We start from the raw sequence: 140417 nt of genomic DNA, 5'->3' as shown, positions 1-140417 counted from the left end.
GTTGCATTTTCTTTCTAACTGCCTTTTGATTTAAGCCTTTAAGAATTTATTGAGCAATTAAGAAATCGACAAGCCATTCCATTCCCTTCCAACCATCTACGATTTCTTTAATATGAAACTCATTTCCCGCCGCTGTAAATCAAATCTATCGTATCTGTGACAGCTAGAAACTATCGAAAAGTTGCTCAAGTGAGGCCACAGACTGCGTGTCTTTTTATCAGCCACTCTCGAGAGCGAGAGTCAATCATGATTTTATGGCCAGACAGGCGGGGCAAAACCTCAGCACTGGCCTAACCATAAATATCTACAATCTGGCCTGCCCGAAAAAAAAAGCAATCGGTTATCAAAAGACACTGCACAGGACGTGGGAGGGTGGGTATAAGCGTTTAATGCAATAAAAGACTTTCGGGGCTTACTTATAAACCAACTGATTGCCGGTAATTGTTAATAATTTCAAATTATTAATGCGCTCAGCGCTCAACGCCCACTCCAGATAGCAGAGCCCGAATGCCAGTAGATAGATAACAACCGAAGCGATCTCGATAGACGAGGTAGCGTGTAATCTAATCTATTCGGTTCTGTTCTTTTCTGAATTGTTGAGTTCCACTTAGGTGATTGATTGCGACATTGGCAGGGACTGCATTGAAGTGGACCGGCCATAAACAATGTGCGTCAGTTGGATCAACAATGTTGAATGTTGGGGCCCTTCGACAGACGGCAGACCCATTAAAGCTCGTCAAAACAACTCATTATCCCAGCTGATTAGTCGAGTGTGACAAGCAGTCGTAAAAAAAAGTGTTACAAATAATTGGATGATCGGTTTTTATGATACCATGAACTGAATGTTCTTTAACAAATCCTAAACACATTTTACCAGAAACTACGAAATCAAAAATCTCTTTGAAAATATATTCATCAGATTATCATCAGGAAGATCATATCTCAACATACGAAGTTTTTCTATATACTTAAAGACTTTTGAATTTCTTCGAAATCTAAATTTGTCCATCATCCTGACACTTGTCATAAATTAATTTAATAAGTAATGGCCCGCTTTATCATCAGCGGAAATTTCGGTGACTGTTACTACGTTTGATCACATGCCTCACTTGGCCATAAAACAGTTTAATAAAGCTGTAAAAGCCTACTTTTATTTGCAAATAAATAACCTGCGTAAGGCCAAATAGTGAAGTCAAATGTGTGCCTAATAAATTACGTAAATAAAGAACATTATCAGTGAAAAAGCAAAACAGAAGTACTAAAAGGCTATTACTTAGTTTCTAGATCTTAATTTAATCACTCATTAGTTAATCCTTTACTTCACTGATTTTTTTGCAGTTATAGAACATTAACTCGAACATGGGTGATATGTTCCGTAGCGAGAAGATGGCCCTGTGCCAGCTGTTCATCCAGCCAGAGGCAGCCTACGCCTCTATAGCCGAGCTGGGCGAGCGGGGATGTGTTCAGTTCCGCGATCTGAACGAAGAGGTTAGCGCCTTCCAGCGGAAGTACGTCACGGAGGTCAGACGCTGTGATGACATGGAACGTCGCCTTCGGTACGTGGAGTCCGAGATGAAAAAGGACGAAGTGATGTTGCCAATACTGAAGCCTGAGGAGGAGCCCAGTGCCCCCAATCCCCGCGAGGCTGTTGACCTCGAAGCCCAGCTGGAGAAGACCGACAATGAACTGCGTGAAATGTCCGCCAACGGAGCTAGTTTGGATGCCAACTTCCGGCACATGCAGGAACTCAAGTACGTACTGGAGAATACCGAGGGCTTCTTCTCGGACCAGGAAGTCATTAATCTGGATGTCAACCGAAAACTGGACCCCGAGGATCCGGCGAATTTGCAGGGAGCAGCTCAACGAGGTCAACTGGCCTTTGTGGCTGGTGTGATCAAGCTAGAGAGATTCTTCAGCTTCGAAAGGATGCTGTGGCGCATTTCCAGGGGAAATATTTTCCTTAGGAGAGCCGACATCGAAGGCCTTGTGGATGATGAGGAAACAGGACGTCCAGTACTCAAAACCGTCTTCGTGGCCTTTTTCCAAGGCGAGCAGCTGAAGCAGAGGATCAAAAAGGTCTGCGCGGGCTACCATGCCGCTGTCTATCCTTGTCCGAGCTCACATGCCGAGCGAATTGATATGATCAAGGATGTGAATGTCCGTCTGGAGGATCTGAAGTTGGTCCTCAGCCAGAGTGCCGATCATCGCAGCCGTGTCTTAAACTCAGCATCCAAGCACTTGCCACGCTGGTCGATCATGGTGCGCAAAATGAAGGCCATCTATCACATCCTGAACTTTTTCAATCCCGATGTAACGGGTAAGTGTCTGATTGGCGAGGGTTGGGTGCCCACCAATGACATTCAATCAGTCCAAGATGCACTGGCTCGAGCCTCGAAGATCTCGGAGAGTTCCATACCAGCTTTCATGAATGTGATCGAGACAAATGAAATGCCGCCAACTTACACGAGAACCAATAAGTTCACCAATGGCTTCCAGAACTTGGTTGACTTCGTATGGCATGGCTTCCTACAGGGAAGTGAATCCCGCACTTTATGCCTGCATCACATTCCCCTTCCTGTTCGCTGTGATGTTCGGAGATTTGGGACACGGCATAATCCTCGTTCTCTTCGCTGGCTGGCTTATCCTCAAGGAAAAACAATTGGCCTCGATCAAGGAGGAGATCTTCAATATATTCTTCGGCGGCCGATACATCATCTTCCTCATGGGAATTTTTTCCATGTACACTGGCCTCTTGTACAACGATGTGTTCTCCAAGTCCATGAATATTTTCGGTTCCGGTTGGCACATGAACTATACGAGGGAAACGGTGGAGGATGACACTCTGAAGAGTATTACATTGAGGCCCAATGATACGGTTTTCAAGACATATCCCTTGGGCGTGGATCCCGTTTGGCAGCTGGCCGACAACAAGATTATTTTTCTGAACACCTTTAAGATGAAGCTGTCGATCATTGTGGGCGTGGCCCACATGATTTTCGGAGTCACCATGTCGGTGGTTAACTTCGCTTACTACAAGAAGTATGCCAGTATCTTCTTGGAGTTCTTGCCGCAAGTTCTGTTCCTTCTCCTGCTCTTCGGGTACATGGTCTTTATGATGTTCTACAAGTTTGTCACCTACACCGACACCGTCGAAGGACCTCTTTCGCCAGCTTGTGCTCCTTCTATTCTGATCCTGTTCATCAACATGATATTGCAGGGCTCCCAGGACACTCCCGAGCCCTGTAAAGAGTTCATGTTCGACGGGACAAAAGTCCATTCAACAGGTCTTCGTCATTATTGCCGTCATTTGCATTCCGTGGATGCTCTTGGGCAAGCCTCTGTACATTATGTTCAAGCGGAAGATGAGCGGAGCACCGCCGCCAAAGCCACAGAGTGGTGGTGGTGGCGAGGGTCATGGCGATGACGATGCCATGGGCGAGATCTTCATCCACCAGGCCATCCACACCATCGAGTATGTCCTGAGTACGGTTTCCCACACAGCCTCCTACCTTCGATTGTGGGCTCTGTCCCTCGCTCATGCACGTAAGTTGATTTATTTTACTTCTTTACATTTATTTTTATTAAATTATCTTTAATTGTTGATATTATTGTTGTTTAATAAGAAGATCAATTAGCTTTATTATTAAAATATTTTATGTTTCAATTAGCCATTGGTAGATTTTCGAACTATTTCCATCAGGAATTTTCATTTAAGCCAAGTTAATTTAAAAGAAAAATTTCATATTTTTAATATTTATTTAAAGTCGGCATTCATGCCGTTCTCAGTGAAATTCCAAATAGTAATAAAGCATTTATTATTCCAGATTAAAAGCAATTAAGTGTGTCACCTTTTTATAAATTGGGTATCGTAAATATTGTTAAGTGATATAAAATCAAAATTAATAATAAACCATTTATTTTGCGATAGGGTTATAAAAATAATTGTTATCGGAAAGTATTTAAAAAATATATATTTGGACTTTTTTGCAGAGCTCTCCGAAGTGCTGTGGAGCATGGTGTTCTCCAATGGCTTCAAATTCGAAAGCTACTTGGGCAGCATTCTCATCTTTGTGTTCTTTGGAGCCTGGGCTTTGCTCACAGTTGGCATCCTGGTACTCATCGAAGGACTTTCGGCCTTCCTGCACACACTGCGTTTGCATTGGTGAGTTTTTGGCTTAATGAGAGCAATTTTTCAGAGTAAGCCTAACTTTTTCTGTTTTTGCCAGGGTGGAGTTCATGAGCAAGTTCTATGAGGGCGCTGGTTACGCCTTTGAGCCTTTTGCCTTTAAGACCATCCTGGATGTCAGTGAGGATGACTAGAGAAGACTTGGCACTGGTCAAAGGAGAAAGATACAGCGCAGGACGCACTTCCTTAAACCATTTTCCGTTTATTTTCGTTCTTCTTTCGTTATTTTTTTTTACGGAAAAATAAATTTCGTTCGATATGCATACAGAATACTAGTGTTTCTCCTTTTCCTGGCTCACTTCTGGTTTTGTCAGGCGACGACAAATGTTTGGCATATACGTATGCTTTTTGACAGTTTTGCCTTGGTCAACCAAGTGACAAGTGCAGACAACCCCTGGAACACATATGTACATCTCTCGTCTCGTACATTCCCACATGAACTGACTGCACCATATTGGTAACAATCTCAAAGCAAATTGCTTGATATCCTAAAACGAACTAGTTTCGTGCTCTGCTATGTTTGTGCGAGATTTTTTCTCATTAGAAAAGTTGTCATATGCTGAAATTATGTTGTCAGTTCAACTGTCCATTGGGCATTGAGTTGTGAAATTGCGCACTGGGCAATTTAAATAATAATAGTATGACAAGTGGCATCAACCAAAGACAAGTATTGGATTATATGTGTTTCTGTCAAATGCAGATAACTAGTAAATTTAAGAAAAATAAGAAGTTATACGAACTAATTGTAGTTATCATAAACAAAACTTTAATTTTGAAAGCATAATCACTTATCATAGTCTTAGCTTTCTTATTTAAATCATAAATCAGCTTACAAATCTTAACTGAACTAAACAATATACAACCACCACAAAAACTCCAAATCAATACAAAATAAAAAACCAAACAACTTTTGAACTTTTATGAGACTTGCTTTCTGTAAAACTTTTAAATGGCGCGAAATTCCTTTCAATTTTTAGCGTTATCCTTCGGGTTTATGCGAGGGGTTACTGGTGGTTGATGTTGTTGCTGCCCAGCTGCCCTCTGCGCGTTTACAAATATTTGCAATCGAACTCAATTCGCTGCATTTTGATGTTTATTTCCTATTGCTGCCAAAATTGAACGTGTATTCTTGTATGTACCTTTTGGGGGATTCGATTTCGTTGTCGTTGTCATCGCCATTTCTCTCCTACCTAATATATATATATCTGTTTTTTTTCGCGAACGGAGCAGGGTGTTGACAACCGGACATTGGTCAGGTGCATCGCGGGAGGACAGGTGATCCTGGCAAAACACACGCAATGCAAATAGGAATTCAAACAGGCTGCCAAACGCTTTGAACCCGCATGTCAAATGCTATTTTCCAAACAACCAAACAACAAAGGCGGCTAAAAGAACAAGAAATTCCTATATGTTCTGTTGAGTTTGGACTATGAAATACCCTAAGAAAGTCTATAAAATAACTAAGATTTTTGTTAATTAAATAATATTAATTATTTTAAAAATATTCTTCAAATTATTCCATTCAGTTTTCTATTTTTAATTTAAAGGTAACTTTTATATCTCTAACCTGATTTTGGATAGAATAAAAGTTTAAAAATTGTTATTGAATTTTCAATTTTAATTCTTTACCAGATTTACATACTTTTTAAATAATAATAAATAAATAATAAATAATAAATCTAAAATGGTGAATGGAATTTCTGTGACACTGACTGATTTTTCAAGCCAGTAAACCGAAAATATCTGGCGATTCCTAGGACAAACGCGATAGAGTTTGACACCATAACAAAAAAAGCTATCAACTATCTGCCACCCAGGGGCAGGACGGGAGTTTTGGCTTGGAGGCAGCCAATGGTTTAGTCTTGTTTGTGCAGCTGACATACTGGTCAAGTTTCGTGCTGCTACCGCTCTGCACTCTCTGTGCATTCGCATTACGTATACGCCGCGTATCGCCATCGACATCAGCATCGGAAATAAATGCTAGAAAACAAGAACAACGGCGGCAGTGGCTGAATTCCAGGCGATCGGCATATAAATATGGCTGCAAAATACATTAAACAAATAAATGTTTGTGCATCCATAGACAGTCGGACTGTATGGCAGGCGGTCATAAATTATGTGAGATGGCCTAATGTATTTGGCCTCGTATTAATCAATGTTTGTGCCGCTTTCTGGGTGGCCTCAATTTTTTTTTTTTATTTTGTATGCCGAACAACTGCGGCATTTGGCCGTGTGTGCATTTGTTTTAATTTATTTGCCCAACGCAATTATTTGGATTTTGTTTCACAAAAGTTTCTTTTGGCATTACTAGATTTTATTTTTTGTTTTTTGGCAGTTGTCGTTTGATTTTTTACGCCTGCTGCAGGGGCATAAATATAAATCAAACTGCATTTGTGTCGTCGATTTGCATAGGGATTTGTTTATAAATCCGCAAACACATTTGCAATCGAAATAATAGCCTGTGCCTAGCCTTATAAATGTATCCATAGATATTGCTTTTTAATTGCCCATCTCTGCATAGTTTCTTTATAATTTTCTATGTTTTATTTCCCTTTTCCTTTTTTGGCATATGCAGCCTTTGGCCGCCTAATTGAATAGCAAAACAAAATGATATTTTTATTGTTCATCATGCTGACCCCTATCTTGTTTTGGCTAAATGGCATTGCTTTTATTTTGGGATTTATTTGAAGCAATTAAAAAAATATGCAACTTGCTTTGATATAAATTTAATGAAATTTTTCGGTCAATAACTCAGCCAGTTCTCTGTTTTCATTAACGATTTATATAACCTTAAAGTACTGATGTTTTTATTACCATTGAAAATCAAAGTATGAGCTCAGATCTAGATCGACTTCTTGGTGTCCCAATTTTATTATCACTTTGGCAGAAAAGCCAGGGCCAAATCACCGAATCCGAAATTATCCAGCGTTAGGCTTTGCGAGATTTTACGACACTGTCCAACAAAGTCCGTAAATCAAAAGCAGATAATTTTCCAACAGCTTCACTTTCTTGCGACCTCACCTATACCCATTTACCCAGATAGCCAAATTTCCAACCAAAGTGAACTGAATCGGACGACAAAGGAATAAAATAATTGTTCAGTGAGAGAGCCACAAATTATAAAATTTTTACGCTTCTTTTCTCATCCTCCTGTGAGGCCACTAAATTTACATACTCCATGACGAGCCAACGCCCACTCAGCTGGACGCACGTTCCAAGTTTTCCTTTATTTATGCCTGCGAAAAGGACGAATTCAAGGAGCCGCGGGGCGTGGCGGAGGTGGAGGCAGAGGCAGAGGCACAGGAGGATAAGTGTGTGAGCACAATTGCGCGTCATAAATTTGAATTATTGTGCTCTTTGCATTTGACAACGACTTAAAAGCACTTGCAGCGATTTGGGCCAGCTCGGTCCAGTCCAGTTCAGTTCAGCTCAGCGAGAACTCCGAGGCAGTCAGCCATGAACATGTCCTTGAGACATACACGAGAACTGGGCAAAGGCACTCAGAAAAATAAGGTTGTTAAATGCTAAAAATGTGCATAAATTAGAAATCAAACCAAAATGATATGCAGACTATTTACATCTCTGCACTCTCTTTAACTTAAAAATATTAATAAATTAAATAAAAATAAGTAAACATAAAAAACAGCCTTGGTTATGTTTTAGGTGTACAAAACGCCTCTCGGTCATCTTTTTGTGCGTCCTCATTCTGAACGCCCATTGCTGCCACGCCCCCAAGGGCAGCAACAACAATGCCAGGGACATTTTTAGTGGACATTTATTTTATGCTTGAAACGCATTGAAATTTGCGCCCAAGGCGCCAGCTTTGTTGACGATGAAGTCGGTCATCTCTGTGCGGTGGGTGGCCTGTCTTTTGTCAGACCATAAAATATACCCAACCAGCCGTCCAGCCAGTCAGCTTCCTCTTTGGCTGTCAGTGGGAACAGTAAAGTGCATTAGCCATTTTAGCACTTGACGCACATTCATCCGAAACCTTAACGAAATATAATTCCTAATTAGCCAGAACTGCAATACCGGGCAGCTGCATTCCGTTGGTATTAAAGTGTTAAATTGCGTTCCTTTGGGGCGAGAGGTTCCATCTTCGTCTTTCAACTGAGCTCTGACAGGCAGCTGAAAATGGATTAATTCGTCGTCTCTGAATGCGAACTGTGCTGACAGTCAGGCCAAAACCACAAATTGCTCAAGATATACATTCTTGAGACGTATCAAAAGAAAGCCAAGTAATTTGATATTTTCAGATATATATATATATATATATGTGCGAGTGCCACAGGGCTGGTGGATGGGTGATGGGTGGCGTTGAATTGACCATGTTAACAATAAACAATTGACCACATGACATGACAACTAACGAATGTGCTGGCCAAGAATGTTTCCATCAAAATTTTGCAAAGGAGATTTAAAGGGTCGTTAGATAAATACCCCATTCTAGGATACATAACAATAAGAGATTCTATTTTTGAATATGTCTGTTATGTATTTTAAATTAAAAAAAGGAAAAGGAAATACAATGCCTAATTTAATATTTTTTAGAATTAAATACAAAATGTTTTTTATCATCCACCACCGATCATTCTATGAAAGTCCTTGATTACTGAGTATCAAGAACGCTTGTGGCTAGCAATAAAACTATTAAACGTTCTAGCTCATACACACACACATACACACACAAGGAAAGCCTTTGTACTCGTTCAATTGTACAGCAATTTTATTTGTATTTTTTTTTTTTTGTATTTTTGTGATTTTTTTTTGTGACTCTCGGGCCATGTCTGCACAAATGTTGCATAGCAATTGCTTTGTGTGTTCAATTTTTGGGCATAACAACAAACAAGCGCACACACCCAAACACTCATTCAACACAGACACACACAACTGCACATACACCCGCACACACACACACACATGGACAGCAACAATGGGCAGTCAAACAAATGAACAAGAGCGCACAAATTTTGCAGCTGTCAGTAGCATGAGCATGGACACGAGGCACAACAGGAGGCACAAAGCAAAATTTTTATTTGCTAAAAAGGCAAAAAAAAAGGTAAGGGGAAAAAGACGGCAGAAGAAAAACGAACCACAAAATTGTGGTTTAAAATAATTTTTTGGTTTCTCTTCTTTTTTTTTGTGTAGTTTTCTGAGAAATGCAATGGCCGGCAGCCAAAAATGGGAGTCCGAGTGGGTGTGGTCGCAAATTGTTAAATGCTTAGATGTCTGCAAAGAATTTGTCGCCAAGAGTCGTTGGGAATGGATTTTCCATTTCCAGTCGCTGTCACGTATACGTAATATGGCCGATGGCAGCTCCCGAAAAGTATGCAACACAATGGGGAGTAGTTGCTCGGCGGCGGGATTGGATGTTGATAAATGTTTTCAGTTCGCCCCCTCCATCGGTCTGCCGATATGAAAAATGGGCTATTGATAAATGGCATATTGTTTTAGTTACCGGCAAATTTTTTCAAGTTTACCAAACAAATTATGACGAATGCCAGGCATTCTTTTGCACAATTTTGATGCCATTTCCTGTTTCAAATTTTGTAATTTCATTTTTAGGATTTAAAAACTTAAATAATTTAGAATTATTTTTATAATTTGTTAATTAGAAGGTTAAAAACACATAGCCTACGCACTATTAATTGATTTATAAATAGGTAAATTAGAAACATTTTAGATATTTGAATTTTTAATACATTTTCCGGCAGGACAAGCAACTAGGACTTCCCTAATCTCCTTACTAATTAATTTAGCTAGAAAAATATGCAAATAATAAATTAAATTTTTCCGAATAAATGAAATAGTTAATTATTAACTGCCTGCCTGCATTTCAATTAACTATTGACAAATTAAAATTTGGACTAGGAAAGAAAAGAATAAATTTTATATTTTCGGTTTCCAGACTGTATAAAATGTTTATTGGTAAATTATTTAGTCACTTAATGGTGGTCTATAATGAAGCTCCCTTGTTACCCATTTCATTCTATAAGTGCGAACTATTCGAGCAGATTAGGCAGATGTAATTACGCTTACAATCAGCAGCTAATAAACCTCAAAGCAGCCATTAAACGCAATGACGGCTTAAAGCGTTGAGCTCCAGCACTCACACACACACATATACACACAGACACCTAGAGATATGGCCACGTTATCCTTTGTTGCTATTGCCATTGAAGTTCCTTTGGCCAGGGTCACATTTAATTGTGCGCCATGTTCAACAGGCCATTGTACATGCGTATTAAATGTAATTAACTCATTATAAATGATAACGTGGTCGCCCTGAGTCGCCTCAGGTATGTCTCAAGCCGCCAAAGAGTCCTCCGCGCGCAGCCAGAAACGAAGGACATGGATGGCCAGGATTGCCTTTGCCACGCGGCTGTCACAGCTAATTTAGCCGGGGCAGCCAGCAGAACAAACGTGTTAGGTTGCCACATCGTGCTGGGGGTAAATGCGAAATTATTACCGGAAAAGGACAATGAGCCGCACTGGCTATTATTTAGGTTAGGGCCACGCAGGACTAGGATTTCCCAGACCTCCCTTCCGGTATTCTTCGTAATAAAAACTCTTTTATGCGCTCGAGTGTACCGTTTACTCCCTGTGATATTTGGCCCCTCGCATTTGCCCGCTGTTGGTTTATTTTATAGTTTGTCTCTCGCCTTACTTTTCACGCTGTTGCCACCTCGAGGCAGCCTTTTAATTATGTAACACGCGCCGCCACAGGAGTGTTGCCTTACGCACTTCGGTGTCTACGGCGGCTCCTTTTGGTGGCAAACATTTTCCATTTTCCTCCCAACAACCTGAATTTTCCACACTTCCGCTGGCCAGTTGCGTGTGGCGCCTCCACGTGTGGACTTAATTCAGATAAAGCGTAACTGCTGATAAGTTTAATTGGCGGAAAGTACTGGCCTAAATGGTGACAAACCTTTTTCATTTGTCTTTTGTAACATTTGAATGTTAACTTAATTTTTTGGAAATAATGTTAGATTTTGTGTTATTTTAATTGTATTTATTAAATGGAATTTAAGACAAATTAATCCCCCTTGGTTTCAGTCATTCAAATTCTTCAAACTCTGTAAAACTCAATTTAAACTTTAAGCCAATTACAGATAAGTTTAATTGGCAGAGTACTTTGAGTAAATGCTGACAAAGCGCTTTCATTTTTCAAGCTGGAATCATCTGTGATTCCAGTGCGTTAAAGACCACAAGACTCTGGGTGTTGGTCTTTAAAAAATCTTGGAAATTCAATTTAAATCTTGAAAACAAGAGCAAGACTCGAAGGAGAAGACTAACTGCCAACATTTACCATCAATAGCCGCATTTGCTTATATCAAGTGAAAACTTTCTTATCGGCAGCACAGCGGCAACTTCAATGACAAATTGAGACAGCGTTTGTGGTGGTGGTGGTGGTAGTGCAGCAACTGGGCGAAAACGAGGCAAAAGTTGGCTAACACATACATACATATATAGATTGGCTTGTCGTTGTGACAACTTGCCACTTTGAGCACGTAAATTTCTGTCGTTTCTCGCCTTTTGAATTGATAAGAAAATTCATAAAATTTTCTCCAATGACACACAAAAAATCGAGAAAAAGAGAGAGAGAGAGAAAAGGAAATGGAATGATGGTGGGGCCAAAGGCAGAAAACGCAATCCAACTCAAGTGTGTCAGCAGCCGTGAAAGTGGCATTTGAGCCGGGCTGCAAACTTTTGCTGCCAACTTGCTAATCTAATGAACAATTGTGGCTGCAGGCCACCTTTAACACCTCCATGCCCCGAGGACGAACTCTGCGTGAGCTCCGGCACCTGTGCCATTGGCAGACCCAAACTTTGCGCACTGCAAATGCACGGAGATTAAAATGAAAATTAAGCTCGATCCGGAATGTCAAACGAGTTCGTCTTTTTTCCTCCCCTCCCCCCATTTTTATTTTTATTTCCTTGAGCCTTGCCCAGCGTAAATTGAATTTTCTGTCAACGGTTTCGGCAGGAATTTAATGCAATTTGGTGAGTTTTTTAAATTGCAAGCAAAGTTTGCAGACGACGGGCTCAAACAAGTCAACAGTCAACTTAATTGTCATAATTTGTGTTTACAAACTTGACGAATTTACTAAAAAAAAAAAAAAGGAGGAAAATGTTAGTAAAAAAGGAGCAGAGGCCAAATGAGGATCCTGGGGCATACATATGTGGCCAGCTGGCTGAGCAAAGTTTTCTGCACAAAACAAACTAACAAAAGGCCAAAGCAAATAGTAGAGAAGCGGCAGCAACATGGATTCTGCTGTGGCAAGCAAAAGCCGAGAACAAAAAGAAAACCGACCAAAAGAAAAAGGAGTAACTTTAGTTGGGAATCTGATATTTAGATATCCTGTAGTTTTCTCATTTGACGTTAGCGATTCGTACATAACAAGGAATGATTTGAAAGGAATTTCAAGTCTTATTTTAGAAGATCACAGAATTCCTTTATCAGTCAAAGAGAAACAGTATTAAATTTAAATTTGTTTATAAAATTATTAAAAAGCTTTCTTAACAATATATTTTTCAATATACACTTTGTAGCCAGCTTTAAATTTCGGACTTTAAAACCATCCCCGTCCATAACTGATGGGTAGCGAAATGTTATCACTCATGAAGTACCCCGTGGAAGTGGAAAACCCTGAACTAAAATTGGACACTTAATGCTGGCAAGACGGAAAACGACGGCAGAAGACAAATAAAGACTGAGCAAATAAAATCTAATAAAACCAAGGACACAAAAACTTGAGCCAAGCCGGCGAAAATGAGCTAAATGCTGCGAGGGGCTAAGGGGGGCTGTGGGAATGTGGGTCCTTAGCAGGGGCTGAGATTGTTAGGGCGAGGCGAGAGAGCAAATGAAATAAAGTGCCAGAAGTATGTTTCATTAGCGGCAGTTGCAAACCAGACAACAAACAAACCAAAAGGACAATGGTCGTCCAAGGACACATGCTCGAGTGAAGCTGCCTGATGAACTTCATACGGCCAGCAAACAAACGAGGCAAAAACAAGCAATCCCCTGCCGACGGAAATTCTTATTTACGGTCCAATTCGAATGTTCTGTAATTTATATATGCCTTTGAAAACCAAAAGAACTTCAGATGGCTTTGTTTTCAAGTTTAATTAAAATATATATTAATCCAGACATTAATATTTTATAAAACAAAACAAAAAGTTTATATATCAGAAAGGAAAACCAGAAAGACTTGCTATTCCTGCTGTTTCAACAAATTTTATTTTCGTTTTTTTACATATTTTTCTGAGCTTTCTTCTGAGGTATCAGTTGAGTTTTCGAAGCAGAGCTTCTTACAAGCCTCTTTGCTTATGAAGAAGCCGCAAGGTTCCTTTTCCGGAATCATAAGATCACAAGTTTCAGTTTCCTCTTGGAATGCCCAAGTATTTTCCTCCAAGCACTCGTCACCACGTGTTGCTCGCTGGCAAAGCGCTTTTAATGGAGAATATTTAAGGATCAGGTGTAATCAAAAGTTAAACCATTTTCCTTACCATTTTTCAGAGAATTAACATCCTTAAAAACTGTACTATAGAAGATTAATAGAAAGAAAAACAATTGAGTGAAAATACACATCGTAACTGAATCAGTTCAGTTAAAAACAAAACATTATTATTCTGTCTTAAAAATAGATTCGTTAACCAAAGAGAATGTAATTTCACGGCTATTTAATATGATTAACAATGGGTGACAATATACCTTCTATCGGTCTTTATACAAACACAATTATTTAATGGTGTTATTCGAATATAGACCCATCAGTTTACCCGCTGGGCTTTAGACAGAAGTCCTTGCAACCCTTTTTACCATCGAAAAAGCCACATGGCTCCCGAGCCTTAGGTACACGATAACATTTACGAGTCCTCTCATCGAAGCCCCAAGTATTGCCCTGGTAACAATATATTGATCCTCCCGTTCGCTTGCACAGAGCTTAACCAATTTATAAAATCATATAAATCTTTAAATATTCCAAAATCTTTTGTACTTAACTTACTTCTATAGATAGGACTGTGAACGGCGGTAGAAACAAATGACAAATTATACAGAGCCAGCACGACCAACACAATCCACGGCTTCATGTTGACTGCCAACTAAACTGAAAGTACAGCTAAAACCATCATAAATGAATGAGTCAAGGTTCCAAAGAAAGTATATTATTCTATATTTTAAGGCAACGTTGAAACATGTTTTTCTAAGCCGACTAAAGTCCATGAATCCTTCGAGCATATTGTTTCGCAGGTATTCAAACTGTGGAAGAAGCCACAAGGCTTCCTTAAATATCGAACTTGTATGCATTTCAACTTCTTCTGGTCCCAATAAAATGTTTTCATTTTCTGGCAAACAGGCCCAGAATCCGGCTTGAAGCACAACTCTAAAAGGTTTTGTTAAAAATTAATTTTGATTTCTTGTATGAAATTCAAGAACCAACCATGTATTATGTTATCCTGCGGAATTTTAACAGCATGACAAACCAATAAAAGCGAAAACCAGATAAAGAACTTCATTCCGTTGGGGCAGTAGCAGAACTAACTCAAGAATAAACAAAAAAAAATAAGGGGATTAAACTATAATTTTACATCTAATAAGCGTAACATGTAGCTTATTTAGGCATAAACTTTAAGTTAAATTACACTTTCCATTGGAAAATTTAGAGCCATTTACAAATATAGAATAAGAATATTTTTTATCTGTTAAGAAAGCGACGCTGTACCATTGCCAGGGCAACAATGGCAATTTAATCTTATTGCCGGCACGCAAAGTTTGGAAATGGAACAATGGGAAATGAGGCTGAGAAATAAATAAATAAAATTCAACGCGAAATGCCGCAAGTGCTGTCATAAATTTTAAGCGATGTTATAATGGCGGCAACGTCTAGTTTTCACATTGTGCTCGCTCTTCTGGTTTTCTGCGTTTTAATAACATTTTATATATATGATATAATAACGCAACGCCGAGTCACGATATTTCAATTATACGCCGCCCCGCAGTATGAGTTGAGTGACGAAACCCCATTTAAGGCAATGAGAAATCGTTTTTAAAAAAATTACAAAACCCATAAATTTACAAGGAAAACTCAGATCTTAAGTGATTCGAAATTTATGCGGCATTCATAAAGGGTTAAATAATTGTTTGAGTTAGTTTCGATGTTCTAGTTTGTACAAATCGCTTAATTAAATCATATCATCGGCTATGAAATTTGTGAAAATCTACTTAAGCGAATAAACTGTCAAGCCTAAATCATATTCAAAGGAAATCAAACTAACCTTTTACAGATCGGTAACAATTTTCCTCCTTATTAATCTTCATTAATCAAACGTGCACACACACACACTGGCAGTATAAACTATAAACACTTCTTGAATGGGCGATTAAAATGAACTTTTAAGGCTTAGACCAGGATAATAGATGGGCGGAGTAGGCCGAAAACCAAAACTAAGGCTCGACACACAGTTATGCCAGAGAGACATTGGGGATAATTTTGACAATAACTCAAGCAAAAGAAAATTTGTGTGCGTGGGCTTATTATGTATGCTTGAATAAATTGCTGCTTATAATTTATTCTGTGGATTCTCGTAATTCGAAAATTATATGTGTGACTTTAATTGCTCAGCCATTCAGTTGGACTGAAATTTAGGCCATAAATAGCAGGCGAGAATCAGTTAATATTTGTTGAAAGCCTTCGGTTGGGTTTCCATGTGATTAGCTTTCAGGTTGGCAATTAAGTTTCAACTTATTGTTAGATTATGTTACATATTTGTTTTGACTTTAGGTAAATCATTTTAATACTTGAAGATTTCATTTCAAGTTAATAAAACAACGAAATAGCTTTGATTAAGATCTCATTTAGCTGTTTCTATACAAAATGATTTAGGATTTAGGCTTTGTTCAAAGACACTTTTACTTATCTATAAATATAAGTTGTTATTTAACATCAAAGTAGTTTCAATTTATCTTCAAATGTACCTACTCACTGTTAATTTTTTATCGAAATCAGATTAACCAAATTTATTGATAGATTTTGCTGTTGAAAAGTGCAGGATTTTTTTGGCTGAATTATTTATAAAGTGCTGCGATCAGTGCGGCTTTTTCATGCTGGCAGTACAGGCAAAAACGCTACCTACAGGACACTCACATGAACACACACACACACATACATGCATGCACTCATGCTGGTTTGACATGTTTTTACAGTTACATAACAAACAACAAGAGCAGTCAGCCCAGTTTAAAAACCGAGGGGGTGGCCCTGGGTGGCCTTGGGTTTTGGAAAGCCAAAAATGCTGCAGGCAAATGTAGTGACAGTTAACATTAACACCAATACAAGCGTAAACATATGCTTACATGGGGGAGGGGGAGAGCGGGCGGATGGTGGGTTTTGGGACCTATTATGTTAGTGTGTGTGTGTGTGTGTGTGTTGCATGTTCGATTGCATATGCAGACCTTCTAATGAGTCGCCATTGCAACTGACTAGATGCTTGTTGTTGCTGCCCGTGTTTGGCTGCTGTAGCTGCCAATTTTAATTGAATTAGAAAAACATAGAGAAGAGAGATAGGTGCACTAAAAAAAAATACTTTTTGTAAAATTTAAGAAAATACATAAATATTTATTGCTTATATTTAAGCTTACTGCTCATCAAATTTCAGTTAAATATCAAAATAAAAAATATTCAAAAACCTTTTGTTTTATTACAAAAATCTTCATTAATAATAACACAAAATTGTAAAATCAATCAATTAATCATTAAAAGGTAATGATTTTTTAAGTTTTAAGTTTAATTCAATTTATTTGATTATTAAGACCATACATTTTTTCCTTGTGCACAGGAAACATAGATAGGCCGGGAGACATGCAAACACACATCGACGAGCATCCTGTTTCTGGCCTACACCATCCGCACACTCAAACACACACACACACACACATACACATATACAATTTCACAATGTCACTCAAGCAGGTACTAAAGTTAATTACTGCAATTTCCGTGGAAAATTGTTTTATGCATTGACAGCATGTGGGTTGAAACCATGCAACCATACTGCCGCGCATACAGATGTGTTTGTGTGGGCCTGCCACACGCTTATTTTATTAAGTGCCGCTATTTTTCGGTTACAGCCATTTTTATTGCTCCTGCATGTGTGTGTGAGTGCATCCTTTCACCCCATATCTCTCTCTCTCTTTATACCACTCTGGAAAATTTCAGTCCAATATTATGTTACGTGGGCAGAGCTTTCCCGTTTTAATTGTGTTTGGTTGGGGGCTTAGCTGGATAGCCCTGGGCAACAACTAAATTAGGCAGCGGTCTGCTGGTGAAGCTTTCTAATTTATTTCCATGAAAATAATTTATAACTTTAATTTCTTTATTTAATTTATTGCTTATTAGCTTACTAAAACGTAGCTTAAACTGCATTGCTATTAAGATTTGAAATAAAATTTAACATTTAAAATGTTATTTTTCAAAAGCAAATTCTAAAGTTAATGTACTACTTAAGTTTATAAAAAGTTTATTCATATTGTTATAATAAATGTTGATAATTTAAAGATAATTTCAATAACCGCTTAAAGGTTTATGATAAACATATTCATCACCTGTAAAAAAGATAACCAACATTGGCTTATGCCAAAGGGCATCCACCCTGCGACTTTTCACTCGATTGCACTCTTATGGCTGCTTTTGTTTTATTTTCAGCTGTTTAGTTAATGGTTTAGCGTGTTACCCGGCGCTCTGTGGCAACAATTCTTGTTTATGCGCCGCAAACATTTCTACCAATCCCCTGTACTCCACTCCACTCCTTTCCAACGCCTGTTGATGGCATTAAATTTTATTTCACTCAAAACCGCGCAGCCCATCGAATTGTTTGTGGGTGTATTTTCCAGAGTTTTTCTCGTGTATGTATTCGACGGTTGCCATGGCCAACATGGTTAACTTTGACGAGGGACTGCCGACGGCTGCACTGGCACATGGCGTTGTATTTAAATAAATTGCAGCCCTTCGCCATTGCAATTGTGGCGCAAATTGCGCTAATTTTGCTGATTGTATAGTTTTTCTATTCCACTTTACCATTCTACCATTTACCATTTTTGCCGTTGATAAGCTGCTGAGTTTTATGGCATTTTGGCGCAGCCAACTTTTGATTGATATTGGCCAGACAGCTTCGGTTGGCCGACCCATCACATTGGCTTAGATCCCATGGAAGTACAATTAAATTGTCAGTTTTATAGTTGAGAGAGCCAGTTTGGCAAAAAGAGAAAATTTAATATGATATGGCCAACATTTTTTGACAGTTGAAAAAGCTAAATTTAATAATACACCGAAAATGTTGCCATCTTTTCATGGGGAAAATCTTAGCAAGTTTGTTGGCCAAAGTTATATGTCCATTTCTCCCTTGTCCAGTTTGTGTATTCTCACGCCTTTTAACTCAAGTTCCTCGAGTAATTGACCTTCTTGCTATGGCTAAGCGGGTGAGGGATGGGGAGGGGGAAGTGAAGACAAGAGCCACATTTCGAGCTTAGCAACTTTCACATCACTAAACCACTGAAAGTTGTTGACTTTATGCAACTTTTTCGTGGCCACAGACAACTACGTGAGGGTCTCTGCCAACACTTCAGACCGCCCTTAAACAACACCCTCCTCCCCCCATTGCCACCCACTACTGGAAGGTTGACAAACAAGTTTGTTGTGCCTTGCATTTTTTGCACTCCAGCGACATTTCTTCCTCGCACAAATATAAACTCGATAAAGTGGGCGGGGCTGTCCAGTGCCCAAAACTGCTGGCGTCAGTTGCTTTTAACATACCCACACACTCGAAAGGCTTACTCTTACACAGAGAGAAATACAGGTAGATATAATCAATATCTAGATACAGAATTTCAGACTGGAAAACTAGTAACATATACCAGGTCATCATCATAAACGTTCCCTTGAAGAAAATTCAAAAATATATTTACGTATTCAATGTTAAATAAAATAACTTTTTCTCTCTATGTGCATATTCGATAAATATATATATATATATCCATACATATATAGACAAGCACTCACATATCTTTGTGTACATGACCAAACGACACGTGCTGCAATTGAATTTGTTCGCAAAACGCAATAGAAAACACCCACAGAAACCGAACGGAATGGAATAGAAAGGAACCAAGCTGGCTGAGGACTTGAAATTATTACCCCTGAAGAGGACACGAATTCCAGATGATCCTTAGAGCTGGTGTTTGAAAATAATATGTTTATGCCTTTTTATATTGCTTAAACGAAGAAGATATGTTCGTAATTAGATTTCTAACTCTAACAAATTTGGTAAGAATACATTTTGGCCCTCCAATCCTACAGATTTTTGTTCGTTTTTTTATTTACTTTCCAAGTATTGGTATATGAAAATATCATAATATTTTTCCTGTCCACATTTTTAACACTCCATAAATACAGAATATATAATGGAATACCTGTGTATATAACCCTGTGTCAGATGACCCTGTTTTGCAACAGTTTATTCTTTGATTCTCCTTAAAATATCCGATTTTGCCAGGCAGTCCTGAATATGTACAGATGTAAATATTCTAAAAATATTAAAGTCCCAATATGCCGCATTTTTGTTATGGGTAAACGTGAACATACAGAGGAGAAAATACACAAACGGTGCAAATTCTTGTTGAAAAATCTAATGCCATGGCACTTGGCAGTCGGTTGGTTGGTGGGTCAGAGGGCAAAGTAACACGGAACGATGGATGGAGTGTGCAGACACGAAAAGCGCTGAAAATTTTCCAGTTTTCCGTCCTTGCACGCACGCATGCTTCCGCAGCATCAACATGGATTCTGGTTGCTGGATGCTAGATGGTAGATGCAGGATGCAGGATGCTTGCGGTAAGCACTTTTCGTTTTGGTTTCGTGTCCTCGGGTGAAGCTGTTTTTGGCCAGGTCACCGCCTTCGCAGAATCAGCTATTAATATGCCGTGAAAACTTTCACCTGGCCAGCAGCAGCTCAAAAGCTGATAACTAGCAACTTGCAACAAGCAACTGAAAACTGAAAACAGAAAACTGGCGAGAGCAAGTGCATTTCATTAGCGTTTTTAACAGCATAAAACTATTAATATTTAGTGCACGGCTTCAGCAACTATAAACAAAACATAAGCAGTCCAAGAAGATGCGGACCAAGTCAACACCAAGTTAGACAGAGCCGAAAAGTTTTCGCTTAGCCAAAAACTTTTCCACAGAATCTCGACGAAGCATCGTCGTCGACTGTTGAAATTATTTTGAAATTAAGTTTCTCGTTGCCGTTGGCCCGTTGGCATTGCTTATTTATGGCTGGCATTGCGTATCGATCGATCTTGAACCGCCAGCAGCAACATAGAGCCCCATTCAGGCTAGTAACTTTTCCTTAAATGTAATTAAAAATGTCGTCGAACTTATTTACGAGTGTTGTTTGCATAGTTCGGCCAAGTTTTCAACAGCCAAACTAGGCCGTTACAACGCGGAACGAAAGGGCCAAAACGGAACTCTTCCTTAAACAAAAAAAAAAAAAAAAACGCTGGCTATATAAAGATGCATTTAGCACATAGTTAAGCCGAAATCAAATTAAGTTTTTATGATCCTTGGGTCCCCCGAGCGAGCAGCTGTAGTTTAAGCGAGCTCAGCTCAATGATTTGGAAGTAAACTGTTAATAAAAACTACTTTGAGTGCCCTGTAGAAATGGGAGAGCAAGAAAGTGCAACATTTCCTTGGCTGCACTCGAAAAATGCATATTTTAAATCTGGACAAATATTTAAAAACTTTGAAATGTTCCCTAATGAAAGCTAAGCTTATAAAGCAATATTAGTTTCTAATCTTTAGTATTTGGGAAGAAAAACATTTTAGGTGGCCATTTTCATACATTTTTTAAAGTGTACCTACGTATAATCTGAAATCCTCAATTATCTTTTATATGGATAAAATCCCCCCAAGATGTGAATCTCCTTTGACGTCAGCTGAGTTGCAATATCGAGGATATGTTCAAAACGAACACGCATCGCTTGACATCTGTTTGACATTAGATCTAATGGGAAATTCACGGACAGATTCTATTTGTAAGCTTTCAATCACATTTCACAGATTTCCGACATGCGTTGACCTTGAAAGAAGGTGGAGGGGGGTGGCCAAAATGGAACATAAAGTTCTGTCAAAGTTCTGCCAAAGCGTCCGTCATTCATGGCAACGTTCGCATTCATTGCAACTTCGGTCCGAAATTGCTTCTCAGCGTTTTGCTCAACCAAAAAACCGTTTTACTTTGCGGTCAAATGTAGCATGTACATATGCACCTCTCGACCCTCCCAAAAAGAAAACCCCCTCTACCCCTCCCACCCAACCAATTTCAGCGCTAGCCGAGCTTCACTCAGAACCAGGTCACGCCCACTAAACAAACGCTCTGCGGTATGCTGTGAAAAAAAGTTGTTTGATAGTTCTTCTTGTTGTTTGAGGCTACCCAACTTCCAGAGCCCCTTCCCCACACAGCTGGTTCCACCTACGCTGTACCCATACCACCCCAAAGCCGCCCACTGCCACCCTCGTGTAATTTATGTGTAGTAAATAACATTTTTACGTAGTTTTTATACCCTAAACTGTAGTGCGAGTCTTTACATTTGGGGCTTAAGTTTGTAATCCCAAAAAGGGGATCTTAATTATCCAACCTTAACTTATGCTAGATAGGTTAGGTTATTTAATCCTTTATTTAAAGGCTAAACAAAAAGCAAAATCATAACATTACTATATCGCACTCTTTATGACAATTTAAGCCAGGGTATTATATAAACCGGTCTTAATGGACAACATTTTTTGATGATTTTTTGTACCCCACTCGCTTTGCCCGAGTTTCAGTTATAGTTGTAGTTGTAGTGGATTTTGACCTTGTGCGGAAATAAAACTGAAAATAATGGCAGTTAGCGCTAAATGGAAGCAAAGTTGCAGCAGCATTAGCGCTGAAATGCTGAAATGCGATATGATGGAGTTGCAAGGATAAAACGGGGCGATAAAATTGGGGTTTATGTTTGATAGTTTAATGAATTGTGGAATGGTTAAGCTAAAACACAAAATCTATTACGGAATTTGTTTAGTTTATATGGTAAAAATATATAGGGAATATAATACTTTACTTCTCTTTTAATATTTAAACTTAACCAACTGATCCGCTGTCTCTCCAACTATTGGTAATACCCATTCCCAGCAGCATAAAAACCAATCATTTAAATGGCCATTAGTGTATAATATATAAAAGAGTTACCATCTTGCTTACACTTTCCCACGGCGCACCCTTTTCAAGTTCATTTGTTACTGGCAACATAAAATGTTGTTAAAAACCGGCAAGCTGACAGCAATTAATATGCCATTTGGTATATGTTTTCTTCCTCGACCTCCCACACACACATACACGAGAGGGCAACATGTTCTGTGGTTCCACTAATGTTGATTAAATGGCGCCGGAGTCACGCTTCCAGGCGCAGATTGCACTCGTTGCAATGGCCCTGAAAAGCCCCGGGGATACTCAGCGAGGTTTAACTACAAGCTATACGCAGAAACGATGATGCTAAAAACAGTTTCAGCTTAAACTAAAATTAAGGCAAACGAATCCAAATAAATTCAGATTTAAATAAGAAAAAAAATACAAAAAATTATAGTTATTACTAGTTTCTTGGTTAAAAGCTGCTTTGCATAGTTCCAAAAATATTTTCCAACGCACTCGCATAACTCTTTTCTGCAATTACAAAATATGCTTAAATTCATGCAAATTTTCTTGGTATAAATTCTTTCTGGAAAAGTTTTACAAAAAATAGATCAAAGTGCTTGCCATATTAAATTCTTATTGCGCTCGCCACATTTTCTCCATCCAAGCAGTTATTTCAGTCTTTAGTCTCTTTTTCAGCATCAAAATTACAATGAAAACGGTTGGGAAAAATGTTATAGCCAAATTCATGATATGGTTTACCTTCCTTCCCACTACCTTTTTACCCTCTCACCGTCTTTTGGCTATGATATAAGCTGTCCAGGCTCAGTTGCCAGATGAGTCAGTGGCTAAGTTGGTAAGCATTTGTTATGCACACACACACACGTACACACACACAAGCTCAACGGCAACACCAGAATCTACGAAAAGGGGGTGTGGTGGTGATGAGGCAAGTGAAGACACCGCGCACATTTTCTTTACAGCCATTTACCAGGCGATTTACGTAAATCTTTTATTTATACAGAGAACGTATAAGTTGCAATTTATCAAAATCTAAAATGTTTACCCGCACAAGTTATTCACTTGAAATCTCTACAGTGCAGCGTACGTATATGCATGTGTGTGTGTGTGTGTGTGGGCATCCTTCTAGCCGTATTGCCATATATCCACGTATGTATCGCAGATCCTAGACGTATTGTAGTTGCCTGCGTTACGTATACGCGATGTGCGCCAAGCCAAAGGCGGAGGAACAACGTCCCTCGAGTCTGATGCCAGGCAGCAGCTGAACAACTGTGCCATGCATATGCTTATTTGTGCGAGTGTCCCTATAAATATGTATATGCATTTTAGTACAGAGAAAAAAAGGTATTAAATCCGGAATATATTTCCTTGGGAAAACCTATAAAAATAGTTAAAAATTTATTACTAAAAAGAGGTATACATTGCCTATCACTGTTTAATAGACAAAATCTATTCTAGTTATGACTTTAAATCCTTCTTTAATGTAATTACCAACATTTTCTTTCACTGTAAATGTATATGAATGTGTATTATTTTGTGTTTTGCGCGCACAAATTGTCTTGTGACAGACAGTGAAAACTACAGAAGCGGCGCCGAGGATGTTGCGGATGCCTCTTTGGAAAAACCTACCCACCACCATCACACCCACTTTTTAGCCGCCCCCTCTGGGCATGGTTTTAGTCAATTTGCGGTTGGTGGCGGTGCAATGTGTTTTTCATTTGCATGTGTATGTGTGTGTGTGTCTGTGTGCATGAGTACCTCACACTGATACTACCCACTAAAAGTAGTTTATTTTCATCTTATCTCGTATCTCTTAAAGCCAATAATACGCTCACAAGCCCACTTAAATGCGCTGCTGCTAGGCTATTATTTTCATTCTTGTTGTTCCTTGAATGAAACTCTGCTTGGGACATTATTAAATTTGCTTGGCATTTATCAGAGACGAAATATATAGATTAGGGAATAAATATATATATCTTAGGGTATATATTATATATATTACTATTGCTATAAAAAGTTATAAGCCATTTTAATTTATAAAATTACCAACTTGATATCAATCAAATCCTTAGTAAGTTAGTATAAAATCATTGAGTAGTACGTTAGGTAATTTATTCTAAGACCATCAAAAACTATACTTAAAAACATATTTCCCTCGAATATCCTTAAGATTTAAAAAATACAAATAATTGAAAATATAGTCAAAAAGTTATTTTTTCATTTGCTCAAAGTAAAAGGCGTTGGGATATCAAATGAAAATAAAAGTTCATTGCCAAAGGCCAAATAGCCAAAGGGCATCCGCTTACCTGTTTCAAACGGAAGTCGAAGTATTCCTGGAAATCATCTAACCTTAAGGCCTAGGCAAATATTTATTTACAGCTCGACAAGCGAGTTTCTAGCGAAACAAAATTTGTTACTTTTGAAAGTTTAGATAGGTTAAACACTCCATTTCATTCTTGGGTTTGGTCAGTCATCAGCTGTTCTTGGTAAGCCAGATTCCCATACCAGTTCAGGCCTTAATTCAGCTAACAGAGCTTTTCCTCTCACATTATTGTATAATAATAATGAGAGTGTTTGGCTTAAATAGAGCGAGAGCTTTTTAAGGCTAAGCCCCATAGAGTATAAGAGTGAATAAGTACGAGATTTCGAGCTAGCAGAGGGAATTTTTATAGTGGGAACAGTTTAGACTTACAGACAGATACTACGTCAGACAGGATGCATTCTATGTTATTATGATATTTAATTTTTATCTTAAAGATAATTTAAGTGAACTTTTTTATTTAAATGTCACAAAAGTTATAAATACTAAATATCAAAAATAATTAAAATTGTGTCGATTTATGCTAGCAACAAAATCATTAACCCATTTTGCCTCTAACTAAAATCTCCTCACTAAAAACAAGGACACTCCAAATTAGTTCTGCACACAAGTTAAAAGAGATTTATGAATTTTATGCCATAAAACATATTTACCCCAATAATTGGACATTAATATTGGCGTGGAATATTTCCAAAATAAATTATCTCTCAAAAAAATGGATAATTATTCTAGGGGGAAAACCAATACTATTTTGGGGATAATAAAATAAGAAATGTGTCAACAAACTAAATAATATTTGTGAACATCAGAAAATAATTTACCATTAATTAGAGCTGGGCCGACATTACCATAAATGCAATAAATGCAATTTACTAATGCCAAAATCCTAAACATTTCTAATTAAACGTTTTGAAGGCTAAAGCCGGGGTTGCCAACAAATATAAATATACGAGTATTACAAAACTGATATGTCTGCCGACATTTACGAGAGTTCGCATTTCATGGAAAAAAAACAATAAATATTAAATACATTTCGGAGTCCGAAAAACAGTACAAACCGCAGCCGCAGAAATAAGCAGCTCATCGACAAACTATGATGGTTAAAAAATAATTATAAAGTTCATTTGGCAAAAAGGAGAGGGTGTAATTTTCGGGCTTCGCACTCACACACATGGGTAACTAAATAGAGCATTGTGCACACAGATACACACTCATACAGAGGCAGGAGAGAAACACACGTAATCAGCATCTAATAACTAAAATCCAAATTAGCTAATTCAGAAATCAACACGCACAATTGACAAATTATGCCGCAGCAACATTTCCGGCCAATTGGCTGCGTGAGAGCCCAGATCGATGGGTGGGTTGGGCCTTTTTGAAAAGGGGCTTCGATGGCAGGCTTTACTCGGATGTTAGGCACGTGCGGAAATATTGTCAAATTATTGCCAATACGGACGTAGTAGTTGTTGGCCCCTGTAAATTGCCTCGTCTGTTGCTGAGTTATTCATTAAGTGGCATTATTCGCAGACATTTTCCACTCATAAATAAGAACCACAAACTGCCAGCGATTTAAACTCAATGAAGGGGCAGCCAGGGGGATTTCCTATGGGTTCACAGGTGAGGAGCACAACGCCCTCCAACTGACATTTCCAGCTCATTTACAGTTCAAACACGTCGCATGCATTAACCCCAGGCTGCCTGGTTAAGTGCGCGACGCCATTGATGCGACGACTGCCGCTACTGCTGCTGCTGCCGCCTCGCCTTGCCTCGACTTCTAATTATTAACTAATAACATCAAATTGATTTGCAACAACATCCAGATCAGAGCCCACATGACTCACTTGCTTCATTGGCCGTACACTGAAAAAATATGATAGCTGTGTCTGCGACAGATATATTAATGAAATAATACTCTTTGTGGGTAAAGTTCCTTCAATGCAAAAAATTTTATTTAATTTGTATGAAAAATATATCCCCATTAACAAAAAAAAATAAACAAAAAAAAAATAGTAATTATAAAATCTCTTTTCTATAAAAAATGCATTTTGCTTTTGGCAAAATTCACCATTATATTAGATATGTGAAACACAAGCCATAAAAAGGTTTGTCTATCAGCTTGTATTGTTAGCAGTTTTTTATCAGCGAAGTTTTAAAAACTTTTCATTCTTCTGATAAATTTAATTCAATTTTTATTATTTTTAAACAACTATTTTGACATCAGATATCAGTGAGTCGTCATTCCTGTGACATATATTTTTTACTGTGTCTCCTCGCTTCATTTCGTTTCATTTCGGTTCGGTTCGTTCGATGTACTATAATTAACATGCATTCCACATGATTGCCCCGCTGGCGCATAAATCTCTAGCACTCATACAGACCACCCCTGCTGGCCCCAGCCCACTCAAATAAGCCCTAAGTTAACCCCACTGACTAAGTGGAGGCAGCAATCAGTTTTGAGCAGAGTCTAGACCAAAGCCCAAGGAGGAAATTAACATTGTAACATAAAACGTGGCCCAAACTGGCCATTGAACGGGCACTTAACTTGCTGCCAACTAACCGAGAAGCAGAAAGCCGAGCAGACGGACAAGCGGGCAGCCGGACAGTTGGACAGCCGGACGGACGTTGCTCTAATGCACGATGATAGATGGCATACGATACGTTTCAGCATTTGTCAGCTTGTCTTCGGCGAAGCGCAACACAAAGCCAACGCCCCACTTCCCATAGCCCCTCAGCCCATAGCCCATTGCCCAATGCCCTGAAAATTCCAGGAAAGAAAACCCACTATGGGCGATATTCGGTGGGTGGTGGTGTCGGTATTCGTCGTTGTGGGCGTGGGCGACAGCGAAACGAAAAACCATTTTCACGCTCACGCGAATGCTTGTAGCAAGTTTTTGTTCTTTCCGCTTTGCTTTTTTTACATCCACTGCCGCAACTATCAACTGACTCGCACCTGGCAATCCACCAAGGCGCTCGTCTCAACTCGACACGACTGGCCACTTTCTTGGCCCCAGAGATAAGCGGAAGCCCAACCCTTCCTAAGACGTTTTTCACCTTTTTTAAATTAGGTAGCAGGCCTTTGAATACCTTATGAAATTATTCGTCTGAAGAATTTCCTGGTTAAGGTTTTTGGTAATACAGTTAAAAATCGTTTTTTTAGTGGCAAAATCTTAAAAGTAATATTTAAAGAATTTATTTTTACTATTCTCTAGTATAATATTTAAACAAATATGTACAATTTAGCGAAATATTAGCCATTGTAAATTAAACAAATGAGCCCATAAAAGTATGCTACTTTTTTAAAATGGAAAACCAGGGATCGATTTCTTAAGTTCCTGCATACCCCTCCGAAATCCCAAACAAGTGCCATCCAGAATATAACTTTTTGAGTTCATGCAACGTCCAAAAAAGAAGACTGGGGAACCAACGTCACACCATCACCATCAGCACCACCTTTTTAGCCGTCTCAAGTCGCACGTCGCGCGGCATAATTTATGTGGCGCTGTCTACGCCGGAAATGGGTTAATTTGCTATGATTTAAGCGTAAAATTATTGAATTATTGGCGCTTAAGATTTAGTGGCTTTTTTCGCGCTTCGTTTAAGCCCCAAACAAGGTGTAGTCAAAATCGAAGGAAAAGAAAACAAAATAGAAAAACCCCAAAATGCTTGAACACATTTCGTGTTTCCGTTCACGGGGCGGATGAGTAATCCGTTCTGCATGTGACGTGCCAGAAAGTTCACCCAGACCATGGAATGCATTTAGCAAATTGCTGATATTTTCTTTTCTCTATCTTGGCTTTTAGGCAACCCCAAAAATGGCATGTCCACAGAAGATTAAACCCAAATCACTCAAATTTAGTTAAATAGTCAGGGCACGGCCAATCCTTGGAATGCAATGACTCAATATTTTATATGAATTTTGTCTTTGGCTTGCCAAAAATATTTGAATCTTAATTAAAGCTTACTTTTAAACAGAAGTTTAATGCCTTCGGCGAGCTATTATTAATTTTATAGGAATTTATATACAATTTTTAATATTTTAATCCTATATTTAAGAACTTTAAACTTTGATAGAAATATATTCCAATGTAAGCCTTTTGCAATGCATATACAATTTCTTTAGGTTAAAGAGAGCTTTTAAAGGTACAATCTAACCAATATAAACACGGGAAAGTATCTCTTAGTGAGAGATCATACTAAGTTTGTGTTGCAAAAGGAAAAGCAAAGAGAGCGCCTGACAGAAAACGAATGCAACGACAGCTCAGTGTCTGGTCCAGAATCTCATACCCACTCCATGCTTTTGTTGATGCATTTCTCATGCAAAATATGCAAAACTCTGAAGTAAGCTTTTAGAAAATTACAAGTCCAGAGCTTGATAAGGATTTGTCTGTGCGCACACAAAGACCACTCCATAATATGTATATTTCCATCCATTGTATTTATGGACAGTGGGCAGAAATTTAATGCTTTAGTTTTTGGCAAATGCAATGAAGATAAACGACATGCAACCAGAAAAATGTGGCCAAATTTAAAGTGCAATAAATCAGGCGGCCATTTGGGACCTCTGGGGAGCAACGTCTGGTCGTCTGCCACTTTTTAGTTGACAAGTCTCGGGCGGAAGTTGCGCCATTTTGTGTCGCGTGACGGTTTCCGGCCTGGAGTCTCAGCCACAACTATCAAAGCAGACATATTTTGCCTATCCCCTTTTTTTCACTTTTCAGTCAGCTAACGCACAGCTCTTTGAAGTGCTCAGAAAGATTTACTGAGGAAGGCAATTAACCATGAAAAAGAAATCAGAGGAAAAACAGAAAATGTTTGATGAACAAGCATCTTTCTGTTTTTTAAACACTTTAAGCTTAAGAAATCAAAACCCAGATAAACACATTTAAAGAAAACATTAAAGAATAGCAGATTAAAAATTATTTGAATCTGGATATGAAAACTTAAATCTGCTTCTTGTCGCCATTTCAAAGGACTTCTTTGTACCTCTTATGGCTTTTTATGACGGCCATCATTGGCATGTCGTAAAAAGCGAGTGACGACACCCAGCACATGGCGTCAAATATTTCATAAGCTCGTGCTTGAATTTTTTACATGCCCTGCATGATGAGAAGTGGCGATGCGATGAGGGTAAATGCCAGCTGTGCGGATTGTAAACACGTGATACGGAGCCCGCAGTTGTTTATTGGGTAGCTGGCAGCTTTCCCTACTCCACCGAGTTAATTATTAGGTCTCCCCAAACGATCTACATTCTCTCCTCCTTTGGAAAGACAATCGTCCTCAACTGGATAATCGAAAATAGCGCACAGACAATTGATTGACACACACCCGCTGTGATGCAAAATGACAGAAGGGGTAAATCTGGCGCTTAAGAAGGGGGTCGGGATGTTTTGGGCCGCTCTTATAGCCATTCATCATATAATCGTCACGCTCATTGGCTGGAAATACCCGGGAAAGTATGCTAAAAGAATGTGCGTCGCAGCAGGCGTGATAGTGTGTGTACAGAGAAAGAAACAGACATAAATTATAAAATTGTGTAGATGCAGTTTGAGATAATCTTTCAGATAAAATAAAAGAATTAGATTAAAGATTTATTAGCCAAAGTAATATGAATTTTATATTCTTAAGTTTATTTTTCTTTCCTTATCAACACTTTAAGTTAATTTTGTTTAAGTTTTTGTTTGTGTTTTTGATTATTTTCAAACAAAAACTTTCAATTTGTTTTTGTTTTTCATTTCTGTTGCAGTGTAGAACTCTCACACTTGTTCGCAGGCACTTGTGTGAGTCCTCGTCTGCAGTCGATGTCAGCAACAGGCTTCTTGTTTTCCAATGCAGCCAAAGCAGCATAAACAAGAACAACACAAACACAAACACAAACAAAAACAAGAACACCAGCAGCTATTCATTATGAGTGAAACATTGGGGGAAAACCGCAAAGCCCAACAAGAACTTCATCAATGCGGTTTTTCGCATCCAATGCATTCTCGATTTGATTCGTTGGCAATTTTCCCTTGTCCCAGTAGGAATACGAATTTGTAATCACGCACGCATATGTTTGCCATAGATTTGCCATTGGCAATCCCCGAATTTATGGCCAGCTTAAAGTGAAATGCCACTGGCAAGTCAAATGCTTTGAACTACAAAAATCTATTTTTGATTTCCCAGCACCACACCGCAGGACCTTCAACTAAATTCACATTTAGACATGATGAAAAAATCGCTTGAAATAGAGTACTAAAGCAATCCTACAGCTGCAGCAACTAATCCATTTTGGCCGGCTAATGACATTACTTAAGTTATTATTTTCCATGCTGAAATGTTATGCTCCTGCCCAAGGACAAGTGGCAAGAGCAACTGCCGCTGCAAATGCTGCAACAGCAACAAATTCAACTGAAGAGCGAATTTTCTTTCAACTCACAGTAGCAGTTGCCTCGATTTAGCAGTTGCTTGAGTTCCTCTTGGTACTTAGTAATTTTTATTTTTTAAAAGGGTATATAGGTTGTATATTTTTATGGAATTAAGTTGGAATTTAGTTACTGAAATTGAAGGAATATTGACAACAGAAATATTTTCCTATTTTATTAACTCTTTAAAGGTATTTGAGAAAATTAAACAAATATCAAACTATCTTAGATTATTTAAAGTTGAAAAATAAATGAAATCCCAGAGTCGACCCTGGCATCCAAAAATATATTTCGGCTGTGTCTGTGTGCAAGTTTCGCGAAGGGCATTTCGTGTAATGGACTTTAATGGAATTACAGTTTTATATACACTTCTGTAGACCTTTGTACCCGCTTTCACATCTACTATATATGGTATATAGTTGCTGCTGTGTATGTTTGTGTGTGTCTGTGTGTTCAAGTGCATGGCATAAGCACGGAAAAAGGGCGCTCGTATTTAGTTACAAAGTTTACTCGAGCTGGGGCTATTATATTATTTTTAAGTGCCAACCATGTGCGCACTTAACAACACCGGAAGCAACTGCCAAAGCGCTGCTTCAACTGTTCGTTTTGGTTCCTTCGGCTCTTCGGCTCTTTGCCTCCTTCAGCTTCCTTTTTGTAGCTTCTCAAGCAATTTGGCTAAAATGCAACCGAGCCAAGGGCCTAAGGTTCTGGGGGTTCGAGGGGTCCAAGGGTTCCAGCTATTGACACTTTGAAGCTCCATTCGAGTGGCATAAATCAATGGCCAGCCAATGGCGAGCACGTAAAATATTTCACAACTCTCCTTGAGGTCAGCACGTGCCACTTGGCCACGCTTAATCTTCGTTAGTTTTGGCACTTTTCTCGGGCTTTGCATGCCAAGCAAACACGCTGCACCGCCCACATATACACGTACGTACATTGGGAAAAACTGCAACTGGAGGGCGGCTGGCTCCTTGGGGGCGTGGCTGCTGGCCAAACTCATCAAAAGCAGGCGACAGCTCTTGTGGGGCCAAAGACTTGGTCCCAGCTGAACTCATATAGCAAGGAAAATATTTTCAGAAGGAAATGAGTTTGCGGTGCTGAATCATTTTGCCTTCTTCTTGGCTTAGGAAACGGAAGGTAAGCAATTTATATGTTTCCATAAATTTAAATAATTTTAAATGTTTTTAAAGTTTCCGTTCCAACAATCCAACCCAAAGAAATCATTTTCATTAATTGATCAATTTTTAAATATTTTTAAGGCTAAGACTTAATCTTAAGTTCAATTAAAGGAGAGTTATGAGAATGTCAACAATCCTTGTTGGAAATAATAGATGTTCCCATGACTTGTTATGCTGCCTCACAGAATCTCGGCTGTTTTTATTCATATTTTGTGGCAAAAAGCAACGATTGCGTGTGCGTAATAGGAATGTATGTGCAACTGCTGTCAACGCGAAAAAGCCAAGCGGATTCTGTTTAAAATGCAGCAGCAGGAAAAAGTCAGTGCCAGGGCGTTGGCAAAGCTGGGCGGTTCATGTTCGGCGATGTTTGCTCCTCGCTGAACCACACAAAAGTTGCATGCGTGGTGCCTTTTTTGTTTCCGCTGCATGTTTGCCACATTGGCAACATTATAAATGCAAGCGCAACAGCAACGGCAGCCGCAAACTATGCAAATCAGACAAATGCATCGCTCGAACCCACTTTTGGCCTCTTGTACTCCCTTTGCATGTTCCTTTTGCTTGTCTCGAATCCTTCCCTAAAGTCACACACACCTTGTTTGGTTTTGGCCACAAGTAGGGAAAATCATACACATTGAAAAATAGTTATAGGAATAACAAAAAAATTAAACTTTGAACTTTGAACTTTTATATATTAAATATAAAAATAATATATTTATTATCCTTTCCAACATTTATTTAATTTTTTAACTAGAAAAAATCTAAAACATATTTAGTACAATTTTCTAAAGTGCATGAAACCCTTGAGAAGTTTTACAATATGCACATGGTATAAAATTGGCTGCCTTTCAGCAGCGTTTGCATTGCATTTTCTTGGAAAATGTTCGCCCTGTCTTGGCCTCCATCAGCCGTTCTCCCGTCCCACCATTTTCGACTCCCGCCTGCATCGTTGCATATGTGGCCAAATGGGTATTATCTATAAAATGCCCGCAGGTACTTTTCCACTGTTTTGGCCATATTTCAATGCGGCCCAACTGCTGATAGCAAACTGCTGCTGCTATTGCTGCCACAGCCGCTTCGCATTGTTGTAAATTTTGATAATTCAGCGGGGAAGGCGGAGTTTTTTGTGGATCGGAAAGGGGAGGATGGGCAAAAACTTTGAAGTGGCATTAATACGCCGAATGCAGACTCGCACACACACTTTTCGAGCACCAAGGATGGGTTGGCTGCCCTTTATCGCCGACTTCGCTGGGCGGCGGCGCTTCCGTTTTTGCCACCACCTTGTTTTTGGGTTATGGTGCACAATGGTGCCGTTTAAATTAGTTAGCTTTTCGGGCCATGTTCGGGTGATTCTCTCCGTAAATGTTTGCGTGTGAGTGAGTGAGTGTGTGTGTGTGTGTGCTCTTGTGTGTGGCTGACACAATTCCCGTCGCCGGTTGCTTCCCAATGAATGGGCCTCGTTACTATGCCTTATCCCAATTCCGTAACCCATTCCCGGTTCCCCTAGCAGCGTGAAGTTTCAAGTCATCGTGATTGTTGTGGTTACTATTCTCGGTCGAAGTGGATTTTCCAGGGACCAAGTACCAAAATTTGAGCTGCATGGGTAAGTTTTAGGATAGCAATAGAAATATCTCCTCAGCTATTCATCTTAGTTTTATTTCTGTAAACTATATAACTTTCTATCAGTTTATCTATAGATAATGAAAAAAAGTTATATTATTATGATTAATATTTCATTATTTTAATTTCGGATTTTATTAGATATTAAATTAACTTTATTTTGAAGATGATTCCCAGGTCGACTTTTAGATTCGATTTCCCCTGACAATTTGCCCCGTGCCTTAGCCATCTATTAGTAATATGTTGTGGCCCAAGTTTGAAACCATCGAAAGTTTTTGCCATTGTTTAGCTTCCCCCACCGCATGCTCTGCATTTAATAACATTTAATGTTTGGCTACCTCAGCGGTTTCCCATTGTGTTTGGCTTGCGTGTACATTTTTCTTATAAATATAGATGAAGTGGGATCCATTGTTGCATTTACCGCATTGTTAGCCTTTGACTTAGACTGCAAGTTGTGGAAAAAACACCGAACAAAGGATATGCATGTGGCGTTTGCATATTGATTGATTATCAAATCATGGCTTGAAAGCCAGCTTCTTGAATATACTGTTCAGATGAAGAGATAGAGGGGGCTAGAAGCCACAAAAACTCTAATTGGATTGCTTTCATTCAGCAAAAGAAATAGATTTATAAGGGGGCAAGGATAATAAAATATAATCAGCTTAACAACCAGCTGCGGACGTAGAAGGAAATAAATGGATTGTTCTTTAAAGGATTTAAAAAGTATAATATATAAATATTCCTTTGGCTTGAAAGAAAGAAATGGTAATTAATTAAGATATCTATTTTAACAATTTCCTTTTATTTTTAGAAAGATTTATAAAACAACATATTTTTAAGCTGGACGTTTCCAAAAAGTTTTTGTTACATTTTAATCTTCATACGAAAATATTTACACAAATTGTTATTTTTGTGGAATGATTTTTAAGCCAGCTTTAATCATGACCTCAAAAATCCAGTTAATCTCTGCAAGACAATTTTGATTTATAGTTTCCAAGATCTTAAAAGGAAAACTTTGTTCTCTTACCACTTACCACCATTTTACTAAGTTTAAATCCCTATTTAAATTCTCAACTCCACTCATTCCATTTTAATTGAAATCATTCCTTTTGGCCAACGAGTTAGTTAAGACACTGGTTATTTACCTCAGAGCGTGTTGTCCGATTCACTAAAGCAAGGCATCAGAAACAGCCCGGAATTCCTCCAGAGGGCCTTTGGCCGTAACAGCCCTCCTGGAGGACTTCCCCGGCTCTCCTGATTCCTCTTTTCCGTCTGCCAGGGGCTACTCCTCGTCCTTTCCTGCCCCGAGATGTTGCAGCCTGGCTAGAGCAACATTTCTTGATTGCATTTTGAAAGAATAATGAAAATTAGCTGCCACAAGTACAAAACACACACATACATACACAAACAGGAGAGACTGCGAACGGTTAGCAGTGGGTTTTTCATTTTCCCTTTTCCAATTCAGCTTTTTTTGTAATTTTCAGAATTTTCTTTTTCTTGACTGGAGGGCTGGTTGGGTGTATTGTTTTTTACGTATTCCGCGCAGCTATCAAATTGCTTTTGCCGCCGCATTTTTTAGTAGCACGCGCAGCACACAAAGCCCAGCTCCGAGCTGCAAGTTCCACTTGGCCGCCAGCTACCAGATAGTGAAATTAAATAAAAATGTAACACAAAGTTTGCCACGCTGGGGTTTTTTTTTTTCCTTGGCTTATTTGAATTTGAATTATGCTGAATTAAGACTGTTTTTTTTTTATTTCTTTCAGTTAATAGCTGTATATTTTTACATGGGAAATAAAATGTTTAAATATTCGAAATTGAACTTAAAAGTATTCCCAGGAAAGGTATGTAAGAGCCTTGTAAAAGGTTGTATTAAAAAACTGTTAACTATTTAACTTACAAAAACTTCAACACACTTACAATTTTATACACTTAATAACTTAATATAAGTTTTCTTAATTCAAGTTCTGAAAATGTTTTTCTCACTGCATCTATTTCTGTATTTATATCTCTTTTTGGACTCCGTCTTCACTTCGTTTCGATATGCAGAACTTGATTAAAGTTTGCCATAAAGACAATGGGGAATACACACTGCCGTCAAATGCATAATTCATTGCAGTTTGCCTTACAATTAGCGCACAACCTAAAAAATGCATTAAACTTTCATCAACAATATAGCGCACAATGTCTGGGGCAGTTAAAGTTTAAAGAATACAAATTCCCAGCGCAGGCGTCGCTTGGCCTTCATAAATCTTCATTAGTGCACTGCGATGGCGGCGAGGTGGAAAGCGTTGAAAAGTGAAAATTCAGCGCTCTTAATGAGCATCGTTGAGTAATTAGCCAACATTGTGGTTGCCAGACCAGGACCTTATCCCTTATCCCTTGTCCCTTTTCCCTTATCCCACAATGCAAGTGCATTCGCCATCCTCCTGGCCGCACAATTTCTTTAACTATGCTTAATCAATTATTTATTGAAGTCGCCTCGGTTTTTCTTCCCATTTTTATTCAGCTGCCGCTCTTTTTTTCTCTCTATATATATATTTTTTTCTGCTGGCCTGGACGAAGCCAATTCAAAGCTGCCCAGAAAAATAGCTAAAGTTGTTTGGATTTGGATTTCTCTTTTGCCGGTGACCTCTTCTTCAATGCCCCACTGCCCCGGGAATATTTACTGCACTGGGGTTGCAGGATAAGTGTTCTACAAATGAGTTCATCAATTAACGCTCCACTCGGACCGCAGTTGGTCCTGTCGTGTGTTTGGGTGTGTTTATTATTAATGGTGTACTTAGTGTATTGCTTTAAATCAAATTAAGAGGGTCCGCACTTTGAGAACTAAAAAGGAGGATACGAATTTTAAGGATATTGAAATATATTTTGAAATATATTTGAAAACCATAAAGTTAACTGCACTTTAAAGTTAAGACTGAACAGCTTTCGGTCAACTTAGACTCAGGTGAATCTGGTGATTAAAGCAACCTAAATTCTATTGGCCTTCTGTGGCCCTCGATTGCTTTCCCTTTTTATGGATACCTGGCGGTGTTCAATGCTAAAAACACAACAACGCACTTTAGTGCCCCACAAAACATTTAATTGGCCGCTCAACTGTAAATTCACTCGACTGCATCAAAGATTTACAGCTTGGTCCTGCAACCGAACATCCAAGGATGGGGCTTTGGCGGGGAGTAATGGGTTCAGGATTTTCCAATTGCTTGGACCCAACGTAGACTGGCAGATGTTTTTGGTCTATGCAGGCGGTTTGCATTTGGCATTTATTGCTGCTGCTCCTGCTACTACTCCATGAGCATGGGTAGCTCCAGCTCCTGCTCCTGACTCTTCCAGACAACCGAGCTCGCATTTATGTTCCTGTTTTGGCTTAGCCAGGAGCAGCTGCACTTGGCTTCTGTGCTGTTTGTTGTTTGTCCTGGCCCGACTCTAAGTCGGCAAATTCAAATTCAAATTGTGTTAAATGTAAGCCCGTGAAGAACGACCATTCTGACCAAGCAATAAATTTGCAAATTGTTAGCCTGGCACTGACTTTGATTACGTTGCTATCTGTAAAATATAATAACTTCGGGATACTTCACTCGTTGTTTATGGCTTTTGTTGAAAGTTTAAAAGCGTTTGGGTACAAAAACTTTCTACTTCCCTTTATTGTAACTCTTACGTTACTTGAGCTGACCTCCGTTGAATATTAATTAAATACAGCAGTGCCAGAATTGGCGCTTAAAAACTGGAATTCGAAGCATACATTGTTACAGGATATTGATGGCATTCACAGCAATGCCGACCTTTAGTAGATTCCACTCCGGACATACAATCGTTCAGCTGTAAATTTGTATTCAATTAAAAATCATTTCTTTGTCAATTATTCATTCATTGTCCAACGAGTCCTGGCAAATAGGGCGCCGCTCTGGCTCAGCCAGCCAGCCAGCCAGCCAGCCAGAAAGACAGTCAGACAACCAGTCAGCCGTTCATTAAATTTATGAAAAATAAAAAAATCATTTTTTATTTATATATTTTATACAACCAGAAATGGTTGGGAAAATACCAACACACATTCTGAAATCCAACCATATTTATTATATTTCATCTATTTTTTGCCCACTTTCCTTTCGTGTGCATGGGAATTGTGCAGTTCGCAGTTTTACTTGGTTGCAAGTTGCATAAATCAAAATTGTTAATCAATACACAGAGTCTATAAACAAAATCAAAAGTGCGTAAAAACAGTAACTTTATATAAACCTTCGTTATTTTTAAAAGCAACTCATAAATACAAATATTCATTTGTCACTGGGCTTTATTTACATTTTTTTCCCATAGAGTTTAACATACCTTGACAAATTGTAAAGGTAACAAATAAAATATGTTAAGTAACAAAATATTATAAAAACCTTCACAGCCATTGTTGCATCACAAGCTACAGTTTAAGCCTAAAGTTCTCTGTTAACCTCAAAGAACAAGTTTGGCTGAAGCCTAAAGCTGGCTTACCAAACTTAATCAGTTGGCCGAAAATAATAGCAAACAGTTGATAATCTCGAAAATCTCTGTAAGCTTTATGAAAGTGTTTTCCCTGGCATCGAAGCAAATTTCGAGCAACAGAGAGGGCCGTGCCACCCAATGGGGCACACATTGTGCCATGTATGTAAGCCCCATAATATATATCGATAATATTTCATTACGCCCCCCCCTGGTTCGACCATCTCTACCCGTTCCGCACCCCCCCTTTGAGTGCGCCGAAGTGCGCACATAAATTTGGCAAAAGTAAATGCACTGGCATATTGGCCAAAATGTTGGTAGACTGGGGACCCCAGTCCAAAAGACCAAAAGATGTTTTCTGGGCAAGAGCAACGCAGTTTGCTTGTAATGGAGCTTAATGCAATTTCCAAGCACCCAAGCCCAGCTCCTCGAAACGGTAGCAAATGCCAACATGATTTCTCACAGCAAACATATTTTCTCTTTGAGCTTGGGAGCCTTTTGGTCACTCAAAAGGGGCAGGGAAAGCTTGTTAAAAGGTGAAAAAAAACTTATCGAAGGATAGAAATAAAAAACCACAGAAAGAGAAAGAGAGAGTGAGGGGGAGAAAATGCAATTTGCTTGGCACTTGTTTCGGGGCGTATACTCGATGTCGACATTTGCCACTCCAGAGTCTCGCTAATTAGCTGCTGGCAGATTTGCAGCCAGATGAACACAAGAACAGAAGAAGCCACCCACGGCAACATCTGAGCCAAGCTACAACATGAATGCCATATTTTTTTCTAGCTCCTCCGCTGGCCGCATAAAAAATCGCTTAAGTTAAGCGAAGCGTCAAGTCGTTTGCCCGTCTGTGTCCACCACAAAGGATTTGGCCAGTTAGCCAGCCAACACTCGAGTGGTTCTTCCCCCCCCAGCTCTAAGCCGGTCTAGAGATGTGCAGAACTCCCGCTGGGCTTGAAACTTTGTTGGCAGCACTTTTTGCAGATTTTATCCAGCTGGTGTCAGGGGCATGCAGAATGCAAAGTATTTTTTTAGGACATTGCAAACAGAAAAAAATATGATTCAAACTGACACTTAGCATTAAATTCTTATGGGTTCCGGACATCTCTTCCAACGGAAAAGTAAAACAAAAGTAATTTCTAAGTTTTTCCAACATTTGTTCTCTTTTATTTAATTTTGTTAGATTTAGATAACTGAATCAAACCCTTTACGTTGATTGCAGCCATAATAGTTCTGGAATTTTTATAAAAGTTTTAGCCTTTATTTCCGAAGTTCATAAACAACTACAAATATATTTACCAATTCAAAAATAAAAAATGCAGCAGTGGTCAGAAGTAGCTGGAATATCTTTCCAACATTTTTTGCTACCCCAACCGTGGTTAACTCGACCATCACTAGTCGCAGACCAGTGCAGAACTAACCAACTGAAATGTTGTCTTTGACATGGCTGTCGGTTTATCGCGCCGCTTGTCAGCACAGCTTTTCCCGCCCCCAGTTTTTCCGATTACCCCCCTTTTTTCTACCAGAACAGCTTTGGTTGCATGTCATTTGCCAGAGGGGTTGGCCATGCAATGGAAGAAGAAGCCAGGATCAGAGAGGCTAATCGAAAGGGGGAGCGAGATGTGGGGGTGGGGATGGGGATGAACAAGTAACCGGACCAGCCTCAATTTATTTGCACTTAGGTTGCGGAGGACAAGAGGTTAACAATGCAAGTGGCAGCTGCTTTGCTTCGCTTCTGTTCTGCTCTGTTATGGTTTGTCCTCCACTTTGGTCTTACTGGTTTATCTCCATCGAATGGCTGATGGGCCACACACCTGTGGCCAAGGTGCCCATGGCCCGGCGCCACTTAATTGCTTAAAAATGCGAAAATAATTGCACCGAATGCATTCGAGCCAGTTCACCAAAAAGGGCCAACAGCTGCACAAAGACCCATTCAAGCGTCATGCATTTTCATTACGTTAACGGGAAAAGCACACGGAAAATGCAATGCCATTTCAGGCAATGAGCGACAATTGCCATCGCAGATCTCCATCTCCAGCTCCATCTCCGTTTCCAGTTCGAGTCCTTTTGGCCGCTCAGCGCTGGCCTTAGCCTTCAGCCATGCAAATTCAATTTGGCAAAAGGACGGCGACGACGACGAGCCAGAAGAAAATGCTCGAAAAAACATGGCGACATGCGTTCAAAAGTCGCGAGTCGCAAAGTGAGTGGCAGGTGAAGAGAGCGGCAAAAAGTCCTGGAAAGCAAATTGATTTAGCAATGGTCGAAGCTTACTTACTCTCCTTAGCTATTAAATATATTATATACCATACGTTAATAAGCAATTATTTTCAAAAAAAATTATGTAAAATAACTAAAGTAACTCTTTTCTAAAATAAAAGTTCCCGGGAGTAATGTAAAATGTCTTCCTCTTTCAAGTTCTTAATAATTCCTATCGATTATCTTTCAGATTTTATTACATACATTTTTCAGATCTTGGATTTTATAATTTTTAGGGTATAAGTAACAAACAAAAGTCTGGACAGAAGTCATGGTATTTTTTCTGAACTTTCTTTTTTCCAGAAAATGTCGACAGAAAAGGGCCGACAAATGACGAGTGCAATTGGGACATCTGCCATTGTTGCTACCTCCTTTCGACAGTTAAACATGCGCGGTTTCAGCTTCAAGAGCCAGCCATCTGCTGACTTTTCCCTATCTACGCAAAGCGATTTTCCCAACTGCATACACTTTGAGTCTCATTGTTTCGGGAATCGCTTCTATCTCCGGCCTTTGAGGGCAACTGTTGCGGGTCTTAGTTGCCTTTGCTTTCACTTTCAGGAGAAAGACGTTAACACAAACAGATGAAAGCTAAACAATGAAGGCATTTGCTTTTGCATAATGTTAAAAAGGTAGAATGAATATTTGGTAACAGTGCTTTTGCCTTTCTGTACTAAAGATAGTGTATTTCAAATGCTATCATATGCCTAAATGCAATCCGTAAATACTCTTAAATCTTATCAAAAAAATAAACATATATACAAAGGAGAAAAAAGCTATGTATGAGCTCAGAATATGCAAATATTCTCTTCTAAGCTGGCCAAATATGTGGGGAATAAATTTCCTCGAACAGTCTACCAGCCAGCTGCAAAAAAAAAGCCAGTGTTGCCACCCACTTTAGTGGTAGAAATTATGCTATAATTCAAAAACAGCGCCAACAAACACACACTAACGTATATATGCCGTTCATTAGCACAAAACCCACACATTAATTCCTCGTCTCTGTGTGGGTGTGTAATCTTTAGGGAGTAAAAATGCATGCTGGTATGCATGTGCAAGTGTGTGTTGCCTTTGTCGCCATAAAGGATATATGCCGTGTTTTTAACACGCTCTCAAATGTGCATGTGTTGGTAACTTTATGTAGCATCACGACTGCAGCAGTAACATTGAATACAGGACAAAAAAAAATAAGACTTATAAAGACCTTTTAACGACTATTAAATACCCAGTAAAATAAACTTTTTTAATGATTTTTAAAACACCATAAATTACGCACCTAAAATATAATACAAAATATTTTAATTTATATGAACTTTTTAATAACTTTTAACTCTTTATCTTTTTGAATTTACCCAAAGTCCCAAGAAATCCTTTCTATGTGAGTTAACTAAAAAATCTTCAGCAGATTTGGCTTAAACGAGGGCATGATGGAGAGGGAAGAGATGGCCAGAAGAGCAGGAGTCGGGGCCAATTTCGGTTTCGGTGATAAATTCCGCATAATAAAGAAGACATTAAGCAAACGCCACGGCGAATGGCAAAAGGCGAATGAGACTGACAAGGACAACGGCGGCGACAACAAGGACCTCCCACTGCCTGGACTCATTTTACACCTTGCTTGGCGTAGCACTAAAAAATTTTATATTGTCCTCATTTAAGCTTCTAAAAAAAAACTTATATTTTATAGTGAAAACGTTTTAGGGCCGGACAGTATACAGTGGCAACTAATTGCGCTCTTAAATGCTAGCAGCGGCAACCCGAGGGGGAAATAACAGCTACAAAAATATTTTGTATCGAAAAGGGCTTTAAACGAGAGCTAAATACAAACACGGTTTGTTTACCTTTTAACAATATAGGTATGCATTTAAAATCAAATTTATTTCGGCTATTGAACCGCAACCGAAAAATTCCCCACTCACAATATCAATGGTTAAGCAAGGCATTGTGATGAAATAGCATTTAAAATTTATGCAAATTCATTATTGATAATGATTATTCAGCTATACCGGTCAGCAATTAAAGTTATGAATGCCTTTTAGCAATATGCAAAATATACGTAAATGTTTGTAATTATATAAAAAAATTAATCATTAAATGCCTCGTAACCAAAAATATTTTTGTTTTTCATTTTCTTGTTTGCCAATGCAGTAATTTGTGGTTTGTTAGTTTGCTACCCAAAATGAGTAAGATACCTGTTTTTGTAAACCTGTAGAATAATAGGTTAATAGCGATGGTTTTTTAATAACAGATTTAAACAAATTGTTGTGCTATTTGTGATTTGTATTGACTGTTTACCTAAATGGGCTAAGTTCTAAATATACCGAATGCCTAAATATCAAATGAGATTATATTTTATTAAAATTGAAGCACCATTTGATTATTAATTAACTACATTTTTAATACTTAATAAATATAATTTGATTTGTTGGTCTTTTAAATTAAACTATTGCTTTAAATTTGCAACCAATACGAAAATAATTAAATTGAAGCTTAAAGGAAGCCACAATTGCTAGTAAAATATTTATATTTGGATATGAGTGTAAATAATAAATGAATCTCCTTAATTTTGTTTATACAAATTATTTTCTTCATTCGACAATAAATCTAGCCAACCAATAATAAATCAATTATTTCAATCGAGCAAACCCACAAATTAGAAGCAGCCGGAAGAAAGCAAAGCACAAAGCTCCAGTTACATGGATGATAAAACCACAGCTGGACAACGGGTACGTCGTTTTCCACCTGAAAGTGAGCTCTTCGACTTTCCCCCAGGCGACATGCAGTTGCGTTTGACACTTTTCCACAGTAACGGAAGCGGTAATACTGGGCATACTGGGGAATGCTATCAAAGTGCACCTAGACGGGGACTTGAGATTGGCACGTTAAAGGCAGACAGCTGATGTTGGGCGGAAGTTGGGGGTTGAAGGCCACAGCCGTACAACAACCACAAGCCAAACAAGCGGCAACAGCAGAAAGAAATTGTACCCAAGCAACAAGGCAACAAAGTTGTCAATGTCGATGTCGACAGCAAATTTACATGCTCCCCACATCAGGGGCGGGGATATTTTTTGAGAGGGACTTGCAGTCTGAAATATAATATTAATAATAATTTGATTTTTGGCTGTGCTATAAAAATAATACAGATTATTAAGCCAAGTAAGAGGGGTGTGTCCAAACTTCACGTTTCTCCTTAAATATTAAATCAATTAATAGATAATTTCCTTAATTTTTTCTATCTTTTTAATGTTATAATAATATAATTAAATAATAAAAACTAAGCAAAAGAGTCTGATATTCATTTCTAAGTCCTTTAGAACTTAATCCCCCTGAATACGCGTCTGATCGTCATGCTGGATATGCAGCTAAAACCAAAGTTGCCACCAAAGCAGAGATAACAGTTCTGAGGCCACTCACAGAACACCCACCGCCTCCCCTTTGGCGCACAAATATTAGCTGTTAAACAAGCGGCTTCTTTGTTGCTTTTGCTCCGAAAGTGTACAATTACATATGCAATGCCAGAATGCAAAACCAAGAATCCGAATATTAAGCGCCAAGTGAGAGGAGACAAGAAATTGGCATACAATTTAACACAAAAAAATGGAGATGCAAGAGCTAAAAAATATTTTGCTTCGTTAAGTTTTTGGTGTGCATGCGAGAACAGCAACAATAAAGTGTTAATGTGTGCAAACACAAAATCACAAATACACATGCAGACACACTCGTACGCATACATGACCAAAGACAACCGCAGAAAATGCAAAACACATGCCAAGGAAAAATTCGGTCCATTGAAGAGACTAGGATGCGGAAAAGGACACACCGGATGTGGCACTGCATCCGAAGAATGATGTTTCAAGGACTTGAGGACAGAAAACGTTGTCAACTCCAAGCACACGGAAATGTAATAAAACGACATAAAATAGAATTTGAATGATATTAAAAGCAGGCAAGAGTGGGTGTTTCTGACATACCAATTTGGTAACCAGGGATTTTAAGATTTTCTTATGACCTGTTTTAACAGACATGTTTGATGACGTGGTTAGGTGATATGAATATATAGTTAGCACAATATCTTCTCTTACATGTATTCATCTATTTTATGTTTTCTATCTATCTATGTTTTTTTCTCATTAGGTTCAGGAATATTTTTATTTTGTTGTATTTATTTTTCCCAAATAAGCACCCAAATAGATGAGAAAATACAAAAATATTTTCCAATACACATATTTTGCTTTCACGCCCAGCTAATCAAACTCAACTCCCCAAAAGCGGAAATAAATGCGGGAAAGGAAACAAAATTTGCAACAATGAGGAGCGCACAAACATATTTATTTCGCCATGAACATGCATATATATGTGGGGTAAGGCTGTAGAGAAGCATAAATATAAGCATATGCACGCATACTGGTGCATCCAGGACACTCACACACACCATGACATGCATTAGTTGTGGCCCAGCATTCATTTCATTTTTATTCCGCACTCACTTTTCACTGTTAGTTATGTCTGCTTGTGGTTTCCTTCTTTTCACGTTATTTATGTTTATTTGCATATATTTTATTTTATTTTGTTTTTTTTTTTTCTTTCTGGGGGAAATAGAGGAGAGGAAATGCAACTAAAACACGCTCATTTATCTCCGCATACACCACGCAAAATTTGTGGTTGAGCTAAGCAAACCATAGCATACTTCTTAGGGCCCGGGGTGTATCTGTATCTGCAAAATGCTTCTGCTACTGTGAGAGTGGTTGGAAAATTAGTAGACAAATAGCTGTAATGGTCAGAACGTGAAAAAGTTCAAATTTAAAGCTCTAGTTCCTTGAACTCTGAAATAAATATCCGAAATGCATCTCGACGTAAATGTGCACATGTGCACGACTTAGGTATGCAAATTTATCTGCGGTTCATAAGCAGCTTAACATTTGGTCATTTCCACTCAACGAAAGACAAGTATTTTAACAAGAAAGGAAATCATGAGGCAGGATAATAAAGTGCTGTCGAGTTGAAGAACTTAACTGAATTTCTAAATACTTATTATGACTTTGCAATTATTTCGATTTATGTAGAAAATAAGGATATTATTGTTATTTTGAAGTCCTTTAAATGTACATTTATACAAATAGTTATGACCAAATTAACAGTTATGTCATGTAATATGTAAATATGTACAGAAAATTCTCGTTTAAAGCTTTGCGATATCGAAAACCTGCTAGCAACAGATGTGCAGCGTTAACAACAAAAAGGAACAGCAAACCGGAAAATGCAACACTCCCATATCTCCATCAGTAAAATATTCGAACCATTTTGTTGCCGCTCCTTTGCCATTTGTAAACAGACCGCCCAATTCCTCCCTGGAATCGAGTGGGTCCCTTAGTCATGTTTGATTTGCAATTTTGCACAATCAAACTCTTGCCAAGGCTCGAATACGAGCAGGAGCAGGAGCAGGAGCCAGCAGGCTAAATCCCAAAAATTGACAATAAATTTGTGCTATTGACTGTGTCTGGCTACAAATTTGCTGCTTGCATATTTTATTTGTGTAGCGTATGTTGTGAAAATGCAAATGCAAATACAGGAACTCGGAGAAGTGAGTAGCCAACAGTCCGATTAAAAATGGACAAAAATCCCAGTTATACCACAAATGGAAGATGATGGGATTATGTTGATTTTAAAAGAGTTTCCACTTTCACAGACAATTATAATCTTATAGAAAAATAAGGTACAATATATTTTTTAAATATTTATTTTTAATTATTCGATGTTACTCTGTTATAAAAATTGATTTATAAACTTCTATATTTCTGTATTAACTCAATTAAAGGTATAAGTCGAAATCCCCATAAACAAAAAATATAAAAATATTAAAGATAGGTTAAGAAAGAAGGGATCGAAGCGTAAAATTAATGTTGTGTAATGCATTTCCAAATCATTGATTGGACAACTCGCAAGGCCCAAAACAGACCCACGGCCACATGGCGGATGAGTGTTGTGCGAATATTTTAGTAGCAGTCACGCAGCACTTACAACTGGCCATGTTTAAGGTATTTGTGGCTATGTGTGTGCAGTCGTGTGTTATTTGGTGTAAATTATATGGCCGAAAGATGCAAAATTAGCCAAATAATGGCTGCCTAATGTCCCGGAAAGCTGGCGAGGAAAAGTTAATGGCGAAAATCCTTTAGTCCCCCATGATGAAAACATAAAACGGAGCCACTAAAAGCAAATCGAGAGCGGCACATATTTGCTAATCCAATAAGTGTTAGCTGCTTCACTGCCTGCATAATGGGCATTAAAGGGTTAAAAGGAATGCATAAAATTTGTGTAAATTCCCGCCAGACAGAGTTTTTAAATTTGCTTCTTTGGCTTAAAATTTATATATAAAACTATATATATTTAGATCTGGCGTTTTCTTTTATTTTTGTTGCCCCTGTCAAACTTGTTCCGCGGTAATTGAACGGACTTTAAATGCCAGCCAAAAAATGGACAAAATGCGGGCTAACGCAAACGGCTTTGGTCCAGGTTTTTCTTCCATTTCTTTCCTTTTTTTCTGTATTTATTTGCGTTTGATGTGCCAGTGAAGCTGAGGTTTAAGCGGAACGACGGGGGTGAAGTGGAGCAAAATGCAGTTGGGACTCCGTGGCGACTCCTATGCAAAAGAAGCAATGCTCGCCAACGCGACGACATCGAAACTTTTCCTATTTTTTGTCCTCTTTATTTTTTGGTGGCGCTTGTTTTAACCAGCAAGAGAGTTTGGTCATATAGAAAAATGTGTCAGAAAAAAAATTATACAAAAAATATAAAAAGGAAAGACAGTGTTCAGTTTTTAAGATTCGAATGTGGAAATACCTCTACGTTCCGAATAGATAGTTCCTACATAGCACTTATCTCAGATAAGAAAAAAATAAATAAACAAAAAAATAAAAACAAATATTTAAAGTTCTCAGTAAGCCATGAATATAAATCAAAACCTATAGTTATTTCTGTGGCACTCTGATCCGTATACGATCTTAATGTATGTATAGTAGAATTGAAACTTACCAAGGGGAGAAAGTCAAGCTGAAAACTGTTCTACATAGAGAACAATTTTCGGGTCGAAAACGCGCTGCATGGGCAGCGAAAAAGGCAAACTGACTTCAAGTGGCATTTTGACATTTTGTTGAATTTCAACTCGGTTGTCGCTTTTGGTTTGAAAGGCCAGGGGTCAGTGGGTGGGGTTAAGGTGCGGTAGAATGAGTAGTATGTAAAAAGTGAAAGGGGCGGGGTCAAGGGAGCAGAGTATTCGCAGGTGGCTGGCCATGCAAATGCAAAATGCAGAGAGACGCATTTTCCTTTTTGCTTAAATTAGAAAAACAATTGCCAACGTTGCGGGCAGCAAAAGCTACAACTTTGGTTAGCAGGTTGACCACACAAAAAGTTTGCAAAGCGTTTACTTTTTACATGATTTCAAACTTCGTTGAGCTGGTGTTAAAAGTTCCCAGTTTCGGACTCAAGCTTTTTACACATAAATTGTTTTTTAAGCCCGATACTCCACGTAGTAAAGGGATTTTATTTTCTTTTCATTTTTCTAGAAACTTGTCAATTTAAATAGTTAATTTAAATAATGAAAAACCATAAAAGACTTCTTAAATAAAATTTAAATCAATCAATTATCAATTTAAACGAATTTCTTAATATCCAATTGCCTGTTTTAAACTCAAACGATCCCCTCCTTTATGTATACGTCAAAATGATGTTATAGGTATTGTTGTAATCTTTATAGTTATTCGACTACGTTGAATTGAGTTAAATATTATTAATAAATGGAATACCCTATTTATTAAGCTTAATAAGAAGTTTCACCATCTCTAAGTGTGACCATGACATGCGATCACAACTATCGATAAGGCGCTTGTGTTTTGGTGGTCGACTTAAGTCTAAAGAATAGTTCCGTTAGAACCGAGAAAAAGAGCAAAAGCATTAAAAGAAAAATACTTCAAAATTGCAGTTTTGTTTTCGTCATTAAATATGGAATTGCGCAGTCAAACTCACAAAAAATTAGTAGACTTCCTTAAAAGTAAAACCTATCGAGCTTTATTAAAACCCCAAGGATTTAAATGGTTTTGTTTGCGCAGGCGCTGGCGTTTACGAAGCTGATATGGATATTGAGGAAATGCACGAAATGGCTAGGGTCTTGGAAAGGTCGACCGAAATCGAACCGGAGGATCAACAACTGGAGAGAGCTTTGCTGGTGAAATAATGACAATTCACCCATGAATTACTTAACTCAGTCAATTTCCACAGGCGAGCGAGTTGGAGTTTTTGTCCTCGCAGCCAAGTGCCTTACACAACTCGACGATGATCTTATCTCCTCAACCGTTGAGAAGAAATTCCTTATATTTTGACAGTCCGCCCAATTTGCCAGTCCGCTTGACTGTTCGGGCTTTAGTTCATGCTCCGATGGACTGGAGTCCTACGACGGAAAGACGAAATCCCAACCGTAAGAGGAGTGTTGGGAATAACAGCCACATCTTCGAATCGAATAGCAAGCGTACCAGACAATCAGTGGACCTGAATGGACTGGATCAGGAGGAGCAACCCCACAATCCCGATGCTACTCCCGTTTCCCTGGTCCAGGGCGATTCAGGCGTAAGCTGGGATAATGCATCTGTATCCAGCGTCAGTGACACTAGCTCTCTTTTATCAATTGGCGAAATGCCCGATCGCCACTTGGTCAGCACCAGCAGCGTCGCTGTCTCCGATTTCTCAGAAATTATTGAGCATAACGATGAATAGGATGTTCCTGCCATTATTTTGTGGTAACAGCATACGCCCTTCTACAATTTGGAAATACGATTTTTGTAACCTTAAAAATGTCTTATAAAGAAATATTAAATATGTAACGTTATCTATGTATGTATGACTTGAACCCATTATTAAAAACCTCGCATGTTTAATCCAATGCAGGATGCGAATCTTGTTCAAATTCTATAATCTGCATATGTACATATGTACATTCTTTCAGAAAACGAGAGTATATGCAATATTATAGATAGATTAAATGCAATATAATGGAAGTTAAGTTATTTCAAGCTTAAAGACAGTACCTAAATAATATGTCTTTGGTTAATTCTCATAGTACATACATACATATGTATGTATGTAAATAAGTACAGTAGGTATGTATTGAAATTCGTTGTGCAACACTGTCAAAGAATGAATTGTTGGAATTGTTACAATCCAGTTTTTTGGATAAGTCAATTTATAGGTATATACACAAAAATTATATCTTACCCTAAATATATATTTTATACAGACATATGTGTAGTCTTAAATATGTCAACACCAATTCATTTTTAATGCACGTGCTGCTAATAAACGGCCACACTGACTATTAGTGTTACTTTTCACACCGCTTTTCGCATCTTCACTTCGAAAAATTTAAAACTTGAGAAATAATTTAAAATGTAACTAAAATTTTAAAAGTTTGTTTATTTAAAGCTTAAACTGATCTGCATTACAGGTCCCTGTCGAAGGTTCCTCATATTGTGGGTGATGATGACGAGGCCCAAGAATCTTTGCAAGTCTTGTCCTTTTTTTATTGATGTGCAATAACTTATAATAACTTTTTAAATTGAATAGGAAATCTGGAAATGATAATGATACTAACGAATCTCAGCCGTAAGTAATTTTTTATGACGTTTTCATAGTTAAAAGACTCACTAATGTATGTATGCACATTAAAATTAGAAACAGCGAACAGGATGAGGATGAAATTTCAAATGAAGATGAGTAAGTAAACCTTTATATAGTGTAGAATGTGATCTCATATTTATTTGCATGGATACTCCAAGGACGGATTTGGATGGTGCTGATTGGTCCATGAATGTCTCTTACGAAACTGGCACACCGTAAGTCCACTTATTCGAATTTATATCAGCTGCCTCTGATTAGAACTTCCGATTTCCCATCAGGAAACGTGCTAACAGTCCATCGAAGACAGCCGAGGTTACGGTTACCTCAGCACTTGCAGTCGATAACTCCCATTGCCCTGATCCAGTTATCAAGTCACCAGAGCCTTCTCCATCAAAACCCTCGGGCATTGCTCAACTTCTTGCCATTTCTCGAGCTGACTTTGGCCCACCGGATTCTATTGGAAGACGTGTTTCTAGGCGTAGTAGGAGCAATATGGGCTTGATCAATAAGACCAATACTACTTCCCAAACTCTTGGGGAAGATACAGCTTCAGCGCCACCAGCACAGCTGGCTAAGCCTCTGGATGTTACTGGCTTCTTTCACCGTGTATCTGTTCATCTTGTCCAAGAGCGCATCTGCGAGAAGCCTTTTTTGGTCCTGCGCAAGCGCATTAGTCGCATGGTGGTCCAGTCTTTGAAAGACTCTAAGCGCATTTGCAATAATGCAGCAGCTAATGACATAGCTAATATTATATAATTATGATCATCATCGGATAATCAAATTTTACCTAATTAGGTTATCCAAAATAACCATCTAATTCTTGCATTTACGACATTTTCTAGCCAAGTTCGAATAACAAAAGATGTAAACATTTTCTGTAAAGAATATAAAAAAGTTACAATTTAAAGCTTTAATTAGTAAGCGTTTCCAAAGTTACATTTTTCCTTTTTTCTTTTGATTAATACACTAACCAAAACATTTAAATTAAACGAATACAAAATATAAAAATAAATACGAAATTAAAGAACAACTTAGTAATCACACTGCTCTTCATCCAGTTCATTGCAGTTGCAGTAGTTGGCATCGGGAATGTTGTCCGAAACCAGATCGTCCTCGCCAATTGTTACACAACGAACATTGCTTGGATATTTCTAAAGGACTTAAATTTTTTAGAAAATTTAAAAGGAAAATACTTTATTTCAAACCCACCACAACGACCAACGGATGCCCATCTTCGTCTGTCAGTCCCACATTATCACAGCCATCTCCCTCATTCTGCCGGTGAAGTATAAACTTGGTCATACAACAGAGTACGATCTAAAAAAAGATGGCTTTACTTTTTATTATAGTCTTGGAAATCCCTTTTAGCTTTTGAATTTATTTCGAGCCGTATAGCTCTTTAAGCCCAGAAAGATAAAGATTTTGTTGTTCCTAATGCAGATGTACATTGATAAAAACAAGCCAGCTTTGTACTCACCAGAAACTTTAGCGATAGGACCCATAACGCTAACAGGATATAGAAGAAGTTCCACACCGCATCTACGAACACTGGCAGACACCCATTCGCATTGATGGAGTCGACTGTGAGGGCGGGAAAAGGTTGCTGGTTGCTACCACGGATAGACTGCCCGTCGCCGGGCAACATGTTGTTGAAGCAGCTCTCGCAGGATCGCTTGCAGCAGGCGTAAGGTGCCAGGATCATTGATGAGCAATTGCCTTCCACCTTCGGCATCCACTCCGCGCTCATCCAATCCTTGTAGCCATGCACTCCGCAACACTCCTTGTGCCACTGCAGGCCATCCCATAGGAGTTTCCACTCGGGGCAGGTGTAGTACATATCGATGCCCCTTGTCAACGAGGTATCTGCCGCATTCTCCAGCACATCGATGCTATGATAAAGGTTCCAAACACACCCAAAACCAGAGGCTATGATTACGCAGGAGTAGAAGGCCCAAATGGATAGCAGAAGCCGAATGTTGGGCGTGCAACGTCGTCTCCAAACTCGACGCCACATGGCTAAGCTGCAGAGGAAGATAACCACCAGCTGGGCACCAAAAACGTAGATTCCAAACAGATAACCGTAGACCAGGCGGCACTCGATCTCCGACAAATATCCAGCGAACAGAGTGTGGTAGTAGGCGGTCACCAACAGGATCAGCAGTCCGATCACAGCCTCGGTTATAAGCAGCAGGTTTAAGTATACGGAGGCTCGGCGGAAAGGCTGGCGCATTTGGTCATCCTCGTGGGCATCGGTCAAAAGTTTGACTTTACGACGAGGTTTTAGCTCTGAATTCGAATTTCATTTGGATTGACGCACATTCCAAAGATTTCTCTATATACATATGTATTTTAAATAGTCTTTGATAACCCCCAAAATGAATGTATCCTTCGACAACGACTGGAAATCTCTTCTGGGTTTCCAGTTAAAAATTCGAAAATGTGAATAATTTGGTAAGTTTATTTTATATTTTATTTATATACATTGTGAATAAGATTTAAGTTTAAAACTTTTTTTTATGCGACCAGTATGGGCTGAGCAGTTTACGTATACACCATAGATGGTACTCGAAAAACTGACAGTCAATCAATGGTAAGAACAGATTAGCGTGCGAAACTGAACTTAAGCACCCCAGATGTATAATCCGTATTGGATCCGATCTGCTTGGCATCAATCTTTATCACTTTTACGTTGTCCAAGCAGCGCGGACTATGTACTATTTCCTGATTGATGTCGGTATGCCTGATCCACAGCTCCAATGGCTGACTACGCCACCTTTGCTTGGCCAAAACGGCAATGCAGCTCCAGATAAAGGTATCTCCATGGCACTGAGTCCGGGTGATGTCCAGGACTCTCAGCTGCCGACAATTGATCACAAATTCCAACAGGCCCAAAGGACTCTCCAACTGATAACCACACAAATGGAGTTCAGTTAGCTCACGCAGATGATTGGCCAGTTGCCGAAGCATCTGATCCTCTAGGCATTGTAACTGACCATCCTCTTCCACCTCTACCTGACCATGTAGCTCCAATCGTGTCAGTTGTCTAAGATTTCCGAGCTCTCTGAAGAATCTTCCATAATCATGAAGGATCCCACTGAAACGAAAGGCCTCGATGACTCTGACTGCTCCGGGAGGACTGCTCGGACGAGCTATCCGAGACAGTACATCGAAGACAAAGTTTTTTGAGTAAATCGACAACTTTTGCAGGCGAGGCAATCTTAGAAGTTGCTGTGTTATATCCGACTCCATACACAAGTGGTAATCGGCAATCTTTATATGCTCTAACGTAGGACATAGCTGCAGATCCGCGAGATCACAACAGTTCACCTCATCACAGTCCTCCATAATATCAAATTTACGTAGTTTCAGCAGCCTGAAAATGTCCCTGAAGTGCTGAGACTCTAGGAACTGACAATCATCCAGGCAGAGTTCGGTAAGGTGTTCCAGTTCGCACAGGTACTTTCCAGTGATTTGACAGCTCCGAAGTTTGAGCATCCTTAAGTTGGGAAATACTCGGAGCAGGAGTCGCACATCCTCGTCTACAAATCGAACCCGCCCTCGTCGATTTGCATCGCCGTACCATTCCAGGGATTGGATTCCCTCTATTGTATGACTGCTAAGAAGCCGAAGTTTTCGCACATCCAAATGCTGGCAGCTCAAGCGCTCCATGTAAGGGGCCAATGACAAGATAAAGTTGACAAACTGCCTGGAAGTGGCTCCCGATCGTCGGAACATCTCGTCCTGTAGGACAACATTCCGAACACGGGTTCTCCACAGCATCTGTACTATGCTTTGCAAACGCCTGTTCAACCTGCCGATCTCGTACTGCTGGTAAACATTCAGCTGGCGGATGATCAAAGCCAAAACATCATCATTTAGCTGCAACAAAGAAGCAGCCGTTGGTGCTGAAAGGGCGAAGGACGATCTTAATGCGTTCAAGGTTGACTTTTTTGCACATTCCTTACCTGTGTCAGTTGCGGACGTCATTTGCGGTGTGTTCTCGATCGTGCTGTTTGGAATACTAACGAATTTGCGCCGTTGCCACGGCCAGATGATGGCACAGTAGGTAGTGAAGGTCATTTAGGGGTGGTTTTCCAGGCAAAACGGGCGAAATTCGCGCTACCTAAACGCCTTTATCCTTCTGGAGGTGGGCAAACGTAACGATAGTTTTAAAAGTAATAAGAATCGATGAATAGTTTTTAAACATTCTGTAGTTTAAAATTGTTAAAAAAACCTTGTTTTTCTAAAAGTTACTTCAGGAAATTCCAAGTGTCCATATAGAGCATATATTATTATATTCTATATATTTTTAAAGTAAAACGTACGCCTAGTTCCAAAAAATGTCAAGCCCATCGAATATCGTTAAGGATATAGGATTTTGGGCAAGATCTCCTGGAAGTAACTAACCAACAGCCATTAAGGCATAATACAGGTAAACAAGAAATATGGTTAATGAATTAATCATACAATTTTAAATTCAAAATCCGTTTTATGCTTATGCTGCGCGTTTTTTTGCTGCTCATTTATTTGTTTTGTTTAGTGCTTACTACTTCATCAATTTTAATTACAGTTTACTCGTAACTTGTACAATATATACTATATATAATATATATATATTTTCTTGTCCAATTTCTGTCGTATAGGCATATATTTTAGGTATATATAGTGTTGTATTGTATCTGATTTATAGTACATTATTGTTTCTATTTAGTATTGTTACTGTTTGTTGCTTTTAATGTTTACGTTAATTGGGGCGTTCCAAGCGTTTTCTTCAGCTTCTCCTGTTCACTTTTCTCCTTTATATTCGGTGCCTTTAGGATACATTTTCAGCGCTTTCCCAGCGTATGTTTTATTAAGGTTAATGGGTGTGTGTCTGGAGTGGAGAAAGTTATATCTACTCTCACGTTATGCACTACGCAACTTACAAATAAACTATTTCGTTTCTTTCAATATTGCAACACAAGTGAATTTTCTCCTTGGGGTCGTACTTAAAATTGCCTTTCACAAACTACACATACATATCCGTTATATATTAGTTAATAATCGTACAATAATATATATCTCTATATGCATTTTATATACTGCGCTCTATACACATCACCAAAAATTCAAAACACCGAAAACTAACACAGATAATCAACTACATAATTATAGACGTATGATAGTGTGTGTTTGCGACTTTCAAAATCAAGAAATTTCAGATTGTTAAAGCAAAAACATGTTGAATGTTTCAATGATGATTTGTTTTTACAATTTTCAATTGTTCCCTGCATTCTTAGTGTATTTAAAAACTTTCACTTCGCTGCCAATAAACTTGATTAAATTATATTAAGGTAAATAAAACCAAGTCGTGTCTTCAAATGGTCAAACAAACAGTTTTACATTTTCCGTTTATTTGTGTACAGTTACAGTTTGTTAAAAATTAAATTAAATTTTAATTTAAGCATTTAACTCATGAAAATTAAATGTGTAAAATGTTGCATTTAAAAGGAAGCATAATGTGTGTATCTGTCAGTATGTCGGTGTATTGTGTTTCATCATAAAATTAGTAAACGGTGACTCGTGTTTATGTTGGCTTTTTTTATTTTTCTCACTTTTATTTTATTTGTTTTTTTTTTTGTAAAATTTAAAGCAGATATGTTGTTGCTTGTGGCGCTTGGGGCTGTCTCGTCAATTGTTTCATCTTTTTATTCTTTCGTTACTGTTCTAACTTGTTCTTAATGTTTGTTGTTTTCAACATAAGCACAGTTAAGGGTTATAATTAATTTTAGAGTTGTGCCTAGTCGTATATATATATGTATGGGTTGTTGTTGTTGTTTGTTAACTGTAATAGTGGGGTAATAACTTGTTGTTATAGGTTTAGTATTCATATATCATAATCGTAATTGTAATTGTAATCATAATGATTGGGCGACACGCCCAACTAAAAACTACTCGCTCGCCCATGGGGAACTCGTATTCTCCATTCTTGCGGTCGGTTAGATTTCTCAATTATTACTTTTAGTAGTTCAACTAACATTAAATATAATAATTTGTTTGTTTAATCCCTTCCATCATTCTCTTTCGTTAGTTGTGTCTGCTGTTATGCTGATTCTATTTCCGCTTTCATATAATAATATATATATCTCATTATCCCCCTTTTGGGGCTTGGTATTGTAAACTGGGTTAAGGACTACACTTGGCCAATATATGCGATCGTGTGTATGAGTGTTTGCTCGTTATCAATGATCCGCCTTGGAAAATGCAAAAATAATACAATTGTAATAATAATTTTCGATAGATTTCCAAGGGTCTTGTTGCGTGTTATTTACAAACTATAAGTATATATTATAATCGTATGCCTATGCATTATTTGCATATGTTTATGTATGATGAGGATGCTTTCTATGAATGTCGCTCCGTATGGATATAATCATAACTTAGTCGAAACACAATAAAAAATACAAGATGGTGCGCTTCCGCTGGTTACGGCCACAATAAACCCCTACTATAAAATGTCTTGCGAGAAGATTGGGTGAGTCGCTCATAGACTTTGGGAGCGATTGATGCACTGAGCACAGCTGAGTGGCAATCAGATATCACAAAAACCCTATCGATTGATTCACCCAAAACCACGCGCCGCCTGGCACACATTTCAGAAATGTAGAAAACACGTGAATAAAACTAGACGCTAAGCGCCTAAGCATTAAAGATACACAAAGAGAGATACCAAGAACAAACTATGAGATGATTCATATTGCACGTTAAAGCTGGCGGCGGCAGACTAGTTAATGAGTGTTGAGTTTGCTTGCGATTGGGAAATGAGAAAGATAGCTCAAAAGGCGAGCCAGTATTGCATATGGTAATACAGAGCACAATCTGTAATTATCTCTCTAGGGTGTTTCGATTTTTGTCGACCCAAAAAGCGAATAAATAACTCTGGGACGTTATTAAAAGTTTTACTAAATTCATATTTTTCTAAAAAAAATATAGGAGTTGCATAGAAGTTACTAAAGATTTTTAAAACCAGATAACAAGTGTATATTATGAAAACTAAAATATAAACAATTTTCTGCTTTAAAATGCAGAAACTTCCATAGCAACCCCTATTAAATATTTATCGTGCAAATTCTAAAATATTATTCCACATTCGGTAAATGAGCAATGGGATAGATTTTCCCATGAATATAGTTTTAAAAATCGACACACCCTAGAACCCATGCACATAATTAATTTTCGTCTGGGGTCACAGATCAGCGTAACCAGCGCGCTGCTAAAACTATTGTACATACAACTAGCTGCTTATATGGGGTGTGCTTGTTATGGGTTGTGTCCTATAAAGAGATGTCGCGTCAGCTCGGCTCAATAGCACACTGGCTCACTGGTGCCAAGCTTGGCCTCACCACGCCGCTTGCGTCGAAGCCGCGGCCGCTGTTGCGGCTATGGAGGTGCTGGTCGTGCTGCTGGAGTGGGCTGTGGTGGGAGTGTAGCCGTGCAGGAGGGGCTACTGTTAGTAAACAACAGGGTGCTGTTCCACGTTCGCAGGCAGATGCTGTAGCTGAATAGCCGCGCGTGCCAGAGCACTTGGATCGCTGATCAGGGCGATGGGCGGCGGCTGCTGTTGCTGCTGCGGCGGCGGGGCCTGAGGGTGACCCTGCTGTTGCTGCTGATGATGTTGCTGTTGTTGTTGCTGCTGATGTTGCTGTTGCTGTTGTTGGCGATGCTGCTCCTGCTGATGATGGTGAGCTGCCTGCTGGATGGACAACTGCAGCAGTTGTTGCTGCTGCTGCAACTGCTGTTGCTGCTGCTGATGGGCAGCCACTGCGGCCTGTTGCTGATGCTGGGCGGCTACTTGTTGCTGATGCTGCTGATGTGCAGCAGCCGCCTGTTGCTGGGCTGCTTGCTGTTGGGCAGCAGCTGCTGCGGCGGCCTGTTGCTGGGCTGCTGCAGCTGCGGCGGCTTGCTGTTTCTGCGACTGCTGCTGGGCAACCGCATTATGCGAGATGAGCGTGGAGGTGACCAGGGGCACCAGGCCTGGGGTAAGCTGCACTGCACCGGCTCCGCCCGCCGCTCCCGCCGTGATCTGCTGGATGGTGTGCATCGTGGTGGTCGCCGAGTGGTGGGGGACTGAAACGGTACAAGGGCCGATTAAGTTGGGCGTCTTGGGCACTGGGGGACTCGATTGCGCGAGCGCAGTCGTGTTTGCCGACTCACTTATGATCGGTTTCACTTCCTGCTTGACTTGCGTCAGCACACCAGCCGGTATTTGCGGATGCGGATGCACGGGTGGTGGCGGCATCATAGCATCCGGGTGATTCATCTTCATGTGGCGCTTCAAATTGCCGCGCTCGACGAACGCCTTGCTGCACAGAGTGCACGCGTGCGGTTTCTCACCCGAATGGGAGCGCATGTGCGAGACCAAGTGACCTGCGAAACGGACAATGGAAGCGACATGAAGATCTGATCGTCGGGGGTCTCGAATTTCGAAAACGGCTCAGGTAATTTTTGGGGGCTTGCTCTCACAGTCTCTGTCTGCATACATAATGAGCTTTCTGGGGTTAACGCTAGGTTGGGGGTTTTTTTTTTAAATAAATCTTAAATATAGTTATAATAAATATGTTAATTTTTAAATCACACAAATAAAAAGTAGTGCTATAATTTGGAAAATAAATAGACGTGTTTTAGGTTTTAGACTGTACGAGACCGCCAAAAAGACACGGAAGCTGTGAGAGCAATCCCCACAACAGCAACTAGAAGGTGGGAGATGGGATCGGGCACGGTATATTTGTATTGTGACTGTAGCTGGAGCTGGGGCTGGGACACTATGCTGACGCCACGCCACGCGTGCCTCCACTGGATACATGCAACGCGCAGCAGCAATCATAGAGCGTACTCACCTTTGCAGATGAAGTTCTTGGGACATTTCTCGCAGGCGAAGGGCCGCTCCATCTCCTGACCCTTGGTGTGGCTGCGCTGATGGAAGAGAAGATTGCCCTTGAGCGGGAACGACTTGCCGCACGTCTCGCAGGTGAAGGGCCGGTCGCCGGTGTGGCACCGCGACATATGGTTGATCAGGTGCTCCTTGCGCGTAAACGGCTTGTTGCAAACATTGCAGCAATGCGGATTGTCACTCGAATGCTGGCGCATGTGGTTGTTGAGGTGCTCCTTCCGTGTAAACGTCTTCTGGCAGTACTCGCACTTGTGCGGCGAGTCGCCCGTGTGGAGGCGCACATGGTTCGTCAGGTGCTCCTTCCGCGTAAACGTCTTCTTGCAGTAGGAGCAGCGGTGCGGGGAGTCGCCCGTGTGCTGGCGCACATGGTTCGTCAGGTGCTCCTTGCGCGTGAACGTCTTAGTGCAGTACGTGCACTTGTGCGGCGACTCGCCTGTATGTTGCCGTACATGATTAACCATGTGATCTTTGCGCGTGAACGCTTTCGTGCAGTACGTGCACTTGAACGGTGTCTCACCCGTGTGCTGGCGTATGTGGTTGACCAGGTGCTCCTTGCGCGTGAACGTCTTCATGCAGTAGGAGCAGCGGTGCGGCGACTCTCCCGTGTGCTGGCGCACGTGGTTTAGCAAGTGCTCCTTGCGCGTAAACGTCTTGGAGCAGAAGTCGCACCTGTGCGGCGTCTCGCCTGCTTGCGTGGCAAATGTGTGTGTGTCGCGCGGATGGGACAAGAAAATATTTAGAGATTAGTAATCATCGCCATGGAACAGGGGGGCGGTCATGGTATGGGCTAGCTGGATGCGGGTTACTGGACACCTGGCGTGGCATGGTTTTTGGTCGCTTCTCCTGTAGGCGACGGGGGAGAAGCACTGCGTTTTGCATAAAGACAGAAATAATACCTTCATAGGGCAACATAACTTTTTTTTCATAATTCATTATTTTACAAAAACTAATTAAGACAGACTATAAATTTCGGATTATTGGAACCAACTGAAATAGAAATGATTTTAGTTATTAGAAGTAGAACCCAGAAGTTATACTACGTTTCAAAAATAATTTAGCTACTCTAAGCAAATTCTAAACATTTAACAAAATGCCAGATTGATCCACTATTGTTAGTGGAATGTGCCTAGCTTACACCTCAATCCTACCGAGAGTTCGTTATTGCTGCTTTAGCACCAAATGCACCGCCAAGTGTCTGTGTATACAAGGTATTTAATGTATGGTGGTGGGCTGTAGCTGGAGGAATCATTAGCTGGGGGGCTGGATGTTGCAGGATCGGGGGTTTAGGAATCGGGCTTACGATTCGTTTTGTCTCTTTACCTGTATGCCAAAGTATGTGATTGGTGAAGTGCTCCTTGCGGCTAAAGCTTTTGCCGCAGATCTCGCAACGGAACGGCGTCTCGTTGGTGTGGGATCGCATATGGTTGGCTAGGTGCTCCTTGCGCGTATATTTCTTGCCGCAGACATCGCACTGGTGCGGCGTTTGACCTGGATTTTATGGGAGAGGGTAGCAGAACAGAACGGAATTGTTGTATATAGGGAATGGCGTTTGATCTCGTTCGACAAGACAAAATCGCATTCGTTAGCGCAAGCATTTTCTTCTTTCTCTCATTTAGTTTGTATATCAACCGGCTATTTCTCCAAAAGGATCGATGCGAACCGTTTGGAGAAATAGTGGGATATTGGAGAAAAAACAAAATTTCAGATCCCCCCACCCATCTCCGCGCACCGCTCAGTGTTTATTTTTCTTTTTGGTGTTTGTGGTTGGGTGGCAGCGTGGGTGGGTGGGTTTTTTAATGTATTTCAATTTTTTCATTTTTTTCTGTTTGGTGTGAAACTGGCCGTGGCTTGCGTTGTTGTGGTTTCGAACGAACGAAGCGAACGGAGGCTGCTGGCTCGGGCATATGGACGTGGGCGTGGTGGTGTCAGATGTGGTGTGGATTGTATGTGGTGTTGGATGTTCATTGGATGTGTGTTTTAGTGTGTGCCTGTCAACTCTGCTTCTACTCAATGCTGGTCTTCAGGATGCTTTTTCTCTTGATTTCTTTTCGTTTTTTGCGTGGAACGTGTAGTCCCGGTCAAAAGATTCGCCAAAGAGTTAAAAATATAGTTAGATCCCTACATAGCAGATATTTATGCAGGTGAGCTGTTATGTGTTCTGTGTGTCTTGTGTTGTGTGTGTTCCAATTGCTTTTGTATGTGTGATCGTGTTTTAAATGTCGCAGTTACACAGAGACGTTGGCAATCGACAAGCAGCAACAACGAACTTTTAGTTTTTTTTTTTGACTTTCTTGACTTTTCATTGCTTGGAGCACCCTGTACGACAGCAGAGAGAGCGTAGACAAAGTTATACAGGCTTTAAATATCGAATCGATTCGGGAGTGAAGGATTGGACATGGACTTGGAGTTGTGGAGTGGAGCGAGCACTGGATGAAATGTTTGGATTGGTGGTGCATGTGAGCATGATTTAGACTTGGTGAAGCTGGGGATGTGTGATGCAGAGATCATGGTTGGGGGGAAATGGAGCGGTATGAGCGAGTGAGCGTGTTTTTTCTTTTGATTTTATAGCGGGATTAGGCGAGGAGCGTTCTCCAAATCGACGGAGATTCGCTCGTTTCAAGCGTTAGTTGACACAGAGAAAAAAAATCAGAACGTTATTAGCTTTATCTCAATTCTGACAGATCCTTTCCGAAAACGTTGATTTCAAAACAATAACTGGAGTGCCGCAAAGTAGGCAATGGATTCAGAAAATCCTAATGACATACTTTTCAACAACGCCAATGATTGTTTAACACTTACATTTTCTATTTGATCAGAATTTTTTATATTAAAATATCCATTTAAGTTCTAAACATTAGGAAAGATAAAAAAATTGTAAGTTCAAACCATTTCTTACATTTTCTTGCTGATTTAGTGTATAAATAATGTTTCAAATTTTGGAAACGGAATGAAATTTGATTGATGGTAATATTTAAGAAATATTAAATTATTGACCAATTTTAAGTTATATTTTTTCTTTCTGTGTGGGTGGGACTTTGGGAGGTGGCGGGTAGAAGAAGCACAAGCGATGAGCGAGATAGAAGAGTGTGAGAGAGTGGGAGGAAGAAGACGAAGGACGCACGATGAATTGATATTATTTTTTTGCGGTGCTTGTTGTCAATTCTTTTTGATTGGTTTGGTTGGTTGGTTGAATTTTTGACTTGGTTCTTGGTTGGTTGGTGTGATGTGGTGATGGCTGTTGTTGTTCTTGTACTCTATGGATAGAATTTGGTCTGACTGAAGTTGGTCTTGGAGTATTTTTTTTTTTTTTTTTTTTTTTTTTAGTTCTGAGAGATTCTGATCTGTCTTTTTGTTTTGGCGCTCGCCGCTCGCATTGTCCGCCCCCACCAATCAATCACACTCACCAGTGTGCCACATGTAGTGGTTAACATAGTGTTCCTTGCGCGTAAAGGACTTCTTACAAATATCGCAACGATGTGGCGTCTCACCCGTGTGTTTGCGCACATGGTTGACCATGTGCTCCTTGCGCGTGAACGTCTTGGCGCAGTACTGGCAACGAAAGGGCGTTTCGCCCGTGTGCGAGCGGAAGTGATTGTCCAGGTGCTCTTTGCGGGCAAAGGTCTTTTGGCAAATGGTGCAGGCGAACGGTTTGTCCGTCGAGTGCCGTTTCATGTGCCGCTCCAGGCTCGTATTGTTCGCGAACACATTGAAGCACACGATACAGGTGAACATGGGCCCGCCAATGTGAATCTTGCCGTGGCGCGTCAAATCCTGCGACGTGGTGAACCCCTGGCCGCACACCTGGCACATGAACGGCTTCCGTTCGCTGTGGTAGCGTCGGTGCACGATCAGCTGGTACCGGAACTGGAACATCTTGCCGCAAATGTCGCAGACGTGCGTCCCCGTCGCAATGGGCGTACCGTCCGGCGCCAGCGCCACGTTCTGCCCGCCGCCATTGCCGCTGCCGTCCACGCCATGAATGCCGCCCTCCATTTTAGGCATAAGCAACTCACCCGCCGTGGTCGTGGTGCCCCCACTGGTGGTGCTCCCGCCGCTGCTTGTCGAGCTGCTGGTCGTCGTCACCGTCACCTGCTGGCCTCCATTGCCGCTGGTGGCCGGCGGTAGTCCCCCCGCCGATGCAGCTGCCGCCGCGACCGCTGCTGCATTCGCTGATGCCATTGCCGCTGCCACGGCGGCATTGTTAGTGGATGCTGCTGCTGCGGCTGCTGCTGCACTCGCCGCATGACTGCTGACCTGTGGCGGTAGCGGTGGAGGTGGTGGCAACTGACCTCCATGGGCCGCCGCCAATTGATGATTGACCACATCGCCGTGGATCTTGCCAAAGACCTCGTGGTAAGTAAAAAGCTGCGAAATGTCCTCGATGTTCACCTTGTACATTTCAATGCCGTGGGGTGGCTTGCCATCCTCTTTGTGCTCCGATTTGGGGAGCGGCGGTGGGCCGCCCAAAGTGATCGTCGTCCCACCAGTGGTCACAACAGGGGCTACTACCGATGGCACCGAGCTGGCAGCGCTCACGTGCTGCATTCTTGTGTCCAGATCCAGGCGATCGTTGTGGCGTTGCTCCTGCCCTGGCTTTTATATCTTAAGGATGTTGTTGTGTTGTTTTTAGGATATATATTGGTTTATCTTGTTGTTGGGGTTTGTTGAAGTAGTTGTTGTTGCTGCTGTTCTTGCCTGTATTTCATGTGTTGCTGCTGTGGAGCGCCTACATATTGCTGTTGTTGCTGCTGTCGACTGCTTTCGCTGAGCGTGGCTACAACAAACAAAAAAGGCAAGTGGAAGGTGTAGGTTGTGTCACTTAATCTCAGGCTGCACAGGTATTTTTCTTGGTTGTTTTATTTCAACGCTGACGGGGACAATTACCATGAAATTGCTGCTTTTGCTCCTCCTGTGGGTTGGTGTTGTTGCTACCGCAGCTTGATCCGTTTGTCAGTGTAATTGGCGCACAGCCAAATTCTATCGTTCACCTGGAAATGGATGAAAATTATAGAAAAAATCAAATGTATTGATGTGAAGGTATTTCTCTACCAAATGTGTAAAATTCAAAATAAAAAGATAAATAACATAAAATCATTATAATCAATCTTTAATTTTATTAGTTATATTTTATCTACAAATTCTATAAATAAGTGATATAAATAAAATAATATATGGTCTTTTGATTTTAAGTGTATAAAAAAAGTATATATGCATTACATTGCCACCATTTCATTGTCCTCGTAATAAAATGATGCATACCTTAAGGCGATTGCTTTGCCATTATTCAAGATTCCTTGGCCATATGGTGTCCCATGATCGGACAAAGGTTACATCACAGTGGGAGTGTTGGTATTATGCTTTCTGCTACTGAAGGGCATAACGGATTTGCAGTGCAATGTGCGACCATTAACCCTTTCAACAATGCGAATGTCATGTGCATGTGTGTACATGCATACGTTTTGTAAGTACAGTTGAGCTTAAACACACACACACTTAAACTGCAAACAATCATCACCCAGGACTAATTTATGTAAAAAGATGTTGGGCAGCTCTACGTTTTATTGATTTTGCTGCTGGGCATTAAAAGTGATATAAATTGCCCATTAGCGGACCACAGGACTCACACCCAAACTCAGACCAACACAAACACACCCACATTACTATGTCTTCATCAGCAAAAGAAGGAAGAAGACGAAGGGCCAGACGGAGAGTAAGCACAATGAAATAACTTTATATAAATTGTAAATGGCAAAAGGCAGCCAAAACGAATGGCAGGGACACGAAAAATGGGAGTGGAGCTGGGATTTGAGGCTGTTAAACTGAGGGAGGGGCAGGATCCAGGGATTTAGATATCCAATCAGAGTATGCTAGCAGGATAGAGAGAGAAAGCGGGAGAGCGCAAAGAGAGAGGGGGTAAATGGAGGATGTAAATATCAAGAAGTACAAATCGATTAAAGACAACGCGTAAACGTGTGCGTATGTGTGTAGGAAAAACCGAGCTGCGAATTAAAGATGGATGGTGGAGGGCGATACTGGAGAAGGGGAGCAAATAGAAGAGAGGTAGAGCTCGCGCATGAGCGGGAGAGGAGGGGAGTGTTTGCATAGGTCCTGGTTTTGTCCCTTTTCGCTAAGCGCTTTACAGTTACAGCTTACAGCTTACAGGCTAAGCAATTGGAAAAGAGAGACTGCAAAAGGGGGAGGAAGATTCCTCTCTCACACTCTCTTTTGTTTTTCTGGAGCAAATAATTCAGCAAACATTGAGAAGAGCGCAGGACGGGAGAAAGGACACTAAAAAGGGCGCCACTTTTAATGTGGTGAGGTAGGAATGCACATACATATATCTTTTTGCACGCACATGTATGTGCCTGTGCCAAGCCCGGGCAAAACGAAAAAAAAAAATTATCCGAAAAGTGGGCGGGTTTCGTTTCGGGCATGTAAGTGCGGATGAAGCCAAGCACACAAGACAAATGGCCCAATCTGCAAAAGGGGTTGACCCCCGCCCCCTATTAAGTAACTGTAACTCAAGCATCGCTATAAAACGAATTAATCGAGGGCAAACCGCAAACGCGGGTCAAAAACCTTAGCACTTGGTTAACTGATCGAATGTATTTTAAGATGTGTAACTACCGGGTATGTTTCAATCAAAAATATTACATTTGGGAAATGGGTAGAAGTAATGATGACATTATTAAATATTATGAATTCTCCTTTACAATCATATGGAAAACTATTCCCTTGATAAGATCATTTTATTTAAGATAAGCTAAACATTGCTAAGGTTTTTTAAGCAATTTAGAAATATTTAACATTTTACAATACTGAAACCGGTTGTAATTCAAAAAGCATTGTTTAAGAACTCTGAGATTGACGTTCTAACTATAGTTTTCGAGAGAATAAAAGTTCTTAACGTATTCAACGAAAGGATTATAATTTTTGAAACATAATTTTTTATACAAAATAAACAAAAGGCCATATGGCACAACATAATGTTCCAAAATGTAAGGGGTTGAATAAACCCTTTGGGCGGTGAGCGGTAGTCACCCTGTACTGAGATGTTAAAGCAATTCAAATCACTTACCTCATGTGGTTCTCTTTTTGGCCCGATTCAGGGGGCTCGCCAGGAGCGGACTTAAAAGTATATTTAGATGGATATGGACGTTCCTTTTGGGGGTCAGGCCACCTGCAAGCTGAAATGAGAAAGAAGACATGGCAACAATAATAACCAGTGAGCAACAGTTTGTTTGCGGTGTTTATGTTTACGCGAAATATTCAAACGGCCCGCGGTACAGTCTTCCCCTTTTCCCTTTGCTGTCAGTTTCATTTTCAGTTCCACTTCCACGCACACACCAACATTCGTGTATGGACGGACAGGGGGTAAAAGCAAATCAAGCGAAAATGTATTTGCAGTCAATATATGCAAAAGTCACAAACACATATCTAAAAGTCTAAAGCTGCGTCTGCGTGAAAAGAAGAGCAAAAATATTCTAACTCTAATTGGAAAGGGAATGGGAATTGTTCATGGGTATTGCAAATTTTACATTTCGAACTATTCCCCATTCGTAGCGAACGGTGCTAACAAATCAAATTAATTGTATCTATATCTAGAAGAGCTGTATATGTGCGTGCATCTCTGCCAGTCAGTCTTTTCTTCTAGATTCTAGACGGGGGGCCTCTCCTCTTTATCTCCCTCTCCCCACTTTGCTTTGCTTTTGGCTGCCAGCAGGGAAAAAAAAAGTTGTATCTTTCTTGCTATCCCGCCTCCTTCTCTTCTTTCCCTTGGCCATTGCTTTTCGTGCACTTTTGTACACGGCTTTGCTTTGCTTTTTTTTATTGTGTTGTTCTCGTTTTGCTCGCTCTCCGTCTCTCGCTCTCTTCTGCCTTACATTGTCTCTCATTATTCATTGAACGACAACGCCACCCCTTCACCCCCTTGGCCCAACAACAACAACGTTTTGCACGAACGACGCTACGTACAATTCCCAGCCGCCTAAAGCGGAAAACCAATAAAAACGAATTGAATCGCAAAGCGTAAGTACAAAATAAAGCGAGGCGAGACAAAAAAATGAAAGCTGAGAGAGCAGTAAAAAGCTAGAGAGAGCGAGAGAGTCGGAGAAGCGAGTACAGGCGGCGCGTCGATACAAGTTTTGCCTTTTGGCTCACATTCTATATGCCGAGATCCGAAATTCGAGTTATAGTTATAATTATTGCCGTCGCTGCTGCCGCTTTTTTATTTTTAATTTTGTTTGGCTGTCGCTCAAATTTCGAGAGAGTGCGGCGAATTCGAATCGGAAAAAGGAAAAGGAGAGAAGGAGGATCGAGTTGGAGAGTCGTCACATTTTCATTACAGCCAATTAGTGTGCATTTCATAATTGTTAAACAAAACACACATACAGTTTTAGGCAATTGGAAAAGCCGAAGGAATAGGGAGTTTTATTCTAACATATGGAGGCGAATAAGTGCCAATTTTGAAAAGCGCAGCCGATCGCTTCAAATGGTATTATGTTAATAAATTTATGAAAAATGCAACCCTGCTTATCCCGTCTCTCTCCTACAAGTAAGAATGACACGATGATGACGTTAATGGGAACTCTATGGCTGTGATGTGCGCAGCTCACACACACAGATACTCTCGCACTCTCACACACCACTACACTGGCAGCAAAGTCGACCGCAAAGTCATTTGATTAATATTTCTGGCATTCTTTTTGCCTGCCAATTTCACAAATAAACACAATTGTTTCCAATCAGAACCGCTCCTTCTCCGACCAGCCCCTCCCTCTCTCTATATACCCATCCATCCAACACTGCAGTTCTTACAAGCTTTAAAATGTACGGTTGTTCGTTCTTATGACGCCAGTATATGAAAATTTACTTGATATTGCAATGGTGGTGGTGGCGGGCACAGCACACTCTCCGGCCGTGCGTGTGTGTGTGCAACAGTAGTGGCAATCAGAATCAAAACGCCGCGCGGGTGAGAGGCGGTGGTGAACGGCGAACAGAGCAAAGCAAACTGAAAACTGAATGAGACGCGGAGGCAGCAGAAGGCGAGCAGGCAAAGGCGACCGATGTAAAGTTCTTCGTGCACCGCGTTCGGGCGACAGCCGAAAGCACAAAAAGTCCGGTGAGAGAGCCAGTGCAGCCGGTTTAGCGAGAGGATCTCACGGGTTTTATTTGTTTTTGGCTCCCGAACTACATAATTCAGTTTTATCTATTTTTTTTATGTTTTAATTTTCTTATTTTACGTTTGTCTATCAGATATGTATGGCTGGTAGCCATAAATTATATGGCCCAATCCGTGTTAGTACTTGTAAACATAAATAACTAAAATATATATATTTTTTGTTTTGTTTTTTATTTATAATATATTTCTGTAAGTGGTAATCATATCAGATAAGACTGCCGTAAAAATAAGTAAGTCTTATCAACTGATGTAATTAATTAATAACAATATATATTTCATTGCCTTATCGATCCTAAATCCCATTTTATTATCCTTTTTTTTCAGAACAAGGAGTAATAACTCGAAAACCTCAGCCTTGTGTTCTGTTTTTTCAAAAAATAACCAAACACCTGCAATTATTGCACTACCAAAAACTTGCTACAAAATAGCTAAAAGAGCGGCCCTGGTAGAGGTGTGGAGGCAACGAGAGAGCGAGAGCGAGTACGAGAGACACCGCAAGATACAGATACAATGCGTGCTAGCCTGCATGTGTGTGTGTGCGATTGCGTTGTTCTTATTAACGATTCGCTGCCGCTGTCTCCATCTCAACCTCTCCACCGCCCCTCACCATATATAGTGCTGCTTTTTCGGGGCTTGGGCACAAAAAGGCGGCAAAATGGTTAAGCACAAATATTCTACCGGGTCCAATTGGCCAATTTGAATGCAAAAGTCGCCAATTTGAATTCTACTCACCAGCGAATCAGTTAGTTTTTTAATCCACAGGCCAGCAGCTACCACTCCTTTTTCTGGTTGCAGCAGCGTCCCTTTTCAACAGACGCCGTTCCCGAATAGCTCACAGGCGATCTTAGTTTTATGTCTCGATCTTGATTATCACTTTGAACTTATCACTAACTGCATTCCGCGCACTGTATACTTAATGTTGACCAATTAGTTAGACCTGTGTCTTTATTTTCTTAACATTTAACGCGGATCCAGAGTTTAAGTTGCGGGCGAAAGAGCGAGAGAAGCAGTGTATAGTGCTGGAAGAAACATCGATATAACATCGATACCACGAGCTTGACAACATTCGATGATTCCAGCTCTAGCAGTGTGACCGGCTTATGAAAATATACCACATTACTTTATAACTCATGAAATACCGCACACACCAAATGTGACATGGACATTGCGGCGATTATTTTAGAAAAAAAGCGCGTTACTTATCGTTTTCAATTTGTAGGTCTTAATTGTTTTTTTTGTAATTTCTTCCTGGATATTAAATAAATAAAAATGTTTTTGATATTTTTCAATATTGGTACCTTTTGACAACAATAAATCAACGGTTTCTCTTTGATTTGCTTTTATTTAGCTTTATCGTAAAATAAATTACAAAATAAAATACATTTTGCATATAATTCGTATCCTTATATGTCTAGTACATTAATTTACTCACAAATCTTTTGGGTTAATATTGCGCTGTGCTCTTTCAAAATCTTTCTTAGATTTTCTTTGTTTTATAATGCCAAAAACCAGTAAAAAACAAATTAAACTTGCCGCAGGCCGCGCCCCATACTTTTGTGCCTTAAAGCCTGATGCTGGGAAGCCGAATATCTCGTTCATCGTTATAAAGCTAAATGGAAACTATTAAGAATCACACGAAATCATATTAAGGTATTAAGAAAAATTGGGGCAACGTAGAGTAAAACAAATTAAATTCGTAACAAATGTACAGGGAAATGATGTGGGCGCGGACGCTAAGTAAATGACGATTTCGCAGCCGAGGCCAACCGTTGAGATTAAATTGAGTCAATTACAATATTTAAGCCTTTTTACAAACAATTATCTACTGTTTCTGTGTGTTTTCTTTTGTTTTTTGTTTGGCAATTGGTTTCGCGTTGCTGTAGTACTTCATCTGTTAAAATCATCCAAATCCTTGACTGCAATCGGTAGTTTCGCTTACAAGAATATACATCGTTACCATGTATATGTAAAAAGTGGTCCTTAATTCGAGACGTGTGGTTAAAACGTTGTTTTTCATTTGTGTATATATAAGAGTGTGATTTAGTTGTGTGGGCGTGGATGTTGTTCCTTTAGAGTGCTGGCTAAAATACCCTTTATTCAATCGGGTAGCCTAAAAAATGAATCTGAATCAGAGGAGGAAAGAGGGAAGAGGAGCTACGGTTCTCGAGTCTCGATCGATCGGACTACGGACTACGGGCTACAGAATACAGAATTTCTTGACTCATTTGCTGCAGATGGTTGTTCCGTCTTAGTAAGCTAATATAAATCACGATAGTATGGCCACGCTGCGTCGCGGCCCGCCCTGACTGATGTTGTCCATGGAGGACCACTTCTTGATCCCGTTCTTCAGCGCCTCAGCGGTGACCTTGTCCTGCATTACCCGCGACATGGCCTCTAGCTTCTGGGCCCGCTCCTTGGACAGCGGCTCCGTGGGGAAGTTGAGCTCGTTTGGCCTCGGCTAGCGTTCGCAGGTCGAAGTAATATTTGGCGTACACCGAGGACGGTACGTTGATGTTGAACTGCAGCAGTTCAAGAAACTGGCGCTCCAGCTCATTCATGTCCTCCACGGTGATGTCTTTGAGTATCTGGCAGTAATCCACGTTCCAAACGGCCTGGTCATCCCACACTTTCGAGGCAAGGAGAATGGCACCTGGGGAAAAACAATTAAGTGAATATATATACACATATGTATTAAAAAGTCAATAGAAATTAGATTGAAAGGGGCCTATGGAACTACTACTTGAAGTCCCAGTATTGTTTTATTTGTGTTTCTAGATTGGAGTCCAACTCGAAAGATTAAAGAATGTGGTTCAGGGTGACATCAATGGTGCCGAAGCAGTGTTTACTAACAACTTGAAACCAAACTTACCCAACACCATGCGCTTCCAGTTGCAGGGACCAACGTCCAGCTCGGCGTAGGTGAGCAGCCGCTCCAGGTAGACTAGCGTGATGATCGCACACTCGGCCGTCAGCTGGGCGGCATTGAAAAGCGTACGCACGAACTTGTAGATCTGCCGGTGCTCCGGATTGTGCGTGTCGTAGTTATCCGGCACCTGGTCATGGGTCAGCGGATGCAGCTTCTCATCGAAGATGTCCAGTCGCCGGTCCGACTGTCGGTTTTTGATGTGATAGTAAATGGCCAGCGATACGCACTTGACCGTATTCTTTAGATTCGGCTGTGATACAGTGCTGTCGTCCAGATAGATCGTTGAGCAGGAAGAGCTCTTTTTCAAGCCGCCTCCCCCGCCGCAACTATTGCCTCCTGGTGTGCTTCCGCCACCTCCTCCGCCGCTTCCCGCCTGCTGTGCAATCTGCTGCTGTGAACGCTTTCGCGTCATGCCGCCGTTCTCTACTTTGGATCGTTCCAGGAACATGGTGGCCGCTGTGGGATCCACCGAGGGATCTTCCTCACCCTCCAGAGCCTCTCGCTCGGAAATGTGCTGCAGATTCTGCTGGTTCTCAAAGTTATCACCTCCACCTTGCTGGTTTTGCTGCTGATGATGGCCATGGTGATGATGGTGCAAATGCACCGCCGACGTGGATCCGTGGTGACCGTCCAGCTGGTGCTGCGACGTGTGTGGCGGATGACTCAGCTGATGGCGCTCCTCGAAAACAGGCGGCAGATCCTTTGACTTGCGGTCGGATTGCGGACTGGAGTACGCACAGCAAGAGTTCTTGTTGCCCATGTCGCGGTGGATTGGGTTGGTCGGGGGCTCAAACTAAATGCAACTTGGCTTGGCACTCTCACTCGCTCTTGACTAGCGTATGGATTCCGGATACGGATCCTGCTCCTGGCAGTCGCTCACGCTCGGTTCTCGCTTTTGGCACTTGGTCGTCGTGCGTCTATGTCTATGGGCATGGCGCTGGCGTTTCTATCGCTCCACAATTACCGCTGCCGCACGAGCGTTTTCTGCAAAGAATAGATAACGATTAGCGCCAGATTCTATGCGATCTTATCTACAAATCTCTACTCATCCCCTAGCCCATTATTAATAATCGTGTTGCCCTGCAAGAAGGTATTATTAGATTTTAAACTAAGAAGGCAATACCACTCTGGTATTTGTTTTTCTATATTTATAATGATTATATTAGTATTCCAGAAATGTTGTCATATAGATATAGGTGGTTGATATATTATTATATAATATGTTATGTGTTTATATTACTATCTGATGCTCAATATTTTTGGCGATTAAGTTGACAATTTTGGTTTCTGGTTTCTAACGATAATTAGACTTTCGTATTTTCCAGTTAAAACCAGTGACATAGGATTACTAAATCAGATAACTGCTATTGAAGTAAGTACTTGAAGAGGAAATAAAATTGAAAGCAATTATTATTAACACCATTAATTATATAAATAAATATTATAATGGTACGATTTTAAATGTCAAATATTCCTGGTATATCGTATCATATATATATTTTAGAGAAAGGTAGGTGTGTAGGTATGATAACTTTATTGTTTCTGAAGATAATAGAGTAAGACCAGTCACATGACGAACTTTACATATTTCACGAAGAAAGTATTTATGATTTAGTTTGATTTATCCAGGGTATTCCAGAATTCGGACTACAGAGCCTTTATATTTTTACTATCTGCCGTTTATTTGCTCTGTTTATAGGCGGAATCGTTTTGGCTTAGAGGCCGGCCAGATTGTTGTGCAAAAAATTAATTAACCCGAGACACGACAGTGGGTGCCAGTTGCCTAATTTGGCGAGGTCTTTGTTTTATTTTCTTTTCTGTTTTTTCTGGTAAGGGGGAGCACGAATCGGTTTTTTTGGGAGGGGCAAAGCGGCTGCGAAGCTTGTGACTCTGTTTACTAAGAGGTATTCGGACGTACTGTCACCGGGTATGGAATTGATGGCCCAGTTCCAGATTGCCGTATCAATGTCAAAACGTTGGAGCGATTTTCCCCGCACATTAATCATGGAATGAATGAATGAATCTAACGCTGCCGCCGCTGTCGACGTTGGCAGCGCTGCTCGGCCTCTGCCCGGAGAAACACCCACGAATGGCCACCAAATGGCAATAATCCGTTTATGGGCACCTGTATTTGTTATCAACTTGATGAAGCACTGGCAGTCAACTGGACGATTATTTAATCCGACGCTTTTCACACATCTTAACTGTTTTTCTCGCCTTTTTTTAATTACCTGCTCGAAAATGAAATGTATCGTATTTTATAAATATCGATAAATATCAATGCCAGAGTGACCGTTATTGGTTAGTATGAAGATACCATCCGGTCAGGGAAGATGCTCAAATAAGACTAAGAAAATACTGCAGCTTTAATGTACAAAAATCTAGGGTATTCCTTGATAACCAAAAGTAAATTATGTGTGCCGGTCACACAGAGCGTATATTAAGCATGGGGCACAGAGCTAGATAATTAAAAAAACCAATATTCAGTAAAAATAATATAATTCAGATAATAGAAATTACCTAACAATAGAATTTATAAATTCACCACTGCTACAAATAATACCATACAAATATGTAGAAGAGACGGCAGACGATAAAAATGCGGTTATCGATTGCTTATCTTATTTTTACCTGTGTGGCAACATAAAATTTGAATTCAAGCGAATACAAATATTTATATAAAACAGACTAAAAGCTTAAGAAAACCAATTTAATATTAAAACAACAACCTCATATGAAAAATCTCCCCCAGTTAGGTTTAATAAGAATTTTTATTAGTATATTAAAAGTCATATGGTGTTATTATAATTTACTTGAAAGTATTTCGTAATAAGCATACATCTCAGCCATAATCCTTTTTCTCAAATATTTTTTTGCATTGTTTTTTTTTACCATCGCCGTTAGTTTATGCATATTAAATGTTGAGTTTAACATAGTAGGAAAATTAAAAACGTTTCATTAGTAGGATTTTGTTTTGCGAAAACTTGTAAAGTACACAATTAGTTTGCTTATTCGATATATAAATAACTGGTCTAGAAATGAACAGATGAAACAAAGTTATTTACAGATCTCAGTAATATATGTGACTTCGGTTTTGGTTGTTATTTTCTGTGGGTGGTGTGGGTTGGCTATTTTATTAGGTTTATCTTTTAGTTAGAAGTGCATTCTGCTAATATTCTACATATTTTTGCATCCTGTGCAAGTGGTATTTACACAAAATGTATTTATTTTATATATATATTTTTATTAGGGGGTTTATATTTAAATAGTTTATATTATTTAAATGTAATGATTGCTTTCAACTTATATATTGTATGCGCAAGTGTTTATATTCCATGTTGTTTCATCAGCTAAGGGACTTAATAGGACTTAACATCCCAAAAATTCTTGGTAACAAACTTGCACATCGGCTGGAACTATAATATGTGTGTTTATGATACTACTACTACTTTTTGCTAATAACATTGAATCGTAAACCCCATATATATCCATATGCATACGTTCGATTAGTATTTCTGTATTTTGCTTAGTTTTCCAACAGAGATAAATAACAACTTTGCTTTTGGTTGAGGGTCTGCAGCCTGTGTTACAGCAACTAACGCTAGATTAATCAGGACTTTGTACAGATTTTTAGAGAGGTCGCTATATTTATACGATATACAATATATGTATATATGCGCATCGCTTTGAGCGTTCAAGTTTGATATACATTAACATACATTGTTTGTTTAATAATATTTACGTTCACATAATAGATATTCTTTCGCTATATTTATCCCATTAATGGTTAGGAGTAGATTAATCTGCTGTGTACGTTTGTTCTGTTTTCTGTTTGTGTTTGTTTTTAATTTGTGGCTAGTACTAGTAGACATGCTAGTATGCTGCCTCTCTTCGCTATACACATCTGCACCACGTATTTTTTCGTACATTTATCGACTACCTTAATAAAGCTATGATCCCAATTTCAGCTGATAATTTGGTACCTTACTGCTAAGCACTTTTACCACTGCCCTTTGACTTTGACAATTTCGCTTTCTCTTCATTTCCGGTTGGTTTTCCCCTGTTTCGTGCCCTTGCTCCTGCTCAAATGGTAAAGAGCAGTGGTAAATCTTAAAAGAATGGTCCCGCTATCAGACATTTTGAAAAACGTTTGAAAACATTTTAAGTTGGTTAAAGAAAAGAAAATCGAAACGAAACGAAATCAAAACCTCCTGTGACTCAAGCCCTCGTCCTCTTCCTCGACCTTTCACTTTCCGTCCCGCACTCTCATGTATAAAAATAAATATGTTTGTAGAAACGTGACTATTATATCCTTAAAAATACATATTAAATATCCTAAATATCCTCGTATAGGTAGCTATGTGCATTTGTGGAGTGGAAAGTTTTAGAAATCCTTTGCTTTCGTTTTGGGTTTAAGGGAAAGTCTGTTAGGGGTTAGTGGAGAGTATATACAAGTCGTATAGCTAAGTTGTCAGGTATTTTTTGGTTTAGTTTTTAGTTAGGTACTTAATATCTAGACAGCCCTAGAAGAGCCTGTCGTCCCTTTTGCGAAAACCACTCTTTAAATTGAGCAATTCGAATGCTTGGTAAATGCAAACAACACACAAAAATAAACAAGTTGAAAATAATAAATGGAAAGGTTTACAAAAATATATGTATTTAATTAGAACGAAATTGCATACATCGAACTTATAGAAATCATACAATAAATTCCACATTTGACTAAAACTAATAAAAGACAAGTACAACTCAAGTCAAGTCTAGGTATAAATGCTCGCAACGAACCAACAAATTCACAACAAATTTCAGTTGAACTCTTCGCTATTTACATCTACTCTTTTTTTTTTGTTTGTTTTTTTTTGTGCTTGGCCCTAATATTTTCTTAAGTTTTCTCTTGTTTTGTTTTCCCGCTTGCAACAACAAAGTATACAGTATTTTTATACATTTATATTAATGTACCGCAACTAAGCCTATATAGATGATGTACGTTAGTCTAACTCTACCACAATTCACATAGAGAGCGCATCTGAAGCGGTTTGTTATTAGTATTCTAGGCTGCTTCTAAGCTTAGTAAATTAATTTCCTTGGAGCCGTTCGTTCCACAGTTTCTTTCAGTATAACAATCCGTATTCGTTCCCAAGTATCCTTCTGTATTTTGTTTTCTGTTTTTTTTTTGCTGTCGCCCGACAGGTGGCGTTGTGCCAGATTTAGGCGGTCGCGCCATCTGCCGGCTCCGCCGTTGCCTCAGTTTGCTCGCCATCGGCCGTTTCCGTTTCCGCTTCCGCCGCAGCTGGCTTGTTTTCTTCCTCTTCCGCCGCCGCTGCTGCCGCGGCTGCGGCTTCTTCTGCGGCGGTGGCCAAAGCTCGGGCCTCAGCATCTGCAAGAGAAGGATTGGAATATGCTTTTTAGAATATTTCCTCGTATGATTAGTAAACAAGGAAGTACTTTAAATACCCTAGTTTTTTGGTGTTGAAACTACTTTCTTGTTATATTATATATCGTTTTTTTTTTGGTAGAAAACCAATCTGCCAGCAAATGTCCTTAAATTTTTTCAAAGACTTACTTTAGATTGTAATGGAATTGAGGTAGTTTTGGAATGGGAGGGATTCTTGATTCGCCTAATGACCGCTTTTTCGGCGCCGTTCCATAAGCTCTGCGTAAGAAGGTTTATGCATGAATAATAAACGCCCATTGGCAGACGAGAGATCAAAGCAAAGGACAGGTCAAACTCAATTAGCGCAGTTAATGTGACTACAAAAAGCGTCCAAAGCCGGGATGCAATTAATATGATAATTAACTAACACTAAGAATAGCTCCAAGTTCCTACTTTTAAGACTACTTTATTTTTTTTTTTACTTTAAGGAATGGAGTGTTTAAATAAACTATTATTGTCCGATTTTCGGAAAGCTTTTTAACTTTAAAATTATATTTTTTAAAACTTCGAAATATTGTAGTTTCATACTTGGAATTTCCAAAGTTTTAAATTCATATAAAATAAATTTATTTAAGACTGTGCCGAGAACCTACCTTTAACGGCCTGCTCCTTCCAAATCCGCTTGTTCTCCACCAAACAGGTTAGCCACGGCTTCGGTATGTTAAACTTGGAACCAGTGGTGCCAGTGACACTCTTGCGGGCGAGACACTCGGCAGCGGTGGTCTTGGCCTCGGTGCGACTTTGAGGCTTATCCATGCTTGGTGTGATCCCGGAGGGAGGGATAACAACCGACGAGGTCGTCGCCTCGTGCTCCACTAAGGTCGATGGCTTGGATTTGTTCAACGGCGCAATGGGGGCCAGGATCAGCTCCAACATGTCAGACATGACGCCCATGCTAGGTTCCACGATAAAGTCTATGAAGCAGATCTGCGACTCGGCAACCAGCGTGTTATTGCGATCACACAGCGGACTGAAAGGCAAGCCCAGCTCCTTCTCCAGGTCACCCTGTCGGAAGAACTCCTCCAGCAGGAGCATCGTCCAGCGATGGTGAACACCCCACTGCTTCGCGGGATGCGAAATGTCACAGCAGTGGAGTACCAGGGACAGGACTTTCTGTTTGTCAATGGTCGCCTCCTGGAGCGTCAGCAGCTGGCGCATGGCCTTCATCTGCTGGAAGTGATTGGTCATGTCGGTGCCCAGAACCATTTCAATAACGAGACCGCGCAACTCGCGGAATTCTTCTCGCGACAAATGCGACAGGATGTTGTACTCATCCTCGCGGAAGTAGTCGGAAACTGGCGCTGGCATGGTGGTTCTCCAAGACAGCCCGATCGTTATACAACAGTGCCGTCTCCGATCCCGACATCACGTGGAAGTTATTGGTGGTTCCCGTGTGCTCGTAGTCATGGAGCAGGGCAGCCAGCAGCGAGGCGAAGATCTCCAGGTCCGTCAGCCAGTTCATCAGACCCGTGTTGCACAGGCAGTAGTGGATCGTCTGCATCACGTCCACGGCGTGCAGGTTGTTGTGGTACGGGTTCCTATACCGACAGTAGCCCTCCTCCACACGGTAAAGGAATGCCTCTAGGGTCCCAGGCGCAATCTTAAACTTGTGGATCGACCCATAGCGGTTGAACAGCTCGTAGGCCACGTACTTCACCACCTGGCCGCTGGCCGCCTCCGTCAAGGCGAACACGTCGAATGTCCAGTCGTCCAGGTTCTACGGAATTTTAATGTTTAGATGGACAATAATTTACAATAATTTGAAATATTAAAATTAAAACTAAATTTATTAAATTAGATAACATTTTTAAGAGCTTTCACTTTAAAGTGAAAGGCTAAAGTAAACGATTTTATTGCCTAGTTGCAAATTTGTATAACCTGTTTATTTATTTACTTAGTTTTCTAACAACTCACCTTAAGCAGCCTGACCACGTCCGGTGGGAAGGCCGTGAGGGCCGAGCTGGAGACGCGGCGGTACATGCGGTCCACAAAGATGCCCGCACGGATGGCGTGGGCCACCGAGCGGAACTTGGGCTTCTCGTCGCTTTTGCGACGGCTGGTGGCCATTTGGCGGGTGAAGGTCGAGGCCAACCACTCGCGCACTTCCGGAGGCACTGCATCCGGCTGCACCTCCGACAGCTCATCGTCCTCATCCGCCAGGCGCCTATGGAACATGGTTCGAGGTGGGGTGGAAGAAAGATATTTTTGTTAGTTAAATTGCATTTAGTTTGATTTTCCGGGTTAATCGGTTACCAAAAACAATACTCAATAAATGTACAGAAATTAAACCGAATCTTTAATTTGTTATCTGCTATCGAGTTCGAACAGCCAAAGTTAATTTCAACTCAAATTAAAGCCAAGTTTTAAGAAACAATAAAAGAAATTTCAACAAAAGGAAAGTTTTTGTGTTGATTAAAATTTTGCACGGAAAAAGGAAAGTTTTCATTTTTGGGGTAGAAACAAAGTTTAGGTTTTTGTATAAAAGTTTAATTAGTGAGCGAGGAAAATAAGTAGTTTTTGTGTTAAAGTAACATTTATAGATACAGATAGGTACATATAGATATATATTATATATATTTGCATTAGCTAGTTAACATTTCAAAAAGTTTTGTGGGAGGGTGGTGAAGAGGTTTTTGTGTGGTGTTTTCTGGAAAGGATTGTGGTTGGTGCAAAAGTTGCTACTATGCAATAAGCTGACAAAAGCAGGCAGAGTGCAGCATGCTTCGTGTGGTATGTGGGGCGCTTGTGGGCGGTTGGTGTCTTTCTTGTGTGTGTCTTATGGACTTGGTCGTGGCGAGTCAACGGATTTTCTTAATTGCATGCCAAGTATCTGTGCATATTATGTGCAACATCAAAAACGAGAACAGCAACAGTAAAATATCTTCGTGCTACTGGCGACAAGTTTTACTTGCCAAAGTCGTCAACTTGTTTACAAAAGGATCCTAGGCTCCCTAATTGGCTCTAACCTTGCCATATGTTCACCTGCCCACGCGCAGTAGGTAAAATCCCCAATAATTGGCCCATTAATGTCCATCTTTTTACTAGAGATCCAATCAATGCATTTCCATGACCAACACCTCGTTATCCCCCTCCAGTCTTTGGTATGCCCCATTATTTAAATTATGTGCGCCAAATCACTACTCACAATGTAGTTTAACTTCGGTTTAAAGGTAATAAGTTAATACTTTTCCTTTTCCTCTTTTATTTAATAATTTGTTACTTAAAACAAATAGTTTTCCCCCGAGTGACCAATAAAACTCATTTTGTTTAGAGATAAAAATAATATAGATGACAAATTTTGTGAATATTAAATTTCTACCCAAAAACTCAAACGAAGATTACATTTTTCTTGGAAAACCATTTTGCTCTCATTACCTGGCATTTTCTTCTTTACCCAAAGCTTCTAAAGCACTTAGGCGCTCCTTAGAAACTGAAAGTCTCAGACAGAGAGAGACAGCTATGTGAAGAGTGGGATGGAAATGGGAAGACCCGAGTGTCTAAAGCGCTTTTGACTTAAGCAAATTAGCGAAAGATTGAATTATGGTTAATTAGACAAACTTCAGATCTTAGTCAGTGGCCCCACCGCCACTTCCTTCTATATTCCCTACACTAAAGCTCATTGTCTGTACATGATTCCTGGCGAGGATGGTCGAGTAGCTCCCTGGCTTAGTGGGTTGACATGAGATGATACTACCCACTGTGTGGGTTAACCAACATTACCAATTACCAATACTAAGTAAAGGATCTCGCAGGTGAGTTTAAAGTAGGACACGTTTTGTAGTCGGCATTATGAGAATGGGAAGCTTTTGTAGGTTTATTCTTAATTATATTAGGTTTATACCCCAGGAATTATTTGTTAAATTACAAATTCGCATCTGTGTAAAGGATTTTAAATCAACGTTTAGGTGTCCTTGCACAAAATTATAGGCATTCACTTCCTTGGAATCCCCTATCCTGATCTCATAACTTCCTTGTGCAATTCCCGAAAAATGGGTTTCCCCTAACCCTTCATTGTTCTTGCATAACACTCCCTATAAACTGCGACGACACTTTGTCATGTGGATTTATTTTCTGTGCACTTCCTACCAATTCTTGCGGTTTGCATGTATATTTTGCAGCTAGATAATTCACTCGCTTTGCATTGTTCTACTCGGTTTTTCGGTTGTGTGTTCATTTTTTTTGGTTTTTGTCACTAGAAATATTCCGTATTTAATACCATTCGCTCAGCATGGCATGCTCCGCTTCAGAGACACAGAACATGTTTCAAGAGAATATACTTTTCTTTGATTTATAAGGGAACACTTTAGAGTCTTTTCAATATATCTGGCAATGTGGCAGATCGCACCTTTTCTTCTTCTCCTGCGTCTCCTTTGCACGATACTGAATTATGAACTGTATCAGCTCGACCGTGATGACGCTTTGTCGGCTGCTTTCACGCCTCAGACGACTCATGGCGCGAACGGCGACAACGACCACGATGGTAATGACGGTCAGCCGGCTGGAGCGGCTCACCGATGGCTCCTCAGTTACTACTCCTGCTGGTTCAGATACAACACCCACCTCACTGCGACCCGGTTCGGACATGGACATGGAGTTCAGGTGAAAATTGACTTTGTGGCAATGTCGTGCCCGGTTTTTTGCCACTTGAAATTAATACATCACTCTGAGGGACACATTTTCATATTTACGGGGTTGGGGGGTTCTCGATTTTAGGGGCCTCTCTATTGCCAACCCCCTAATACCACTTCACTTTCGTAATTAGCTGGCAAAACAAAATGCGCTTTTAATGACGGGACAACAACCAATATTTGTGCAGCACTTTTTTTCGTTTTTCTTATTTTTCTTTTTTTTTGGTCTACGAAACGGAATTTCTTTTTTGTCGCCGCTCGTTGCTCGATTTTTGTGTACTTGGCCCGCCGCGAGTTAAATTTAAACTGAATTGCGGAGAGCAGCAGCGGAAAAAAACCCGCTAACGGTTAGCGAAATTTTGCCAGAAGAAGCCATTCCAGCTCCACTTGCGTGCCTTTTGGGAGCCCGGAGAGTCCTGGCCCAGCTGGATTGCGTGTACACAGCTCGGCACACGCCAACTGCAGGACGAAAAAGAAAAATTTAAGGCCGGGAGAAAATGGAAAACTTGGAGAAAACTGTGCTAGGTGGCCCATATCAATTATGTCAGCAGTAAGACATCGCCGCCGAGTCATGCCAAGCCCAACACTGTACTATTGTGTACCAAAAAGCCAGGCACTGGGAGAAAAGGCACATAAAGTGGTTCCTTGAAAGAATAATAGAGTATATTGGGAAGATCTTCACAAAATAGTAATTAAAATTTCTCAATTTGTAAGTTAGTATTATATAATATATATAGAAAGATTGTAAGCCAAGTTCAAGACCAATTTCTAAAAAGGCCAAGAACTGCTTTAACTTTCCTTTATAAGATTTTACTTTGTAAGAAGTATTCTAAATACTAATTTCTTCTTTAAATTTCCTAGTCTTATCAACTTTTCTCCTCGTGTATTCCCAAGCTTTAGTCAAGTCCACTTTTGCACATACAAACTTGTATATTTTTACTATTTCCCACAAAACAATTACACAAAATGCTAAAAGGCATCCACGAAACAATACCAACAAAGTATCCTGAAGAAGAACAGCTTTGGCTGTAATAACCAGCAGAAGTAGAGGGAATAACCGGAGCCTGATAAACACGACAACGTCACGAATTCATTTAACCAGAGTTCTTAGCAACCGACCAGCAAAAGTATCTGTAACTGAAAGTAACTTCCTATTTGGGGCCTTGGCGTTTGCCTTTTGTTTAATGACTTGTCCTTCCCCTTTAATTTTTTGTTTCTTTGTAGGATTTCCATGGGTAAGGGTTCAAGGTGGTCTAGAATGGGGATTGGTGGGTGGCCATAAAACCAGGTCCAATTTCCCATCATTTTTCCCCCAGTTCTTTCACCAAATGCATTCCATTCGTAAGCGCTTTTCTTATTTTCTTTTGATTCAATTTTCATTTCTTTGACGTGCGGCAAATTGCGTGCCGCGGCGTTTGCTAAAATAAATTGCATCAGTTATTGGCGCATTTGCATGATTTCTCCATAAGCATTCCTTCGACTTCCTCGCTAGAGCTTGTCTTTTGATATGCAGTTGGCGAACACGCGAGCTTTAATCTTGGGAAAATGGCTTAAAGTCTGCAACAGGTTGCAGCTGAAGTCGAGTAAGTGCTTGTAAACTCAACTGTTGGAATATTTAATTCTTTTTTACACCTATACTTGATGTTAGGATAACTAAACAAATGAAGTAATTGTAGTAAGTTAAGTTTTATATTTAAAGTTGACCGCCTTTCTGGAAAGTAGTTAAAGTTGGTCTTAGAAAACCACCTCAGGTGTTTGGATGGAAGAGTTCATAGTTTGACTCAAGAAACTGTTGGCTAATGTTCCTTAACTTTTACAAAATATCAAAAAATTATATTTTACTTTTCAAGGGTAATTTGCAAAGCTATTAAAGTTTCCTACATAGCTTTAAAAGTGGTGTGGTGTAAGAAAATATACTTTAATGTTTTTCGGGGCGTCAGTTGATTTTAGGGGTCATTTGATGACAGTAGTTGGGGCAAAATAGATCCCACTAAAGCTCCATAAACGGGCCAATGATAATGCGTTCCTGGGAAACTCAGCATTCCCCCTCCCATGCCCCTCTCTTTCAGTCATTTTCCCGGGAAGCATGCTACTTAATAGTTATGCGTGCAATTTCCTGTACTTGTGCCTCAAGCGTTTTGTCGTTGTTTCCATGATGTTTTTTTGTGTGGCATTCCTGGTTGTCATCGCCATGCCATTGACGGCACACGGGAAATTGCTGGCAAATTGACAGCTTTGTTTTGTGCCAATGATTTTGTGTTGTCGGCGGCTTTTTGAAAACTCACCAACGAAATCGGCTCACATGTCCCATTACCCGCTCCTCCACCCATTCCTCAATAGTTATGGAGTGGGCGGAGATGGCACAGGGACGTCCGTGTAACATAACACAAAGGCCAGAAATGAAACCTGAGAATAATACGACGAGGGCTGCTTGAAGAGTGTTTATTATCAAGCTATCTAAAAAAATATTGATGAAGTCTTTTAACTGTTTAAAAAATTAACTCTAAATTTTAATAGAATTGAACTTCGATTCAGATTACTTTAAAATTGACTATTTAGATCTAAGAATTTCATGCTTTAATAAATTATAAAAATGTAATATTCATTAAGCCTTTTAATTCAAAGAACTTCCTGTATCAACCCTCGCATAGCAATGTACGCCCACGGCTTTGTGCGATTAAAGTGCGTATTCGCTTTGTATTACCAGAAAGGCGGAAGACAGGATAGGACATGGCAGGACAGGACATAATAGCAGGACAACAGAACGACCCGAAGGTCCTTTCATTTGATGCGACTATTTTGGATATATTTCCCAACGCACTTCCCCTTCCCCCGGCTCTCTCTGAGTTGCCGATGTGGCAAAAATTGGCAGTTAACATCATTTGTTATTGATTTTCACATTGGGTAATAGCAATATCAGCTGTGCCATGGCATTTCGTCCTCAAGGTGGGGTCCTGGGGTTATTTGCTTTTTTTGGGTCACTCCCATTGTACTCGCCGTAAGATGATTGATGAGAGAGTCGACGACGTTTAGCCACTGTTTGTAGTACATATATATATATATTGTAACCTTCAACTTGGGCACCATGGGATGGGTTGTTGGAGGACTGTTGACCCAATTTCTATGCGGTCGATGGGGGTTTGCTTCTGACTCATTTGAATTTAGTTCGCAATTTTAATTGGTCCCTGGCTGCAGGTAGATGTAAACCGATGCTAGCCCCATTAATTATAATGCACATACATCACTTAACAAGACCTGACAATCCGCCACTCTTCCAATCAGAGTTAATGACTATTAATGTAACACTTCCAATTACTTGCTTGCCACGCCCTCCCGCCGCTGACGTCTCTTCTGCGGCATAACTGCAGAATTTTCCCTTTAATTGTGATTTATTGAATAATTGGTATTTATATATTTTTGGTGCTAGCAGCGCGTTTTTTTTTTTTTACATATTTTTCACTATTTTGCCCGATCAGCGCGATGTGTGTGCAGGGTCCGAAAACGAAAACACATTAAATTTATTTCCACCTTATCGGCATGAATGAAGCCGCAAAATGGCATTTAATTTGTGAATTTTCAACAATAGATATCTCCGCCGTTGATTACGACATTCATATAGATACATTCTCGCATACCTATGACCAGTTTTATATCTACCTCAAGTTTTACAGAATTTTTGATTCTTGCAGTTCTTCGTAAATTCTTTTTGAAGTTTTATTGCTATTTGTTTTTATCATAATTAAACAAAGCCAAAATTGCGTCAGCGACGACGGCAATGATAAGATACTTTGGATATTGTGAGCAGATATGCAAATTGAATAAGAAACTTAAAATTTAAATTAAAGAGAAATTCAAAGTTAAACACCTTTTACTGTAGTAGTTTTTTCCTTTGTTATATTTTGTAATTTTACGACTGCCTGCAATTCCTTTTAAAATTCACTCTTATTATTAGCTAAGTAATATTCCCCTTAATTTTTTTTTTATATGGCTCCGTCTTAACAGGACTTTGGATCGAAGTAATTTGTGGGCTTTTTGGAAAATCTTTAGTACGCGTCGGCTGCCTTTTGACGATTTGTCTTCATAAATCGAAATTGGGCGTCCGCAACGCCCCCCTTTTAAGAGCTTAAAACCTAAGTCGGGGATTTTGTCGGCCTGATTTGGGGGCTTTTAGTGGAGAAAACTGTCCCCCTTCGGATCCCGCTATCTTACCAACCGGCTGGTGACTTGTGAGCTTTGCCAAAACTGACACGCTAAACTAATTTCGGTGTCGACGGCACATGTAAACCGAATTAAAGTGACAGCCTCTTCGAAGACGCACATCCTCCGAAGTCTTCCTCACCAGCGGCGCTTGGCTTGATTAATTTTGGCCCGACAAGTGGGAGACGCAAATCATCATCTGTGTGGGTTTCGTTTTCGTGGTGACGGAGTGCTGGGTGCGGGTAATTGCGTATTTTGCGAGTGAGCACACAGACAGTCAGCAGAAGCAATCACACAAATGCACTCGGAAAAAGTACGTATCCGATAATATTGATAATTTTTAAAAACTATAAAATATATGTATGTTATTCAGACTAGGACTTTAATCATTTCATATATAAGCTGCATAAGACATTTTTAACTTTTTTTTTACTTTACCACACATAAGTATTATACAATTTTGTTCTAAAACGTATTCAAAAATCCTAAACACGGTTTGGGATGCAAGTGCTGAGATCCTTCTACTTTTCAGTGCTAATTTTCCGAGTGCTACAACATCAAAACAGACAGCGTGGATATGAAGAAGGATGATGGGAGGACAAACCGCAGGCGGATGATTCGTCGTTTATTGAAGTTGTCGCCGTAGTCGTTTTCATGGATATGACTGTGGCGACGGGCGTAGCTGAGGACGTGTGTGGAGCTGGTGTCCGAGGAGCGTGCCGAGTTGCATCTGGACAGACAAACAAGTACAAATGACAAACATAATGCATAGCAGGAGCATTGCTCCTTTAGACAATGGAAAGTACCCCGCTGGCTTCAGTTTTCAATTTAATTTATGGCCACAACCCGATACTACCCCCCACTAAGAAAAATAAACTAGAACAATGGCTCCGGATTAGCTTGACTTTGCGTGTCAAGGCTAAACCCTCGACGAGTTCTGGGAATCGCAATTCGACAACTTAATGCCAATGGCAAGTCGTTCCGAGCCAACTTCAGCTAATTACTCACAGCCAACAAATGGAGTGGAACCGGGTTGTTCGGAGATGAAAGGAGTGCGGTCAACGAACGGCGGACAAAGGAGATGCAAAACCCAATCAGCCAAGAACGATGTGAGCAAAAATAAATTCTTGATACTGAAGAACTTTGGAATACCCTATAAAGGTAATTACACTGATTTTAACTAAAATTAATCTAGTCTAGGATTTTAAATTTAGGATATAATTAAACTACGTAACCTAAACACCGATCTTTTCCTACGCCCTTAAAAATACATACATTTTCATCATCTGAAATCTCAATAGATTAGCAAAGACAATAAAAAAACGTGGAAAAAATAAGCAAAGGCAAACTATTTGCGCACTAAAAGAAAAATACAGCGGAACCTTTTTCATAAATTCTCGTTCATGTTTATGTTGCAGAAATAGTCCGGGATGGCGTGCTCTGAATGGAACCCCATCAAAGTTCCCATCATAATGGAATAAGCTATTTTCATAAATTTCCATTACCTACGCCCAAAAAAGACATGATAGAAATAGAAATGGTCTGCACTTTCATCAGACGAAAGTGTTCAATAAAAATTCAGCTAGGGTATGGCCAAATCATTGTGGGACTTTGCTCGCTTAATCAGTCTGCTGGGAGCTGTTATGGCTGCCTGTCCGCCGCTTGGTTACTCACTCATCCCGATTCGCATTCCCGTTGGCAGTTTCAATTTCGTCGCGTTTATTCCCCACATCCAACCAGGGAAAAAAAGCAGTAGCAGCAGCAGATTGGAGCTCCATGCCAGTGCAGCAATGCATATAAATGACGTAGCAATTGGAAGCCATTTGTTATGCGAAGCTTTGCTTTGTTCCACAATTAGAATTGCCAACTGGGGACATTCAACCAACTTGAAGACGTTTACGTAGCTTAAAGAGCAACAGTTTGAATTCTATTTAAGTGGTTAATACATCTTTAAGGCGAAGTATAAGTAAGTGTTTACATATTCACTTTATTATAAATAAATAAAGGAATAAGTTAGCACGAAAGCTAAAATCTCTTTAACAATTTTTCGGTTTTACATGTTTGAAGTTCGAAAACTATTTGGATTTAATAGGAATCGTTTGAGGCAATTATATCTTAAAATTAAACAACTACGAACTAACTAAGGGAAATGTTGTAAGTTTTGGCCACGTGAGATTTGGTGTGGTTGCGCAATAATGTGCCATCAGATGGCAGACGCCTGTCTACGATTCCAACGCCACACGGTGGCGTCATCGCACACGTAAACCAGGACACTGGCGTCCCGAGAGAAGGCGATCTGTCGAACAGTGGCCACACTGCGCGGATTGTGCAGAGTGGTCATGTGGGCGCCCTCCGGATCGCTGGGATCCAGTTCCCACACATACACCTTGCCCTGCTGGTTGCCCAAAGCAATCACCTTTTGCCAAGGATTAAAACCGAACCTCACAAACCAAATCTCACATTCATCGTATTCGAATTCCGCGATGATTGTGCAAGAGGAATCACTGGGCTTAACCTGCTCGAAGCTCTGATGAAGTTGTCCTGGCTTCCAGCATACAATGGCATTCTCACAGGATTTGGATAGCACAAAGTTGCCAAACCACTGCACACAGTCTACATAATTCCTGTGTATATCCCTCGTGGAAAAGTCGGGAAAATGTTTGGTTACTGTGGGAAAGGGGAGTGTAGATTTCTCTTGGCTGAAAGTATTCGATAGTTCTATCTTGTGATGAAATTCGGGCGTATTCAGACACCACAGTTTCAGTGAGTGATCCATGCCGCTAGACACAATGCGATCTCCACGCATATTAAAGTCTATGGATAGCACCTCATCGCGATGTCCTTCTACTCCGCCTAAGATGGCAATGCACACGTGACTTTGGATGTTCCATAATCTGATCGCATGATCCTTGCTGCCCGAAAGCAAGAGCTGCAGCTTGTGTGGGTGGAACTTCAGTTCGTTGATGGCCTGGCCATGGCCAATGTAATTTCCCACTGCCTCATTTTGCTCGACGTCAATAACTCTGATGACTCCGCGGTAACCAGCCGCGGCTAAAAGTGGGGCAGAGGTCTTTAAGTCATACGACCAAGCGCAGGTATAAAAAACCTCATCGGGCTGGGGATCGAATATTTGATTTTAATACTTTGTATACTCATTTTCTGGCTCTAACCCTAATGACTCACATCGGGATCTGCGTAGCAATGAAGCAGCTGCATACCGCCCTGCCGAGGGCATTCGTAGACAGTGACCCGGTTGCTGCCCGCAGTGGCAAAGACCTGCGGCTCTTCCTTTCCCAGCAGTGTGTTAAAAGCCACGCCGAAGATGTTGGCACCATGGTTCTCCTTTACGTGGGTGCTTCAATGGAGTTGCGGAAAAGGAAATCATCGTAGAATCAGTTCCTTGTTCAATATTTAATTAGGTTTTCTTACTCGTATTTGTAGGCGGCGCGGCTTTTTGGCTTCGATTTGGTGCTCCGGCGTCCACGACGTTTGCTTCTCGTGCTGGATGATGGTGATTTGCTCCGCGATGTGGTGCTATTGGTGGTATAACTAGCCGATTCATCCTGCCGGCATAGTGCCCAAAAGATCCATTAATTCTCATTTCGCACATCCATTTGTCATTCGCTACTCACGCCACATGATTCCTCCGACTCTTCGCCTTCGTTGCCGTTTTTCACTTTATCACTGCTCATTTCGAACGCGCGGCACGTTTTCACGGTTAAGTGAACCCGAAATTAGGCCCCCGATTGCAATAAACTAATAGTTTATGCTTCTCTAAATGTTTAAATAGCAAAGCAAGTAAAAATGTTTTTACTTTTGGCGGCAATAGTGTGACCGCAGGCAAAGATCGCGAAAAATACTAGTGATTTGAATTTCAAACGGTCTTACCATTGCGTAGAGTGGCCACCTGGTCACGATCAGCTGACCAGTGTTGGTTAACCATTAATCGACAAGACGATAAGTTAGACTCTTAGGCGGCACATTCAAACTTTGAAATGACAAACACATGCGCAAGCTAAATTTTTATTATTAAGAAAACAAACAAATGTAGGACAAGTAAACATGCCATGGATTCATGTGTGGTATACAAACTTTAACATGTATATACAAAATTACATTGGTCGATAAAATTTACATAAATTCTTCAAATGTAAAAACTGGAAGTTATACATTTTTAAATGAAAATTTTGATTATCTTTATATCTATTTGAATATTTATACTCATCGTAAGATTTTAGTCGCTCAAAAAGTTTTTAAAATGCCTTATAAACTATCCAACCTTCCAGTTTCTACGCCTGTGGAAAAATCTCGTAAAAACTTACTACGTTTATGACCACAATTAAGAATTAAAAGTGTGTTCGATAAAACATAGTAAGCATTTTTTGTAATTTTGTTTTTCATACAAAACTCGCGACAAGGAACATTTACAATCCCGCAGTGCGCGGGTGGGGAACGAAACAAGTGTTCTTTCATTTTTTGTTTGATTTGATTAGTCTAGGATAAAATAGTTATTTACAACAGAAGCGAGCAAAAAGATTTGGGGTAGGGGACAGAGGCTAGACAGAAGATTACAGCAGTGGAAATCGCAGACAGAGGTCAGCAGACAGATAGATTGGATAGAGGAGGTAGAGAGAGATAGATAGGCAGAGTTTATACAGTTAAATAGAGAGTAGTTGTTCATTCTTGAGCTGTGTTTTGGTTTAGTTAACGCAAACGTCAAATAAAAAAGGCAAATCGAACGAACTAAAGAGGCGTAACGGATAAACGGTTAGATTAGAAATCAAATTTCAAGTACGTTTTGTTCGTCGACATGGACCTGGCCCAGGTGGGTGTCCTTAGGCGCCGTTGCCGGTGCACGGTCGCTGGGTTACTGCAACTGCCACTGCTGCCGCTGCCACTGGTCAGTGAACTCTCCGCCGCCTTGGCACTTGGTTCCGGGGTTGGCTGCGGTGCTGCCTTTTCCCCCGGGTCTTTCAATGGACTCTCCTCCATCACTGATTCTCTTACGGTTTCAAGAGCTGGCTGCAATTTGGAGGCAGGTGGGGTGGCAGAGCTAGTTTCTGTCGAGGCTGGAGGACCTGTTGGTCCACTATGTGTCTGCGGTGCGAGGGAAACGCCTTTGGTGCGACTTTCTATGCTGTCTTGGTTGTCACCCGCTTGTGTTGCACCTGCTCCCCCAGGAGCACCCTCCTGCAGGCTACAACTGCTATTTGAGTTATTGTTATCCTGCTGCTGGTCATCCCGGCCGTGGCTGTGGCGACTGCAGTTCAGATTCTTGCAATTGCCATTGCAGCCCTCTCTGCAAAGTGGTCAAAACGTTGGTCCCAAAGTTCCAAGTTAGGAGTTCCAAGGCAGGCGGTCAAGTGTTTCGGCGCCCAGCAGTTGGCAGTGAGTAACAGCGAACCGGTGCAATGGGCAATTGTTAGGTTACGAGACACCACGTTGATTTCATGTTGCATTGCATTCGGTTTGTTTGTGTATTTTGTGTGAGAGTTTTTATTAAGTTTTCATGTTTTTTTTAGGTAAAAGTTTTGGCAATAGAAAGAAAGAATATATAAATAGAACATCAGTTGAGAGATTGTAGTTAGCTTTAGGGTTAAGTTGAGTTAGAGGATTGGACTTTTCCCACGAAGACTGCCTCACAAAATAATTTTATTCATTAACATTTCTTTTAAAAACTCGCCCCAAATCAGTATTGATTTTATTTTATAGGTTTATATTAATATTTATAAAGAAAATACTAAATATATTAAGGGAATAAATTTCTGTTTAAAAGTAAACTATAATTTGTTTTTTCAGGGCGAATTTTTAAAAATGTATCACTGCCGCAACAACATACAAAGCTAGCCTCAACGACAAGCCAAGTTAACTCGAAAAAAAGAACAAAAAAAGGGTAAAAGGGAAAACGACTTTCAATCCAACCTCACTTGGCTATGTAAATCGAGGAATCGTGTCACGTGTGGGTTCGGTAGGTAGAAAAATGTTAAAAATTCATGTGGCCCCGGCGCCTGGATACTGCGGCACAATGGATACTGCGTTTTCCATACATATGCAGATGAAATTCGGGCGGGGTGGATCGGTGGGGGATTTAATTGAAAGTGTGGTAAATAATAAAAATGCACTGATGCATTGGGCTGGTAATTGTTGTGAGTTCGGGATTGGGAAAAGCAAAGCTAACCAGAACTCGTTTGAAACATTTTAAAAACCAGAAGCTTGTTTATTTATTAGCTAAAGTTGTGAGCATAACCTATGTGTTATCTTCAAAGTAGTTGATAATATTCAACAATATCTGCGCATCAGTAGAGTTGAAGTCATATAGCGAATAGCTGTTCAGAGGTGAAGTTAGAGCTAAAGGAAAAGAGTTGGGGTTAGATTCAGAAGAAGAACACTGAGAATTCCATTTGGCGAATTGATAAACAAACTTAGTAGAAATAATGCAGAGCACAAAAGAAAGACACCGAGAAAGACAGTTCTTCAATAAAGTACGGTGCTGCAAATCGTTAGGGGACGGTGTTTTAGGGGTCTTAAACCTTAACTTAGTAGCTCTCACAGGCCGAAGAATACAAAACACAGTTATACGTTACGTAAGGCTAGGCTATGGCTAGGAAATACTCGATCTCTGCAAACGTTATATGATGATGTGTTTAATGATAGATAAAAGACAGAATAGATATAGATACGATAAATGATGATGATGATAATGGGCTAAAGTTTATTTTTTTGTACTGGCAGAGCAAGGCAAAGAATATATCTCGATTTTCGAAATACATGAACTGAATAGAGCACTACAAAGTATGAGGATAGAAAAAGTCGGTTAACAGAGTTAGAAAGAAGTTGGAAGAAGAAATAGGTGAGATAGGTGATTATAGTGGTTATTGTTGGTTTTCGGTTTGATATGAGCGGTATGGTTTTTGGGTATTTTTTTTTTATTATAGAGGAGATGTTAGAGTTAAAAATCAACAGACTTAACGAGAAAACCAAAGCGACAAGTTTGACTCGATGGGAACACTTACTCTTCGCTCTCAACGGATGAGGACGCAATCTGCCCCAACTTTGTTTTACCTGTTGTGGGGCTTCTGCTCAATAACATAGACACACACACAGTAACAGTAACAGAACGGATATAAAAAGAAAAATATTCAGATTTATATATACATTCAATAGTAAAAAAAAGGGCCTCAAATAAAGTTTCGACTTAAGAATACATTAAAGGTGGGTTTCTCTTTAGTTAGCGAAGTTTTAGATGATTTGATGGTTAAATGAAGCTTGCCTTGGGTGCAAATCCGAAATTTTGAAACTACGCAGCATTAGTCGTATGAATCCTACTAAAAATATGGTTACAAAGCCTAAACCAATTCGATGAGAGCCCCTGAGAAGCCGAAGCTGAAGCAGAGTTCTTTGTCCAAAGATCAGTTCGATTCGACTCGCTATCCTTTTAGTTAGGTTAGCTCGCCAAGATGCTTGCAAAATTTTCGATTTTTTGGGGATGTCTTATGGTGTAGAACCACTACTCTCACCTACCTTGATTCGTCAATGAAGACGGCTTCGAGTACACGAGCCGCATAATGCAGATTGCGCTGCATATCCTCGTAAGCGACGGTCTCATGATCCATGCGGCGGAGAAGACTGCGTATTCTGTGGAATTTAAAACATATATTAGTTCTATGTTTTAAGCAAGTTAAAATATACTTAAAGTAAATAAAATGCATTCAATTAGGATTAGTAATTTGAACCGAAATACTTGAGAAGCATTTTCGACCCTATCAATCTGAATAGAAATCGAGTTAGAAAAGTTTACACTTTATAACGACCATAACATGTTTTGAAACTGCGATTTAACGGTTTTAATCTATATAACTTCCTGGTTCACGTTATATAAATACGTATTGATCGGGTGTAAAAGTTAATTCTTTTCTAAGTAATCTACACTATATAAATACGTATTGATCGGGTGTAAAAGTTAATTCTTTTCTAAGTAATCAACTTATTATACGATGACCAGCCTACTTCTGAGTTTATTCTGCCTAATCGCAATGGTGGCCCTGTCTTCAGCATGTATATGTCCTCTCATTTTGGACATTGTTTGCGGATCGGACAACAAAACCTATCCCAGTAGATGCTTACTCAGGTGCGAAGCACGAAAGCAAGGAACTAAAATTTCTGTGGCTAAGGAGGGGATTGCTAATTTAGCTAAAATTTGTAATTAAGTGTGAATAATAAACCCACATAAATCCCTGCAGTTTTGAAAGTCAATTGTCGCAAAAGTTATATGTAGGTCACTCTACATATCATTCCTTATATCCAAAAGGAGTTAGACTAGTCCTGCTTTTTTTTTTTCTACTTCTTTCGAATATACTTTTACTCTTTTAGTTACACTTACAATAATTCTGACGACCGTAACATGTATTGAAATTGCGATTAAACAGTTCGACTTAAAAATTTCAGTTTTGTATAATGTATAAATAATAGTCGATTTCATGTAAGGGCTCAGTCTTTTCTGACCAGACAAGAATTTACACCATGTCCTACGTATTTCTGAGGGCACTCTGCCTAATCGCCATGTGGACCGTTTCTTCAGCAAATGCATGTAAATGTCCTGTTGTCATTGCTCCTGTTTGCGGAACGGACACTATAACCTATAGCAGCCCCTGCATACTTGAATGCGCGGCAAAACAGAGAGGAAGTAAAATTTCGGTGGCCAAGCAGGGACGTTGCCAATAATGCTAATATATCTTAGCATGAAATGTAAAAAATAAATAAACATAAATCCTTTTGGAGTTTTCAAAGTCAATTGTTACACGTCACTAGTGTAGAGGGCACATAGAGAACTTTGTAAGGTGTATAAAATTTAAGATTTAATTGGGTTTTCTGGTTCTGGTATTTATTTTTTTAAGTCTTAGATTTCTGATCAGCCATGAAAAGTATTGCTGGCACTTGTAGAAATATTTTATATGTATATAGTCGAAAACACCTCCTTTATCTGTATTTATATTTAATACTGCGCGTATTCGAAATTATAATTAAGTAACCAAAGAAATGTTGTTTCTATTTACAAAATATATCAGCAGAAATAAAAAATATTTAAAATTGGAAGTCTAATTAAGGATGTAGAAGCTGTGGTAAACTTACCTCCCGGCCGCTTTGTTAAGGGCATCTGGCGTGTCGACTGGCGGCAAACTCTCCGTATCCCATTGCCCGGCAACGAACGATGTATTCGAAGTCGTTTCGAAGGAGTGTCCGGACTCCTGCGGATTATCGGTTTCCCCACGCAGGAACGAAGTGCCGGCACCGGCGTTAAGCGAATGCACGGTGGTATAGTCCGTCGAATCGCGACCCGCGACAATTTCGGTTTGCGATAAATTGACCGACGTGATTTGAATGTTGTCGGCCGTATAGTTGGTGGCATTCGGCGATGATGGCTGCATTTTTACGTTGGCGGCGTTGGCGTTGGCGGATGGTCCACAGTATGGGCCCTGATTGCTTGATCGGCTATCGCCGACGGACGCTGATCCGTTGCTACCGGAACGGAAACTCAGCCGCTCGGCAAGAGGTTCACTGAGCGGCGTCTGGGCTAAGCCAATTCCTGGGACTGTGCTGCTGGAGGCGGTGGTTGAGGGCGATGCCAGTTGGGGGTCGTTTTGGGTGAAATTGCGGCTATTTGTGCGTCGGATAATCGTCAGTGAGCCGTGTCCTGCAAAAACCCGAAGAGAATAGAAGAAGAAGAAACTGATTTAGTTGCCGGTTGATTATTTAGTTATATAACTCTCACTGTTGACACATTGATTAAGGCCCTACTGAGGATCTAACGAAGCACACAAAGGCCTCAAAGGAAAGGATTCAGATGGGAGCTGTACAGTGGTCACCAAGAGTCCTCTTATCAATAGGAAAACATAAAAGAGCCCTCAAACAAATATTTAAATACATGAAAATGTCACCTATAAAAATGTATTTTTATAAACCAAAACAGAAAGAAATATTTAATACAAACCATAGAAAATAAGTTAAAGTTTTTGTTCCACTGTACATCATCGGTCAAAAATCGTTTGATACAATCGACTAGAAATCAATAATTTATTCCCATCATTTGAGGCCATTGTAGCATAGAATTCTTTATTTAGTTTAACCCCAAGTGAAGGGAAAATGCTTAACGAGCAGCGAACAAAAGCCCTTGAAGAAGTTCCCCTTGCGAGGCATGTCCTGGTCTCCTCTCCTGCCCGCCTTGAGTTTCTGCCTTGAGTTGGCTGAGTGGCATCATCCTAAGTTGGCCCTAAGTTGCCATGCCGGACGTGTCGAAAAAGTGCAAAGGATTTATCTGTGTGTGTTTGTCAAGTGCTGAGTTGGAGGGGCGCACACAGAGCAATCTATCTGCGAAATCCCCAACCAGGCTACCTCCCACCCAGAAAACAAACAGAGTGTCTTCGTCCTGGCTGCGAGAATCTTAACTGCATTCCATTTATTTTGACAGTGCAAGCACCTCCAGAGAAAGGTGATGGGGGCAGTCATAAAATCCGCTTTATGCTGCACTTAAATTTATGTTACACCCGAGATTCCTTAGCTTAACTGTTAGATACGCGGGCTCTTTATCGACTCGACTCGAGAGGAGTTTTGGCATGAAATGTTTTATGCTCATTTTACTGGCGACTCTTCACGTCCTTAATGACTTTCAACGCTTCATTTTACCCCACAATGTTGGCGAAACCGGAGAAAAATGCTGCGCTGGCCCCCACCTGGCATCAGCTTACCGCTAAACCCAATTCCGGATGCTTTGACCCATGTGAGCGGAGTGGTGGAAATTGTCCGGCAATTAAATGGCCTGATGGCCGCATAAAGTGCGTTTCGCAACTGGTAACATGATCGATGGCTTCCCATCAATCTTTCTTGAAAAGGTAAGATAGTTACGTTGCTCAGAAAATTAGTTTGCTAAGCCATTGATCTCAATTAGATTTCCTTTAGGTGTGAAGTATATTAGTGCTTAATATGATAACGAGGTACCAAAAAACAAGAATTATAGGCCTTAGAAGCACTTAAAAGTATATTTATAATAAGCGTTTTATATTTATTAACAATTAACAATACACCATATAATAATAAGTTTTATTTTGTTTTGTGCTAAAATTATGATTTAACGCTTTAATTGTCTACGACTTCCTGGTGCTGAACTTTACGTATAAAAATGAATGTGATCAGGTGTATATCAGCCAAATTTAAGCCATGCGTTGCTCTACATGGATTGCCATCTGCCTGTTCGGACTTTTGGATATGGTGACTGGGTATAATGTTTGTATCTGCCCAAAAATTTATGATCCAGTTTGTGGAAGTAATGGAAAAAACTATCCTAACCCGTGCGTACTTAAATGTGAAAAAGTCAAACTTGGTTATAAAGGAAGATGCAAATAACAGGAATACGATAAACAAACTTTTTGTGTCCGAAAAATGTAAAAAATAAACATGCTTCTCTCGATTTTTCACTTGTTTCTATAATTTTCATTTTACTGTAAGGGGTTTTATTTTTATTCCTTAAGACATTCTAGTGAAAATGTAGATGATTGTATTTGCGTTGGATTTTTGCAAGCCCAGAAGTATGCTATACAATTTATGTACATCTATTTTTAACTGCTATCATTTATTCGTCTTAAAGCACCTCCCTTTCATCCTAAGTTAGTGTCACAAAAATGTGTTTTTTCATTTAATATTTCAAATGTCATTTAATTACATTATCTGATCAAATCGAATAAATTAATATTGGATTTTGTTAATTTAAATAGGTTTTACTACTAAATTTGAAATTGTGATTAGATTTATAAGTTTATTTTTGTGAAAACAATTTTTCATTTGCTAATTAAAACAGGTTTATAATCGAATTTGTAATATTTACCATTCAAAAGCTCCGAATAAACAAAGCCAAACAATGAAATAAAAATCTAATTAGGGATTTTGCGCTGCATTGCTATTTCAATTAGCCAATTTAGTTCTTAACCGCAACTACCCAAGGATTTGTATCCTAACTAAATTTCCGCAATTTCCGAGCGATGTCAAACCGACTTAGCCACAGCAATCTCCGCAGCTGGTACAGGATGGATTATGCTGTCGGTGTACAAGCTCTGCGGTGTCCTGTCCGCTGCTCGAACTGGAAATTATAATGCGACCTCCAAACCACCCACCTACCCACAGTATCCCCCAACAGGATCAGATGATGAAATATGCAAAAATAATGCACACAACAGCGAGGGACGGATGCAAAATGCCAAGAGCTGCTCTTTACTTACTTGCCACTTGACCATTTATTGTCGCATTTGTGCCGCTGCCACTGAGCTCGGAGACCGTCGGGCTGACGGCTTCTTGTGCTGGCGTACTGACACCACCTGCTCCTCCAGTTCCAGCTCCAGCTCCAGTTGTGGGTCCACCTGAACCACTTGCTCCACCGCTTGCTGCACCACTGCTGCTAGATGCCGCTCCACTTGTGCCGCCAGTGGTGCCCGCCCCAACACTTGCCTCGTCCCTCTTGCTGGGCAAACTCTCCGGCGTGCTGGCAACTGAAAAGGTAATGAAACACATTCTTTGTTAAAATCTGTATTTTCACAAGGGAAATAAAATAGAACAAGTGAGCGAATCCGAAATAAGGTCCACCCTAATATTCCACCTTACAAATCAGTTTTTTTCCCATAACAAACCTAAAAGTGGTCGGAATATGGATTCTTATACCTCGTTGACCTCGTAATTTAATTCTTAACAGAACTGCATTAAAAGTTTAAAAAGCACATTTTTGATCATCTTTCGCCAAAGTTGGTGATGTAACCCGTATCCAAAGATGCGGTATATAAATAATTTATATACATATATATATATATACTTCTGTGTCTGATCCAACAGGTCCTTGCAGGGCAATCAGTATTCAAACTATCTCTGCTTGTGCACACATCTATGTGAGCCCCAAATCCTTTTGTTGTCTTTCACTTGCTGGAAATCCCTCCTCTCTAATGCTGTTGGGCTTAGCCAAAGTGTATTTGTGTTGTATATTTTGTTTGTTTCTTGGCCAGAAGGGTCGAACAACGTTTTTTCATGGCGATTTCGTTGATGGGAAAGGCGTATCTTCCACTTTAAGATACATTTGAGATATAGATTTAACTTAAATGGTAAGCTGCTCTGCAAGGAAAAGGCATTTCAAGCAATAGAATTTAAGAAAATTAAATGAAAACTGGTTTAGGAACATATTTTTAAATTATTGCTTGCAACTTAACACCTACATCTTTTTCCCTCATAATAAATATTATATTAAACTGAATGAAAAATACTTGCTCTAGTCACTATAAAAACATATTTTATTAAATAAAAAAGAGCATTACGCAATCACCATGGCATCCGCGGTTCTACAACCATTTTTCTTGCTTTTCTTCAGCTTCATCTTGTAATATCCTCTCCTTTGATTCGGCCAGGCTTAGCCGTCTCCTTTGGCACTATAAGATTAGATTGAAATTGCTTTTGTGCGCTGAAAGGATTTTATTAGGCCAAGATAATACCGTTTTTTTGCACAAGTTGCCAAGGCCAACAGCTTCGCGCTACTTGCGAAACTAGGGTCACAATAAATGTTTATTTATGTAAAGAAAGATTCCAGTTTTGTTCGTTCATTTTTTGTATTGCGTATACGACACGTGTTCAAGAAGAGGGAAATTCCCGCTATGATTTTCCTGCGAATGATTTACTTATTTTGCAATGTAAACTGTAATTATTGATTGGTATTAAATCATTTGTTAAATATTTATTCCAAAACTCCAAAAGTAATTTTACTGGCATTTGGGATGTGTTAAAATCACGATTCTAACGCTGTAATGTGCTGTTTTTCCAATGAAGTGCGGTTTTGCAAAGGTAGCAGGTTCTGGCTTATCTATAAATAAGTGACGATCGGGTGTGAAAGCTTCAGTCTTGTTTAACCTGTCTAACATTATAGCCATGCGCTGCTTAGCTCTGATCGCTCTTTGTCTATTCTCACTCTTGGCTTTGGTTGCTGGCCAATTTTGCCCATGTCCTCGCAATTATGATCCTGTCTGCGGATCCGACTCCAAGACCTACAGCAATGAGTGTGATCTAAACTGCGCATCGAAAAGCAGGGGAGGCTCGATAACTTTGGTCAAAACGGGATCGTGCTAACAACAGGAATATGGAAATCAAACTGGCTATAGTCTATATCTGTATGATCAAAAGTGATAAATAAATACGTGTCCTAAAATATTAACTACGAAAAGTTTCTTAAAGTCATAAATTTTAAAAATAATCAAGGTTATGCGAGTTTTTATGTCGACTTTTATAAATTGTTAGGGCTATGTTTTAATAAGTGTCGATATGACGAGTCTGGTCTGGCAAGTCAATTTCCAAGTACTTTGAATATTCTTATATGAAGATTATAAATTTTACAGATTTTTGAAAAATAAAGATTAAAAGTCGTTTAAAGTAAACAAATATTCATATTTAATCAAGTGGTTTGTTAATGACGAAATTTAAATAAAAAAGTTGAAAAATAAATAGGTTTCCACGAAACAGCGAATATAATTTTTGTGTTTGTGCTTTTGAGGTTTCTGTTATTGACCCAATTGTTTAACGAGTTTTCTTGCTGGCTTGGATTCTATTTAGACAAATGTTGGCATAACTTTACCCAACAAATAAAAAATAATAATAAAAAGCACATCAGGGCTGAGACATGAAAAATATGAAATGCCTTATTTTACACAAAAATATGAAAAGTTTAGTACCAATATGAGATTTTTTTTAAATTTTGTGGCCTTATTAACTTCATTACTTGCTAAGTAAATTACCTTTGAAATTTCATAGGTTGATATAAACACGTTATTACACTTATGTTTAATTTGATGTTTAAAATATAAATACCTTTTCAAAAAATTAACAAAAACTTTACAGTTTTTTATATTTTATGCTTTATTTAAAAGATTTTAAAAACAGATATTCACAAACAATATAAAAAGATAAGATTATTAAATGACTCATAAAAGAATAAAGTTCAATTCTTGCCGTGCATAGTTGGTCAACTTTGACAGGCAACCACTTGAGGATCTAATGAATTAATAAATCCACAAATCATTGTAGTCCTCGTAAGTAGGTTGAAGTTTTTCCCAGTGTCGCCTTATATATGATTCGTATTTGCGATAAGGTGGTGAAACGCTATCAATTGCAATGCCAATTGCGCTGCCTGATAAGCTGATTTATTTCTATATATTCCATTTTGATGATTAATACAAGGCGAATATTTTTTCATATTTTTTTTATTTTTCTGGCATTTTTGTTTATTTTTTTACGGGATTCATCGCTTAACAGTTTCCGTTTCTCAGCAATCCCATGCTGCGTCCCTGGCGTTCGAAATGGCGGCGAGCACAATCGAATTCACAGCGATTTGGGTAACTGATCAAGTTGGTGGCGCAGACGGGATCGTAGTTCCTGGGGCAAGGACAGATTGTCTTTACTTCTTTCTCAGCGTCGTCATCGCTACGAATTGGCGATATGGCAAGGGCCAAGAATAGGCACAGGGCCAAAAAAATACTCAGGAATTTCATTGCTACGAGGTTTATCCACTTGCTGGACTGATTTGATACTGTTCGACTTCTTTTTCATTCAATCGAGCTTTGGCTGGCTTCGATTTGGTCACTTATCTTATCAGTTATTATTGGGGCTTTGGAGGTGTGAGTATTTTTTTAGTACACTATGCCTACTTTGTAGTAGATATACGAGCTAAATTAGCCATGTTTACTTCCAAGAATTTACCCCGCTAAATATATGCACAGGTATTGCATTTGAATAATTTATGGACTCCAGCACTTTCAATTTAATTACTTACTTAGCTTATCGCGGAACAAAACACGCAATTTGTTTATACTTGAAAAAAGCTCACCGAAAAGCTATCATTTACTAATTTTGTTAGAGAGCTTTTCACTCTTGTTATCAACGATCAGGTTGAGGGAATTTCCCCCACCACTCAAATTTGCATACACTTTGCTCCGCTTTTTATGATACCCAGTAATTAATGAATCGCGAGTCTTTTTGTCAGGCAATTTACACGACGCTTAGCTATTCAATTTCAATTGCCATTCAATTTCAATTAGTTTAGTTGCTCAGCCCCAAGGGAAATTTGACTAAGTTTTTCCTCCAGTTGTGGAGTAACAGCCACCATGCGAGGTTTATATCTGAGTCTTATGCTCTTAGTGTTCACTTTAGTGGTGGTGCGGGCTCTCAACTGCAAGCCGTGTAAATTGCTGGAAGCCCGCAAAACACATGCAAACGAAACCCACACTCAGCCGAAGTGAGAAAAAGTGTGATGGGCGGTGTGTTGTGGGTCGGGAGGTCGGGAGAGCAGTGCAAAATAATCATCAGCTTGTTTGGCTAATTAGCAAAACTTACGCACACATATGGAGGCACCAACTTATACTCATACCCAGAACAAAGCGACGTTTCCGAATCTCAGTCTTAGTTGAACACTCGCAGTGAAACGACTACGTGTTCCCCCTCACAAAAACTAATAGAAACTATGAAGTGCCTGGGTTTATTGGTCCTTTTGGGTCTTTTGGTCACCCTCTTCGCAGGATACTCGGAGGCCGCTTTATGTACCTGCGACCTCAAGACGAAGGGATCGGAGGTCTGTGGCTCAAATGGGGTCACCTACAAAAATCGCTGCGAGTTCGAGTGCACTCAGAGGGAACTCAAGAAACTTGGACGGACCCTAAACATACGGAATACTGGTGTTTGTGGATGATTCGAACTAAGAGAACTTGGAAATCTTTCTTCTAATTGAAATTACATATGAACTCATACCTTTTATACGAATAACAGTAGTGCAGGCTTCACCAATTCAAATGAGTGCTGTGAGATAATATTCTTAAATAAATAAATTACAAAGCCTTGTTTACTCTTATCTTATACAAGATGTTTTCATTTTTTATCTGTAGGGTATTCTAAAACAGATATACTTGAAATAAACAAAACCAAATGTGCTTTCAAGTGGAACTCAGTCTTGATGGAACATTCGTTGGAATACGACTGCGGGTTCGTTATAAATTTTATTTAACTAGCAGTGCCACTAAGGAAATATGAAGCTCCTTGTTTTAGTGGGTCTTTTAGGCCTTCTGGTCACACTTTTTGTGGGATCCACGGAGGCTAGCTATTGCCCCTGCAACCTCCGGAAGGCAGAGGTCTGCGGAACCAATGGTGTAACCTATCAAAATCGCTGCCTCTTTGATTGCACTCAGAGGGAGTACAGAAAACTGGGAAGAACTCTGAATATACGCAAACAGGGATCATTGCCAACCTAAAAGTTTCTTTTAAATAAGGAAATAAATCCTTTTTAAATGGAAATAACAATAAAAATGAAATACTTGCAAAGTTGAATGGAAACAAGTTCGGAGCTGGCAGTCAAGTTATAGTGTCAATATTTTGTTTTCACCTCATCCCCATTTTAAAGTGTTTTTTACGTAATATTCGCTTCCATTACAGTTAAAAAATCTGTTTCTCGACGAGGCACATCGAGGTGTGTATTATATGCAAATAACGCCATTCAATGCTAATTAAAAGCAGCGCCGAGTGCGTCATCACCTCAGTAAATCAATTGGTGGCTTACGGGCGGAGCTCGCTTTCATTGACACTTCGGGTGGGTGTGTGACGGGGAGGCGGTCTTGGCACCGCTTAAACAGTCGCCTCACGCACATCAATCAAATTTATGCATAATTAATCGTTCGCCAGCAGCGATTCGTTTTCCCTCGAGGATTTCTGATGGTCGGAGGGATTTGATTTATTAACTCTGAGCAGTGGTTTGACTAATTGAATCTCAATACGTACGACAAAAACATCCAAATTGGGTGCAAACAAACCACCCACTCCATTCTTCGGCCCATACAATTGGCCAAGTAGTAATAACAAGACTCACAGCAAGACTAATAAAGGTAATGGGCCGAGTTTATGGGATGAGGCTAAGCGACTACTGTTAGCTTTATGGCAGGAAGCTGACAGCTGCAGCCCGGAATTTGGCTCGCCAGAATGTTATTAAAAAGATAATGATCAACGGGTTGAATCACGGCCGTAAATGGGTTTTATCTCGCGCGAGAGATGGAGACTTATCCAAATATAGATTATGTCATTCATCAAACAAACAAGATGTGCCATTAAAAGTTAAGTTTTTAACAGATAATTAAAGCGTTCATATAATATATAGATTTCGTTGTCAAACTTACTTTGTTTTTAGTTCAGCAAAAACACAAATCGCTTTCTTTGTTATTTTTTGCAACGCCTCTTCGGCAATAACTCTTCTGGGTAAATACCAAGTTGTAACGAATGTGAGCTTATACCAACCATAATTTATCAGTCAGTGACTCGACTGTAACCTTATCTAACAGAGTCTAAACAGATAATATTAGGATCGTCCCCGCCCAAAGTAATAACAATAACAGCCAGATAGTAAAGGTCGGTTGGGCTACAAACGAAAAACAGGCCAAAAAACACATGGATAGATATACGGAAATTTACATGTGGAACCTGATTATGACAAAGGCAATCTCTACAAATGACAACAAACCAACAAACTCGCTTCTGCCGCCGTTGTTGTTGTAATCGATTTGTGATAACAAGTATTTGATAAGCGTAAACCTATTGACAATATTAAATAGCAGCCCTCCCAGAAAAAATCAAAAACCAAAGCGACAACCCGCCCAATTCAAATTTGTTGATGCTTAAGGGTTGTCAAAAAAAAAAAAAACGACTTACAAACACATAGACATAAAAAATGGATAAGGCGGAAAAGAGGAAAACCCGTAGCATATGTTTAGGCGCGTGTGTTAAATTCGTAAATATCTGGGACTATGGGATTAGTGGGAGCTGATTTTTAATATGCCAAGCTGTTGGAGCACCCGAAATTTTCTGATATGATTAAATATTTACATAATAAAAAATTTAGGTTGTGTATTTATTTATTCGAGCCGAGGGGAGGCCTCAAAAGCCAAATTGAAAAGTGCTCGGGAAAAAGAATTTCCCCCACTCTAAGATTTCCCTAACACAAAAGGCTTCTGAATCTCGTCCTTTACCCGCGTAAAGGCAATTCAATCAGCGCCGCGACATGAAAGGTAAACCTCGTTGTCCTGCGACGAACCCACAGACAGGTGAGACAGGTGACTGAGGGCTGGCACAGTTTGGGGAGACAGGCTTTGGATTAGCCGGTGCTTCCCCTAAAACATTTCGCTTTAACTTTTCACTTTCCCCTCCTTCTATTTTTCCCGGTGGGTGCGGCCTCAAAATTACGGAAAATTTTGCTTCGCTTTGATTTCGTCGGCAAAGGAATCTCAATGGGAACAGCCACGCCCCCTTGTCAAACCCTTTTCATGTCGTTGTGAAAAGCGGGAAAATTATGCCGAGTCTGCTCGGCTTCAAGCTAAGATTTCTGCACATATTTGTTCCAAAATTTCCAATATATACATCAAGACGGACAAGAGGATCTGAAGGTATATGGCTTACCCATTGTTATTCCGGTTTTTACTCCAGGAAAATGTTTAATTAAGCTGCCAGATTCAGGGGAATTGGGTAAAATTCCATTTTGCTGCCCTGGTCACGCAACGGAAGTTCGCGGTTAGAAAGCTGAATTGCCTTATAATTAATGGGTTGTTGTTTAGTCAAACTCTTTGGATTCAAATGGTATGAAAGCGGTTAGGCATTTGTTAATTTTAAAGAAAATCTACTTTTCATTCAATGTATTAATTTTAAAGGTAACTCATATCTCAAGGATAAACCATCTATGCTCCTTCTGCTTGCTATCATTTTATTGCACTAATCATTTGATGAACTAAATTACTAGATCAATAAACTGTAAGTACAATACTAAGTATTGATTCACTTCCGTACTTCCTTCCCATTACTTTTATGCTAAAACAATAAACATTGTTTCTATTAAAAAATCTCCCTGTGTTTGGTCAACTGGCCAATGTAAAAGCCTTGTCGAACAAAAAACTTTAAATGTTTAATTCCATTTAAAAACTTTTCAATTTGACACAACAATTGGTTAAATATTTGAGCGATCAGATCGTCAAGTCAAATAAACAAAACCGGAATTGAAAAGCCGGCAACGGTATAAAAAGCCGGCAAACTTCGGATGATAATAGAAAACCAGTTTGTTCGTTGACCACGATGGGTCTAGTAAAGATAGCTATCGTATTGAGTGTGGGTCTAGTTGCCATTTTGGCCCACAACCATCAAGCAAAGGATCAGGATGCTAAATATAATTGGTGGCAGCACGAGGTCTTCTACCAAATCTATCCGAGATCCTTTCAGGACAGTAATGGTGATGGAATTGGCGATCTTCCGGGTATTACATCTAGGTTACAGTATTTCAAGGATACAGGAATCACGGCCGTCTGGTTGAGTCCTATCTATGAGTCCCCCATGGTGGACTTTGGGTACGATATATCAAACTATACAAATATTCAGCCGGAGTATGGCACCCTTGAGGACTTTGACGATCTGATAGCCAAAGCCAATGAACTGGACGTGAAGGTCATTCTGGACTTTGTGCCTAATCATAGCTCGAATAAGCATCCCTGGTTTATAAAGTCGGTTGCTCGGGAACCAGGATACGAGGATTTCTATGTATGGGAGGATGGTATACTTTTGGAGAATGGAACTCGTGTGCCACCCAATAACTGGCTATCGGTTTTCTCCGGATCTGCTTGGATGTGGAATGAAGAGAGACAACAGTTCTATCTCAGACAGTTCACCTACGGACAACCCGACCTTAACTACCGTAATCCGGCAGTTATCCAAGCCATGGACGATGTGATGCTCTTCTGGTTGAACAAAGGAATAGCCGGTTTTCGTATCGATGCGATAATCTATATCTACGAGGATGCACAACTGAGGGATGAGCCTCTAAGTGGAACCACCGATGATCCCAATAATGAGGCCTATTTGGATCACATCTATACCAGAAACCAACCTGAAGATTATGGTCTCCTCCAGCACTGGAGACAGCTCCTCGATAACTACACAGCCAGCCATGATGGGCCTTTAAGGATAATGATGACTGAGGGTTACGCCTCGGTGTCTCAACTTATGGAGTACTATGAAGACTCGAATGGAGTTCAGGGTCCCGAGTTTCCCTTCAACTTTGACTTCATCACCGAACTGAATGCCAATTCCACAGCTGCTGACTTTGTTTTCTACATCTCCCGATGGCTCATTTATATGCCACATGGTCATGTGGCCAATTGGGTAATGGGAAATCATGACAATCCGCGTGTGGCTTCCCGATTTGGTGTGCAGGCTGTGGACGCCATGAATATGCTGCTGATGACACTGCCAGGAATTGCTATTACCTATAATGTGTGTATATTTTTTTTTTGGAATTTATTTTATATATTTTCCTTCATTTCAGGGTGAAGAGTTGGGAATGACTGATTACAGGGACATCAGTTGGAGCGATACTGTTGATCAACCCGCCTGTGATGCTGGTATTGAAAACTACCAGTCGATCTCTAGAGATCCAGAGCGTACACCCATGCAATGGAACGATGATCTCAATGCAGGATTCTCCACTGCCAATCAAACGTGGCTGCCAGTTAACCCCAACTATAGGGAACTAAATCTCCGCAATCAGCAGCTGGCAAGAAAGAGTCATTATAAGATCTATCAGTCCCTTTTGAAACTCAGAAAGCTGCCAGTTCTGAGGAATGGATCCTTTGTTCCAGAAGTGGTAAATCGCAGAGTATTTGCTTTCAAGCGGTAAGTTCAAAATGTGGCACTGAATTTTAGTTTAAAATTTTGTTACTTTTCTTGTATCTCCAGAGAGCTGAAGGGCGAACACACTTTGCTGACCATCCTGAACGTGAAGAACGGCACGGAACTGGTGGATATTGGAGACTTCATAGATCAGCCCAATAGGTTAAGTGTCCTTGTGGTGGGAGTGGACTCCCAGCATAGGATTGGAGAAAGAATCAAGGCCGAGGCCATTGAGTTGGCCCCCTACGAGGGTCTGGTCATCCAACTGAATAAACGAAAGTAACCTACCGCACTACTTGGTATTCAACATTAAAGTCCGAGAAGAAAACTTTCCATTAACCATACAACCGAGCTTTTCTATTTTCGCATTTAAATGTATCTCACAGGGGCCATCTAATTCGAGTTTCCATTTCATTTGACAGCGAAACACATTTCCATTTACATTAGCGCTTTGCAAACATTTTAATTGAATTGAGAGCACTTGGTCTCGGACCTTCTACTTCTCGCTTGCCGCACTTTCCCCACAGTTTACTTCTCGACTTGAATTCAAAGTCGTAACTCATAATTGTCGTCAGGGTTTTTCGGCCCTTTTTGGGGTTTAGGGTGGCTGATAAATGGTTGCCGAATTTAATTAAATTTCCCTTAGTGAGATGTCATAAATAAAAGAGGTTTTCACAGCTCCAACTTCGTTTTGCTTTTGATTTTTATTTTCATTTTAATTGTTTTTCCAATCGTCTGTTATTAACTAGATGAGCAAGGTGATTAGAAGGTGATTTCGTAGCAAAATTGATTATGAAATGTTTTTATATTTTTAATTTTCCTGCTGTTATCTCATATTGAGTTTACTTTTGCCCCGTTTTAATAATTTTACCTGTAAAGATTAATATTTTAAACATGTTTCACCTCCTCCCAAACTATTCTAAATAATAACTATTTTATAACAAATTTTTATGCACCACCTAATCCCCCTTTACATCATGATCTGCTTTAATTGTTTGTGGACTTAAAGCTTTTTTGATCAGCTGAGGGCAATTAAATCCACAAAAGCTTTCAGTAGATCGCCGGCAGCTGCTAAAAATGCTTCTCGAAACAAAATTGTTTTCAGTTTACTCTAATTTCTTTGAGGTGAGCAAAGTGATTTTGGTCTACATCGGTCGGCGACAATGTCTATAAAAAGCATTTATATTTTTTCCAACCATCACCTGCTATAATATACTTTGGCTTGTCAAGTGCAGTGTGCCGTAAAATTGGAAGAAATGATTTTGTTTACTCATTTAATTCGCGCCGCAATTTGTTTTGATTTGAGCTGATAAAAATCTCCCACTAATTTGTAGCCTTAATGCGACCGCTGATAATTAGACAAAGACTAATGTAAAAATTATTTTAATTATATGGCAGAATCGCTTTAAAAGTGGCTGTCAAACTGCCAACTGGCGAACACAACGGACAGAAAACTGGGCCGAAATGTTCGCTCCACTCATCCAAATCCTTTTTTTTAGTCTGATGTTTTCGGGCTCCATTATGGCCGGTCTGGTGAAGAGCGACACGGAGGATTTTATCGATTGGTGGCAGCACACGGTCTTCTATCAGATCTACCCGAGGTCCTTCAAGGACAGCAATGGCGATGGCATCGGTGATTTACGGGGAATCACCTCAAAGTTACCCTACTTGGCGGACACGGGAATTACTGCCACCTGGTTGAGTCCCATTTTCAAGTCTCCCATGGTTGACTTTGGCTATGATATATCGGATTACAAGCAGATCCAGCCGGAGTATGGCACTATGGAGGATTTCGAGGAGCTCATTGATAAGGCATTCGAATGGGGGATCAAGGTCATTCTTGACTTTGTCCCGAATCACACTTCGGATCAACATGAATGGTTCAAGAAGTCTGCTGCCAAGGAATCCGGGTTACGAGGACTTCTATGTGTGGGAGGATGGCATAGTCCAGGAGAATGGTACTCGAGTACCTCCCAACAATTGGCCATCTGTTTTCTACGGCTCCGCCTGGGAATGGCACGAAGGTCGCCAGCAATATTACCTTCACCAGTTTACCAAGGAGCAGCCGGACTTGAATTTTCGTAACCCCAAAGTAGTTCAAGCCATGGATGATGTGTTACTCTTCTGGCTCAATAAAGGTGTTGGCTGGCTTTCGAATTGATGCAGTGAATCATTTGTTTGAGGACGAATCCCTTAAGGATGAGCCATTGAGTGGCAAAACGACGGATCCACTTTCCTATAACTACACCGAACACATCTACTCCAGGGATCTGCCAGAGGTTTTGGAAATGATTCATCATTGGCGGCAACTTCTGGAAGACTTTAGTTCCAAGCACCCAGAGAGGCCCACACGCATCATGATGACCGAGGCGTATGCAGGGCTCACCCAACTGGCTGACTACTATGAGGATTCCAATGGGGTTCGAGGTTCCCATCTGCCCTTCAACTTTCACTTTATCACGGATGTCAAAGGCGACTCGGATGCGCGTGATTTTGTATACAACGTAGAGAAGTGGCTGATCTACATGCCGCGCGGGCACGCCGCCAACTGGGTCATGGGCAACCACGACAACCCCCGGGTTGCCTCTCGGTTTGGTCCCGACAGCGTGGACGCCATGAACATGCTACTGCTCACACTTCCTGGTGTTGCCGTCACTTATAATGTGAGTTTTCTGGCCTTGAATGGTTTGGTTGGCTTTTGGTTTTAATCTCTTTTACTGACCAGGGCGAAGAACTGGGCATGGTAGACTACCGGGAAATAAGTTGGCAGGATACGGTGGATCCGCCTGCCAGGAATGTGGGAGAGGAGTTCTACAAGGAAGTTTCTCGGGATCCAGTGCGTACACCCTTCCAGTGGAGTAACGAAACAAATGCTGGTAGGTTACTTTTTATATTTGAGTAGAGATCATTTTCAATTTTCCTTTACTTTCAAAAGGCTTTTCAAGTGCCCTCAAAACCTGGCTACCCGTCCATCCCAACTATCTCGAACTCAACTTGGAGGCCCAGAAGGCAGCCAACAAAAGCCATTACCAGGTCTACAAGGACCTACTTGAACTGAGAAAATCGGCCATAATGCGTTTGGGTCGCTTCAACATCGAGCCCATTTCGCGTTGGGTGTTTGCCTTCAAACGGTGGGTGACCGAAATCTGTTCAATGGCCACTTTAATTGCTTTCAAAGTAATTTCGCAGGTCCTACCCCAATTTTGAGTCGATAATTACCATCATTAATGTGAGCGACAAGGAACAGTTGGTGAATCTCACGGAGTTTATCAACCGGCCCCAGAAACTGGTTGTTGAAGTTTCTGGAGTGAATTCAAATTACCGACCTGGGTAAGTTTGGCCCCTTCGATTACTGGACATTCATTTCCTGTTTTACACCGAAAAAAAAAACATATTTCTAATAGCAGACTTCACTTACTTCTGTATTTCCTTATACCCTTTTCTTTCTGTACTCCTCCTGCAGTCAATCCCTCGCCGCAAGTGCATTGTCCCTGGCCGCCCGCGAGGGTCTCGTCTGTCGGCTCGTCTAGCCGGAAATGGGATTAGAGGAATTACCAGCTGATGGCGGCAAACTTTGCTCTTTAATTGCTTTTCCAGTTCAAAATGTCACGCGATTGAATACAGAATGGGGGAAAATTAATGACCATAGAGGACGGGCCAGTGTGTGTGTGTGTGCAATTTTCTTGTTCGTTCGACTCGGATAGATTGAATTTAACGCTGTCCAGCGGTAATGATGGCAAGGGGGGAGTATGGGTCACGGGCCGGGTCGGATCCTGGCCGGAAAAAGTGGCCACATTGTCGCCTGTTCCTGGCAACTTGCCCAGAACTTGGGCGATTGGCCATTGTAATTTTTCATGTATGGACGGAGAACACACCCACGAACCCAGAAAGATTTATGGAAGTGGTAGAGATTCCTTCCTCCATTTCGGAAATGTCGCCAAGCCTGGTTTATAATATAAAATCCCATGAACAAGTTTTTAAATTTCCCTTAATAAATGAATTAAATTAAATGCTGGCAAACGGCAACTATCGCAAACTTGTTGGAAACTTTTGATTGGTCTTCCACCAGAACAAACATTTTACCAACAAATGGCAGTTGTTTGGATATGAAGTTAATAGTTGGAATAGTTGTTGTGGAAGTGATGGAAATTTTGAGGAAATCTAAGAAAATTTTGAAGCAAGTTTCTACTTGACTGACTTTAACGAATATATCAGTAGCCCAAGAAAGAAAAAATGTTTGTATAATAACTTAAAAGTGCAGGAAAATCTTAACAATATTAAAATCCTATCAGCTTTTAAGATGACAGCAGTTTAAAATAAAATTACTCAATAAAAACTAAAAAGCTTTAAGCCATAAGTCCACTTTCAGTTCCGCAAAAGTAAATTAAAAATGACTGGAGGCTTAACCGATTCACAGAAGTTTAAACATTTCATTGCCAATACGCCACGACGAACAGAGGCCTCTCAACGGATTAAGAATATATATATTTCTGTCTATATGCCCCGCTGAGCTTTATTCCGTTTTTCTTTTCTCCCTGTCTGCTCCGGAATCTGTTGAAGTATTAAATATAAACTATTTAAATAATTCAGCGACAGCATTCTGGCCGAGGCTTTCGGATTTAATCTGCCCCCTGGAGGCGGAATTGTTTTAAGAGAACGCAGCACAACGATAATGAGGTGAGTTTGTCCTTAAAATTACTGTTTTAGACAACTTTTAAGCCCAGTTATTATGAAATTGTTCTTGTTTTTAGCGAACAACGTCGCAAATTGGTTAAGCAGATCATCAAGTCGGCCAATGTGGTTCTGGTGGGTTTGTTGTGCTACAACTTGTGGCGTCACAAATGGACCAAAGTGAATTTCAATCAGCATCGGTTTTGATTGATTTTCGCTATTCCCCAAGCTCTGGCTATGCGTGTGTGTGTGTGTGCTTGCTTACTGATTGATTGATTGATTGATTAATTAATTAATAAAACGAATATCAGCTTAAATGTCATTAACAGTTGGCCGAGAATAACGACTCCTGAATGTGGCCAATGGGATTTGCAAATTTAATTTCCTCTACCAGTGAGTCTGTCAAATGGCGAGAAAAGCTTGGGGGGGGGGGTGATAGATGGATTTTTTTGGGGTTTGGAAGGGACTACGGTGGGGAATCGATATCCGAGAGATTGTTGTGATTGGGATTAAGCTTTTAATGTTATTATTTGTAAATATTAAAAAGTTTTACGGGATAGAAATAAATAAAGGCAGTACTTTAACAAGAACATAAAATTGGTAGTAATTAAATTATTAAACAAACGAAAAAAAGACCTTTCAGCAACTCAACTCAATTGTTTAACGAAAGGCTGACAATATTTATCCACAGGACTTCCTCTTCTTCTTCATGTTTACCCTCCTGCCCTACTAAATATCTCAGATTTTCCTCGTTTCAGTGCCTGTGAGACCACTTATCTTCCTGCTAAGCGTTTGACACTCTGCCATGGCAAAAGGCAAATAAATGTAAGTGTTATCCTGCGACAGAAACTGCATCCCTCTATATCACTTTACAAATCCGTTCACCGAACGGAAAGCGAAGGGTTTTTTGTCTGCAGCTGCACTTGAACACTCGCAAAGTTGATAAATTATCCTTGCTTGGGAAAATTTTGAAGTGAGTGAGTTCAGCAGTGAATGGAAAAGTGTCAACAATCGTTCTTATTCAATTTGTTGCCGCTTTCAAATAGTTTCGCGATTTGCAAGGACCTTCTCTGTTGGCAGCCTTCACAGCGAATTTAACGCATTGATGCCTCGAAACAGAAGGCATCCGCCGAAGCTGACTAGTTGGGCCAATGACAGAAGCCTTGGCAACAGAAACACCAGCACACCAGGAACCGGATATGCCAATGAAATTACAGCAAAGTGCCTGCAAATTAACCAGAGCGAAAGGCTGCCAAGGACAACAAGGACCTCCATGAGTGAACGATTGACTTGGGAACTGTAGCTCAGTTGAGCCAGGAAATGTGTTCCGAGATACATGATGTCTGTTTTGGTTTATCCTTTGAAAACTTAAGATCTAAAGATGATCTTAAAATAACATTTTCTTTACAAATAACTTTATTAAAAACATTTGCAACTTCGTGCCCAAAACTTCAATCAAAGGGAGCAAGCTGAAACCTCTAAAAAGTTATCTAGCGACTGTAATTTGCAGCATGCTGAGTAGTACTTAAAAAGTTTAAATTACATTTAAGTTTACTTAGTGAAACATTTGTGCTGGGCAAACTTCAGAGCGTCTAACTGGAAAGTGGCCCAAAAAATCTGAGCGAAATTGAGTTGCAAATTATGGCGAAAACACCTTGTCGAATTGCCAGGACAACGACGTCGCTCTGTCTGGCTTTTGTTCTCTGACATTTGAGCGGGAGGCAAACAAGGAGGACAAACACAGACACACCCACACAAACGAGTGTGCCTGTGTGTGTTTAAGCCTTTGTGTTAGTTAGCCAAATTGTAGCAAACATGTTGGAAAAGCTCTGACAGGAGGCTGTGCACCTTGATGCCAGAAGTGCCATCCTTGCGGGCATCCTTTCCGCGCGTGTGTTTCTGCTCTTGGCAGCAGCCATTTTGGACTTTGCCTTATTTTATGTAATTTTTTTTGTGTTCGAGTCTGTCGGCTACATGCATTTCACAGACAGTCGTTGGCGCCGCTTTTAACTGTTTTTAATTAAAAAATTTCCCGAACTCGGGCCATTGGTAATCATTTTTATGTCTGCCTTTGTCTGTGTGCTCACCGAAGGGTTTAACGAAAATTGATTTTAAGCCTTTTTTCTCTTTTATTATTATGGCTGTCGCTGACACTTGAAAGAAAAAGTTGGCCCGCAGAGACTAAGGCAAATTGATTGCCAATTGAGAGGCCATTGCCATAAAAAGAAAACAGAAAGCACAGGAGGATGCCGAAAAGGACAGAGCCAGAGCTGCATATATTATCCTTTAAAGTATGCTTCTGGCCAAGGCGAAAGGAAAAAATTCAATGAAGCCTCCCCTCTCTCACATGACAATAAAACTTTATGGTCGTATGTGCGTTGTTCGGCTGACTTTGCCTTTGTCGCATTCCTTAGCATTCGGAGAATTTTTGAGCGTTTTGTGTTCGAGCGGAATTTATGCAAATTTGATTAAATTTCCTTGTCGCTTTTGGCCAGAAAGGCTGAAGTACGAAGCTCTGGCAGGTCAAGGCATCCCAGCAATGTGGTCTTCCAATGCCGCGCCTGAGAATATGCCACGGATTCTGGTAATTCACGATTGGAAGATTCGTTCAGGGATCATTCCCTAAAGTGGCGAGAACTTCAGGGAGTCAAGCATTAATTTGGGTTACTCTACTATGGAGTGGTTTTCTTTGTAAAAGTTTGCTTTTCCTTTTTGTCAGTTCTCAAGTCCTTTAAAATTGAATGTATAAGAATATTATTCAATTTTTAAATTTAAATCCTGTAACTCTCCTTTGAGCTTTCGTACACCCAAATTTTCTTAATCGATCTTCATTAGGGTATGGCTCCCCTTGCTGCTTCCTTTGTCCTTGTTAAATTCCATTACATCAAACTCATTTTCCAAAATTAGCCAATTCCCTAACGAAAACCCGTTGAGCCACAAACTAAATGAGCCACTTAACCCTTTTCCTCGCAAGGGTAAGGGTTTTTTGGGAGAGAAAAATTAGAAATATAAGGAATGGGACCATCTGCTGTCTGGCGGCACATCAATTAGACTTCTGCCTATGGGTCGAACTTGTCGGGTGAATGCTTGATCAGCCAAGCGGTGCCTTGGAGCAGACAAGAACAATACAAGACCCGTTCTCACGACCATCCATCTCCCCCACCATGTCAGGCACGCCCCAATCCCGAGAAGGACCAAACAAATCGAGGGCCATAACCAGTGAAAGGGCGAAAGACAAAACAGCCGCGGCCAGGACAACAACAAGTGTAATATGTCAATTGAAGGACACTTCCAGCCAAACACTTGCTCAATCCGCCAAGCACACATACACACACAGGACAAACTCCTGACTATTTATTGCAATTCTGTCTGCGCTGTCGCCGCAGGATATGCTACGGATATTTGCAAAATATTGCAGCGCCCATAAATTGAAAGCCAAAAGGACAGGCGGCCGCCTCGGCGACTTGGCTAAAAAGGCGAAAAAAAAACCAAAAGGCTCCGGAATCGGATTCGGAATCGGGGGGCGTGGCTTTTGGGACTAGGGGTTCAAGCTCGTCGTGGCCTGGCTTTGTCTCAAAATCGCCGCACGATTTGTGGCCGCTACGTGACCGGGCAAACGAGCCACCCCAGGACATGCCAGGACATTCGAGAACTCAAAGGGGCTGTGCGCCACGGACCTGACCTTGGGCCAAAAGAATTGGCTATAGTATTCTGGGCCAATGTTTAATTTTTGTCTGCCGACTATTTCGGTGAGAAAGGAAAATGAATGGGATTGGTAAAAGGCGCAAAGGATTTAAAGTATGAAAGGATTTGAAAAGTATAGTAAGGATTAAGGCTTTAATTAATTTATTTGACACTCGGATTTAGTATGGTATATTTTGAAATCGTAAAGATATATATCATATATTAATCAGTTTGCATTATACATTTCGAATTATAAAGTTTTATTAATGAAAATTGCCATCCATTTCCCAAAATAACCACAATTTTCTTCCTGCAGTCAATCCTCTTCATATGCTCGAAAAACAAATATAATAACCAATTTTAAATTAAAACTGACATCTATAAAATGCCTTTCACAACCAAGCATTTTTCCCAAGTTGCCAAGAAAGGAAATCCGAAATTGCATGCGTACTTTGCAGAATACCAGATGCACTCCATCGCCAGGTAGCTGGCCAATTCGTTTTCTCTGAAATACAATTCATGAATTTTAATCCCAAATGGACACACGAGGGCACAGGCAAAGGAAAATGGAAAGGGAAAGGTAAACCCACATGGACACCCTCTTGACTTTACATTGTGGTACCGGGCAGTTTATTAGCCAAAACAACAACTGACCGTCAGCCATGTAAACTAAGCCAAAAAGAGCGATGCAGAGGAAATGGAAAACACAACGTATTCGTATATGGCCAACAGAAGGCGGTTATCAAACTTGGCCAGAATGGCTGCCACTCAAAACGGAACGAGGCCCGAGCCTTGTTTACCTGGCAATAGACTTTTAAATGTCCACCCCTTGTATATACGCATCTAAGCGATGGTGGCCAGGAAAAATCTGCGTGGCATATGCAGAGGGCATAAAAAGTTTCTCATAAATTTTTACCTCAACCCCTGGTGGGGCGAACCAGAATCCTAAATGAATTGTTGCTACCCGGTTGGTTTCTATAGAGTTGGGGAGATAACTTTTATAATAGCCCAACTCGTTGGAAATTCAATTTCATTTTCAATTTAATGCTGCAACGAGCCACGAACCTACCTGCTCTGCAGAGAATTACCTTCAATCTGCTGCTTTTTGTGGAGCCTTTTTGCTTTTTTGTGTTGCCATTTGAATTGACTTACCTGCAATGAAATGATAGAAAAATAAGTTACACACCCGTATATTCACGTATTATTTTATGAGTTTCAAGAAGAAAAATGAATTGCACGAAATTTAAACTAGACTCCTTCGCCTTTTGTTCTCCTTATTGTTAACGGAGTTCAGGTGAGGCCAGGCCAAAGCCGGCAACAAAGGCCATTCCCAAGGTGACTCCCAATGCACATTGGTTGTGGTTTATTAATAAAGGCAGCCAAACTCTTGTTCAACTTATTTAAGACTTTAAAAGTAGATTCATTTTAGTGCAGTATAGATAAGTTTGAGACCTTAAAGCCTAAGGTAACCATTACTTCTATTTGTATGTAAGAATCAGAGTGAAGTATTTTCCTTATTTCCTTTTATTACCAAACCACCAACAGAGTTTCTCTGGATTACTTTCAAAGCTTCTTTAGTTTGACCTTCTATTGTACTTGATACTGGAGGAGTCTCGAATTGCTTTAAGATCGACTGACAGTCACTTACCTATGACATAGGAGTACCCGTCCAGCGTCAGGACGCACTTGCGGGTGGTGGTGCCAACCAGACCACCCAGGACACTGACGCCGATGCCGCCGCCAGTGGCGCCGGACGGGTACCTGGAACTGTTGAGCCTTCCCGCCTTGCCAGGACTGGAGGACATGGCCATTGGACTGCCGGCTTCACAACTATTCAAACTCTCGCGACGCGGCTGGGCATCGAGGCCCATAAATTCGTCCCGGCGTTCGCCACTCGAAACCAGACCGTCGCTCGAGTGATCACGTATCTGATCCCGATCCGCGTGACGTAGCCGATTCCGTGGTATTCGGGAAGCGGGTATAACGATGGAGGATGAGGGTGTGGTAGCGGATGCGGAGGCGATACCCTCCTCCTCATGACCAATGTTCAATGTCTGCGGTTTGTCGCGTCGCGCGGGCGGCGTTTCGTCTAGAGTATCGCCCATTTTTAAAGATTCAGATCAACGCAATTCGGGGTGTAAATCGGTGGAAGTGTTATTGTGACTCGAAATGCATTTTACGAAACCGTGGGATAAAATTTGCCTTGTCGACGTACGCCAGATGTATTTGTATTTTGATTGAGAACTTTATAACAATATTTCACTATTAAAATTCACTTTAAAGCACATTATCCTTTCGTTATGGAATTTTATGATGTCTTTCTGGGCGAAATTAAATTTGAATCAGTTGCACAAATGAAAATTGAATAGTAAATGTGAAATCAGACAAAACAATTGCGCATACGCAGTGTTGTGCGTTCAACAGCCATTCAAAATAATTCAATTTAAGTGAAAGTACAGTAAATAAAATAAGAGTTTACTCAACCAAAACAAAAGAGCTATAAAATATTTGTATTTATTTTCTATTTATATATAAAGTCCATAAATCGGCTTTTGTTTTCAATTCTTATCTCGCAATGACGAATATTTTTGATGACACTTTTTCATTTTCAGTTAACTTGCTGGGAGTTTTATGCGATTTTTCAATGCAAAAAATGTTATTTTATATATGTTTTTTTTTTTTGTTTTATGTTTTTTGTACAGTGTACAGCCCTGACTCTAATTGCACTTTTTTCCTGCTGCTGTCAATTATTTGCCTCGCTTGTCTGCTGGCTGTCCCCCCTATTGCCCCGCCACTCCACTCGTTTTGACTGACATTGTTTGGCGTTATTTGATTCGGATTTTATCGCCTTTTGTATGGCTCTTCGGTTGGTCAGTTTGTCATTCGTTTTTTTTTTGCATATTTGTCATAATGCCAGTCCATTTATCAAAAATCCATCAATGCCATATGGCTTGCCGTTTTCCCTGTTCTCCATTACTATTATTGTTTGTGTTTCGAGGAACCATTTGTTTTAGCACAACACCGATGCCATCGTTTCAAGTTTGGCTAAATCGTTTTAGGGCTTCGTGTGTGGCCCAGCCAAAAAATGTATTTATATAAACATATATTTATACAGATTTTAAATATATATCTCTACGTTTCCGAGCCGTTGGCTTGTCACGTTCGACAAATAAAGCGGAATGGCGACACTTTTAAGGCGACATGTGCCTTCAGGGAATGGAAACTCTTTCTACTCTTGGCACGTGGCATAAGCGTTTCACTCGACTTGATTTGACTTGGCTAAAAAGACACTTGCAATACGTGCCGCCTTTTGGGAATGTTGCAGGTCGTTGCTGCTAAATAAGGATTATTTGCTGAAAGCGAAAAGGGGAGCTTCTATCATCATTAGCCGCCTAATTAAAAAGCAAACAAATGGGGCCTTCGTTTAATAAGCGGAGAAATATTATCCAGTCTTGGAATATAGCAAGATGAGCTGAGCGTCTGCTAGGAGCTATGAGTTACTTTCATTATAATGTTCTGTCTGGCTGTAATAGAAATGTAACATTTCTGCCCTTAGTTTTGCAGGCAACTTTATGTGGTTTGCATACATTTTTAAAGTGTTGTGGATAATTCACATAGTTAGGTAAGTTCACAAAGGGCCATCTTCTGTATGATTTAATTTAGAATCTATATAAGGAAAAAAACCTTTACTGTGGCTCATAGACTTTAATCAACAAACAAAGGCGATTTGTTTTCGGTTGGAGATTGTTTTCCCTTATTAAACTCTAACCCCGGCAAGGTAAACAGATGAATTCCAAATGATAATCATAAAATTTTAATTAAGCTTTTATGTACATATACATATATATAAAATTGTTTTTGTTGTGGCTTAAGAATGCCCCCGCGTTGGGAGGAAAACCCAATTGCCTGCCCTTTTGTCCTTTTGCGGTTGAGGTTATTATTATTATTATTGTTGTTGCTGCTGCCGCCGGGTTGTCCACTCCATTGAATGGTACAAAATCGAGAGGCAAATGTCAGGAGCAGCTGACAGGACTTACATAATCTGGTTCAAGCACTTTGGAGCCCTGCTTAAAGTCTTGTTGGGTCTTTAAGAAGCGAGAATATCGCGTATTCGCCGCGTTTATCAGCCTGCCTAATGAGGTATCAATAACACCGCATTTACGACTCAATTAACGAAAGATGTTCGCCTGAAATCAATGCCAATGCTTGGGGCAATGAACAAAAAAAGATATTATGACCGGGTAGAGAACATTTTGCGTTGCAATTTTCGTTTGTGGCATCATAAATCGGGAAATCCGTCTTATCTTTGCGGTCAATAGAGGGTGGATAACCCCTGGCAAGAAAGAATAGAGACATTTCGAGTTCAGAGCACTCCTTTTATGGAATAAATTTAAAATTTATTTGCATTGGAGAACGATGTACGAACGAAAGCGAACGTTCTGGCCATTTATCTAGATCCGCCCACATTTATTATTGGTTTCTGGGAGCAAAGTTTAGCGACCCGCATAACTAATGCTGTTTATTATAGTTTTTGTCCATTTATCTGTTTATATCTACTTATATGTTCCTCTGTTTGGTTTTTCTCCCAAACATCTCTCAGCCACAAAAGTCACCCAGCCAGCAGTCAAAAAGTTTCAATGAACTCTTGTCTGTCAGTCGCTTTAGCCAGCATCATAAACATGTCTATCTGAAGGACTCGACATCCACATCTTGTTTGCCTGCCTTTTTGTCTCACTGATCTGACAGATGAAAGCTGAATGAGAGACCCAAAACAAATGAACACCGAGAGATAGTCAGAGCCTAGTCAATTATTTAATTAAAAGCTGTCACTTGCCAGTGTTCAATGTAGCTGTTAATGTGGGCGTCGAAGCCAAGTTAAGGCAGGGCGGGCGGACCGTGTGTGTCCCCACATGCTCCAAGGAAAACATTGCAAATAACAAGAGAATAATAAAAGTGAAGCGACAATACCATCTCATGGCAATAATTAAAAGCGCATATAGAACTCGCATGGAGAAAGGGTAGAAAGAAGTCATACACAAAAACAGAAGATTTGCTGGCGAAAACAATTGTATTAAATTTGCAGTTGAGATTACAGATAGAAACTTTTCAAGATAGCCAATTAAGATGAGAAAATGCGGGAAAGTTTCATGTCTTGAATGCAATTTTCTTATGTGCAACAGAGCGTGTGCTTTTTTCTGGGGAAAGTTTTTTATCAGTGTAGATTTAATAGAGCTGCAGTGTCGCCCTTGTCATTTGCACATATAAACGGGTGTATATATATGTATGTGTACTTGTGCCTTCGCTACGGTTTCCCCTGTTTAATTGTTGTAATTTGGTGTTGTTGTTGCTGTAGTTGCTGCCTCTTGACATGCCCCGTACCATGTTGTTTGTTGGTGTAATTTGGCCCGATGTTGAAAGGGGGCGCCAATGCGTCGCCGTTGCGGGTTTGTCTCGGCACTGGTGTAAATAAAAGATGAGTTAAAGAGCGATAGTTTGGGGCCAAGAATGTTGCGCAGGACAGCAGGCTGGAAGGAAGGCTTGAAGAGAAGGATGTCGGCTTGTCAGGACGAAGGACTTGGGCGAATAGCAGCCGTTAATCACAAGCCACATTCTGCGACGGATCGATGCGGGATGCAATAAAAAGCCAGAAGGAATTGCATGTAATTGAAGGGGAGCAGGAAAAACAAACTGAGCGACAGGAAGTGTGCCATAAATTTTCCAACTGCCCGAAGGGGCGACACTTTCAAGGAAGGTCGAAGGAAAACTCAAAGGAAAAGTCTAAGAGAGAGAGAGAGTGAGAGATAGTAGGAGAATTCTTTGGCTCATTAGCATTTTGGGGCAAAAGGAAAACCTCGGAGCCATATGAGGCCAAATGTGGCAAAAAGGAAGCCAGCTGACTTGACTTTGTCCACCTCATCAACATCATTATAGGCTTCGGGAACCACATTATCGTCAGCATTTACATTGCAAATTGTTTCTGTTTCTATTTTTTTGTGGGCTTTTTTTTTGTTATTTATACACATACAGGACTCCCAGCTGTGGGTTAAATGCAGTTCCTGCCACAAAGTCCCATTTACATAGAAGGACAAGAGCCAGAGACGAAACGGCAAACAAATGAGAAAAGTCGCATTATTAATTTGCCGCACCGCACGACCATAAATAAGGATGTCTGTCCTCAGCTACCCCACCAAGCCTCGCGCTTTTTGCACACATACACATACATATACATAAAATTCAAAGGACCTCCTCGGCATCCTTGTCCATATGTTCCGGTTTTGCGGCTCGGCTTTTTCTCCCAACGCTCCACGCAATTTTCTCCAGCAATTTATTACTATTTTGACTTGTAGATGTGCTGTTTTCTATCTGCCTCTGTGTGTGCCTGCTTTCTTATCCTGAGAGTCCTGAGTCCTCTTCCCTTCTTGTTTCCCCCTTGCTTTTGGACAATTTGTAAAGCAGGCAATTATCCTTATTAGCCGCTTATTTATAGCCATGTTTGTTTACTCGTTTTCCCATTGACGCATAAACAATGCGAAAGCGATAATAGGGGAGTTGGCGTTCCCAGGGATGAAATAATTGCCACAGATTGGCAATCAACCATGCCAAACTCCATGCAACAGTTGGTCATCGGTCGATTTGGGTGAAAACTATGGGCTAAAGGTAGGGATTTTATTATCAAAAATCATTATTAAGTTTTCATGAGTTTGGGGATTAAGAGAATGGACTGAGTAGGCAACTGGCTAGAACTAATGGGCCGTCCTAGATTAGAGATGGCTTAAATATGTGCATAGATAGGTTCACTTTTATCCTATACATGTTTAATTATTAACAGAATTATGTAAAAGTCATGAAAAGAATAAGAAGGATTTCTGAATCCTATCAATACTATCAAGATCACGTCCGAATCCTCTTTTTCCTCCCTGCCTTTCTTTTAGTGCCTTATAAAGATAAAGATTAATGGCCTACTTTGGATGTTTTATGGCTGAGTAAATTCAGAACTACTGCAGGGATTTGATTTCATTGCTAATGAAAAAATATTAAATATTTAAAGGGGGAAACAGGAAGCATTTGTTCAACCCTTTAAGGCGATACCCAAGGTTCTTTCCTACCCTGCGAACAGCTCCAAGTCATTTTAAATTACTGCATAATGAGTTGAGCCACCTTTCACGGGCGGACGGATGGGGGAAGAACTGGGGCGTTGAAAGCTTTTCGGGCGACTTTCTGAACATAAAGAACATTGTCAAATCAGCGACATTTTTATTGCCACCCAGAAAAACACCCTTTTCCTTCCCCCTGGACACATCATATCGCACACGTATGTAAATGTAAGTATATATACGAGTTCTGTGCTCGCTTACATGCTGATGATGTCGTTATTAAACGCATAAATAAATTGTCAAAAAATATGTGCGCAAAAAATGAACGTTAGGAAGTGCCGAAGCAGAAAGACGATGAAAGGCGGTGTGGGAGTGGCATGGGGTTTTTCCGGTGGTACCAAGACGAGTAACTTTCTGATGCGTTTATTGTGCTTACATTTTAGCTTTGCTTTATGTACTTGGCAGGGCGACAAATAGAAATGTTCGTGGGCGCAAGGGACCTGTTTCACAAAACTTATTTCTCGAGGCTTCCCTTTGGTTTTTTTCTTGCTTCGTACATTTCCTTTTCTTGGATACTTTTTCACGCTGTTGACTTTGTCAATGTTTTATGGTCTTATTCCTGTTCAGCTGCAGACAATTGTCAATTAAATGGAAGGTTGAGAGGAGCTTGCCCTAGGGTCTGGCCCTGGCACCGAGCAAAACCACAAAGGAACCTCCGAACGCACTGCAGAAAAGTTCTACTTGGGTGGCAATGTGCTACGTATTTATTATTTATGGCATACGCAGTGGAGAAAGGGGGAAGTAGCAGCCCGGAGGCAGAGGTGGAGGGCAGCAGTTTGTAGAAGGATTGTGCCCGTCCGGAGGGAAAAGTTTAAGTCGCTGGATAAGGTGCCATAAATCTTCTGCCAAGTTTCCAAAGCGCTGAGTTTTGCATTAAACGTTTAAGGTTAAACTTTGATGGTAGAGATATGGCGACTATCATGGTCAGATAAAGGTGGATTTTCAAAAGATTAAAAGAAATTATAACTGGTTTGTGAAATCAATAACTTTGTAAAATGGAATCGAAGCATAAAGATAGTAATTCCCCATCATATTATTCACAATTTGTATCTTTCCCTCTGGCGCATGGTACAACGTTTTTCCAGTGTCCGGCGAGCAGCTTTTAAAGTCATTAATGTGGCTTCATTTGCATACGGTACGGACCACGTCCTACCCACCGACCGGTCTATCCCTATCTGCTGCTCTGCAGTCGGTGATTAGTCGTCGTCCAACGTCTATCAACAGTTTACCCTAATGCCCGAGCAACATGCAACACTAGAACTGACCTCATTCTGTTTACACTTGCAGCTGTTGCTGGGCCATCCAACCACCCAAGTTAACACACAGAACCACCACCCAACGTTGATTGTCTGGAAGTTGTGTTCGGTTCTTGTGCAACTCATTGAATCCGAGTGTGGCCCAAAACAAATCAAGGCGGCGCTTGCATTGTTGCTGCTTTTGTGGCACATTCTCGGGTTTTCTCTTGGAGTGCAAAAGTTTTTGCAACAGTTTTTGCATAATGCCGCACCACCTCCACCTCCCTTCCCTTCTGCCACCTCCTCTTCTTGCCATACACAATTGTTGGCTGGGCCGTTAAATGCAAACACTTCATTTGGCCATCTCGAAAGAAAAGGAACTTTCGATTAGTACCAGAATGGCCAACCAACTTTGGCCACGAGCCCCAACAAAGTCGGTTAACTGTTTTGGCCATAAAAGTTGGTCTGTGTGTGCGTACATATGTTTGTATAAGAGTCGTATTTTCGGCCAAAAGAGTTGGCTGTTTGGGAAATTTGTTCCACTCAAGCGGGAAATGGCAAGGAATTGGAGAAATCGAATGGATTCGCTTGCTTTTCGAAAATGCAACTTGTATTTTATGCCCGACTGGAGGCACTTGAATTTAATTGGCTTTTAGACGCAGAAAACCAAGTCAAAACCTAACTGGTTAGGCTTAGTAAAATGTTTTAAAAATCCTAAAATTTATAGAAATAAGAAGAATCATATTTATCTAGATATCTAATTAAACCAACTCTATTCAAGTCATTTATAAGCAGCTCTTTTTTAGGCAGTCGCATCAGAAGCTTTCAAGTGAACATTCAAAGGATTTTTCCTGATCGGTTTGTTAAAGGGTTGTGGGTTTGGAGAGGGGTGTAGCAAATTGTCTTACATCATATACAGAAATACGACTTTTCCAGATAGCCTACTGCTCTTTCCATTTCGTTTGTGTATTTGTGCAATTTTCGTTTAGATGTTTGCTTATTTGTATTTGCCATACACACAACATACAAAGTTGTGACTTTTTGGGTAAATAAACATTCCCAGCCTTCGTTACGTCCTCGAGTCCCTCAGCCTCCCTGTGGATGATTTGGCGAATCACTCTGAGAGTCCTGACACTCGACACCACTTGGCCTGTTCCATTCCAAATGATGCGCCATTTCTCAAATCTCTTCGAGCACGCAACAACAGCGATTTGAAGAATATTCTTACATGTAATGGTGTGAATTTCAAAATGGCGCCCGTAGGCTGTGCTTTTGGCCATTGTCATTTATCAAGTTTATTAGCGGTCCAAAATGTCTAGGGGAGAAACATCTATTCATTTGTTAAGGTATTCAAGCAATTAAATGCGATTTATGAGGTCGTGTGCTTAGCATTTTTGGTGCGCACGGAGGGTGAACAAACATTAGTGACATCATCAAATGCATACTCAAGTGATGCCATAAATTTGTGTACCTTTTGGATGATGCAATGTCAGGCAAATGGGGAAGATAATGGGATACGTTCATGTATGAAGCAGAATGTAAGTAGAATGATTTGTCGAAAAAGTGAATGGAATTCTGCAAAACACTTTAAAATTTCAAAGACTTTAGGGAGTATTTGAGAAAATTCGCATTTAATGTTTAACAGAGGTAGCTAACAGAAATTGAATCTCAAATTTTAATTAAAATTTTATCAAATACCAAGGAAATGGGGCTTGGAAAACTTTTTGGAAAATTTGCAACTATCTTCACACGGCTGCGGAACAAGGTATTGCAATTATGATTATGTATATCCTGGAAAATTCCTCCTGTCTTATGCCGCTTTGCCCTCAACAAATTTTTCGTATTTGCATAGTGCAACAAACTTTTGCTAAGCCCAGAAAAGTATGCAATACTTTCGCACAGCTTTTTGGCTTTCGAAAATGTTGAACGGCAAAAGGAACTTGGAAATGCCAGGAACTACTACCACTACGGCAGCTCAGGCCAACCCAGATTTATACCCCTTTCGATCCCTTCGCTGGGCAACTTCCTGAACAGTTTGTGCAGCAGCGGCTTTTGACGCTTTTGGCATGTTTATCGCCACGCTCGAAACGAGTTGAAATGGCCCAATTGGCCGTGGGCCAAGTCAAGCAAGACAGAGAGCTGGCCAAGTTTTAGCCATGCCACTCTCAACTGCTTTGTCGGCATTAATTAAAAGCAAATTACATTCTGTTTTTTTGTTTTTACTGCGAAACAGAAAAAAACTTTAGCTGCAGCACCATTAAAAACTTCTTAGGACTGTTTTCTCTTCGTTGTTTCTTTCTTCTAACTGAGAGTTTTGCGTCACATTTCATGAATCAACAACTTGATTAGCAATTCAGATGCGGCGACTTCTTCACCCTCCTGCAATGATTTCCACCTGTCCGAGTTCCCATGACAACAGCTGGCCCCGGCTACCGAAGTTTTCCTAATTAAAATGACTTTCAAAATAAACCGCAACTGAAAATTGGTAGAAAAAAATTGCTTGCCAAAACTGCCAGAAAATTGTCAATGAAGAAATAACAATGCATGGGCTGTGGGGCGTTGGGCTGGGCATGTCAGAGCAGTGGAAAAAAATTTAAATATGTTTACCCGACAAGTAAAAAGACATTTTGCGGGACCCTTTTTGCGCGGCTACAAATGACTGCGTTGTTTGTTCTGCGGCCTCTGTGGCTGGCAGGCAACCAAAAACAGCACAGACACACAATGTGGCATAGTTCTAGGCGCGCTGAAATGTGAAACCATTTCTCTGGGCCTCCACACCACACCATAGAACACTCACAGACACACACAACACAACACAGAAATAGAAGGCAATGAATGCGAATTTGTCCCAAACCTCACAAAATGTTCCAAATTGTCAGCAAAAAGTTTTCAGATTCTCGGTATCCATATCTCTCATTCGTTTCCCATTTTGAAGTTGTGATTTCAGTTGGCAGGCGGTTGAATTCCAATGGATATATAGTTGAAGTTTTATGGCAGTGATTTCGAGTGGCGACCAATTTGAGCCATCGAAAGTTGTTGAAAAGTTTTAGGCTTGGAGGGAAAGTCATCTTTTGGGCTCTTGATATATATTCAACATAAATGACGCATACGCCCTGTGGTCTTACGGCTAATTGGAGATGAATACAAATGAGGTTAATATATAAGGTCTCAAGCGTCCGTAATTATTCATGTGAGTTGTATGTCGCAAGATGATGAATGAAGCTAAGCCTAAATTTATGGGGCTGTATCCGCAACAGCAAACGTTTCATCGGACTAGTTTAGGTATCATATGTGTAACTTTAAGAATCAAAAATTTATAATTTTCATTTATTAATACTTTTCATAAAGTCTGTATCTCATTCGTGTGATGTCCCCGAAATTACCCCCCACTCAAAAAGCTCTTTAGCTCGCTGTCTCTGCCACTCTTGTATCTCTGCCTCCCACCATTCTCATCGGAATAATTAGGCTAGCCGCCATAAATTCATTATGCCATTAAGTGCAAGCCGTCAAATGGCCGCAGTGGATGGGGCGGCTATATATATATGTATATATCGTTATATATATGGCCTTATGGATCGAAAAATCGTTGCATATAGTTAGGCGCTGGGAGGCGGCGATTGGCACGTGTCGGTGTGTGCTCAGCGTCGCCAGGACCATTAAGCCAACGCCTCTGCGGATCGAATTTCGGTGCAAGGCTGCGCTGTGAAGTATGCTACGAAAAGCTGCGAAAAGCGGCAGCAATGGCGGCAAAATAACTTCATCAATTTCCCCAATATTCCATTATCGTCAGCACAAGTGAGTCAGTATGGGTGTGTGTGTGTGTACATAAGTGCCGATGGAGCTGTGGGTGTGTGTGTGTGTGTTGATTTTATTAGGCCGCCCAACAATTGTTTGCTTAAAAGTTTTTCACACACAACCAAGTCAATGTTGTCTGCTCTTTGGCTTTAGCTTTTGATTTTCTCGCTTTTTTCAAGCACGTCCTCGTTTTTGTCGCTTGTCCCCAATGGTTTTGCACGTTTGCTATTTGGACATTTCTTGCGATTATTGATTAGATAAAAACACACACACACACACACAGACAAAAGAAAGCCCCAGAGAACAAGAGCGATGGAAACAAAAACAAAAGAAGCGTAAAGCCGACGCCGTAAAAGCTTAAATAAAAACCAAAAAAAAAGAAGCAAACTTGACGGCCCTTAAGTCACTTAACTTGGCCAGTGGGAGCGACTGTTATCCACTCGATAAGTTAAGAGTGGGTGAGAATTAGACAATGACGGTGGTATAAATTGAGTCAGCAGTTGATATCCTTGATTAGCAAAGACACTTTAAGCGGAAGTTGTTAAATCAAGGAAAGAAGTAGGATGGTTTGAAGATAAATGTATGAAGTTTAGCTCGGATACTTTGTTATGTTCTTTGTGAATAAAGCAAACATTTCTTGGGCTTTGCAAGCATTTATTTTAAAAGAAAAAAGGAAGACAAAATCGTTAATTGGTTTTAGAACTGGTTTGAAATGTTTTGTTGGGAAACTTTAGTTGGAATGCTACAAAAAGAATATCTCTTTTATTTCAATTTTGAAAAACTCATCCTCTGTGGCAAGGATAATAAATTCTTATCAATGTCACTGAAACTCAGGCAGCATAAGTGATTTTTATGCGATGTCTGATTTGGTTGACACCTGCCCAACATTTTCAAACTTTCTGTCAGTCAATCAAAAGGCTCGAAATGGCGTTTAATTTTTATAGCAGACGCTTTTCCGCCTCACTTCTCACCAAGCTGAAAAGAAAAACTTAAAAAGAGGCAAAACAAAGGCAACCAAAAAAAGAAAAACAATGCCAAAACAATGAAGGAAAATAACAAAACAAAAGCGTCGGCATTTCCACGCCGCCAAGCAAACACACCGAATTTCCAAACAAAAAAAAACATAAGAGAGTGAGGAACAAAAGAAGGAAAACCCAGCAGAAAGAAAAGCCGAACATTAAATATTTTGAGAAAATTTCGCAAAACGCTCTTCCCCCTTTTTTTTTTGTGTGGCGTCAGAAGTTTTTTTGTTGTGAACTTTTCTGAGATCGCTCGCTGACATCTAAATTTATCTATAAACAAGAGCCACAAATCTACTTTTTTCATTATTTACTTTTTCGCTTGTTTGTTTGTTCGTTCGAAAGCGAAAACATTATGACAGGCTAATTGAATTAATGTGCATCTTTTACGCGTCTTTATCTAAATATTCTTCTGGTTTTTGTTTTTTCTTTTTACATTTTAAATGGAAAAAATTTCCGCTATGTGCTTTTGTAGTCTGGTCAAGGTCTGTCGCCTTAATTAGCACATATCTGGGGATCATTTGCGCTGCACTTAATGACACTCGATTGTCCAGATTAAATCGTATTCGTAATTAACACCCAAAGGGCATCGTTAACATCATTTAAGACAGTTAAGACAGTTCCAGAAAAGCGCACAGCGAGTGGTCCACCCATCTCACTTGGCCAGATTAAAACCCGTTTCTGGCTCGGACCTCTGCACTTGTGATCATCGCGAGGAATGTGAAGATGGCAAGTGGACAATGCAGATACGATGACAAAAGGCAATTGGAATATGAAGTGGCCAGGTGAGCTGGGAAAAGTAGAGCATAAATATCGACAGGAGGAATACCCTTCAAAGAAGTATTTTGGAAATTCTTTTGAATGATATATTTCAAATATCTTTCAAATAAACAAACTTAATAATCTTAATTTTAATATAATTTGGTTCCCTGAAATACACATATTAGATCCTTAAGATACAGAGAGTAATCATTCTGTAGAGTCTCTCCTTCGCGCTGCCCCAACTATGTTCCGTATAAATCAGAAAACGAAGAGTCAACGGCAGCTGGTAGTAAAAAACATAAATGCCTTTAATTAAATTGCCTGTCTTGCTGTCCTGAATGGTCAGCCCCTTCCTCTTGCTGCTCCTTCAACGGTTTAACCATGTAGTTTTTGGCAACGTTGCGTGTAAGCCCGAAACAAGTTCGGGCCAACAAAACTGCCGCGACCGCCGCCGTCGCCTGATGGGCAGTGAAAATTGATGGGCCGCTTCAATATCTTCGGTTGTCTTGTAACATTTTGTATCGTTGTATCTGCGGCGAATGCTGCATGAAATTTAATGAGATTTTTGCTCGGCTCAGTTTTTTCTTTATATATCATAACTGTTTGTATTAATATCTTTTTTTTTTTTGAATGTAGGTCAAACATTTTTGGCATTTCTCGAGTGCCTGTCGCCGCTTAAAAGGGTAACCGAAATCGGGCAATGTACACGCGTTGTTTGAATTGCATTCCAAATACCAAACTATTTGATTTGTTTTTTTTTTGGTTTTTCTTTTTCGTCTAGACCAGATCTAGGCCTGGCCGAATCACGATTGCACTACCTAGTAGTGGCTCTAATTGATCCCCTGGGCATGGGCGCAATTAGCTGTCCAGGTTGGCATGTTGGCCCAAAGCAAACACTCGACCAACTGTCCACTTCAAGACACTCAAAAAGCTTGGCAAGACTTTTTTTTTCGTTTGTCGCATCTCGCATCGCGGAGTTGCTGGACTGGATCTTGACCATGTCTAACAATAGTCCAAATTAGAAGCAGACATCGGCAATGGCAAAAGCAACGAGAATAACAACTGGCTATGACATAGCTATTCCGAGAGCGTTCTCTCATTGCAAATTTTTGCAAATGCAATAGCAGTAATTACAATTTTTACGGCGGGCTGGAGGAGGCGGCATCTGAGTTGAGTGGCTGAGGAAATTTGTTTTTCACAAGTAACCAGGGTGTAAGAACATTATTTGCTTATACTTAGCTAGTTGTTACGAAACCTTACTTGACTTCTTGGGTTTTCTAGTTCAAAGTTGAAGTTGGTATTGCGTTTTGGGAAATTTATGTTTTTAAGATTCTTTTTTAGAGTCATGGAAAGATATTTTGATGATTATCTTTGGATATTTTTTCAGATTAAAAATTGATATTTGGTTAAGATAAAAAATGTACTGATTTAAAAAAAAATAAATTTAAATTTATTTTACTCATTAACATTCAAAGAAGTAGTCAACCAGAAAATTAATGCGTTTAAACATTTGGTCTGATAATAAATAAATTATATTTTATGAACAGGTGGAATTAGTCTCAGCACTAATTAATGCATTTAATTTGGTTAATTTGAATCAAAATTATAATCAGAAAAGGCTTACACTCTAATCAGTTCATTATGGAACCATTTCATTGTTAATTAACAAAATTACAAAATAAACTTTTAGAGTTTTTCCCAATCACAATGATTTGAATTTAACACCATGTCATGGCACAGTGGGATCGATTTCAAGCGCCGACCACTGTGCCACTTTTCGGGGGCGACAATTGCTGCGGGCAATTAACAATATCTATATATATACACGATATTTCTAATTCGTAGATATATACACATATATTGCCAGACTGCTTTTGGCGGCGTGACGTAGGCGAAATGCTGAAAACGTGCTAGATACTTTTGCGCGAGTATCTCGGCGTATCTTTTTGTGGCGTGCGTGTGCTGTTGATACTGCATCCGTTAGGTGTATGTGGCTGAATGCAAACGATGTGAATTTTCGGCCAACTACTATATATTTTTTTCTTTGGACGCCGACTTCGGCTTCGACGTCAGCGTAGACGCGTGCGTCCGGTGCGCAGTTGGCTTTGATCAGCACTATTTTTGGGGGGGTATTTTTAAGGGGGGTGGGAGGAGTGTAAAAGTTTTTCAACTTTGTTTGCATTGAAGCACACAAACGTGTGTATATAAAAGCGGCAACATGATGTGGCCACAATTTACTGAGATTTGTATAAACAATTTGCGCTCAGCGGTTCATTTTGCAACATTTAGATGTGATTTTGACGATTTGTCCCGCCCATTACATATCAGAAACTTAACTTAAGCTTGGGCTTGGGGAAAATTGAATTTTTAATTTTCATATACATAACATTATTTTTCTTTTATTGCTTTTCTGTATGGCAGCTTATGGGTTGTACATTTATGTATTAGCCACAAACATAATGGGCCGTGGAAGGAAGTAAAGTTTCCGTTTCTGTCGGCGAACGAAATTATGCGATAAAATACACATAAATGCGAGGCCCTCGAATGCGTATACGTTATTATTGTATTTACTAGATTTTTATGATATCATAAACGAGGCCGAGCAACATATTGAGAGTTGGATTTGCGTTAATCATTTGTATAAATTTATTTATTTGTATTTAAGTGTTTTTTAATGGAGTGCCGCGGTTTGTTGTATTTATTTATGCAAATATAATGACGTCAAATCTGTCAGCCATCAGCCAGATTTCCCCCGCCCAAAAGCCGATTCGGTAGCACAAAATTATAAATTTGATTAGCAACAATTCTTGTTGTGCTATATTTTACACTTGGCTGGGCTAAATTATTTGTATTTATTTTCGAAAGGGGCGAAACTCAGTAATTGATACAACCGATTTGTTTTTGCTTTTGCTTTTTTGTTAGTTTGACAAATTGCATGCGGCTGATTGCATCGAACATAAATCAGACAGGTTAACTGAAAATATACCGAGATATATATATATATCTGTTCTGTGTTCTTTTTTCTTTCGATGGGTGTGTGAGAGGGCGTAATAAAGCCAACACAGAGATAAAAGTCAATTGCATAGAAAGCAAATTATAGGCAAGGGCGTGGACATTTTTGATAATACGATAAACGAAAAGTTCCACAAAGCGAACAAAATTATAAACAAAAAACCGTGGAAAGACACTTTGCTTTGGTTATGCACTCGTTCGGGTGATTTATAATATTTAATATATCTATTTATTTACTAATTATTACAATTGATCTTGGACAAACACTGTTCACAGAAATTAACTTCGATATCTGGAGTTTCCGATTTCAATCTGCGTTCGATAAACAAACACGATAAGCCGGCGGATGCTCAGGTGGAAAGCACGCGAACGCGATAAGAAAATGTGGCAGCAGGAGCAGCACTACGTCCGCACATGCTGCCTGCTGGGGATAAACTGGAACTGGATTTTTCGGATTCGGAGTTGATAGCAGAGCAGAGCAGAGCAGCACTAGCAGCAGCAGCAGCAGCGGAATCACAGAGACACCGAGATCCAAAACAGAGACACCACACACACAAGCACACGCGTGGCTAACCCGTCTAAAAACAACAACAACAACAACAACAAACATTTTGGCCAGCACCGAAAGCTTTCAGGCCCCCGAAGAAATCTGCGCATGAAAATTTGCCAAGCGAGAGAGCGAATGGCAGAATGGTTCAACGGGGAAAGCTCAACGCACATTTCCCGCTATTTTTTCAAGGAAATTGGCTAAAAGCTTGCCAGGCCAATGAGCTTGTGGTAGGAAAAAGCTATGGCAAAGTTGGGAAAAGCTTAGACTGGCAAAAATTTAACTGATATGCAAAAAAGTTAAGCGACAGCGGGAATAATGATAGAAAATTTCTCTTTTAAGCAGCTGGAAAAATATTATTAAAGTTTTTTTCAAAACTAACTTAAAAAATATATAAATAATTTAAGTTGCATTAACATTTTTGTGTTTGCTGAGTTGAAAAAAAATAATTTTTAGAAATTAAACCAAATAAAACCGATTTTGTGGGAAAGCAAAATCAAGAACATGTACAGGAATTTCCCGCTATTTTTTGCTTGTTTCACTCTCCCAAAATCAAGGGCTCTCTGCTCACCTATGGCTTCGCTTTCGGAGCATTGTTTCTTGTCTCTTTTTCTCCGCTTTGTTGTTGTTTACAGAGGGGCGCCTTCAACAGGTTGCCACCCACACTTGAGGGTCTTTCAGCTGCTGCTCCTGCTGCTGCTGTTTGGGAGTCAAAACAAAATGAAAAGCATTTTCAACAGGGCAGCTCTTGGGGGCACACACACACACACACACATACTAGCACTGGTCCATATATAATCATACAGATACTTTTATAAAATAAACCCCCATACACACAGGCACTTCGTACTCCCCTTTTTGGGGGTGCCTGGAAAATAAAAATATTCTAAAAATTTCTTGTTTCCCTTAAGTTGAACAAGTGTTTGCAACTTCCTTTCTCAGTTCCTGCCACTCCTTCGTTGGTGGGCTTTTGTTTTGCATATTATTTGCTTTTTAGGGCTGACTTACCAGGCATCAAAAATAAACAAAGCCTCTCGAAGATTTTAAGTAGCATAAAGTATCTCAGCGACTTACCTGTAAGAAAGCAGATGGAAAACAGTTAGCAAAACAGTTATAATACGAGTAATAATTGTTGTAGCAACCTTATTGGGGATTTGTAATGGAAAACCCTGATGCGTAGGAGGAGGAGGTGGGATGTGAAAACATTTGGGGCAAGGCCCAATAATGAGGCATCTCATTCTCGTAGAAGAGGGTCGGTCTATCAGCATTAATTGAGGGAAACATGAAACTGCGGCATTGCGTGAACATATCTAATAATTAAAGGGGAGTTAGCCGGATAATACACGAAATGCCACAAAGGAAAGATTAAAAGGACCTTGTTGGACTTCTTTTGTTGCCACTGCAGCAGTATGTTTCTTCAACTAGTATCCTTTTTTGTATATTCTTCTTGTTGTATTTTCTAATGTTATCCCTGGCTGTCATGGAAGTCATGTTAACTTAAGCACTAGAAAGGCAATGAAAGCTATGACCACGAAAAACAATATTATGGTAATATCTGTTTTTGGTAGAATAACTTTGCATAGTAAGCACAGACTGGCAAATGGTTATTCCTTTTCAGGAAATAATAGGCGAAAATCTTGTTTGGCAGAAAATTAAATTGGCCTTGAGTGGCGCAACCACCGACCAAGCCGACCCATTAAAATCGTTCGTTAAAATTCAAATAAAATGTCTGTTCAGCTGCATTTCCTAAACTGATTAAATGCATGACAAATTGCTTTACACACATCACCGGACCCTGTCAAATTTCTTAGCTCTGGAATTTAATTTAGCAGAAACTGCATTTGAACGTTTGAATTTCGGTAGAAGACTGGGCCGACAGTTCTGAAATTGAATTTAAGTTCATGATTTCATCTATTAAATATTTGGCTTCTTGGCTAACTCAATGTTTATGACTTGTGCACTGGCAAATACGTAATTAAATTTCAGATATGAGCAGAGCAGTGCGAAATGCAATTTACAGCTGCACAAATGTAAATATTGCTTATACGCAACGTTGAGCGTACGGAATGCTATTTCTGTGGGCAAGGGGTCTGCATTAGGCATTAACAATTAGGTAGAGCAATTAGTAAAGAGCATCAGGAACTGTGTCTTGGTTAGGAACAATTATCCAAATGCTAATTGCAGAATTCCAAGAACAGGCGAATTGGCCAAAGTTATGTGCATCCATGAATGCCAGCCAAAGAGATAACAAAGGTCAGGTGAGTTGAAGACGAAGTTTACATTAGTTTCCTTAAGTTTGACTTCAACTTGTACTGAGTTTTGATTAATTATATCTATTTTGTGCTCTTTTCGACTTCAGTTTAGTTTTGATAGTCAGACACCTTAAGTTTTGTTTAGATTTAAACGCATTTCATATTCCCTTGAAGGGGATACTTTTATATTATGACTTTATTTTATACTTGCAATCAAGTTAACTCTTCATATAAATCACTAATTGAGTCCCCACTCACCTCAGGGTTATCCAAAATTTGACTCGACATAGGCTTTAGTCGGTTTCCTGATTAATTATTGTATCTAATACGGGCTTGTTCAACTTTATCAATAGTGTTTTATAAGCTAGACCGATACGCGACCGGAGCCTTGTGCTCAGCTTAAGCGACACTGGACTTCTGCAGCTGCCGCAGTGGTGCGTGCGGTGCTGGTGCTGTGCTAGTGGTGCATGCTTTGGCCAGAAAGCTGGTTTGAGGCTTGCCCAAAACTGGACAGGCTCGGCCTGGATCGGATCAGATCTTGGCATTGCGTGCCAGGCAAATAAGCTGCAGGCGCCACAGCCACAGCCTCATTCTCCTTCACCGTCTCAGTCACCGGTGCCGTGCACTTAATCACAGCTATTAATAAATCAACAACTAAATCAATAACAAATTCTAATTAAAATTAGAACCAGACAAGCGTTAAATGTGAGGTGCAAAAAGTATAGACTAATTCGCCGAGCGTTGTTGCTGTTTGTTCGTTCAAATTTCACACAAATCAGCTTTAAATGTCAAAACGCATGTTGCACAAATGCGTCAAATGCCAAAAGCGGGCCACCGGCAATAAATCATCATGCACAGATTTTTGAGTCGCGTTGAACTCACAGTCTGGATACGTGTGCCCCGTTAACCGCACTCCGGACGAGAGAGTTAGACGTCAGAAACCTGTTGACAGACATGAAAGCGATTTCTGGTTGCAATCAAACGATTTGTTGGCTGCCCTACGGAATTAGCCGGAAAATCGAATTCTAGTGACAGGAAAAGGGATTAGGTTTAATAAGCCTTCAAAAGTTTGACTCTTGTTTGCCTGTACATAGTAAAAAAATATTATAAATTTTAAAAATATTTATAGTTTATGTTGCGGAAGTTGTTTCCTTTAAAAAATTGAAACCAAATTTCAAATATTTGTGTCCAGCAATCTAAAAAACATGTCACTTTCAAGCGCCAAACAGAAATGCCGCCTCAATCAACTTTATGTAGCGTATCCATAAACGAACAAATTTAATAAAAATAATATTTGGATTTTTTATTCGTCGCAACTTTGGACAGCAACAACAAGAGACACTTTGTATTTCAGTTTTTGGTTGCATTAATTATCGCCTTGCCATGAAATATGCGCGCCACGCATGCGCAGATCGCGGGGCATTTATTTTTTCTGTATCTTTTTTTTTTTGGTCATGGAGGGTGCGAGGAGTATCCGATCTGAAATGGCCGTTTATATGGTGAGGCGAGGGGTATATATGAAGCCTTAAAACTGACCACCGACTGTTTGACTGACTGACTGAGTGACTGTTTACCTGGACTCCAATTAAATTTAATTTAATAAGCCAGCCGATCAGCGGGCGATACAAATTGCGGATAGCAGCAACTTTCGATGTTTTGCCTAATGAGCGGCAGCGGTACCAGAATTACCGCTGCGGCGTTGCCATATCGAAAATCTTGAAACCTGGCCATTGGCCTATTATTTGACACCACTTGACAGCAGGTTAGCCATTTTCATTTTTTTCCTTATCGCCAAATTGTCAACGGGCGGTTAAATGCCGTTCATGTAGGTGCGCCGATTTCCACTTAATGGCAGTGGGAGTGGTGAACCTTGCTATCGGTGACTATTAACCTGTATCTTAAGTTGTTTATGTTCTTTGGCATTTCAAAGATTTTATAGAAAGTTCTTAATTCAATTTCTAACTTCAAAACCGTATTAAAGGAAATTCTACGTTAAAGTAGAAAGGGAATGTTAATTATGAGTAACTTACTTACTACTTATTTATTTCATTTTTAAGTTAATTTAACAATTATTATTTTAACTTTAACTTAAGAACCCCTAAATGTTAAGTTCTTAATGCTAATAAAAGAAGGAAAAAAAAAATAAGTTGTCGCCAAGCTTCTTTCTCATTCTGAAGGCGCCCTCTTTTGTCAGAAAAAGTAATCAGCAATTTACCAGATTTTCTCACAACTTTCCCAAAAGCACTTTGTGTGGTGAAAAGCTTAGTTTTGCTGATGTTAAAAGAGACACAAAATTGTCAACTTGTGGAGCTTCATTAGAAAGCTTTTACAAGGCCAACTCTCTTACTTGGCCAACTTGCTCTCTTAGCCCTCGGCATTGATAACGATAAGAATCCTCTTACCTATAAAAATTCCATAAACCAACTAGGAACACCAAAATCCCATCATCTAACTCGTCTTAATTGCAGACATTATATTTATGCTGGCCAAAATTGATATTCCAATGTTCGTGGAAATGTTTCAATTTCATTTTTCGGCTAGATTAAGCCACAAAAGCTGGAATAGAGTCGCTGGTCTGATGGGGGATAATGATAATAAGAATATATATATATAGTAAATCATAAACGGTTGGATGGTTCGGGCTTTCGGCGCTGCCAAGTGTCGCCTGAGCCACATGACGAGGGGGGTTTTGCGGTTGTGTGGCATCATCAACACCCTTTCAGTGCCCTCCGCCACCCTTTTAGGCACTCCCTTGCCGTATTTCCTATCTTGTCTTTGCATTGCCATTGTGCAAATATTTGCATATTTAAGTTGTTGTTGTTGTTGCTGGTGTTGTTGTTGTTGTTGCCGTTGTCGAGGCTGCCGCAAAAACTCATAAGCGCATTTTAGTGCCCTCCATGTCGCTGTGTTAGTGTGTGTGTGTGTTTATGTATCCCTGTTCATGTTTGCCAGGTCCTTGCACACAATGCCCGCTGTGTGCGTACCCATCTTGCCGGATTCTTGGATTCACTTCACGCTCCTCCGACGAAGGTCAAGCGGTCGCATTATGAAGCCGACACCTAATCCCTTGGATCCTTATTCGCAGGGGAAGCGGCGGTCCTTGATTGTTTAATTATGTCAGGTGCTAAAAATGCCATTATCGTTGGGTAAGTCACACGGCCCTCTCTCCTTGTCACGTTGAACACGGTGCGTATGCTTAACCCCTTAATTAGCAGTGGACGATCCGTGACTTATAAAGACTGTCAGCCCAGAAAATATTCTTGCAGCTTGGTTTTTATTAAATTATTTTCTGTATTTCCCTTTTTTACATTTGCCTCTGTATATGCGTATATTAAAAATGTATAAAAGGGTTTGGGCCAACATCTGCGTCACTTTTAAGGCAGATCTTAATCGAATTGACCTAGATATAACCAAATTTAAAACATAATCTCTCTTAGTTTGTTAGTGCAGGCCAACGGATTGTTAAGTAAACTCCGACCTAAAGTGCTTACAAATTGGAAGGCAGCAAACTCAAAAGATTTTCCTGATTTAGACCCTTTGATAGAATTTTCCATTTAAAATGGTTAACAAAAATCTTTAAAATAACTCAATTTCCTAGTAACGAAACCATTTAGCATTTTAGAACCTTCTGTTTTCTCGGTAACTCTCATCCTGTGGCTCAGATCGCTAATGGGTTAAACACTGTCGCACCACAGTGCGTATGCTTTATAAAATCCTGGCCTGCATCCAAAGTGTATACAATGTCTTGCTTCCTCGCACCCTTGGCCCCCCTTCCAGCTTAATTAATTTAAATTGTGCGGGGGTTTTGAGGTGAAGGAAAGAAGGAACAGGGTCCTTCAGTATTCAGCAGCTGCAATCTGTTTCACTTAGTTCGTTTTCTGTTGTTTTTCTCCCCTTTTGTATTTTCCTTACACCACCCCAAACATCACCGCCCACAACTGCAGCTGTCGTAATGCACTTTTAATGCACCAGACCCCCAAAAATCCAGCCAAATCCCAGCTTTTCTGGAACCCTTTAAGAGACTTTTCCCCGCACAGGTTAATTAAGTTTTTTTTTTGGCCAACTCTTATTTGCCGACACCGGATGCCTCTTAATCTTCTTTGTTGTTTGCCCATTGTTGTCTTAGCTCTTCAGATTGGACTCTAATGATTTGCCTAATTGACTACGTGTAATTACACTACTCCAGAATGCTAGACTGCTTTGGGAATCCAGCGAAGGGGGGTGGGAGTTTTTAAGACCAAATTAGATGCTTTGTTTGACACATTGGCAGCAGCATTGTTGCAGCCGTTGTTGCAACAAACTTGGAAAACGTGTTGAGTTGCACTTCTATTTTCGCATTCAACCAATAAGCTCTGCTTCCTTGCCTCTTTCAGTTTTTAATGTATTTATTCTTCACTCGGAAATGCTAGAGGAATTCAAATCAGAAACGGAAAGAAAAGCCTTGCCGCATAAGGGAAAGGAAAATGGAATGGAGATATAAACAGGAAGGATGTGATGTACTGCTGTTTACCCAAAGGACTGTGTAATACTTTAAGTTGAGAAAGAAACAGTGAAGGCAGTCTAGGATTCAGGAATGTCTCTCTTTAATTATTATTTATTTATATTTCCCCTAAAAGGTTGATTAAACCTTAAAATTAAACCTTTAATTATCAAAAATTAGGGCTGTCACAGAAATTAGATACATTATCAAAAAGGAATTAATAAAAATTAATTAAAAATCAAACAATAAATAATGTTAAATATAGAAAAATTCAAGAAAATATTCTAACAAATTCCCAAAATAAAAATCGAAATAGTTTTAAATTTGATTTATTTTAAGACAACCTTTTCCATCCCATATCATATCTTTGAAGTTCATTCCACTCAACTTTCTACCTGATTATTCCACTTTTCCTTCTTAGAAAAAGTAAGTCCTGCAATCC

The 140417-nt window shown here is 40.1% G+C and overlaps 19 protein-coding genes and 1 long non-coding RNA gene across 26 annotated transcripts in view; 10 read left to right on the top strand and 10 right to left on the bottom strand.

Annotated features, from left to right (window-relative positions):
* The window catches only part of LOC108104140 (V-type proton ATPase 116 kDa subunit a1), a 5728-nt gene extending 1272 nt beyond the window's left edge, over positions 1-4456 (top strand). The window contains 5 exon segments of the mRNA XM_017210041.2: positions 1339-2508; positions 2510-3259; positions 3261-3543; positions 3991-4162; positions 4227-4456. Of these exon segments, the coding sequence (XP_017065530.2) occupies positions 1360-2508; positions 2510-3259; positions 3261-3543; positions 3991-4162; positions 4227-4320 (2448 nt within the window). The 5' untranslated portion in view covers positions 1339-1359 and the 3' untranslated portion in view covers positions 4321-4456.
* A 9509-nt stretch (positions 4457-13965) lies between these two features.
* LOC108104019 lies at positions 13966-14281 on the bottom strand. Its single transcript, XM_017209851.2, has 2 exons — positions 14197-14281; positions 13966-14132 (listed from the first exon to the last, which is right to left on the bottom strand). The coding sequence occupies exons 1-2, from the start codon at positions 14279-14281 to the stop codon at positions 13966-13968; spliced, it is 252 nt and encodes an 83-aa protein (XP_017065340.2).
* Positions 14282-14340: 59 nt separating this feature from the next.
* On the bottom strand, positions 14341-14720 carry LOC108104047. Its single transcript, XM_017209894.2, has 2 exons — positions 14632-14720; positions 14341-14574 (listed from the first exon to the last, which is right to left on the bottom strand). The coding sequence occupies exons 1-2, from the start codon at positions 14705-14707 to the stop codon at positions 14369-14371; spliced, it is 282 nt and encodes a 93-aa protein (XP_017065383.1). The 5' UTR covers positions 14708-14720; the 3' UTR covers positions 14341-14368.
* A 33794-nt stretch (positions 14721-48514) lies between these two features.
* Positions 48515-49585, top strand: LOC108104150. Its single transcript, XM_017210050.2, has 3 exons — positions 48515-48700; positions 48759-48874; positions 48928-49585. The coding sequence occupies exons 1-3, from the start codon at positions 48652-48654 to the stop codon at positions 49417-49419; spliced, it is 657 nt and encodes a 218-aa protein (XP_017065539.2). The 5' UTR covers positions 48515-48651; the 3' UTR covers positions 49420-49585.
* A 771-nt stretch (positions 49586-50356) lies between these two features.
* LOC108104020 lies at positions 50357-51111 on the top strand. The gene is made up of 3 exons (XM_017209852.2): positions 50357-50415; positions 50478-50534; positions 50598-51111. The coding sequence occupies exons 1-3, from the start codon at positions 50357-50359 to the stop codon at positions 51073-51075; spliced, it is 594 nt and encodes a 197-aa protein (XP_017065341.2). The 3' UTR covers positions 51076-51111.
* A 239-nt stretch (positions 51112-51350) lies between these two features.
* Positions 51351-52632, bottom strand: LOC108104149. The gene is made up of 3 exons (XM_017210049.2): positions 51797-52632; positions 51529-51636; positions 51351-51470 (listed from the first exon to the last, which is right to left on the bottom strand). Exons 1-3 carry the CDS (start codon positions 52547-52549, stop codon positions 51351-51353), a joined length of 981 nt encoding a protein of 326 aa, XP_017065538.2. The 5' UTR covers positions 52550-52632.
* Positions 52633-52753: 121 nt separating this feature from the next.
* On the bottom strand, positions 52754-54505 carry LOC108104074. Its single transcript, XM_017209959.2, has 2 exons — positions 54285-54505; positions 52754-54224 (listed from the first exon to the last, which is right to left on the bottom strand). The coding sequence occupies exons 1-2, from the start codon at positions 54397-54399 to the stop codon at positions 52921-52923; spliced, it is 1419 nt and encodes a 472-aa protein (XP_017065448.2). The 5' UTR covers positions 54400-54505; the 3' UTR covers positions 52754-52920.
* A 3215-nt stretch (positions 54506-57720) lies between these two features.
* Positions 57721-64170, bottom strand: LOC108104072 (gastrula zinc finger protein XlCGF57.1). Of its 6 annotated transcripts, XM_017209952.2 has the most exons (6): positions 64133-64170; positions 62653-64022; positions 60569-60736; positions 59196-59933; positions 58513-58725; positions 57721-58425 (listed from the first exon to the last, which is right to left on the bottom strand). In XM_017209952.2, exons 2-6 carry the CDS (start codon positions 63791-63793, stop codon positions 57809-57811), a joined length of 2877 nt encoding a protein of 958 aa, XP_017065441.1. In that variant the 5' UTR covers positions 63794-64022; positions 64133-64170; the 3' UTR covers positions 57721-57808. The 6 variants fall into 6 exon arrangements, with proteins under 6 accessions (XP_017065441.1, XP_041674955.1, XP_041674956.1 ...); XM_041819021.1 differs by having other exon boundaries at positions 59196-59936; positions 63262-64164; XM_041819022.1 differs by having other exon boundaries at positions 63262-64164.
* Positions 64167-69192, bottom strand: LOC121530249. 2 transcript variants are annotated; one of them, XR_005993874.1, is made up of 3 exons: positions 69162-69192; positions 66327-66435; positions 64167-64236 (listed from the first exon to the last, which is right to left on the bottom strand). It is a non-coding gene; the product is annotated as an uncharacterized LOC121530249 (long non-coding RNA). The 2 variants fall into 2 exon arrangements; XR_005993873.1 differs by lacking the exon at positions 69162-69192 and adding an exon at positions 68121-68359.
* Positions 69193-70569: 1377 nt separating this feature from the next.
* Positions 70570-73377, bottom strand: LOC108104075 (cyclin-Y-like protein 1). Its single transcript, XM_017209964.2, is given in 4 exon segments — positions 70570-70878; positions 70880-71079; positions 71299-72339; positions 73274-73377. Coding segments are annotated over 3 exon segments (1200 nt in total). The 5' UTR covers positions 72116-72339; positions 73274-73377; the 3' UTR covers positions 70570-70695.
* A 730-nt stretch (positions 73378-74107) lies between these two features.
* Positions 74108-133339, bottom strand: LOC108104057 (calcium/calmodulin-dependent 3',5'-cyclic nucleotide phosphodiesterase 1). Its single transcript, XM_017209909.2, is given in 11 exon segments — positions 74108-76732; positions 77383-78070; positions 78072-78506; positions 78704-78953; positions 90410-90913; positions 92628-92690; positions 93136-93249; positions 94744-95305; positions 97881-98147; positions 117368-118040; positions 132944-133339. Coding segments are annotated over 10 exon segments (3510 nt in total). The 5' UTR covers positions 117825-118040; positions 132944-133339; the 3' UTR covers positions 74108-76562.
* Positions 87586-89487, bottom strand: LOC108104062 (polycomb protein esc). The gene is made up of 4 exons (XM_017209924.2): positions 89247-89487; positions 89044-89177; positions 88798-88969; positions 87586-88729 (listed from the first exon to the last, which is right to left on the bottom strand). Exons 1-4 carry the CDS (start codon positions 89304-89306, stop codon positions 87818-87820), a joined length of 1278 nt encoding a protein of 425 aa, XP_017065413.1. The 5' UTR covers positions 89307-89487; the 3' UTR covers positions 87586-87817.
* Positions 99540-99844, top strand: LOC108104067 (ovomucoid-like). The gene has a single exon (XM_017209928.2). It carries the CDS (start codon positions 99562-99564, stop codon positions 99757-99759), a length of 198 nt encoding a protein of 65 aa, XP_017065417.2. The 5' UTR covers positions 99540-99561; the 3' UTR covers positions 99760-99844.
* Positions 100869-101217, bottom strand: LOC108104063 (serine protease inhibitor Kazal-type 1). Its single transcript, XM_017209925.2, has one exon. It carries the CDS (start codon positions 101172-101174, stop codon positions 100932-100934), a length of 243 nt encoding a protein of 80 aa, XP_017065414.1. The 5' UTR covers positions 101175-101217; the 3' UTR covers positions 100869-100931.
* LOC121530251 lies at positions 101318-101943 on the top strand. Its single transcript, XM_041819031.1, has one exon. The coding sequence runs from the start codon at positions 101787-101789 to the stop codon at positions 101919-101921; it is 135 nt and encodes a 44-aa protein (XP_041674965.1). The 5' UTR covers positions 101318-101786; the 3' UTR covers positions 101922-101943.
* Positions 102075-102531, top strand: LOC108104065. The gene has a single exon (XM_017209927.2). The coding sequence runs from the start codon at positions 102143-102145 to the stop codon at positions 102365-102367; it is 225 nt and encodes a 74-aa protein (XP_017065416.2). The 5' UTR covers positions 102075-102142; the 3' UTR covers positions 102368-102531.
* LOC108104064 lies at positions 102618-103081 on the top strand. The gene has a single exon (XM_017209926.2). The coding sequence runs from the start codon at positions 102702-102704 to the stop codon at positions 102921-102923; it is 222 nt and encodes a 73-aa protein (XP_017065415.2). The 5' UTR covers positions 102618-102701; the 3' UTR covers positions 102924-103081.
* On the top strand, positions 105720-107708 carry LOC108104060 (maltase 1). The gene is made up of 3 exons (XM_017209922.2): positions 105720-106968; positions 107021-107367; positions 107431-107708. The coding sequence occupies exons 1-3, from the start codon at positions 105778-105780 to the stop codon at positions 107645-107647; spliced, it is 1755 nt and encodes a 584-aa protein (XP_017065411.2). The 5' UTR covers positions 105720-105777; the 3' UTR covers positions 107648-107708.
* LOC108104061 (maltase 2) lies at positions 108814-111012 on the top strand. The gene is given in 7 exon segments (XM_017209923.2): positions 108814-109269; positions 109271-109507; positions 109509-110027; positions 110090-110240; positions 110300-110495; positions 110554-110694; positions 110828-111012. Coding segments are annotated over 7 exon segments (1752 nt in total). The 5' UTR covers positions 108814-108828; the 3' UTR covers positions 110895-111012.
* Positions 111517-112723, top strand: LOC108104068. The gene is made up of 2 exons (XM_017209929.2): positions 111517-112041; positions 112116-112723. The coding sequence occupies exons 1-2, from the start codon at positions 112037-112039 to the stop codon at positions 112240-112242; spliced, it is 132 nt and encodes a 43-aa protein (XP_017065418.1). The 5' UTR covers positions 111517-112036; the 3' UTR covers positions 112243-112723.
* Positions 133340-140417: the final 7078 nt, after the last annotated feature.

Source organism: Drosophila eugracilis, unplaced genomic scaffold (genome assembly GCF_018153835.1).
Source record: "Drosophila eugracilis isolate 14026-0451.02 unplaced genomic scaffold, ASM1815383v1 contig_445, whole genome shotgun sequence".
NCBI lineage: Eukaryota > Metazoa > Arthropoda > Insecta > Diptera > Drosophilidae > Drosophila > Drosophila eugracilis.
The sequence above is the reverse complement of the archived record's forward strand: the minus strand, read 5'-3'. Positions and strand labels throughout refer to the sequence as shown.

What these genes read in the sequence shown, in the direction of transcription:
- LOC108104067 (XM_017209928.2), top strand. Translation starts at nt 99,562, where the DNA reads ATGCGCTGCTTAGCTCTGATCGCTCTTTGTCTATTCTCACTCTTGGCT.
- LOC108104047 (XM_017209894.2), bottom strand. Translation starts at nt 14,707, where the DNA reads ATGAAGTTCTTTATCTGGTTTTCGCTTTTATTGGTTTGTCATGCTGTT. An exon ending in GCAGGATAACATAATACATG is followed by an intron (nt 14,575 to 14,631) that starts GTTGGTTCTTGA and finishes AAAACCTTTTAG; the next exon opens with AGTTGTGCTTCAAGCCGGAT.
- LOC108104063 (XM_017209925.2), bottom strand. Translation starts at nt 101,174, where the DNA reads ATGAAATTCCTGAGTATTTTTTTGGCCCTGTGCCTATTCTTGGCCCTT.
- LOC108104150 (XM_017210050.2), top strand. Translation starts at nt 48,652, where the DNA reads ATGGAATTGCGCAGTCAAACTCACAAAAAATTAGTAGACTTCCTTAAA. An exon ending in ATTAGTAGACTTCCTTAAAA is followed by an intron (nt 48,701 to 48,758) that starts GTAAAACCTATC and finishes TTGTTTGCGCAG; the next exon opens with GCGCTGGCGTTTACGAAGCT. An exon ending in AACTGGAGAGAGCTTTGCTG is followed by an intron (nt 48,875 to 48,927) that starts GTGAAATAATGA and finishes CAATTTCCACAG; the next exon opens with GCGAGCGAGTTGGAGTTTTT.
- LOC108104072 (XM_017209952.2), bottom strand. Translation starts at nt 63,793, where the DNA reads ATGCAGCACGTGAGCGCTGCCAGCTCGGTGCCATCGGTAGTAGCCCCT. An exon ending in TCACATACTTTGGCATACAG is followed by an intron (nt 59,934 to 60,568) that starts GTAAAGAGACAA and finishes CCACGCAAGCAG; the next exon opens with GCGAGACGCCGCACAGGTGC. An exon ending in CAAGAACTTCATCTGCAAAG is followed by an intron (nt 58,726 to 59,195) that starts GTGAGTACGCTC and finishes TCCGTTTCGCAG; the next exon opens with GTCACTTGGTCTCGCACATG.
- LOC108104149 (XM_017210049.2), bottom strand. Translation starts at nt 52,549, where the DNA reads ATGCGCCAGCCTTTCCGCCGAGCCTCCGTATACTTAAACCTGCTGCTT. An exon ending in TCCTATCGCTAAAGTTTCTG is followed by an intron (nt 51,637 to 51,796) that starts GTGAGTACAAAG and finishes ATCTTTTTTTAG; the next exon opens with ATCGTACTCTGTTGTATGAC. An exon ending in GGCATCCGTTGGTCGTTGTG is followed by an intron (nt 51,471 to 51,528) that starts GTGGGTTTGAAA and finishes TAAGTCCTTTAG; the next exon opens with AAATATCCAAGCAATGTTCG.
- LOC121530251 (XM_041819031.1), top strand. Translation starts at nt 101,787, where the DNA reads ATGCGAGGTTTATATCTGAGTCTTATGCTCTTAGTGTTCACTTTAGTG.
- LOC108104020 (XM_017209852.2), top strand. Translation starts at nt 50,357, where the DNA reads ATGCACATTAAAATTAGAAACAGCGAACAGGATGAGGATGAAATTTCA. An exon ending in GAAATTTCAAATGAAGATGA is followed by an intron (nt 50,416 to 50,477) that starts GTAAGTAAACCT and finishes GGATACTCCAAG; the next exon opens with GACGGATTTGGATGGTGCTG. An exon ending in TCTTACGAAACTGGCACACC is followed by an intron (nt 50,535 to 50,597) that starts GTAAGTCCACTT and finishes ATTTCCCATCAG; the next exon opens with GAAACGTGCTAACAGTCCAT.
- LOC108104019 (XM_017209851.2), bottom strand. Translation starts at nt 14,281, where the DNA reads ATGAAGCCGTGGATTGTGTTGGTCGTGCTGGCTCTGTATAATTTGTCA. An exon ending in TCACAGTCCTATCTATAGAA is followed by an intron (nt 14,133 to 14,196) that starts GTAAGTTAAGTA and finishes AAATTGGTTAAG; the next exon opens with CTCTGTGCAAGCGAACGGGA.
- LOC108104064 (XM_017209926.2), top strand. Translation starts at nt 102,702, where the DNA reads ATGAAGCTCCTTGTTTTAGTGGGTCTTTTAGGCCTTCTGGTCACACTT.
- LOC108104065 (XM_017209927.2), top strand. Translation starts at nt 102,143, where the DNA reads ATGAAGTGCCTGGGTTTATTGGTCCTTTTGGGTCTTTTGGTCACCCTC.
- LOC108104074 (XM_017209959.2), bottom strand. Translation starts at nt 54,399, where the DNA reads ATGACCTTCACTACCTACTGTGCCATCATCTGGCCGTGGCAACGGCGC. An exon ending in GACGTCCGCAACTGACACAG is followed by an intron (nt 54,225 to 54,284) that starts GTAAGGAATGTG and finishes TCGCCCTTTCAG; the next exon opens with CACCAACGGCTGCTTCTTTG.
- LOC108104060 (XM_017209922.2), top strand. Translation starts at nt 105,778, where the DNA reads ATGGGTCTAGTAAAGATAGCTATCGTATTGAGTGTGGGTCTAGTTGCC. An exon ending in GAATTGCTATTACCTATAAT is followed by an intron (nt 106,969 to 107,020) that starts GTGTGTATATTT and finishes CCTTCATTTCAG; the next exon opens with GGTGAAGAGTTGGGAATGAC. An exon ending in AGAGTATTTGCTTTCAAGCG is followed by an intron (nt 107,368 to 107,430) that starts GTAAGTTCAAAA and finishes TTGTATCTCCAG; the next exon opens with AGAGCTGAAGGGCGAACACA.
- LOC108104062 (XM_017209924.2), bottom strand. Translation starts at nt 89,306, where the DNA reads ATGAGCAGTGATAAAGTGAAAAACGGCAACGAAGGCGAAGAGTCGGAG. An exon ending in CGCGCCGCCTACAAATACGA is followed by an intron (nt 88,970 to 89,043) that starts GTAAGAAAACCT and finishes ACTCCATTGAAG; the next exon opens with CACCCACGTAAAGGAGAACC. An exon ending in ATTGCTACGCAGATCCCGAT is followed by an intron (nt 88,730 to 88,797) that starts GTGAGTCATTAG and finishes TTCGATCCCCAG; the next exon opens with CCCGATGAGGTTTTTTATAC.